Below are 110,286 nucleotides of genomic sequence, written 5' to 3'. Positions count from 1 at the left end.
ACTCGTAACACTAGACTTCACTAATTAACACTGTAATTCATTTTATTAACTATTAGTTAGTGAGCAAAACACCGCGATGAATTATCAAGTTCGTCGTGAAAAAAAACAAATGCCGAACTAAAACAAATGCTTCCTTGACGGTTGAAAAAAAATGAAGACTGTCCTTTCAAATCCGTGGATTTATTTAAATTCGATTTTAAATAATTATTTTTTCCAGAAGATTAATGTAATGTCCGATCAAGACATTGTACAAGAATGATAGTCGGGGCAAAACAACGACGAGCCTTTGAATCTATTCGCGTTCTTATGCCAATATTGCTTTATATTTTGATTGTTTGTATTCTACAACTTACCCGGAGGATTAACGAAGGACCAGCACTACCGGTAATAATCATACTGAAGTAAGCCACAGTTGTAACTTGAATTTTGATTACCTAGAGACGGCGGAATACTTTTTGACGTGAACCAAACAGCACAAACTTTCGAAGAATAACGAAACCGGCGGGAATTACGCGATATTCCAAACGCTGTGCCGTTCCGTTGTTTCTTCCAATGAAAACACAGACTTGAAATTGTCAACAAAAGTGCGACGTGTCCCGTTCTCGAGTCTGCGCAATGTGAAGTTGGCAGCACGACTGATTTCGGTCTTGTTGCCGTCGTTTGCGGCTCGAAGTAAAAGATGGTGGTTCAAGAAACGAATTGTGAAGTAACGGAGGAACATCTTGAGAATCAAGATGAGGAAGTCTCGAGCGACCAGAAAGTGTATTCCCTAGAAAGTATCCTTTTCTACAATACAATTGTCGCCAAGTGCGCTCGACATCTTTCGGCGAAAGGTTTTCACCATATGTGACAGCGGAGTCTAACCTATCCAATGAGCAACCAATTGACTTACAACTTTCTAATGACTAATCGTAATTTTTCGATCGCTACATTATTTACTTACATGAATTGAATCTAGTTCGATTGCATTTCACTCGTGACATGATCCGATCTATATGTTATGCACTTTTTGTAAGTAGTTCCCGGATCCTTCCTGTGCGATTCAGTCTATAGTCATTCCTGATGCAAGAAATTTAGTATTGAAGATAATCAAAGACGCACAGCAACAGCACGGCCTGCGCCATGGCGATTACCAACGCTATAGAGGGTATTGTTCTCGTCGATTACGGAGACTGCGCAAAGTTCTGAAAGTGCCACAGGGTGACAGACGGCACTTCAAACGGCGCGACGTCCTGCCAGCCATGGTCAACGATGACAAATTTTTACAAGTACCATTGACGATGGCCGAAAGAGCTTGGAGTTACGCTATGCAGCTGCGTCAAGAGTCTAATACTGAGCCCAGAAAGAAATTTCATCTAGTCTCCAGATTAAGAAAAGCTGCGACCTACTCTCTGCAGTTGCAAGAATTGATAGAGGTAAGGTTTCGAATATTCTTGCTACTTTGATTCACGTTTTGGATAAATATATTTTCTAAGTTGCTACCCAACATCATGTGTATTCTTTTTGTAACTAGAGTGTAAATTGTGACGCACGTACCAAGCTGGAGGCACAAGCTTACGTTGCATGGATGCACGGTTCTCTACATTTCGAGCTGCAGCTGTGGAAACCGGCGATGGAAAACCTGAAGAAAGCTCAAGTTGTTTACGAAAAGCTGGCTTCAGCCTTGCCAGACCTCGAGCAAGTCATATATAAGGCAAGGGTTGAGGAACTAGCACCCAGTTTAAGATATTGCGCCTACAACATTGGTGATACTTCAGCCATAGACGACCTGATGCAGATGAGAGGACAACTCAGCGGTGAATTATTGGCCAGTCTGGATTCATTGATGGCTCAAACTCGCGGCAAACAATCAAACGCTGAGGAGGTCACATGGCGTGGTAAAAGCTGCGGTACAGTTCCGCCGAGAGCTGCAGGACTACTCATAGCTGACTCGAGATTGAATCAAGCGCTATCCAAGGCAGCTAATTATCAAGCAAAGATTGATTTACTCGAAGCACATCTTATAGACTGCAAGGATGCGATCGCGACTGTAAGAGAGGACTTCAAAGCAGAGCTGAAAAATCGTGACACGGATAAGAACAATCCACCCCAACATTTGGTTACCTATTTGCAATATATCAGACTGTCGAGAACTCTAGAGAGAAATTTGGCTTTGGTTAAAATAGCTCAGGAGTCTGAGAAGGCGAAACCGCAAGATATAGTGAGATTGTACGAGGCGGCTTTGCACAACCTTGTAGAAATTTCACAGCTTCAAGAAGATGAGGATTATCAAAAGGAACAAGACACAAAAACTAAGGGATATCGCGCGTTCAGATGTTTCTACATGGCTCAATCATTGGCAAACTTGCATCGTTGGCGAGAAGCAATGGCCTTGTACCAAAGGTCCTCCCAACATGCTAAAGATGCGCTTCGCAATCCATTGGTCCTACCTGAGGAGCTCAAAAATGATCTACAGAAACTAGAGACTCTCATTGAAGGAGCTCAGTACGCGGCACACGCTCATAGCGTTCTTGAGGAAGGCCAGGAGGAAGAACCTGGTACAAGTAAGCAGACTAGAAGCAAGAAACCCCTTTACGAACGCCTGCACGAGTACAGAGAAGATCCTTCGCTCCTCACTAAACAACCAAACGTTTATAAACTTCCGCCATCCATGCGAAGCATCCCATGCAAACCGTTGTTCTTTGACCTAGCTTTTAATCTTGCAGAGTTCCCCGATTTGTCAGATAAATTAGGTGATCAAGGCAAAAAGGCAGGCCAGGCTGGGCTTACCGGATTTGTCAAAGGTCTTTGGGGTTGGGGAAATAAGTAATGTTTCTTTTTTTTTACATATCTTATGGTTTTATAAAGCTCTAAAATTCCTCAATTTTTGAATGAGTTGAAAAACTTGTAGAACCAAAACATAGATGCATCTGAACATTCTACGGTTCAATTTGTATCAGTAATAAAAGCTAAAGGTACAGTTCAATTGTTTTTCGATTTTCTTACCACCGTTCATAGTTCACCACTGCTTGATGGCTGCGAGTGTCTCAGAAACGAAAAACACTCGTAATAGAAATACGTATTGTATTTATTCTTCACCAAAACACTTCAATACAAATGCATTTTCTCTGTATATTATCTCCTTCCTACGAACATATTATGTGCACCTATATTGTAAGTCGTTCCATGGTACAAGTACGCATAACTTTGTGCTGAAATTCTCTGTGGAAATCTATGACCTTCGACAACCCAATTATAGGTAACGATTGAACCAATGCAATCGCGATATTTGAGGGATAAACTAAATCACACAACTTTCAAAGGCACATTTATCAAATATTTACATCATTAAAGTATATTGCAGTACTTGATGAGAGCTCGCCAATGCATTCATTCATCATCCTTGTAAAGGTCAACATGTATTTTTATGCATTGCATCTGACAAGAATAAAGCATGTACAAAAAAATTTGCTGAGTAAAAAAAATGAATGTTGAACAGCCCTGCGTAGCGATAACTTTCTCAGAATCACGAGTATGGGCAGCTGCGAATTCATTTTGAAAACACCAAATATAATTTGATTCAATAAGACTTTAAGCTTCTTTACTCCTTGTGATCTGCTCAATTAATCTTCGAAAAATTCGAGCAAGCTCACTATCAGGGAGTGTTACCAAAATACTTTGGCCCTTATCTGCCAGCTTACCAACTGCCGGATCGATTGGGATTCTACCTAAAAATGGAACCTTGACCATTTCTGCTAGGGCTTGTCCACCACCCGACGAAAATATATTTGTGCACTCCTACGAAACAGAGGAAATATATCGCAATTACAAGAAGCGTACCGAATGAATATACTTGAATAAACGAATCGACTATGTTTTTACTCACTGAACAAGTTGGGCACACAAAGCCACTCATGTTTTCTACAATTCCAATAATTGGGATGCCGGTCTTTCGGCAGAATGTAACTTCACGAAGGACGTCATCTACAGATACAGCCTGCGGTGTGGTTACTATAACAGCCCCGTCGCATTTGACAGATCTGTAAAAAAATGTTACATAAAGATAATGAATTATTCGATTTGATGTTGATGTCATTTGCAAAACTGTTACAAAGCAAAAATGGTTGTAAGAAATAAAAATGCTGAATATCTTCAGTAACTGTTATGGCATTATGTGTCGTAACCATTCTCTTGCAATCAGTGTAACGCTTATCTGTGTGTTATGTTTCTAACAGTCCATCACATGATTTATCATTAGCACATGTGACTGTTACTAATAGACATGTGATTCCCTTACTCGTGATTATACATATACAAATATATTTATCACCTCTGCGCTCACTGAAGTGCAATTATACCCTACAAACAAACAAAGGTTTGAACCATGGATAAAAATTGTCATTCAAACAAAAATTTACTAGTTAAAGATGATAGTGAAACCTATACGGTGAAAGAATATTTGTGTATTAGTAAAGATATACTCAAAGTAGAAGCTAAATATACATCTCTTTAAAAAGGCTTAATATCATTTCAGCAAATATGTGCAAGTCACTTGTCAAAATATTCACCTTAAGTTTTCCATGACTGTGATGTGTTCGTCCGATGTTCCCGGCGGTGTGTCGATAATCAGATAATCTATATCCTCCCATACGACATCTGTCAAAAATTGCTTGATCATGCCAGTTTTTTTAGGTCCCCGCCAAACAACCCCATCGTTTCGATTTTTTAGAAGAAACCCTATGGACATAACTGCCAACTTTTGTTCCTCATCTGCGTAAACTGGAACCCATCTAAAGTGTTTACGAGTATTTAAACCTTACGTGACAGACTTAAAATCCGACAGTTTTTTCAAAAGTACTCAATTGTTTCCAATAGCAAAATTACAGCATGTGGCGGTGATATAAGATACATCTTGTCGATTTAATGTTTGTATATTTTCTCGGAATTTATCAAAGTGACGCTTTACCCCTTGGTCGATTGATGGACATCCTTTCCCTCCAAATTCAACAAGTAAGGGATGCTAGGGCCGCATAAGTCAACGTCCAGTAAACCGACCTGCAATACGTGATGGTTGTTAAAACTTAACCTGTTCAACGGTTTAGGAAGTGAATATTTACCTTGAAGCCCGCCTCCTTCAGTGTCAACGCCAACTGAGTGCTGACCGTAGATTTTCCGACACCCCCTTTGCCGGATAAGACTAAAACAACGTGTTTCACTCCTTCTAACATTATCGAACGCTGTTTACACCGCGGCGACTATCATCTGTTTCCTAACCATTGACGTCTTCAAATCCACTTCAAATCGAACAACTGTGAAATCACCTGCTAGACCTTACTTCTTCCGATTGGTGGGAGTACGACCGTACGCTACTGCGTACTACGTTGTGTGTGTTGAACCGAACGGGCTTGAAGTTGACGATCAATGGCGATTTAAAATAGCACATACATACATGAATCGCAGCCTCCCTCCTTCTCCATGTCTCGTCGGCCATATTGAGCGCAACGTTCCACTGTTTCCAGTCGACGAGTTCGGGTATCCTGTCACTTTTCGTTACGTGTGCTGAGGAAAAGTTGTAACTGCGTCTTTGTGTGTGAATTGTTGTTACAAACTGAACCAAATATCGTTACTTTTACTTCGTGTTTACATTAATATTCACTAGGGAATAAATTTGGTACTTAAAAAATTGTTTTATGACACTTGGGGTCAGCATGGAAGGGAATCTTCTCAATGAAATTTCGTACCTAACTCGTAAGTGCAACTACGACGTAGTAGAAACTCGTTACCACAATTTGTTGTCCAAGATTTACTGCCATGAAAACGGTCTGACGATCTTGGCCGCTCGTATTTTAAACGGTTAATTTTATTATCCCAGAAATTTTGTCGCAATTAGTAATTTATACTGCACATGTGGGCAAAAAATACTTACGCAACCTGCATTTCTTACTGCTGTTAGTTGTAGGCATATTTTTCATACCGATATTTCACTAATCTCCGTCATGTCCAATGTCCAAAAATTTGGGATTTTTCTAAACTCAATATTTCTGTTATTTTAATTTTAGGGTTGATAGAGCAACATAAAAAAATCGGAATCCATGATACTTCACTTGCCAAGCAAGAGGATAAAAAGTTGTCCTATCAATCTCACTCTGCGTGTGCAATGGAAAGACATAACGGTAGCAAATACAGTTACATCAAGCAGTCGTTGCCGTCAGGAATAGTTCACGTGAATCCCAACTTCAAACCGAAATTACCTAGGATTCACGTCAACCCTAGAATGGGAGCAAAGCCGTCGGTTCACCTTAATCCAAACATGATGAAAAACTTTGCTGTTCAAAATTTGGATAAAAAGTCCTGTGGCCGTGTGGTTGTTGGACAAAATTCAGTTTATCAAACCAAAGTGAAATCTTCTGTTCACATCAATCCAAGACTAATGAAAGAACTCTCATCTGTTAAAGAGAAACCAGAAAGTTTAGCAAATCGGCTACAGAAATGCGATGCAGATTTAAAGACGGCTGAAGCCGATAATAATTTAGTAGATCAATCAAAAACAACACCTGTTAAAATTAATCCCACGTTAAATCTGGGAGTAAAGAGATTGAGCAATTCTAATTTGGTATCACTGTCCCGAAGAAAACTTGTGAGGGTAAGAAGATGTAGTAAATCAGGACCTGCGATTTCACCCCTAAACCCAGGGAAAGCCAGAAGATTGACTAACTCTAATTTGAGGAAAACTATGGTCGCCACTAAATACAAACTAGTTATCGAACGTGTGGATATATCTGGTACTTCAAGTGCAGTTCCACGAAGTCTGAAGAGTCGTCAAACTGGGCTGAATAAATACAAGATTGATCGAACCCATCTTCAAAAAGTTAAGAAGAGATTGTCCATTGGCAAAAGTAGCGTCAATCTTGCAAATAAAAAGGCATCGTAAGTGCTTGCTAATTTTTTACACAGATTATCTTTGAACATTAATATTTCTACAAATTATCTCTTTTCAGGGGTTCTACGACTGGTTTAGTGCGGATTGGTGGAATATTATACAAATCTTCAAGAAACCAACTGGTCCGCAGCCGAAACGAACCACAACCATCAAAGAGTATAATAATTGCAGTTCTTCTTAATTGCTCATTTTTGTTTTAAGTGAAACTTCTGATATTTTATTATTTCTGAACTTTTTAGATTATTGTTTATAAATTTTTTTAGATTATTGTTTTTTTCACTTGGTCATGTAACAATTTCAGGAAAACGTTGTATAATAAACGTTAAAGGTGATCGATTTGTGATGGCTAGCAATGGTAAGAAACTTCGTAGGTTGTGCACATCTGGGAATAACTCTGGAAATTTAAAGCGTCCCAATCCAGTGTCCCGAGTCGATATTGGCGGGATGACTTTTGTAGAAAGAGCACCCAATGTTTTAGTGAGGGCACACACGAAACGCAGTATTAGGTAATTGTAATTAATGATGCAACTTTTTGCTCTAATGGATTTTCACAAAAAGATATTCAACTGATACCTGTTAAACTTTACTTTCAGTACCAAGGTCAAGCAGCGGAGTATACAAATCTTGAGAAATAAGATGCGTAAGAATAATCAGCCCTGTTTGATATTCCAAAAGTTTGGGTATTGTGCCGGTCAGGTGAAGAGTACCTGCCCTAGACTGCACGACAAGAAACAAGTTGCACTTTGTAGAAAGTAAATTAATTTTTGGTTTCTATTTAATTTTTTCAAACTGTGCTTATTTTTACCACATTTCGCAAGTTGTACTATCGTCACTCAGTTTGCTTGTTGTTTCATCATACATATAGTGTTTTTGTTTTTTAATCTCTTCACGTATATTCTTATAAGTTAACGGAAAAACACGTTGCAACAAAATTGTCATGAATACTTTACCATCAAGACCCTATTCCTTTTGACACCAACTGAAATTTAAACGTGGCTTTAGTTTTCTACAGGGGAAATGCTTGCTAGATAACTGCCCGATGTCGCACGCTGTCTGCCCTGAAAAGATGCCCACCTGCAAATATTTTCTGGAGGGTTGCTGCAATCGTGATCAATGCCCTTATCTTCATGTCAAGGTTTCACCCAACACCCCAATATGCACACAGTTTCTACAAGGATACTGCGCCGAAGCCAATAAGGTGAGTTAGATGAATGATTTTGGAATTGGCTAGAAAAAAGTAAAAACTTGTGTAACATGTCTTTGTATTTGAGACTTACTAACTAGCTCTTCAATCATTGAAATGATTCCATTATTCCATACACTGTTCTCTTCATTCAAACTTGATTTCACATGTTCTGACATTATTCTTGCTCATAGATTTTTCCAATACAGGCAGATTGAATATATATACTTTCTTCTTTTCTGTTGTCTACAAATTTTTTGATACCAACATTTTGAACATTGATCAATGCTAGGAAAGACAGAGATGGATTGTAATGCAAATAGTCAGAACTCGTATTAATGTTTGTGGAAAAAAATTTCTTGCACAGTGTAAACTGCGCCACGTGTACGTATGTCCGGAGTTCGAGAGGTCGGAAAACTGTGCGAAAGGTAAGTATTGTCCTTACCCTCACAAGTCCGGTTCAGCTGAACGTAAACAATCGAATAAGTCTTTCCAAAGAAAAGTAGTTGCCAGAAAAAAAACAACCAAATCTGAATCAACTGTCGAAGCTTCTTCGTGTGCTGAAGATAGAAAACGATATTATGATGAAGCAAGTAGCTCCAAAGGGGATATAGAACAAAAGAGAAAAAAAATTCTTGATAGTGTTAAACTTATGAAGAGAGTAAAAATGGCTGAAATGCTAGGCAATAATGAAGGAATACACAAAGGTAATGATAGTAACGAAGCAACTGTCACTGAAACTAATGAGAACAACGATGATTGTATCGAAGAAGATAGTTGTCCTAAGAGAACTCCCCTTGGTTCGCTACCTGCTTATATCCCGATTGATTAGTTAATTGCTCATTTTTGTTTACCAATGTTTACCTCTGATGATACTGTCTGGGGAAAAATTTTGATCAAATCACTTGCCAAAATTTTGTACGAGTTGATGATGATCGCATTAATTATGAAGAATTGTGTATTAAAATCAATTTTCAATGACCTGCGGATTTTTTCCGAATAATAGTTTAATTATTGTCCAGTGCGTTGACCAACATTTTTCTTTGTAAATTACATGATGAATTTAATAGTCACATGAAATTTTATTGATACTCTGTTATAATTCATAGCTTTTCCCAGAGAGTAACCGCTCAATCTGTGATATTTGAAAATTGAATATAACGAATGTAATAGCCGGAATAGCCTATACGTTCAAAATAAAGTACTGATTGTTGCAAAACAATATATTTTCTAATTTGTAATCTATGTATAAATAAGTACACAATAAAGATATTTGGCAATGAACATATATATTCTCATATTCATTCACATATATACATATGCGTATAAATAAATATATACACATTATCTTTTATTTGTTTATCATAATAGGGTTTCATCTATTCAACTAAATTGTTCATTTGTGATGCATCGGTGAATTATGTACTGAAACATTTCAATTCTATTTTGTACTTCGTATCGGCAAACAACGAGCATTTTCAACTGCAGCGATAATACTCGAAATAATTGTTATAAGAAGCATAGAAAGCTCACTTGCAAACTTTGAAACATTATCTCCAGTAAGTATAAATTTAACTGGGTCAACCGAAGAGTCTAATTTATCAATCAACTTTCAAATGAGCGTGAGCATTCAACAATCCCATTTTTTGAGACGAAAAGTGTAGGTCAAGCAGCACTTGTATCGTAAATTCAGTTATACAATTTTGCGTAAAATACATATCTACCTGTATTCAGATTTGACAATGCTGCTTGACATTGTATCACATCAACCCTGTTTTTCACTAAAATTTTTATAGAAATAGCAAAATTTCAAAGGTAAAAAAATTTCCTAGGCCTGGCTAATAATACAGTAGAGTCCAGTTTGTCTCGTGGTTATAAGCTAACAGGATCGGGCAGTGCAGAAGTAATGAAATATTTTTTTTTTCCACAGTGGATGAAACTGTGAGCCAATTACTGAGCCAGTTTCGCATATCTTCCGTTGACATGTTTACAGGGTTCAATCCTCTGAAGAATAACGCCTATAATAACAAAAGAATATAATGTTCATTACGTTAAGTTGAATTCGAAGATTTGAGAATCCAAAATAATTATTAGGCCCTTAATCATTATTAGCCGCAGCTACTGACCCATCGCAGAGCATCACTTGGCATCTTGTGCACCCCACCTCCGGCTTCTATAGCTTGGTCCATTCTTTTAATTACCATCCCTTTATCTAACAGCCTTTGCCGTTTGTACGGTAACCACCTGGTCATTTTGTGGATTGCCAACAACTCTCTCTGGAAGAAAAAATATGGTAGTGAAAATTTGAAAAATGACACTTTAATTCGAAGTTTTAAAAGCTAAAACTGCCTTATGATAGCATAGTACCAGGTGTTTTCTTCTGAGCGATCTGAGCGAGTAAGGTGCTTCCTCGAACAATACTTTACATTCAATAATATCTTGGGTAGCAGGATGTCTGCCCGCACCCAAAGTAGCTATCACTTCGTTCCATTTGTCCCTTAATACCTTATCATCTATTTCATTTAGACTAGCTTGCACGCATCTGAACAGAGGCTTGTTATGTTTTAGCCGACGCTTGTGATCCAACAGCGCAAAGTCCAGCCTCTGCTGAAGGTCCCAAAACTGTGCAGTTAAGAATATTCTTGGAAAGTAATACCCTATGGGCAAAACGACGTAGTTGGCCATAGGCAGCGCGGCAGTTAAGAGAAACGGAGTAAGCTTCATGATGTCCTTTGGCATTGTGTAAAGTAACTGCAGCTCTTCCAACGATAGATTGTCTATACCGACAGCCCGTTTTTTCTTTTGCACAGCAAAGTATTGTTTTAGATCTTTGTAGAAGTCTTTCGTTCCAATGCTGAATACTCTGTATATACGCATTGTCTTTGGGAAACTTTTTTCCAAATTTTTTTGAAGGTCCTTTATGTAGTCTGTGTATTTTGAGAACCAGTGCTTACGCAGACTGTACACCTTCGAGTGCTTTTCTTGGCCCGTTGTGATTTCCCGTAAACGACCAGCGTTTTTGTACGACATAAAAAGAAGACACTCGTTCAACCCCATGGAGAAGGACGTACGTCTGTTCAAATTTTTACCAATTATACTGTACATCTTTAGCTGGAGTTTGACGTCCCCGTCTTGTCACGATTAATTGTAATCAGCTGACAGATTTCATCATCTGACGAATCTTGCGCGAACCGAAATTTGAGATCTTCGAGGCTCCTTAGACATTTACCTGTCTTTGAGGTTAGGCGAGGTGTGATCTAGGAGATGTTGGATTGGTAAATTCTTGTTTGCCTGCGATTTTAACAGAGTATCGCAGTCTATTGTCTCGCAGCGAGCGTCCATCGCTTCATTACGTAAACAATCATAACGAGCTTAGCTTGAATTCCCTTCGGAATGAAAACATAATAGTTGCCTCCAGCAGAAGACGCGTCATGTCTAATCTGTTATGTCACTTTCACGCCTATCTACGGTCTCGTTGCGTGAAACGAACTTTCTACGACAATTCGTCGCGCATCCCGCTCATGGTTCTTCCACTGGTTTCTTCTTTCTCACAATCAGCTTCAGCTATCCTCCTATCCACTCACGCCAGACACAGTATTTTCTCCGGCGTAGAACGTAGAAGGACGCACTGATTAGTTCGCCCTCGCGACCTCGAATCCGGAGACCTACGCACGTGGACGTGAGTACTTAATCACTACTAGACTCTAATTCCCTACAGCATTGAACGATTTCTAACCTGCGTATTACCAGCATGTATAAATAGAACCGAGAACATCGCACGAAAATACGATGTTTGTCTTGCTTAGAAGTATTTTATACTTGGCAATCTGTTGCTCTTCTTCGTCCAATGGCACTGTACATAATACATACGTATGACAATAATTAGTAACTGTGTCATAATCGAATTACTTATGTTGAACAACCCCTAATCACCATTGCTTGAGTTCGTAAGGAACGTTTGGTTTCGCAAATTTCGATGCTAGTTGAGGGCATTGCAAAAACCCCAAAGGCATGTTTCTCCGTATGAATAAATAATTGTTACCATCGGTCGTGTGATCGCATATGATCAAAGGTTATGTTATGTTAGTAAAAACGATGCTGTTCTTCACTATTGACCTTGCGACCCCCCATTCTATACGTAATTCTGAACAAAAACACTCCAACACATTTTCATTTGTTGCAGAAATAAAGAAGTGGCACGAATTTCACGAACTTACTATCGCGATTTCGCAGAATCTATGCCATTTCTTTATTTCGCCGTCAAATGAAAATGTATTTTAGTGTTTTTGTTCAGAATTGCGTAGAGAATGGGGCTGTTAGGCTCTTGTTCGCGTATGAGATACTTGGATTTCGATATTTAGAGTTATATACGCCTACGTCGAAATCGACTAGTGCACCTCTGCGGTGCCCCTGTAGGTGCTATGATACCCCTGCGTACGATCAAGGCTGCAACCCTTCGTACACCCGTGACGAGCACACTGTTGACACGGGGCGAGATACTGTTTGTTAATTTTGGATTGCGAATTGGCACGGATTTAATTGCACGTTGACTGTTATTACCGCTGTTAAATATAGTTTTAAACGCATCATATGAAAGATATGTAATCGGTATTATTGTTTGTTTTTTTTTTGTTTGTTTTTTTCCAAAGAGTGATTCGAGATATTGATTGTTGTTAAAGTTGCACTAACTTCGAGCATGTAGTTCTGTAACCGGATTCAAATTCACATGTTAAAATATAGACAATGTCCGTGTATTGTTTATCTAATAAGGCTTATTTTTCTGCACGTTGCACAGTGATACAAATAAAAGCTTGGAATGTAACTGATTTGTGCAGATCAAGAAGATCTCGAAAACCTTGAGTCACTCGTCGTAGGTATTTTACAGAAAGTTATGCAACTCCTGATATCACCGCAGTGAATTTTCTGTTCAGACGTCTGGGAATTGGGGATAGATACGAACAAAACGAATGCATAAAATCCAATAAGTTATATCACTCGACGGCATGTGTTGAGTATTGGACGGAGGCCAGTCGATGAATTATTACAGTTTACCACCCGCTGCCGTTCCGATGCGTCAGTCGGAGGAGTTGAATTTCTTCTTTTCTACCGTTGGCATTCTTAGTAGGTATGTACTAATTTTTTTCAAATCTTGCTCTAAGTATGAAGTTGAGCATGAAACTGCATGGGCGGTACGCTTCTAGAACATAATTTGATTGTATCATTATCAATAATTTCCGTAAATTTCTCACGTTTTATGTAAAATCTCATAGTTCGAAAATTATTGCATAATTAATATGTAGTTGTCCTTACTTCGGAGAGAAAAAAAAAATTGGAATTCAATAAAACGTTTTGGTGATGAGTTCGAAGGTGAGAGGAAGTCGTGAACGCACATGAGTTGCGAAAATACGCTCCGTCAATCACGCGGATGTCATGATGCATTGTATACACGTACACGCTCTTCTACGCAGTGTACTTTGCCCGGTTATGAATTGTTGTAAAGAAATCGATATTTCACCGAGACTCAAACTCCTTTCCTATCTAGTCCGCGTTGGGTTATCAGTGAACCAATAGATTAAAAAATATTGATATGTTACCATTGCGTTCTGCTCTGAAACGGGAGTGAATAACAAGCATTTTGGACGTTTGAAGGCGACCAGATTCATGGGTAATTTGTTTGAAAATTTCAAGTTTTCAGGAATTTTATTGCCACTAGGCGGCTGACCAGATTTATCCTAATGTCTGGATTAATTGACACGTTTATATTTATTCGCTCAGCTACGTTACGTAATTTTTAATCCTTGAAGTGTTTGATAACTTAAAATCCTCTGCTTGCCTATCATACAACTATGATCCCCCTGATAATGCGCATCACAAAACCGCTTATATGACCGTGATAAGTTCAAACGTTGTAGCGGCTTGTGAAGTCATCCTCTGCGCTGCCATTTTGAGAAAAGGTCATTTTAAAAGTAAAATAATTGGCATTAATGAATTTAAATCTGTTTGATCCTCTTAATTTTGTGAGCGGTCTCTCTAGCAACGAAAAAACATTAGTTACTTACACAGAAGTGGTCCTTAGTATTGAAATAAAAAAAATCAGTCTAAATTCTCTCGCTGAAGATAGTCTGCGACGAGCAAATAAAAGGTTGAGAGTCAAGTATTCCAAAAATACTTTCGGGTCACTTGATATCTGAACAAAGGGGAAAATCGCTGATTATTACTAACTTTCTTCGATTAACACTGTAATAAAATTGGTTTATAGTCGTAGGATTTTTCATCCTATCCTTTCGCAAGCTCGAATATCTATTTAACAATACCTACGAAGCGAGTGAAAACCCGTCTGCGTTCTATGGCCAATTTTCCACACTCGGTTCTCGATATTCCTTCCCTATTTGATAGTCATAAATTAGCGTAAGCTGGCGTAAACCTGGGCTCTGCTCTTGGTCCAGGCGTCGGCTGAGAGTCCAGGATTCGTGGAGTGTGTCAGTGTGCTAAGGCCGGCTGACCAGGTCGGGTGTTTGCCCTCCCGTGGTCTAAGCGAGACTCTCGCGCGGTTATATTGATCCTCTACGGAGGCTGCGACGTCACGTTCCCGGAGTCCGCTTCTCACTGTCAGTATCGCGAGCGCGGCGAAAACGAGTTCTAACAGCATGTGAGAGCTCGCCCTGCACCCTGTGAAAACCAAAAAGCAAACGAAAAACACGTATACAATACACATAGAAATAAAGTGCCCGCACAGACTTTTCATCCTCATTTCGCGCTCCGCATGCGGTAACGCACGGACCAAACTTGCCGAGCTGGAATGATCCATAGCAATGCCTAATATTCGACCCCGGCTTAAGGTAACGATTACATGCCTATAATATCGTTGCACTTTATCGCTTAGCGTGTAATCATAACCGGCCGAATATTCCACTCCCAGTCCCTAAAGCTTTGTGTGTTGTGTATTAGTTACGTAAAGCGTTTTTCGCGCCCATAGTGTGCGTGTCACTCGTAAGTGGGCCTCTTCTCGCCCTAGGCTAAATGACTAACGCGGAGAAGTGCGCTTATCGCGCGTAGTCAGCCCAATCTTTCGTTATCTCACCGGTTCGACATGCCTATTACAGGGGCTTCAATCTACCTCTAGAACCGCAATTGAAAGGACGTTTCATAACTGCGCAGAGCACGAGGTTCGTGTATAAAGATCGTACTGGTAAATAGATAGAAATTTGTATTGTACAAGTCTGACTTTTCAGTACCATTCGTGATGTCATCGGTAAAATAATCTCATAATTGGAAGATCGAGGTATGTAGGCGCGGTTCAAAACTTATTTAACGATCTCCTCGCCGATTTTCTCCGCGATATTGCATGATTGAATGAACGTGAAACACACGCCCATCGGTGATCGAAATTTTCGGGAAGTAAAAACTTATTCTTAAAACTGAATCGATCCGCTACGGTCTCATTGCAGTGTTGGAAGGTATAACGTGCCGACATACCGCGGTAAGGCGATTCGATCCCTATTCAGTCGAAACATCATGACCCAGTTCACGGAGCCCGTCCTAGTGAACTGTTTTAGTATAAAAAATCAATAGGTATCATGCTGGATTGTGGAGGCCCTTAAATTCTATAATCGCTATGTTGAATATGCATGAGGTCTACCCCTGTGTGAACAAAGCCGGTTGAATTTTCAAAACGTTACAGTGATACCTGCCCGAGCGAGCCCGCGGGGTCGCAAGAAGCCCCGGACATGGCGGTTCAGATTTTGGACGTTGATCACCTGGCGATCAGTGCCATCGTCACCGTCGCGATGCAGCTTATCTTTTTCATCATTGCTGCAACCTTGCAGATAGACAAGGTCACCGACTTTGCGGGGGGGACGAATTTCGTCATCATCGCTTTACTCACCTTCTTTCTTGGTCAGGATGGAAAGGTATGTTTCGATTTTCAGATTACCTAAACCGGTTGCTCTCAAGCCTTATTTTTCTCATCGGGAAAATCAGGCGATGCCTTACTCTCCGAGAATATATAAATTTCCTTTTCGCTTTGAGCATTCACGTGTTGCACTTACAGATATACGTGACAAAGTTTGCACAGTAGGTTTGTGCGTTGGTCATATACATATTGCATTTTGAAACTGTTCAACTTGGGTGATCAATTATATACAGGAATGTTTTCATTGTACGAAAGTTCTACAAATTCGATGAAACTTCACAATATCGCACAAGGAAATTAACACGGGGAAACTAACTTCATCAATTATTTTTTCAGAACTACGATAGTCGCCAATTGATGGTTACAATTTTCATCTGTCTCTGGGGTGCACGACTATCGGGCTACCTGCTGTACAGAATTCTAAAGATAGGAAGGGACAAGAGGTTTGACGATCGTCGAAGTAACGTTATCCGTTTCGCCGTTTTCTGGACCTTCCAGGTACGTGCAAAATATATCCCCTGCGTGAGTTTGACGTACGTGCATCTTTAAAGAGCCGACTTCTGGTTGCTTAAATCCAGTAAATCTCTCGCTACGTACCTTTTTTTCCTGAAATATGGCCGCAAGAACACCAAAAGTGAATTTAGTTCATCGTCGATAATTTCAACACTCTTTACTTTACTTTATCCCTCGTTCTCAAAGGGTGAGGTCAACATTTATGGTACATGCACATGAAATATTCGAATTTTTAATATCCATCGAATAATTATTATTTTTTATTGTTTCACAGGCGGTTTGGGTATTCGTCGTTAGCTTGCCGGTGATATTCATCAATTCTCCGCGGCACAAAATTCCACCTGCACCAAAGACGATGACTACCCTGGACAGCGCCGGAACTGGACTTTTCGTCATCGGGCTTCTGGCCGAAACGTATGCCGATCTGCAGAAGTTCTCGTTCAGATCAGACCCCGTGAACGACGGGAAGTGGTGCAACGACGGTGAGAAACTGCTTGCTCGTATTTATTTTTCCAAATTATTGAGACGAAATTACACGGAAAATTCTTCGGCCGATACATACGTTACGCAAACCCGCGATGACGGAGGCAACGCAGGATTCTATTAATAACACCAACTTCTGATATCGATCGTGACTAGTCACGCCGACAGAGTTCGGTTTATTGATAATTACTTCGTTATAGAGGGTGGCGTAATCGTGCCTAGTTTTTACAGTGCTTAGCCATGCATGGGCTTAGATATTAAAAAATGATTCGAGATCAAAGCCCCTAAAATTTTTCACGAAGAAAAGTTCGGCCCTTCGACCGCTTTTCCTGCTCTCACGATTCGAGCGCTTCACATGAAATTGAATGTCTATGTCTTTTCCCTCAGGACTATGGCGGCTTTCACGGCATCCAAATTATTTTGGTGAAATTGTCGTTTGGTGGGGAATATTCATCATTTCGTTGAACGTAATTGAGGGTGTTGAATACGTCGCCATTGCATCGCCCTTGTTCACGACTTTCCTTCTGCTATTCGTCTCTGGGATACCCCTGCTGGAAAAATCAGCCGACGAACGATACCGAGAGTAAGTATATACATTATTCCGCACCGCCGCGTTTAACTTTGGATTTATGTATACTGTACCGATATTTCACTGACCTGAATCAACTACTGGCAATTCTGCTAGTTCTCGAATTTTAAACGCAAAAAATCAGAACCAACGAACGAGCAAAAAATAACAACCACCTCGGTGATTAACGATTACGGGCCTACAAGAGATCGCCTTTGCAGTTGGCATCAAACGTTTATAACAATCACTGGTGGCTTCTGTAATGTTGAAAGGAAAAAATTACGAACGGTTTGGCAAACGCGGAAATAGCTTTGGCAGCGAAATTTATATTTGGCTCGCATCAGCCGAAACCCGATAGTTCCAATACGTGCATACAGATATCAATATCACTTCGTACGTGTTTGCGCATTTATGTGCATATGGGGTCGGTAAAAGTACCGATGAAGACGAATAAAGTCAAGTAAGTTTACGGTGTGGAACTACTCTCGAAGAGCACGCGTTGATGAATAAGCGGAGCCTTTGAGTATGCCCTGTAAAAAATATAATGTTTACCCGGAGGAGTAGAATTGGAATCAGTAATTTTCTCATACCATATAATACAGGGAATTTGCGAGACTGCAGTACATACAAAATGAATAATGACTCGAATTTTCAGTAATCCGGACTATCGGTACTACAAGCAGTCGACTTCTCCGCTGATCCCGATCCCGCCGTCGATATACGTCGAAGTGCCGTGGTTCCTGAAGTTCATATTATGCTGCGAGTTTCCGCTGTACGATTCCCTCGACGAGAGGCCCCAGCCGGCAGCAACCGAATCGACTTCGATCAGCAACGCGGCTTCCACGTAGCTGTAGCCGTACGTCGGGGGTCCAGCCTCGGCACCCGGCGTACAAACTGCCTGCACGGCTAGCACGGCGAGCACAAGCACGGCCCTCTGAGCTTCCGCTCGTACCCACGTCGTCGGTTTCTTCTACCTCGTCCCCGCTTTCCTCGGGCGAAGAAACCCCCGACTGGACGTTCAAGGCGACCGGAAATCTCCCCGCGTTTCAGTCAGCTGCTCGACCAGATATCGCGGATTCAAATTCCGACGCTCCCAACGCCGGAAAATCAGCTGACGCTCTCTGCGCGTCGTACATCCGTGATGACAGAGCAGGGAGAGTTCGATACCCGAAGACTCGAGCCCCAGGCTTTACTTTCCGGGGCCCTGTGACTGTCGAAACGGGTCGCACCAGAATCGACGGTGACCGAAGCAAGGGTGCCAAGGGAGCTCAGAGGGACAAAAAAATGTGCAGACAGTTTGCGGTTGACCTAACGTCGACCGGAGGCAAAGAGGAAAGCAGACCTGTACCCACCAGACAATCTAGCTACGAAAAATCAAGTATATCGTTCGAAAATCCGAGCTACTCGGGTCACGTTGCAGGGTCCAAAGTCACCGGAAAAACTATTCGCGAGAGGAACAACAGCCCGCAAGTATCTTTCGAGGAGAAAAGCTTGGGTCCGAGACGAGTCGAAGAGTCCGGGAACACGGCGGCCTCGAGTAAACCCAAATTTTCGAGGTCGGCAACCCTCGAGTGGACCTTCGAAGGCCCGAGCACCGCGCCGCCGTCTTCCGACTGGATCGACTCCTTCACGAGACAGCACGGACTCGCGGAGTGGAACTCGCCTCGTAGCCGTCGTTCGAGTTTCGCCAGTGCTGCCAGGTCCAGTCTCGACAATCCGAGAACCGGGACGAAGCACAGAGTTTTATCAAAGTCTCCGTCCGCTCCAACTCACGATTCGAATTCCACTTCGGTCAAGGATTACGGGTCGACAAATTCCTCGTTTGAACACCACTCCACTGATCCTATACCCGATGTCACGGAGATTCGTGTTCCTGTTCACCAGACGACGAGATCCGTTTCCTCCGAGGGAACGGAGAAGCAAGAGAAGTCGAGCAGTTGGTCCAGAAAGTTCGGTATAACGGGATCCCAGTTTCTCGCGACCGGGTGGACGGTTTCCACCAAACGTTCTCCGACTTATCCGTTGATCCCGCCCTCGTCGGAGTCTGAAAGGTCCGAAACCGCGGGTGAATCGTCGCTAGGAGATCCTGGACACTCAGTATCAATCGAGATGACTAACGCCGACGTTGATCTTCCGTCTACCGGACTTTCCAGTTCTAAGTTCCGCGGTAAACTGAGGAGGACGTCTTCGTCGGAGACCAGCTGCATCGCTGGAAATCAAGCGGGACCGAGCGCCGATCTGGACCCGGTCAGGAGACGAATTTCCGCAATTACGAAACTCCACAGATCACCGAGTGGGTCGAGCAGAAATCAACTTGATACTGTCGTCCAGGTTAATCCCAGAGCGGGGAGCGGATGGCTATCAATAGCGAGGAACCAACGTGCTAAAATAAAGAAGTGTCGGACTGTTGGTAAACTTTATACGACCGTCAAAGTCGAGGATGACGATGTCAGTGTTCTGGTTTCTATGGATTGACATTTTTGACATTATAACGTGCCGAAGTAATTATATATACATTGTGATTGAAGAATTTTTATATATTTTCGCAGCATTCAATCAAAAGTGATCTTATTATTTTTGTTATCATTTTATCTACTCCGTTCCTGAGCGAGGTATAATTGCACATACCTATATTGTCATACTTTTTCCTTGTGATTATATCCAATTATGGTGCTACCTACGTGCGATGTCTGTATGCGAACGGAAAATGAGCAATCTGTACGAGCTGCGTTCCGATCGATCGGAACATGCATATTAATTAGGGATTAGAAATGATTTTAAGCTGCAGAGTAGCACCTTAAATAATTTGTGACGACATCAAATATACCGAATTTTCCAGATTTAATCTGACTGTTTGTGACCACGAGTGGTTTATAGAATGAAGGTCAGTTTTCAAATGAATTTTTAGACGATTCCATGTTGCGTATAAAAATATCAGATTTTGCAGACATGCGGAATAGGTAGATAATGTTCGGATACCCAGTTTAGGTATGATATACTTACATAGACTGTTGGAGCAGTTAGGGATTTAGCAGAGATCACTGCACTTATTAGTTGACGAGCTAGCGCCGCGTGATGATTATTTTAGTGTCGTTCGTTAGCTTGTCGCTAATTAATTACATATTTGAAAATTTTCAAGTATCTTGAAGTGTAATTTGCACGAGAGATTTTCCAATCTTCAAACAAATTTCGTGAATATGCATAAAAAATTTTTGAATATGTACAACGTTGATGCGGCAATATTAAATAAACATATCTACAGTCAAATTTATAGCCCAACAATCTGTTGTGAAATTACTATTCGATAATTAAGGATTTTTTAGGGTTTGTATAGAAGATAATAGAGGCAGTCGATCTCGCATTACTTGTACTTCTATCGCATGAATCGAAGGTTAAATATATAGGCATACTCATATTGTATTGTTATTTCTTTGAGTCGTCATTTCGGTAAATCTGGCAAATATCGAAAAGTCGTTCTGACCGATCTTTGGAAATAAATCAGTGAGTACGCAAATTATTAACGAATAATTAGCGTATAGGTATACGTAACTGACATAGGTGTAAACTATTAGATTACTCTAGGAAGTTAGATAGTTTTAATCTTTACCTCGTCATAGTAAATTCGCATAGGAAAGAGAAGTTTTTCGTGGAATATGAATTTCCACGATATCAACGGAATTTTCGTACATATTACGATTCATAATTGCTCCAGATATAATTATATCAACTTATACACTTTGGGAAAATGTACTTACTAAAGAAGGACTATAGGATAGACCAAATTCATTGCTCAGCTACAAAATATATATAGTAGTCCGACCGAGTCTGCTACTTTTACTTGCGCTATAAAAGTGCAAGAAACTTTCAGAATCCTCAACTGGCAACTTTAGACTGCCGTTCAAGCAAATTTTTTATCATGCAGAAAAGTAGCTTATTACGATTCGAAGATTGTACTAATTGCATGAACATCACACAGGAAATACAAACAGATGGATGTTGGATGTTTGGAAATTGAAAAACTGAGTAACAGGCATATCTCAATGAAGGTGAGGTGGTACCCGCAGAAACTAATACTTTTTGTAAAAAATTATCCATCCAATCAAAACTTGACGTTCTCACCTAAGCAAAAATCAAAACAGTGAGACTTGCTGAAAACTATCGTTACAATTATGAGCTCCTACACGGCTCGACGAATCAGTCTGACTTGAGAGTTTGAAAGGTTTATATCATTACTATTTGTAACTTGCGATATTGTTATCATTAAATGTGTACATATACAATATTTATATAAATATATCAAGTTGCAAGTGCATGACTGGACTGCGTCTGTACTGTATACATATATTGTGGTATCGTGGTATAGTTATATAAAGCGAGATGATGACCACCTTACTTCCATTTTATGTAATAACTATTAAGATACAAATAATGTAATTTATGCGCTAAATTGCGGTGAAATATTTATATATGACACAAATTCTATTGGAAGAGTGAAAGGAAAATACAGGCTGTTATATAAAAATAAAAACATTTGAAAGCACCACATGCATATCGCCTTCTAAGTATACTGTTTTATTTCATTGCCAAATCGCATAACTATCAATTTTGGAAACACGCATTAATCACAATGTATTTCTTCTTTGCCGTCATTGCGAATCATAATGAAATTTATGAAGTTTATTCTATTCATTCGATCAGTCTACAATTTCATGGTAAAATTAGAGATCAGTGACAATCGGCGTTTCGGAGCTGATTGAAATTTGTTGCACAGTGAAGTATGCAGTTACAGTGTTGCGGTAATTCCTCTACGGGTAATTCCATTTCGCACAAAATTCGTACAACCGTAAGTCCGTGATGCTGAGCATCACTGCTGGCGCACGTGACGTAACAACTTGCGAAGAACCAAAACCAACACAGAGCGCGGCGTGGATTTTCTACGTTCGATGCGTGAAAATCGTACGCCGATTATTAAATAACAGGGTGAGGAATCGTTCCGTGAAAAATGTTGTCGCGAATGACGTTAAGGGTGCAGAATCGAATGCTGGCAAAGGCGTATGGTGTGTCAAAGGTAAGCGAGTCGAGTTCACTTTTTGAGGTTATAATCCAGCTTTGCAATGTTCTGTAATAACAAAATATGATTTCTTGTCAGGTGACAAGTCTTGTTTGACAGTACGCACGCTTAATGGAGTGTGATTTTTGACAGGTTCTCGTTTCTCACAGATCACTTCACGTGATACGTAAATTTGATAATACAGCATTGAAAAATTTCCCTTTCGGGTTGTCGCGACACAAACCAATCCTTGGAGCAGCTTTCGTTCGATATGCCAGCACAGATGAGGATAACATACCTGACAACTTTCTGCAGAATATACCCGGTATTATACCTTCATGTGTATTAAAACTTGTTCTCAAGTGTTCATCGGTCCTTTCTCCAAGTTTCTTCGCCCTTGCTGATTAACTGAAAAACAGACAATGTTACCGAGACACTGGGATTCAACAAATTTATTGGAACAGTTCACTAAAAATTCCATAAACTGTTTTCGTTATTGGCCTTTGTTATCATAAGTTCTGAAATACGATCTCCTTTTCCGATGTTGCTGCATTGTTTGGACCATCTCGATGATTGATGTTAAAATTTCAGAACCCCCATCACTACCTGCACCAGAAGTGGTAGATATTGTTCAGGGTCTACGTGAACCACCTATAACTGATCTAGGCCTAGGAAGCTACTGGCCACCGGGCCTCATTCAGTCTGCTTTAGAATACTTACATGTTGGTCTGGATATACCATGGTGGGGGACGATAATGATCGGTAATACGAGCTGTGTATTTCACTATTGATATCATTTTTTTCAACTTTTTTTGAGTCTTTTATGTAACGAAGAACATTACAGGCACCGTGTGCGTGAGGCTTTTGATATTCCCACTTTTCGTTAAGACGCAAAGGAATGCAGCAAAAATGCGTAACGAACTACCCGGAATGCAATATATTCAGGATAAGATCACAGAGGCAAGAGAATATGGAAATGAATTTGACGGTATGATTTATGAATGACATACTATGAGTTGTTATTTGTTGAGTTTATTAATTGTTTGTAATATGTATCCAGCTGCAAGACTTTCGCATGAACTTCGTGCATTTACGAGATCTAAAGGGATTTCTCCATATCAAGCTGTAAAGATGCCCGTCATACAGGTAATGCATCAAAATTATCGTAACATTTGCCAGATTCTTTTTGTTCTTATGTTTTGCCAATAGTTCAGAATATCTCGATCAAACTTTGTCATAATTTCTTACAGGCACCGGTATTTTTATCGTTTTACTTTGCACTCAGAGGTATGGCAAACGCCCCAGTGGAAAGTATGCGCACTGGAGGTCTTTGGTGGTTTACAGACCTAACTATTCCTGATCCATACTACTTGTTACCGATACTAACTAGCGCCACAATGTATGTAACGTTAAAAGTTGGAGCTGACGGGATAAAGCTAGACATGATGGGACCTATTGCAGTACATGCAATCAAAGTAATTCCTGTCGTCATGCTTATTTTCATCGTGAAATTTAATGCAGTAAGTTGGTAACTGTGAATAGTAAAAAGAAATGTGTTGCTCACTATCTTCATTCAACTTCTACCTTGGTTTCAGGCTATATTAGTATACTGGACAACGACAAATTTTATATCGTTGGCTCAAGTTACGCTTTTCAAGATTCCATCAGTTCAAACCTTTTTCAAAATCGACAAAGCCATTGAGCATCCACCGTCAGCAACTGCTTCGAGAAAAGGATTCGTCAAAGGATTCAAAGAATGTAAATTATTACATAATCGATTACAGGTCGGTCTGAAATCTTTCAACCAATTTATCATTGTTGCAGCTTGGTCCAACATGAAACTGGCTGGGGCATTACAAGACAGAGGCGAAGCAGATCACATGGAATTTGAACGGGCTGGACGGGGGCCTGTACCAAAAACGTATAAATATAATCCCACCACACAAGCACTACCACCGTCAGGGGTTATGGCCCGGAAACAGGATTGAGTTGTTGTAAATATAATGTGATAATAAAAGAAAAACTTTAGGCATAACTTGTCATTCATTTACTCCATCAATCATTCATACGAATTACAATTGAATTTTTACATCAAAATTTTACTCTAGTATTACATATTATATACAAAACCATGTACATTACTCACTATTGGGAGTGAATTATTCTTATATCTAGTGGATGTGGAACTTTTACATTTTCACAGCAATGCATTGGTTGATTACTTCAATAAGGTGATTATTTTCCAGTGCAGCTGCGACTCTTTCCTTATCGGCAAGCTGCTTGTTTACCGCCGTTTCAGAGGCGTGTGTTCCTGGCGTTATTTCAACATTCACTTTAAACCTTGACGGCAGAGCACGCAGAAGCTGAACTCTAATAGAGAGACCGATCAGCGTTGCCATGCTGCAGTGAGGTATCGTAGGCGTGAATTTAACATGGACTTTATTGCGCTTATTATCGACCTGAAAGTAGCCAGATATCAGAATAAAACTCCTAATCCATCGGGCTGAAACTGCTAGAAACGACATAACCTAAATGGCTACGTACCTCAATGAGGCTTTGTTCAACAACGTTCAATTCCTCCAGAGTTAGAGGGTGTTCCGGATCGTTGATATTGCGAATAAGATCTGTAAATTGTAAAAAATTTTAGTTCCCTTATAATCACGTGGGTGTGCGACTACGGACTAAAACTGCGAGAGGTTACAATTACCGAATATTTCTCGTGAGTCAAACTCATCGACAACATCCTCGTCTTCGTCCTCAGCTGTGATTTCCCTTTCGTGAACCTTTTTGTACAATTTTGGATTAGTATTTTCTAACTGATCAGCCATTTTTGTTTTATTAATAGGTGCAACCACGGTACCCCGGCGGTACTACGACGGCGATTTAAATGCGGAGTTCGTATTTATTTTCAACGAGAATTCAAAAAACGTCGCAAAGATGGCGCTGCTAATCGTCATCCAAAGATTCAACCACTCAAAGTCCACAAAGTCATGCATCTATTTCAGCAGTCAAGCATCGCTGATGTGTATGTCACGCTGCGGAATACAGGAGCCGAGGTTCCACCGCTGTTAAATAATACAGTTTATACGTCGCTCATTTTTCTATTTTTTCCATATATTTTACATTAACACGCTGAAATAAAGAGTTGACGATAAACACGGAGCGACAAGTAACTAAAGAAATAACGATCTGCGAACTATGCTAGGATTTTCATAAGAAAGATTAGCCTTAGTCGTAATAGTCTATGCGGAATCAGACAATTTGACCCTTTTTATATTTCGTTGAAACTTTTTTCGATAGTAGCATCTTTACGATCAGCAATTTTATCCTTTCTATGTTTACTCGTGGAATGAGGTTTGGGTAAAAAACTATTCAAAAATTTAAAAAAAATTGTAAATAAATGAATTCGGGATTTTGAGATGATATTTTGCCTGAAAAATTTTCAAATATACATAAAATTATGAGGGTTGAAATCTCTAATTTCCGAATTGCAATCCTCTCTATGCGTGTATATCACTTGCAGTAATAACAACGATAGCTGCCTTACTACAGGCTGATGCGCTTTACGAATACTCTAAACACATGTCTCACGTCTTTCAACATGGGTCTTAAAAATAAAGAGTATCGAGCGTATGTTTCGCATTGTAACTACGAAAGTATATTACACAAGGTCCGGCTCTACACCGTCCGGACGGTCGCACCCTTCGGCAAGAATGAAATATAGGGTCTGTAGTTGAAGTTGGAGCCTATATAAGTATATACCTATACCTACGGCCATACCCTACGTGCAGTTGATGCGCGAACCCCAAGTGAAGCTGGGGGGGAGGCGCCGGGGGAAGATGGAGCTAAATTACCCGCAGCCGTCTGGGGGTGGAGTGGTGCAAAGTGAGGCTGGACTTTGATTATGTACTTGCATGCGACGGTTGCGCGAAAATCGTTGCGGTGGGTGAGCGTTTCTTCATGATTTCCAATCATCCGGCTAATTCGTTCTTTCTTTTGTCTTCTGCTGACCAATTTTCGAAGGGGAAAAGAAGGGTTTTATTTTCAATAAATATTACAATTTTTAATATTGCATACTTAATTTTATCTTGTATTAATGAATTTCTCAAAATGATACGCGAATCCTAGACGGAAGTGAGAACTAATTAGCAATTCAGTGAGGTGAAAGCAGAATTTGCTTCATTCCACTGTCACTACGTAACTACTTACTCGTATCTAACACATACATACTCAGCATACATACATACACACATACATACACTCACAAGTGTGGCTTTATCAACATTGGAACGGTAATTATGTGAAGTTCAAGGTCGAAGCAATGAGAGCTCCTAAGAACCAGAATCGCGATGATGGGAGGAGTGATATCTACACGTATGCATTCATATATTATCTCGAGCGTGAGTTCGGCATTTCTCGCATATTATGAGTATCTACATATATATATACCACTTCAATGGCCTTTCACCTCTAACCGTAGGCCTTTACTTGCGCCTAGTCTAGACTTTGGCTTTAAGATTACGTAGTCTTATATTTTTCATTGGCAACGTTTCGTTGCGGTGGAACCAATGTGAAGCTTCTTCTGGTGTGCTTATGAAAGGGTGTCCATTGAATTTTACTAAAAAAAAAAGTACTTTTCCAAATTTCATGTAGAGTGAAATAAATTTTTATCCAATTTCAATATATTATACGTATACTGTTCAACAGTTAAAAATTAATTGTAAGTAAAGGAAATAACGCTCTTTACTTTCGTATCACTTGATGCTACATTTTTTTCAGTATGCTTCAGAATCCTATCGAATAACTTTTTAAAAAAATTTCCTTTCGGTACGGCATTTCGAATTCGTTCTCTCACTTGTTTACACGCTTTGAATTTTTATACCTCTGTTGAGATAGATTGATGAAATTCTAAACTTTACAGAATCCCCCCTGAATGCGATGAAACGCTTGATTCGACCTCGCCTACCAGCGTTTAACTCTACGTTAAACATGGCTCACGTGAACCGTGTCAATTGACTTTATTCTCTTCAGCTGTAATTGATAGAGCCCAATTGTTTTGGAATTTGCTCCATCAATCCCTACTCCACAACACAAAAAAAGAGTTTAACTGGAGATTGACATTCTTCAATTAATTGATCAACCACGACACCCTCTTAGTTTTCTGCATTGAGTTGATTTATCTAATACACGTGTAAATCAAACATGTATAGACTTCTCGCAAGAATTAAGATTGAAGATCAAGAAGTTCGGTACTTTTGATGGAAGTATATTTTCGACAGATGCACAAGCTGATACATTTTCGCCAAACGATTTGTGAATTTGATCAGCTAAATGAGTACTAATTATCGCCACTTCTAACGTGTTACGTAACGTCCATAAACTCGATAAATACAGTTATGAAGTTGTAAGTAATTATACTCATTTGTGTGGCTGCAGTTTCGGATGGCACATGGTATGGTCTTGCGTTTTCACGTCCTTGTTGCCATATGTGGCAGATGGTTTGGTAAACGTTGGTAAACTAAAAACAAGATTACCAACCGCAGTGCGTCGCCTGTTTCTTCTATCTTGATATTTGGTACGTAATATTCCTGCTTCACATTTCTTTGGTGGTGTATCTTTATCCGCGGTCTGATTAATCTCTGCGAGTCCCCTGTGTCGTCGCCAATATTTCGTAATGAAAAGAAGGATATAATTCTGAGTAAGAAGGATTATATCAAAAGACGGCTGGATTGAGCCAGGGAGCTTTTCTTGACCAATGGCTTCTGAATTTAATCAGTGTCCCTTGATTAAGCGCGTACAACATACAACCCTAACTAAACGGACGCGCCTTCCTTGTTTCGGAACCCGTGTAACTTGTTAAAAGTTAAAAAGAAAAAAAAGTTGGAGTATTCTGATTTATGAAATAATATTCTGCAATTATTGCTCTATCAGACGTTTTTCTGGGGTAAACACAATATTCCAGCATCACTCGAGGATATCAGGATTCACTGTCACGACTGTCGAAACGGAGATGAAAGCAGCGGCGAAAATCAGCTCCGTAATAAGCTTGAAGACGAACATGAGTGACCCTCTTTAAATCTAGCCCTTCTTTCTGGGAGCTTCGGCACTTGAGTCATACCACGTGGTCTGCAGTCTGAGTTATTCGACAAAGTCGAGCCTGCAGGCTGTCAAAAACGAGGGTGCACAGAAGTGCTGCATGCATAGACGTGAAGCGCGAAAATGGAACGGGATGAAGAGATTACCCGCAATCTCGAGACTCGAAGAGACAATGAAGCGCGAGGAAGGATCGAGTTGATTGGCACGACGCCAGACGAAAGCACCTTTGTTGAAACCTATAATACCCATACACACTCCGTTTTCCGTCGAACAACTTCCTTTCCATTCCGAAAGCCTCGTTTCTGTCCCTCCTTTTGGCAAGGATCACAGTGATCTCCCGTCTCGGAGTTCGAAGTCGCGGGCTCTTAAAGATGAACCAAGAGCAATACGGTTGCACTCGTGACAGTACGTGTGAATTTCGCGCAACAATACGGGAATTCTCAGTGTTTTAAATGTTTGTTTTTTTTCTAATACTTTTATTATAAATAACTGTAGTCGATTTCTCGTTGCAGTTCAGCGCTCCAATCGCTCGAAGGAATGACGTGTCTGTGCCGAGGGATTATATAATATATTTTGATATTCGATGAAATTGATACCGAATGAAATACTCGGGTGGTTCATTCATAAGAAACGCGTTTTCCAGGTTCCAGTTCAAAACGAATCAGCTTATACTGGCATTGTAATGTGAAATCCAGATGTGGGGGGGGGGGGGGGGGGGGGATACTTTCTCATGCGAGATTGCCGGTGACTATAAATTCCGTGAGTTTCTGTAGATCTGAAGCGCCGTCACAGGCTTCCACTCAACCTGCAGATACGATATTATAATACCATTAATACCGAGGCCGACAGGCCTCACAAATTCCGTAAATTGTTCTCGGCGCTATATACGAAGAGTAGAGGGTCGTTACACCGGTTTAACTATGCAGGAAGACGGTCTGATCGTGAGCCTCGTCGTTACGGTATAGGTACGAGAGAACGAAGGTATATGGGATAAGTGACGACGCGTGTGCGTCGACTTTAAAACGTGATTAGGGCGCTGTTACGACCAGGCTGATGAGCGTGCTCGCGTCTTACGCTCGAGTGATCGTGCCAATAATTTTTCCTCCTTGCTTCCCGGAGCTCCTGCAGGACCCTCTACGTCAGTCTCACGTACCCGTGCAGAACAGCCCTTATTTCAAGGAACCAACAGACTCAAGTTCATATTTCTAATTGTGAAAGGAGAGCGCAGGCGTCTCTGAACTTGAAACTTGTACTTTTCGCAGAGACACGTAATTAATCCTGCGCGTCTATAAGGGAAGAGCTCGAGTTCGGCCCGCAGGTAGCATCATTTTTCATCTCGTTCGCTTCTTTGTTTATCAGCGAATAGAAAAAGTTCTGAACTAATCGTTAGTGAGCGGATCGCGATCCTCAGCTCTTCCATTTCTCTTTTCTGCTCTATTTCCCAGCGTCGATTAGCGCGGAATTTGAAGGTAAAAAAATCAGCGTGTTGTACGTGCGATTTATTCGATATGAAATTTCATCGGTATTCAATTTGCACTAATTCCGTCGAAGGAAATTTCCGCGAACAATTTTTCTTTACTCCGGATTTTACGCAATTTTAGCAAAATGTTTATACAGAGTGTGGTAATAAGTAGGTATAGTATATACCCACAGGTACCTATATGTGTACGTCGGAGTAGATAAGAAGATTATTAAAAGCACCGAGAGTCCGAAATACCCCAGGGAAATGGGCGAGGAGGAGGAGGACGAAGCGGGGCACAAATACGGAAAAGGATACCGTTGCGGAGCGAGGATTATAATATGTATGTACCTGCGTACTTTGACGGTAACGGGATTTGCGTTGGCATTTCTCTTCATTCGGTACGAAATACTAGACAGAATTTAGCCCTCATCGTTAATTTTCCGTGCTGTTTAGTCAAAGCTCGAGTATATATTGCTCGCAGTGCAGAGATTCTCGGTATCTGCACCTAATTGGTAATAAAATCTTATCCAGATCAGTAATAGTTTGTTGGAAACGATTTTCTCTCGACGGCTACAGACAGCGTTTCACGTGAATCGTAATAACCGTAAGTGTACACGACCTTCCCCATATCATAGCGCTGCTCCTCATGCATATCATGAGCGTAGATACGCATAAGGTTGTGCAATGCGCATGCTAGGCAAGCATGTAAATTGTGTTTGCTTTAGCGACGCTTTCCTCGTTCCGTATCTTGGGACGCCGGAGGAGAAAGAATTTTTGTTTGTCTTCCCTCGCCCGCCGCCTGATGAGACATTTTTAACTCTGCTCCACTAGGGCCTCTGACGAAAGATGTTTTTTGGTCCACACTCACTTATCTCAGCCATGTGGCAACATATTTTGACTCATCGTTAGGTTAGTTTAACTTTGAAGCATCCAATCGATGTGCAATTTCAGTAAAGTTTACATTGAACCTGATAACAGAAAATTTGTTTCTTTTTAACCATAAGAAAATGTGACTTGTCAAAAGTTGCGGATCACGATGGGAGAAATTCCGAAGCCTATGGATTTGGTTACAAAGGCTTAATTATTAACAACGCTGGAGTAATTATTACCATGCATCGTTATAAAACTTGTGCACTCTTTACCATCAAACTTTAAAACTGGAAAACGGGAGTTAAAATGTATAGAAAGACTAGAAAAATACACGAGTCACGAACATGGAATTTTCTTAAACAGGAAAATCTATGTTACCTATGTAATATCGGTCAGAAAGCCAAGCACAGGATCGCCCAAATACCGTCGATTCTTCTGTAATATGTTCTGCTGTTATTCTTCCATTCATTCCGACGATTTTGGCCTTTCAATTTCTGTGATCCGGTCTTTTTAGATTTTCAAACTCCGCACGAAGCCGATCCTTCCACAATCACCATCCCCGGACAAAATCAGGATCCGGCGAATTCTAGAAAGATACACCGCATTCGATTGTGCGTCACTTCGCGGCGTGCTAATATACGAAGATGCAGGAAGACGGCAGGCGGTCGTGTCTGGGTGGTATTCGAAAGGCTCGCGGCTTTGCCGCTGGTGTCGCGCGTCGTCCGTGCGGCGTCGGGGGCGTCGGGACGCCGGGGCGCCGGGGCGTCAGTCAGTCGTTGCCCGCGTAAGGCTGGATGCGCGCGTTGCTCCCGTGGCGGTCGGTTGTCGGTGCCCCGTGTCGAGTCGCGTTCGCGTGTTTCTGACAGCTGAATATCACGCCGTCCAAGAGGAGTGAGCGTCGCGACGCCCAGACCCGGGAGGTTCGAGTCGACGATAAGCTGAGCTCGTAGCTAGCCAAGTAGACGGTGCCAGTATAAGGAAAAGTGCGGAGAGAGCCTCGTGGCCGCGAGTGCAATCAATAAGTGAGAGAAGACAGGCCGACCGAAGAGACGAGAAGAGACGAGAAGAGAAGAGAAGAGAGCTGCTCCTCCTCGGCGCTACAGCATCCACACGTTGAATACGCCCGTCGTCGAGTTCACCGAGCACCGAGCACGGCCAGGTAACCGCCGCCCTACCTGCCTGCCTGCCTGCCGCCCGCCTTCCTTCCTTCCCAGTTCCCACCTTTCCTCTCTTCTCCTCTCCTCTCCTCTCCTCTCCTCTCCTCGCCCGACGCTCTTCATACTGTATCTCTCTCTCTGTCTTTCTTTTTTCCCTCCATCTCTCTCCCGCTCGATTTCAACCAGCACGGCGTAACTTTCGAGCAGATGCTCCAAGGTTGTGGCGAACCTTCTTTCTCTACGCCGTCGCACCGGTTTACAACCGGCTTTTCGCCGCAGTTGCCGATGTCGTATCCGAGTAAGGCTACTGTGTCTTCAGCCGTTACCTTGCTACCTCTGGAATATTGAAAACCGTGCTGTTTTTCGCGAATATAAATTTGTACAGCGGGTCCGAAGGTATACTTACCTACCTGTGTGTAGCTAGCAGCAATCGCGGAATTCCCGTTAGCCGGAATTCGGTGATTATAGCCGCCATCCAGCAGAGCATAGGTTGTATCCTGCACGAGGTGAAACTTGGAGCCTGGAATGGAGGAGCTAAGCAACACCTTCCTGGAAGAACGGTGCTCGAAAGCTGGGCACGTTACAGTATAAATTCATAGTGAAACGTCCGGAGGTTCGGCAATTTAAGAAACTCGAGTTGAGGCTCGTCTTGCGTGAAATTTTTATACCGTTTTCACCGTAAATTTACGCTCGATTTCATTTGTTCATTGGGTTTGAAATGTTCTACTTTCTGAGTGATTAAACGCTGTTTCGATATCTACACTCTGCACCGTGTTCTGGACCTGATAATTGGTCATCTGCGCGTCGGATTTCGACCGTGCCATCACTGACAATGGTAGAAAACGTTATGACCGAAAAGGAATCCCATTTACTTGATTCAATATGCAAAATCTGATCGCTGCGAATAATTTTTAGTGAACTGTTATTCGCTAATTTAATATACTTCGTCGCGTATGGGTGGACGAAGAAAAAGATTGAGGTAATCGGCGGGACAGAATTATGTTCAAAAGAGTAATCTGTTGTAGTTATTAATTGGTTCGTTGAAGTAGAAATGAAATCGGATTAACTGCACATTACAAAAGTCGTTGCGATTTCACAAAAAACCGCTATTGCACATGATTAATATTAAGTATAACGATCAACAATTCATAAGTTAATTGAATGTAAAACATTTTCGATAAGTTGCACTGTTGGCACACCGTGCATGCTGCTCCATGCAACAGCTCACATGTAGCTATCAAACGATGTTGATTATATGCAGAAACTTGAGCTTGCGAACAATAAAAAAGTATTATATTGCACACGTGTGTTTAATATTTACATGAAATATTAGATGCCGATAATGGTTCACGCGTTAATGACTCGGCTAAAGGATTCTATTTTTGATCGTTTTAAATCGATTCTCGGTTAAATTTTATTGAGTTGATCGTTACGCTAATTGCAGTCAAGATTACACGTAGAGTTCGATGAAACGGAATTTCTCAATTTGATTATGTGCGAGGAAATGCGCTTCTCACCATTTAATGCGCAGTTTAATTTAATTTAATTAAGCGCAATTTAAATGACGCCAATTTTTTTTGTCTGCCCAAATTATAACGACGAATTTATTTCGCTTGACTTTTTGCCAGGAATCATACAAGCTGACGAATAAAACTTCGTCTACAAAATATATATCATGGTCAATCGGGAGATATGAAAGAAATTATTCTTAAGGCTACAAAACGGTCAGCGATTTGACAAAAACTAGTCTTTCCCACTTAGAGAACAAGCATTTGGCGATAAGTCGTCTATGGTTTGATTTCATTCACATTGCATATTATGAAATTTTGCTATCCACGTGACCACACGTCAGAAGATAATATGTAATCGTCAATTTTCACATAATTAATTACTTGATTGATTTAGACGAAATGTGCGGCTAAAAAATTGTCACATACCCCCGAACGAGAGTTTAACGTACGCTGTATAAAACTTTTCAAACTTGCAACATTTACCGGTTTCAAAATGGCATTAGGCCAAAAAGTTTGGGGTAATTATTAACTTTTATTCAACCATTATCGCAGCTCCAGAAAAAATTTAACGCACGACTTTTTATTCTGTCTACCTATTATAAACACGCTTTCGACTGATTCCAGAGATTTTTCTTGCCTGGAATTAAGGTTGTCTGAAGCGGAAATGTTAAAAAATTTTACACACACTTACAAGGATGTTTTAACAGTCGAGTTTAAATAATAGTTCCACACTTTGACTCAGGTATGGTTTAAAAATAAGAAAAAGATTTGACCAATTCAAATACGTGATTGTTGACTCTGACTTGTATAGCTCTTGAATTTACATAGCGACGCTAATAATTGCTGATAATGAATAATGCATAGTTTATACGTGAGCAGATAGCGACCAAATGTGAACACGTTCAATTTGCGAAAAAGCAAACAAGAGACGAAAAAATTGCTATGCGGAAAGCGCTTCGCCCCACATATTCGAATTGCGTTCTCTGCTCGACATATCCTGTTGTTCCTTCGAATAGCACACCTGTACACCTTCCTTGTGCATATCGCATGCACATACGTACATGTGTGAATCCGCAATGCGCTGCTGTTTTGCAATTGCGTACCAAAAATTACGAGAACAGAATTGGAATTCTATTTCGATTCCCGTCCGAACAGCCACATCCGGCCGAATCACTCGACGCATTTCGCTAATCTGTTTATCGAAGCGCGGATCGTTTATCCTTGAAAAAACACAGCTACTTCATTTTATCACCACGGAAACGTTGATCCGCGGTTTTATCAGATGATTCGTCCCGACAGCTTGAACTAAGGGATGATCACCGACTTTCTTCGAGGTTCTACACGAGGCTGAAGTAGTAACGTCCACGCAACGAAACGAGGGAAGAATGTATGATTGTGTGCAATTTTAGGACGACACTCGAGCCATTGGCTTTACTAAATTTCGGACAATCCTAAGAAAGCTGCGAAGTAAGGATTTCTTCCGAACATGCACCGTAGCAGTAACGTTACTAACTTCAACCTCGTCACTCGATGTAACAGTTTTTCCACGATCAATTCACAACAGACTTGATGCTTTCATCACACGATCTCTACGCAATGTACAATGCAGGGAGGGGAAAACTCGTCACGTTACACGTCATTCATCGTCAGACGTTATACGAAATGAAATTCTTTGCGCAGTAAATTCCACAGTAGTGCTTTAAAAACTGGGGGTGACTCCGTCCTTACATATTACTGTAATTATCACTCCTCTGACAGACATCCGTTTCTACAAACTCTTTTCTCACATTGGCGGACAAAGATTGTCCGCCAAATCAATGCAAAATTCGCGATCGCCGTTCCTCTTCCCGTCGTCAGTATTGGGTAGGCAATAATTGGAGGTGTTCAAGCTTTGCCAGACGAGATCTGGATTTTGGACGACGAGAATTGGGCGAAGGGAATTTAAGTAATCGTCGAACCCGTAGGTCCTCCGTCGGTTGAAAAGCGCCCTGCAGTGAATAATCCCTTAAATTCGGACGGATCTGCACTGCAGGGGCTGGAATTTCGGGTGGATGCAGAGAGAAATTCGGAGCAGGAAAGCGACATAACCGACTATTCGGATCCCTCGTCGTCTGGGGGTTGGATTCGTTATAAGTTGTAACTCCGGAACTGAACCGCACGTATAATAATTCCGTCTGGGAAACACGTGTGCGACCCTTGTGTTATATGCGCCGGGCGGCACCCTTCGTCACATTCGAACCTCGCCCAGCCACCCTTGCAGACAGTCTGCACTCGCCCCGGACTCCAGAGCCCTTGAAACTTCCACAGCAGAACCGAATATCAACGCTGAAATACTACGCCAGGTCCGTATATTATTATTACACGGTATTTTTCGCGGTCTTTCAAATATTCATTCACGGCTTCGCTTCGCCATTTTCCACACTTTATTCGCGTTATTTTATTTAGTTATTTCGACTCGGGCTATTTTTTCCGTTCATCCTGTTTTCTGAAAACATTGAAACAAACGACCGCGTAAAGGCTTTTTATATTCTTATTATCGCATTTAGGGTGTTTGAAACCCTCGTATATTTTTAGAATCCTTCCTAAAGTTGTCGCAGAATATCGTTCGAACCGCGGTTCAACAAAAAAAAAAAAAAAAATCCACTCGGGAGTAATTTATCACACATTGATGATACTTGACAACAGTGTGCGTGCGTACGTTTGCGGTGGTATACGTTAAATTTAATTTTCCGAAACTTCATGAATCATTTTCGACAATTTTATTTCAATGGTGATTTTTTCAGACTGGGTATTCATCCAAATTCCGTACGATATCGACTCGAAACAATTTACTCAACAACTTTCAAAGTACTTCAAACCGATGAAAATCTTTCGACGAAACGTGCTCTGAATGCAAATTAAAAAAAAGGCAATTTTTCATTACATCCTACATTTTTTGTCAAAACTTTTGGCGATCGTGAATCGTAAATTTGTATTACTTCCTGCGTGAGTGAATTATACTGTAAAAACACTGAAATTTCCGCTTGGGATTTTGCTGAGTCGTCAAATTTCGTCAAAAGTATATGCAGAGGTATAAGGCGTATGGGTGTGAACTACTGTAAGCAGCATTTGGCGACCACATGGCGCTCTTTGCCAAGCTATAGTTGAACGAGTGCAAAAACTACTTTTGCACAGTCACGCATATCGGGTTTATATGGTCCCAAAGTGCGAAACTCTATTCAACATGAAAAATTTCGGCCAAGTCCAAGTACAGCTGCCACTAGGATACCTGAAATGATTGATTAATTGATTTAAGAAAGAAAATCGCGGAACGCAAGACGTCGGCCATAAAAGTGGCTTCCGTAAGTAAGATGAACTTAATTCAATTCTCGTCTATAGTTTCCCAGCTATACTTGAGTATAATATACGTGTATAATAAGTCTTGACATCGCAGCATAGCTTGAATTCGTGAATATCGGTGAAACTTCTTGATTGCTTGCTTGGCCCAGGCTCGATCATAATCCCAATGTTATACAAGTTGCGAATAAGTTTTCGTTCGAGGTAATTATCCTGAAATTTCATACAATTTGAATGAGATTAAAGTCTGCAATTGTTGTACGGCTACAGTTATTATTGCAGTGATTTGTATTAAATTCTAAATTTGGTATCGAACTACCTTATAGACATATCTGTATAATGTAATGTGAAATCAATTCGACACGCAAGGGGAACCGCCCCGTCAGGAATCAGAATAATCAGAAACTGCAACGGCGGAAATTCACGATTTGCACGAGTGAAAAAACTTGTGGAAAATTAGGACTCTCTTCCATTTTACGTACGTATATCGATGTTACCAAATATTCAGTGTAAATAAATATGCACTTTGGCAAATATATATACAATACTTACATGCGAAGATTATTCTACGTGCAGTGACGTATAATGCAATCAAGAGAAGTTAGCGAATTGTAGTTTAATCCCTCGCTGACGAGCATTGAACTCTCGAACACGCGACCAACACCCTCATCTCAATTAGTATTCACGTTCGCTGCGTCACAAGCTAGTTTATTTTAATACCAGTTGAACGAGTGTTTAATCCCTCTGCCAGATATCAGCCACTACTTTGAGGCGCAATATTCTCCGCGTACCTGCTGCAGCCGCACAACTACCTTCGGTTCAATTTATAACGTTGATTTTGGTGCTAGATCTGTGTCAAATGGCGGGTAGGCGCTCATTTTCCTGCAAATTTGGACGGTCTGAGTTTTTAGAACCTTTAATTGCACGACGACGCGTAACATTAGATTATCGACGTAATTAATTTTTTTTATTTCCAATTTATACGATCAACTATTTACGTGTACTAGTTGCCTGATTTAATGTATTCGCAATATATCATACCTATATGTATGTATACTGATGTCCAATTTCATTTTCGATTGATTGAATTGCGATTTACAAAGGTCAAATACCTTGATTACTCTGTGCGGACATCCCCTCGTGGCAGTCACGTAAATAAATTCTTTCCAATAACAGTAAATCTCTTTTCCATTCAAACGAGATCAGTTCGATTCAAAAGCGACATTCACAAAATTTCGCACATTTCGTATCCGGTTGCAGTTGGAATGACCAATACCAGAAGTCGGACCTTCTACGTAATTCTATTATCAGCCATACGCGTCATCCTCACTCATCAGGCATTTTACGTTATATATCTCAGTGGATCTTATGTATACTCTTATACCGTAAAACTTTGCGATAATTTAACGAAGCTCGCAATCAGCGGTGCCTATATCTAATTGCTTGTGATTAAAAGCAACGGTTATGTGTGCTAGTCTTCTGTCCACGAAGTTTAACAAGCATCAAGGCACACTCACGGACGTGGGTCAGATCGTATAAACCCAGACAGATGTTACAGTTTTTGTTAAAAGTCCACCAATATATCTCCCCTGTTACACAGGCAGCTGCTGTAAATTTCGACGCAAGAAAACGAGCGAAGAGGACTCGAGCAGATTTTCGTGTAAATCTTAATACTTTATTGGAAAACTCGGCTGGCGCACCTGGAGTTTCGCTATCGCTCACACCCACGCGCTTATTCTTCGAATTAGGGGTGTGTACCTTCCTCCCTTTTCCCCTTCCGTTTTGCTGCATCCCGGTGTGTCCCATTCCTTTCGATATACCAGGACATCCTATTACCCCTGCCTCTCTCCATTTCTCAGCCTCTTTTTTTCGCGCGAGAGCGCCGTCGTGGATTTTCTAGCTTTACGGTGGTCCAGCCGGGGGTCTGAGTCACGGTGACGAATGGATCAACCCTTCGGGCACCCTCGCCGCGGAGTTCGTCCCTGTCGGAAATAGGATTGAAAACCTTTCCTCCTGGACTCTAGGAGGAAAACCTCGGATCCGGCCACTTTGCAGACATTCGATTGTCGAACCCACGGTGGCTGGAATCCTGAATGCAGCAATCTCTTCATTCGGGGGTGGAGAACAGAACGGGAGACTGTCTGCAGAAATTGAATTCTCGCGTGTGAAAGAATGAAACCGTTGCCATTTCGGATTATCATTCGTGCGGACTCGATTATTCCGTCGACTATTTGGTCGGACCTAATTATTACATACCTGTAATTACTGGTTTTTTTATTATATATAATTATTGGGTAATCGTAAGACCTTGCCTTGGTGTGTTAGATACCAAGCGCACCTGAATGCCCTGCTCGGAGTTGCGCTGTTATACGCTTATCGCCCGTACAGGTATATGCGGTGGGCATCGTTACACGTTTTTACAGGTACGTTATACGCGGGACTGACATTTACGTTTACTGCTGAACTCGGCACTTTCCATGCCTATAAAATTTTTTGCGAGCCAACGCCCAATCAGCGCTTTCATTTCCCCTATTAAAAAACCCTGGATGAATCCGATTCACCAACTTTGTGACGGGTCGCTATTGTTTGCGTAAAATGGAAAACGACAAAGCCAACTGACGTGAAAAAACGCGATGAAAATCATACAATTTTTTGCCAATTTCAAGATGCAAGTCATTTATATACGCGTTGTGAGGCGAATTTGAACCCTAGAATTATAATTTCGCGAAAAAAATTATGGGTAATCGGAAATTTAGCAGTAAATATTTTAGATTATAAAGTTATCTCATTTGATGTTTACTAGGGAATAATTATATGTTATTTCCAGCAATTATAGGAGGAGTTAACTCAACGTTATCTTTTGCGAATTCATGTACTACAATGATGTGGCTTTTTTGCTTTTTTTTTTTTATCCAATATTTATCTACACGCCTACTTCTGTGTCCGATCAGTGCTTGATTTACGTGCCTTTGATATTTATGCCTATTTACAGCGGCTTCTGAACGCGTTTTTCAATTTCCTCCGCTTGTTATATCGAGATCGCGTTAACGCGATTCGACGTGTTAACACTCGGAATCCATAATTCATGAATCCTTTTGTCTCCTTCGTGCACGCAGAGCTGCTGCTGCAGATTTTACCACGTGCATTCATCGTTAACTACATTACAGTGTAGTTCGTTTTAGTAACGAGTCAATAAATCGCAGACATTGTTTCTCAATTAAGTGGTGTAAAAATTTTTGGTTATCTGTCAATCGGAAAGTTCTCTTCTTTCAACCACCGCTTGTTAATTGCATAATTATTGAAAATTCATTCTGCGTGGAGAAAATGGCAAACTCTACGTAATCACCGCTCGGGGCTTACAATAAGAGTAATAACAATCTGGTAGGTACAGAATGGCTCGCTCTTCGCGTTGACGAAGGTTGGCCGAAATTAAATGGAAATTCAATTCAATTTTCCAGCTGCTATGTACAGCGAACGTTAATTGCGACAAGAATTCCGAAGCATCGAACGCCACGTCATTTCGTGCTCACCGTTTTACGTAATAGACGTTTCACAGATTAAAATTCTGCAATGAAAATGCAACAATTAGACCGTCTCTCTCACTCCCGGATAAAAATGAATTACCGTACTTGCATGTCGTCGTGTCGAACAGTAAATGATCAGCCCGGAAAATGCTCTTCTTTCCTCGTACGCATCACATTCATATGGTAAATGGAATCGGATTAACCACCCCCACCATGACACGATTATGCTCTTCATAAAAATATATAGGCATTGCTACAGTAATTATACCATTAATGTTGGCTCAACCTTCACACGAACGTCTCTATATTTATGTAACGATGACAGTCAATGACCTTGTAAAACGTTTCGTTTCAAGTCTAACTCCAAATCTCTTTGTGTTTTTCATTATACTTGTATATATTTACTGCAGATAAATTATCGGATTAGATTTTAATCCGTTCAGTCTGGTCGATAATTATAGATATATTCGAGCAGTTGGTGAATCGTGCTGCTTGGTGAAAATAATGTACACGCATCTATCTATACTCGCAGAAAAAAAAAAAAATTGCAACACTTATCATGCTTTCTGGTAACACTTGCAAGTAACGATAGCGTCGGAATTGCTAATTTTTTGGTTGTGGATCACTATATGGAATTGATGTTTAAATCTACACAGAAAACTGTTACCGCAAGCACAAAAGTTATCATACTTGTGTTCATTTTACCACGTTTTAATTAACTCGCTTTCTTATCTGTCTGTTTGTGTGTTCGATTGTCTGTTCGGTAAAAAATTTTTCCCTCATTTGTATCCGGGATTAATTCTTGACCGCGATACGGAACGACACTCATTATCGACCATCCGGTTCGTCGTCAATGGATTCGATTATCACAAAAATCACACACTAACAGTGGCCTTCACCCTACGACCCTCGTCCTGATCTCCTCCTGATGAAGACCTGGTGGAATTCGGTGCGACGCGACGTTCCGCGGTCACGAAAAGCGCGGAACAATTAAGAGTCGTGGAAAAGGCAAGAAACTTTTCGAGGAGGGGGGAGGGGGGCTGCAATTTACGATCTCGATCTGGCAACTCGATGTAATCGGCGGCGGCACGAGCTTTTGCAGGGTCCTGGGGCAGGATTCGGGAGTTACCGCGGGTATTAAACAGGGTTCGCATGCAAGATTTAGCTGTGCTTAGTCCGTTGTCAAGCGATTGAACGGTACTTACCGTTAAATGTCGCGGATAATAAATCAGTCCACTTCCGGGTTCCTCGTTTCGTTATAGCCTGCAGGACAGCGAGTGAAAGTCGGGGACGATGAACCGCGATTACGTGACTGATCCATGGATTAGCCGAAAGTTTTTTTTCTCACTCTCTTTCTCGCTCATTCGCTCTTTACTTGCGATCCAGTTATCGCCAAAGCAGATTTTTACTTCTGATGAGAATCTGAGGAGAAATTACGTTTTTTCACGATACCTATACTCGGTTTGATGGTTGAAATACATCATCAAACTTCTCTATATTATGTTTTTCTTTCCTTCTCTTCCGTTTCTGCGTTTTAGGAACTTAGCAGTAGTTTCCAGTTTCAGGACTCGGGTTTTCCCAATTCTCTACTGCATTTCTCTCCGTACTTTGCGAGAGGTTCCGTTCCATCGCGGGGGTGCGAAAATTGGTGAAATTTATTACCTTTGAGGTAATAAAGAGAAATTGAATCATTTCTCAAGTGCCCGAATCCCCGCGAACCGGACGAGGGTTGAATGAGAATCAACCCTTTCGCAATTACCAAATCTTCCGTAAATCGTTACCCTTAAGACCGTATAAGTATCGGGGGTTAAAAAAACACTACGTGAAGTGGGCAGCCGATAGATCAATCCTGTAACACCGTCTCGGGTCTTCGTTCTTTCGTAACTCCAAAAGCCGAGACTGCTGCTGGCTTATCTTCTCAAGTCTTTACTCAAATTCTAATGAGATTTCGAACGGGTCCATTATACTTTTATCCTGAAATAATTTTCTCTTTGTCGATTCAAGCCGAGCTTTTCACCCTCTTGTTTTGGACGCCTTGGAGAAATTGTGTAACACAAACTTTCGAGAGGTAAATTTATGGGACTCACGGCTTACGCTTGGCTTTGGATTAAGAACCTATAATAAATTGGCGAAGGAAATCTGAGTGATATAGCCGTTCACTCTAAAACCCTGTTTTCATGTTTCGAAGCACTCGCCCGTCAGTCATTTTACGACAGCGATGTGCCAACGCAATTCCATTCCGTTGGGCAGGCATGTTTCTTCAACGAGATTCCTTTTATTCTCACTCTCGGCACTTCTTATTCGTATTCTTATTCGATTAAGTATAGAACCACGGCTTTAAACTGAGATTCGCGTGCAACTGGCAGAGGAAAACAGGCTGCAAACTTTCCAGATCGTTAAAACAAGAGCGAGCTTCTCGCGTAGATTCTTTTTGTTAAAAACTTTCCCCGGAAAAATTACAAGAGGATATAAGTTTCACGACGAGCAAACTCGTCCCTCGATCATTATAGCCAGTCTCGAAAACTCCTGTCCCTTCTTCAGTCTTGGTTTTCTTCGACGTTGTCATTTCTTTTCTCTGTATAAAATACAATTGATCGTTTTTTTTTCATTTTTTTTTTATTTCAGTTTTGTACACCAATAATCAGTTCGGTTCAATCAGGCTTCTTCCTGTATGCTGTATACTCTGATTTTGACTAAGCATTGCAGCACGTTGCATTTCCTGCTATATATTGCTTTCTTTTATCAACGTTCGTCGGTGTCGGTAATGCATATTTCTAACTTATCAACGAATTCATAAGTACTTACTTATGTTATACTTTATCTATCCATTTCTGGTGATTACAGACGGAAAATTATAAGAGATTGATCTTCGTTTATACAAGCCCAATAAATAATTCGTCAAAGATAAGGAAAAAATGTTGAGAAAATCACAGTACATAATTTTAATGTACATAGACTATAAGTATATTATATCTATATGAAAAAATGAAGGAAAAGTTCAATTTTGCTCGGCTTTTATCACTTTAGTGTTTCCAGATATTCGATATTCCAGAAATAAAAAAATTGTCCGAAATGAATTATATTTTCAACAAGTAAGTTTATATTAAAACGATACATTCTCTCAATCTGATGAAAATTCCAGACTTCACTACGAACAATTAGCTAAAATCAAGAGACTCTTGCTTCTGTCTAGGTATTCCCTTGATTATCAAACAGCAACGGAGCGTTCAGTCGTTCCGCAAATCTTCACTCCGAGAGTTTTCCAACTTAGTGGAAAGTTCATACCAAAGAGAACGAAGTTGAAAGTGCTCGGAGAGTGAGGCTGTGATGTTTGTTACGTATATATATTGTATATATATATAATATATATGTTACTGTATTGCGCGGAGTTCGTGGTGAGTATAATATTTCAAGTGCTGAGATTTACCGAGGTGACGATTTAGCCCGGTATAGGTCCTAAGTACCTGGAAGTGATTTGATCTCTCATCGCGGTACAGCTTTGCACCAGGTTGAGTAACGCGAGAAGCAAATATTTCTGCTGTCATGCTTCGTCGCGATGATGAAATGAGCATCCGAGAACTCGGGATATCCGATGCCTAAATACTTTTGGCTGATAAAGTAGCAAATATCAGCACATTCGCCGAATTTATACGATCCCCGATTGATCATGCCGTCTATCACAATTTGAATCCATAATCCATGCGGGCTCAACCGTTTCGAATTTCGCATCCTGCAAAGCGCAGAAGATACACGAGGCAATAGGTGACGCCTATTTTTCTTCCGAATTAGGAACCCGTCTATAAATAATCGATACGTCCTGTAGTCGGGCATTTGCAATCGTTTGTTGCTCGTTGACTCTAGCCTTCAACCTCTCAGTCATTATTTATCGATCACTGTTCGCTTTTGCCACGATACCTTATACGACCGCAATCCTTGTATATGTGGGTATTATTATAGTCAAAACTTTGCCACGAGGATAGACGACGAGATCGAATGAGGAGTGAATGCGCTTAAATTCAGGGTGCGAAGAGCTTGCAGGGCTAGAATGAAGAAACAAGGAAAGGAAAAGGACGGCAGCGTGACACGATGCGCTGATGATTGTTATATATACTGAAATTCTCATTGCAATATGAATTTAAATTTGCGCCGCTGTATTCAGCAAACAAAAATGTCTGTATATTTAGCTCTTGGCGCTTGTCTATGCAATTGCGCAACAGATTATACAGACACGTAAAAGCGGCATATGAATCCCTCATAAAGTCGAGTCGTTTCGAAAGCGAGACACCTGGTATTAAAAATGTCTCGCTGCGCTGGTTAGATATACAAGCCGTGGCGTCGCTCTGCGATTTGACTGTTAAATCACGCCGGATGTATATATGTATGTGATGTATAAGGTGGTACATTGGCTTATACTCAGATTGAAATGAATAATTCGTGGGCGAAAAATTATCTTATATTTTCCACCTCGGCGATGTTGAAAGTTCTCCTCGTTGTCGCTACACTTGTTTGACTACGTCAAATAAATATCTTAGAATAAAATCTGCCTGCGGCAGGTAGCAACGATTTAATACATTAACGTCTGAGGTTGCAACTGTAGGTTTAGTTGAAAAATATTACTCGTGGAAATTGAGCAGCGATTTTTTTCCAAATTATATTTATGGTACGATAATGACCTGTAAGTTTGACAATCTTAAATCGAGTAAATATATGATAACGTTAAAACGGTTGAGAGTTGCTCTCTGCAGATCCTCCAACAAGACAAAAAAATTCAAAGAAGCCTATTTTACGAAAAATGAGTTGACGAGATGGTAAATCGTGCCGAATTCGCGGTACCTCACAGCAATTCCCAAAATTATACTTCGCGGATCAGATTTGTCAAATTCTGAAAGTGAACGATTAGATATATGTATGAAAATTTGGGTTTGATTCTGTATCAATCAAATTTGTTTCGAATGTTGAAAAAATTTTTACTTCCTAACAAAAAATTCCATTCTGCTGCAGAAGGTCCATGATTTTATTATTGAAAAAGATCTGGAAATTTTTTTAGGCACAGAAAATCATGGTTATAGAAACCAAATTTTATACTCGTTTCGTGCTCCGTTGAGGCGGCAATCGACGTGTCATTAAGTGTACCTGATTAAAGGGATTATTCACACGTCACAGAAGGGTGGAAATATGACGGGACATTCGAAAATGCGCGATTGGCGAAATAACTGTACCATCAAACGGAGCGAACTCCCGATTTTCAAAAATTCCCCACCGATAGATTGAATTATTTTTTTCAAATAGTGCCTCCATGCATCGATATATGCATTCGATATCCCGGTATAACGTAAAGTAATAGAGGAAATAATTAGTATATGACTCTGCGGTGTACGAGTACGAGTCATGTTCGTGATATTGGTTAAAAATCCAGCAGAGCGGATGACTCAGCTGTCTCAAAATCGTCTTTACAAAAAACCCTGCAGGCCACAACCCTTTCAGGTCCCGTGGGATGCCTTGCTGAGAATGTTTTTCTTCTCTCGCTGAGAGGCTTCATGTGGGCTTCATGTTTTTGGCCTGATCAATACATCTGCGGTGATGACGCAAATCCCTGAAAAAAATTTCTCCAACGTTCTCGGAATATTCCAATTCTAGAAATCTGCCGTTAGCCTCCAGCCTTGCAGAATACGTATCTGTAAATCTCTGTCTCCATTTATATTTATCTCAAAATTGCGTCTTAACTCATGTGTAGACTATACATTTTTATATACAGAAATATATTGCATTTCCGTCCTTAGCTTGTCGTTTATCGTAATGATGCACATGAGTTGAGAAATGGTAAAAATTTTTAAGTTTGATCAAGGAAATATCAAGGTATCTTGTCACAGTTGTTGGGAGAAAAAACTTTTAGTTTCATGCCATAAATACCAATTATGCCCCACTTCTTTAATTTTACGGTGAAAAAGTTTGGAAGTATAATATTCGAAAAATCTAATACCAAAGTAATTCTTACAAAACGTAATTGCCGAAGTTTGAAAGTTGCGAATATCCTACACTATCAGATCATATACGTTTCGGAAATAAATCTTTTGAGCGGTGGATGTACTGTGATTTATGCGTTAAAATATCGGGTTCTGATCGAGAATAAACAGCGAAACTTCACTCGCAGAAGTCATGGATTTTATTCGGAGTCTCTCATTATATATGCATTGTGAAACCGGATCACAGACAAGGTCAATCGTCTCTGTAGCCAGTGCGGGATGTGTGGCCGAAATAAACTTGACATCATTTGGAGAAAGGTACGATATCACCATTGACAATCCGACCAGTCGTTATAACCATGAGCTGCCAGTCGTAAAAATTGTTTTGTCGATTTGTTTCCTATGATAAAGAATAAAATGCATTTCCACACTTTTAACTGACGATTGATTGACACGAAACTTTTCCATCGATTATTTTGTCTCTCGAGAGCTTCCGGTAGGAGGTGCCTTAATAATTTTTTACCTTCGTGGCGAAATACGATGTCGGATTCGGGCACTAATGTCGCGATTAGGAAATTCGTAAGTCCACGTCGTTGTCATCAGCCTTCATTTCCAATCTACAACTTTCGATTGTAAAAGGTATTCCAATCTGCCGCAGGCCGGAGGTTTGAAGTTGACTTGATATCTGCACTTGCTGTCACAGAAACGTACAACGCGGCTGATATAATCTTTTATACAAACAGGCATTCATCGCGTGACCGTGACTGGATTGAGATTTTCTCCGATGCTATCCGGGCTGCAAATACGTTGTGCATATGCTTTGATGTACGTAATTGGAAACGATGAAACGCGTGTAATCTTTGAGAGTTTATTTTCATCACTCCTTTATCATTATTGCCGTTTTAATGGTGTTAGATTTCGAACGCGAAGCTCTTTGTGTTTTTTGCGAACAATGATGCACGTAGCGTTACGCGTTCCAGGTACATTAACATATATATGGTAGGTATATGAAGCGCAATTCTCGCAGAAGAAATTTCATTTCGTCATTATTTATAAATATGCGTATATTATTTTAGAATCCTGCGAGCTGCTTGGTAGTTTGACGAGCAGACTCTGCAGGTATACTCGCAAAGGCATACCTTACAACCTTTCCGGGGAGGTACCTTATACCTGACATACTTGCTTGCATACGTGCCTCCTAAATTTATTATAGAGCTGGCGAATCCACGACATAGACGTGGGTTTCAGATAGTTGATACACGTGTACAGCAGACGTAGGAATCCGGAGACCTTAGAGGGTAGAGTTTCGTTCTTTAAGGATAAGAGAGAATTCGATTTCATGGACCTGACTAGGTACCCACGACACGTCGGACACGCCGAGATCCGACTTTCTGGTTAAAAATTTCTCTCGAGTCGAACTTGATTTCCAGCTCGCGGATCACTTGCACGTTCTCGCGTTCCCACTGTGGCACTTTGATTCCCTGAAATTGACTACAAACTATTTGCAACGGCAGTGGCAGTAGCGGTAGATGAAATATTCTCTGACGGTGAATGGGTTAATTGAATGATTTGAATACTGTATGACTAAAAGACGTCATGCGTATTTATGTATGATAATAATACCTTATGTGCACATTGACCTATTAGCGAGACAATTCTCGCCCCGGTGACATAACGTCGAGTTGTTTCAGACAGGCAATCGTTTCAGTTTGTCCCGCGGATGTGCTATAAATAAATGTAATTTCCACAGCTCATTCGTAACCTACCTTGTCCAAACACCAAGAATGACCGAGGCGCAGTCGATCGATCACTCTGCCTCCCACAGGACTGGCACTTTTCTCGTGTATGAAAGATGAGCGGATCCTTCGGGCGTCTGTCTCAAGTATAAAGATGTATGGTGGCAGTAAGAATAACCGATGACGACCTTTTTCGATTTTCCTCACGAACCTTCAGGAATACTGCTCTGAACTCTCATTTCCTTCCAACGGAAGTCTTTTTCACGTACTTGGTTTACTCAATACTTTCCCTCTTTGCGAATTTCAGGATCTCTGCGATGACAGGGTCTCACTAGCATGCTGGATAAGCGGCGGCTCCACGCCCCAGGGTCGCCGCCATGCACCCTTCTGTTTGTGGTCGCCCTTACGGTCACCGGATGTTTTTCCTTCTGGTTACTAAACGGGTGTCCGGGTCCTCCGATTCCGGTACCCGTCGTGGCCACGTCGCCAGCCTACGAACTGATACTGCCTGGAAACACCTCGGCACCAACCAGGCCCTATTCCCTTGCCGAGCTACCGTCCGATGACGAAACGAGCTTGATTGACCTAAGGAACTTCCGGTTCCTCATAAACCACGATCCGTGCAACAAGACTCAGCCCCTCTTGCTGATGCTGATACATTCTGCCCCGGCCAACCTCCCCAAGAGAATGGTGATCCGCGAGACCTGGGGGCAAAAGCGATTCGGGGCCATCGTCCTTTTCCTTGTCGGCACCATGCCTGGTATGCAAGGAAAAATTGAAGAGGAGGATAGGATGTACGGCGACATCGTTCAGGGGAATTTTCAGGACGCATATAGGAACATGACCTACAAACACGTGATGGCGCTAAAGTGGGCCGCTTATCACTGTCCAGGTAAGAATTAGGTGACAATTTTTTTCCGCACACAACCCGTTGTTGTCGCGTGGCTCTTCCTTTAAGATTTTTTTATACCTCACACGCCCACGCGAATATCATGATAATGTGGTTTTCGCCAATTTCTGAAGATTTTCGATTTCGAGTATGATTGAGTAGTGTGTTGTGATTTGCAATGAATAGAAAGTTTTCAGTTGAGGTTCGACTACAATTGACGTGTACTTCGATTTTCCTCACCTGCCGTTCGTCGAGGCGAGCGAATGGACTTGAAAGTAACTGTGGATCAACTTTTTGTCGCAGGTGCCAAGTACGTTCTGAAGCTTGACGACGACGTCTTCGTTCACACGCCGGCGCTACTGGAGTTCCTGGCCCACGATCTATCGCCGTGGGGTGCGAAGCGGCTGATACTCTGCAACTCGATGGCGATGGCTATGGTGAAGCGTTCCTGGCGATCTAAGTGGAGAGTCTCGCCGCTCGAGTACCCCGGAAAAACTTATCCCGTATATTGCGCTGGTTGGGCGATAATGTACTCGCCAGACAGCGTCTTTCTACTCTACAGGGAGGCGCAGAAGACCTCGTATTTCTGGATAGACGACGTCCACATAACCGGGACCCTGGCGAAGAAGATCAACCTCACCCACACGCCGTTGAATTCGTTGATTCTAACTCCGGATAGAATGCAGACATTCATCGAAACCCCGTACTCACCGGGTGATTTTCTATTCGGTCCAGCAAACTTGGCCGAGGGTGACATCAGGGCGCTTTGGAAGGCCGTGGCCTTGACTATGGCCTAGTTAGATGTGCCGGGCTGCTGGTGCCGCAGCCAAAAACTTTGCCAAAATATAAGCGGAAATTGATGTATATATTCTATATATGTTATTGATATGCGAATTTCCTTCGCGCGCGATGTCTGCTTCGATTGGTTGCCTGGCGTAGGTATATGTAAACCGTTTTTGCGAAATACGCGCAGGTTGTTAATTCGGTGAAACGTTTTTTCAAATTACATTCCCCAGCTGGTCTCTACGCGAGACTCTTTCAAGCGATCGAATCGGGTCTACTGATTATTGAAATCTTTCTCTGCAACGGAGCTGCAAATCTGCGGTTAGCTGGTTTCTTGAACCTAGAAACGAAAGAATAGGTATACATAAGGCGGGAGAGTCGATAGTTGATTAACGTCTTATCGCCGAATCATGTTCATCATCGGTGTTCACTACTCGTGTAGGTAATTAAAGTTTATCAAAATTCAGACGAAACGGCAAGGCGTGTAGTGGATATCTGCGATCAAGCAAGTACCTCGTCACTAATTAAAGGAAGGAAGGAAGGAAGGAAGGAAGCGAAGAAAGAGCCATACGGACATCTCGGTGTCCGATTGCGAGTTTAATTACCCGTTATTAGCTAATTTCGTTTTTTCTCTTGAATTCATACGATGACCATCATTTTCTGTTGAAGCATTGAGAAATTTCTCACCAATCGACAAGTTTGAGTAGAATTTCGGGATAGCAAAGTCAAACGCATTGCCTACAACCCTCGTGTGAACATAGTCGAAACTCCCTCGGCTATTTGCGGTGAAAAATTTCTCTGTCAAAAGTCTATAGCTTCGTCTTTTTACTTCACTATCGCACACGAGGAGCGCGGAAGAATAATTGTTTCTAGACGAGTCTGAAAGTTTGAAACGACATCGCGTCACCTGCGAGGAGATCTTATCGTTAAAGGCCCCAAAACAACGTCGCCTTGGCCCTCGTTGCTCACACCCTTCGTGTAAGTTGTTTCACGGTGTATTTGAGCCTCGTCGTTAGTCAACGACCAGCATTCCCTCAGCAGTAAGACAAATCCATTAATTGGTTTTTCGGTATAATTATATTTTCTTGGTACATGTTATCCTTAGACGACGGCACGAGCTATGACGGGGCTTACAGTTAGTATAGGCCGATGCGATGTCGTCGAGTTTCTTGACAAACGTAAGGAAGCACCGCCTTAAGCCTACTATAGATCTATATATATATGTAATATGCATACACTTACATGTACGATATTATATGTATATTTTATCATAGCTTAGTGTTGACGGGGTAAGGGGGAGATGATTTTCTTTTCTCAAATTCAGACCCATTAAATTTAATCGATATAATTTAAAATGTAGATAGGATGATATAGAACAATGCATAAATTATGTCGCCTGACAAATTGTTATTTCTGATAAATCATCGAACGGCCACACGTCACGTGTGTCATCGTATAGTATTATATCGACGTGAAGTTGTACGCTCGGTGGAAATATTATTGCCTGCAGAGGAGAGACCAACCTATCTAGATAATCAAATTAATCTAAAGAATTTTCTGGATTACTGAAGTAAAAACGAAGGAAGAAAAAAAACGAAAAAAAAAAATGAACAAATGAATTAAAAAATAAGCAGAGGGATAATAAGTGAGAAGTAATCAATTCGATATAATTTTCGACTGCAGTGCTAATCGATCTACGCTGTTGTGACTATCGGCACAATTACCCAATTGTAACATTTATACCGTATTATGTGGATTATACCGCCTGATAATTCGTATACTAGCTAGATGATGTTCGATCTTATACATATAATAGACAAACCATCATGCAGGCGTTTGAAAATTAAACAACTGAAAGTTTTAATTCAGGGAGCTTATTAATCAGGCGACCAATAATAAATGAAGTACCTTATCTGTGTAATGTGTTGTCGTATGTATATGTAACGCGTAAGTTTAAATTATTACGAATATTATATATGTATGTATATATATGTATGTGTAGTGTGTATATATGTATATACATACATCTATTTATATATACATGTATGCTGAATTGTACATGTATATTACATAAAACTACGTGAACACGTATTCGGAATCGCGAGGGTACAGTCGCGATCGACTGCAGATGCGCCTAAAAATTCTAGATTGTTAAAATAACGGATACAAAAGGCTGGTAGGTAAAAAAAAAGAAAAGAAAAAGAAAACAAAAATTTGTAGGGAAGAAAGTAATATGCTTTTCATGCGAATTGGAAACTTTGCAAAGAGTTTAGGATAATGATTTAGATATGGGAATAAATTACAAAAAATTATATTACAATTTTTTCAACTCTGATATTAGCTTATACGTATAACGAACGTGATAATTTTCAGTCACGGATTCGAAGTAACTTTATGACTTGTGTATGCCGATTTTTGTTGCCGTACGTGAGATTGTTATTATTTTTTATCAGTTTTTTTATTGTTAATCTTTACTTCTTTGTGTTAATATTATTCTGTGGTGATAATATTAAATGCTTCGAGTTTATTAATTACTTCATATTTAAGTGTAATACTCAACCCCAACGATTATTCGTTAATGAAATCATCAAATACACGCAACCGTGTATATTCGTGCTCAGGTATTACGATAGACTGAATTCTGGACCGAGAATCATGAATCATGAAATGTTTTCCATCCACGCGACTCCTGGACCTGCTCTTGTGGAAATTCACCTCTATAGTCTGTCTGCAGGCGCCAAGACGGTTGGGGAGTTGCCAAGAGAACATTTGGTTCCAGCCAGGCTAGCCTCTTTAATGGCTGCGTAGAATCGATGGAGACAGTCAGAGGTCAGAGAAGATAGCAGCCTTAATGGCAGACTGTGTGAAATAAGGCGAGACGATTTTTGAATGCCGAAACTTTGCAAGTAGTACGCTCCTTCAATATCCATATACCTAGGCGCGAATTTTCACGTATCTTCCTGGCTGCAAATCGTGTGGAAAAGGAGCACGTTGTGAGAATGTGTAGGAGGCGCTGGGGAGATGTTGTTGGGTACGAAATGGATTTCTCTCTGACCTTTCGAGCGTAAGTTTTTCCTCCTCATGGTTATATTCGCGCGGGTGTTTGTCTCCGTGGATGAGAATTTGTTGTTGTCGTTTATCTTTTTTCTTTTCTTCTTGTCTCGCCTGCTCGAAAGGATATATACATACTTTTTTATAGCTTACTTGAAATTTTATAAGTACGCCTGGAGACTAATCTCGTACTCAAAGTTTATTTTCGATTGAGTATATAATCATGTAGTGTATGCACACAAGCCCGATCAATACTTTCGTTCGAGGAGGGTGGAGGATTTTTTACTAGCCAGAGAACGAAACTGCGTGAAAAAGGTCGAGCCATGCCTCTGCGTATAATTGGTGGACGATGAAATTATGGAGAAATGAAATTCGAAATCAATGTATATACCGCGAAGATCCGAATATTCAGCTGTGCACATATATGTATCATGGAATTCTTTATTTGATGACACACTTGATGTACTCATTGTTGAATGAATTTCAAACTGAGGAAAGATATGACGTAGGTACTTAGATAAATATACAATTATGTAAATCTAGAAGAGAAAAAAGAAAAATGAAAAAGGATTAATGACCTAATGAACAAACGTGATTATGCAATTATTGTTCGTAAACAGAAGAATACAAGTATTTAATATACTCAACTCGTGTTTTTATTCCACTACTGTGATCCATACTCGACGTGTCACACTTTACATAATTACGTACATAATAGAATTGGAACACCTTTGTAAGACGATTCAGAAAATTATATCCTTGTCCAAAGATTCTACGTATACGTTATTCGAATCTCCGTTTCGATTGAGCTTTGCATCGTTGTTATCTGTGAGAAAGGTGGCCGATAAAACTATGATGTAGGTGGTTTCCGACAAGCGGGCTCGATCGGAGATTCCTCGATATTTTTTTCGACCATCCCTCAATATCGACCCCACCCGTATATCCTCAAACGGCTCGCGTGCAAAACGGTCTGACAATCAGACGGGTGTTTCCTAAGGCGTGCATACATCATCCTTGACAACCATCGCTGTTGCAGAGTGTAACGAATCTGACGTATACCTACAACTATAAAGCACTAAAGAACTTTGTCTTGTATAGTTTATTTTTGAGCAGGAAACTTTACGAATGTTCATAGATGCTCCGCAATATTCCAACGGATGTATCGTCCGGTTGATTATTTATTCGAACGTTCGCATTCGATTATTTATTCATATCAGACACTTTACGTTCTGATGTGGCACAGATTACACGGGACAGCCTGGGCAACTTCATCATTCGGATAATGTGGGCAATAATTTTTCGCCACGGTCTATTGTATGTATGTATCTGCGAGGAGAGTGTCTACGCACGCACTTCCTGAATGTGTCATTCCCAAACGTATTCAAGCATTTGCCAACTGGCGGGTCTGCCAACGATCAATCCAACCATGAGCCAACGAGCATACAAAGCTGCAAGCGAGCTTCCGGCTTTCGTTATAGACGATAAAATTGCATGTCATCGTACGCCCGGAAATTTCTTACGTTTGGCCTTATGCGTGTCACATCTGACCACGAGTGTGTTTCTTGCATTTTAATTTTCTGGTTTTTTTTTTCTTTGCAAGTAATTCTTTTTTTCTTTTTTCTTCTTTTCGAAACCACAGAAAACCGTTGCATCGTAGTTTTTTGTTAGAGCTGTGTAAGAGAGTTCGTTGATCGTTAGCTAACTCGAGAAAGTGTTAAGTTGTGTAGCGAAAGAATGAACTGGATAACGAAATGAAGAGACGAAATATGACAACGCAGTCGGTACTCATTGTGACAATTACGAAGTGAAATTACCATAATAAGAATGCAAGCAGTTTGCGGTCACTGTCGTATTATACCTACCTACATGAGAAACTGGTAGGAGTTTCCGGAGACTTTGAATTATCTACAGCCTGCTGGAGATTTCCACCCCCAAAAACTTGGTACGTAAATGTACGTAGCGTGTGGGAGTCATTGAGGTATTGCAATTCTGATGAAACATTTGCAGTTCATAAACATCCATTCCAGATGATGAATGGATTTCCGCTGTTTGTAGAGCATGTTAAAAGTTATCGGCACTGGCACGTCATGGGGCGTTGAAAGATATACTCGCGTCACTCTTTGAAGGGAACGATTTGCAAAAGCATTATCACCCACGGGATGCGGTATTGTGTTCGCAGAGAATTTCCAAACGATGTCTACACTGGTTGTAACAGACAATTGCGTAAAACCAATTCACGGAAAAAGTTACCGTATAATTATTGGGAAATTTTCTCTACAGCGGTGAAACGAACGCTGGGTGAAAAGCCTGAGTCACTGGGTAACGGAAACTGGACTTTAAACTGATGGAAAATGTCTCGTGCTCTACTGAAAACCCTGAAACCCCATTTGACCCGGGATACCGTTGTGTTAGCACATGTCGCGGGGCCACGTGAATATTCATGGAATGTTGGCTGTGGGTTTCGCTCTGGATTAGGGACAGAATTGATATCACCGTGTTTTCTGCAAACACGGGCACGCATACTCATTGCAAGTATCCTTCATAGTTCATACGTAACATAACACCGCGTGTTGTGTACCGAAGAGCCAGGGTTTCAATTGGGAATTGGAACAGTTTTGTCGGCAAGTATAATCGCGAGTGGGTGACCAAGTCAAGGTTGAAGGTCAAGGGTGAAGATTACCGACGATATAGAACAGGAGATCCTTTATGAGAAGATGGGTCCGGTACTAGATTTACATGGTTTATTGATTTCTTCAGTCACGCGTAATTAGGGTTTAAAAAACTTTTACCTGGTATTATACCTGGACGTGATTACTCCGAATGGGCAAGAAAACTTTGTTCAGGGTTACCCAACTTAGGTGTAGCATCAAAATGACAATGGTCGTTGATTAATACCCCGCGGCGGACTTGGTTCTGATTGCATCTGGATTGAAGCTAGAAGGGGTCTCTTATCAGTTCTCTGGCTGTAAAAGCGTTATACCGTTACTAAGTTTAGGAACTCGGTAACAAACAGCAAATGGTACCAATCTACGAATAGAACTTGGTGTTTCCGAATTACTAAAACTAAATAGATCGAGTTGTGCAGCTACGGATGTGACGCGGAAACTTTGGTTCTTGTTAATTAAACTCGAGCACAACACTGCGCTTCGACTTTGTCAGTTATTCAAGAAATTAGTGAGGGACAAAGAGGAGAAGAAAAGTTTTAACGGAGCATAACGGTAACATAGTTAGTGTGGATGAATTTCTTATCATCTTTTCCCGTTCAACTAAGTGCACGCATATTTAAAGTGCAGGCTGATTGCATTATTGACACTGCGATATAGTAGATGTAATGGCTCAAGATCGTCAACGCCTCACAGAGTGGCGGCGAGTGTTTTTTAGTTGTAAATTTCTTTTCTTGTACTCAGCAAAGACGTTGCAGCATTTATCCGATAACGCGTCATCTGCAATGGTTTTTATCCCTGTGCTACGATGTTGGATATTCGCGGTTTCCGCGTCTCGGTAAAACTTCACCGACGACGACATAAAATTACCCCATTATTTGCTCGAGGTAAGTGAGTGAAGAGACGGTCACAAAAGCTGCAGAATACATAAGTAGAACCAGGTTCGTCGGAAACTTGTGAAGAACTATGAAAGATTTGAATATTTATTCAAATTTCATTCAGTGATAACAATTGAGGGAATATAATTCTTTTGTTAAATTATACCAGAAACTGAATATCTTGAGCTGGAGGAAAATCTACAAGCTTTTACGCAATGAAGAGGAAAACTGTTCTTCAGCGTAAGAGATTAATGGAATTTTTGAAAATCACAGCAACGTGAAGCCGCGCAATTTCTGTTTATAAAAAGAAGAAAAAACAAAAAAGATAAAACAGGTGTTATTCTTGCTACCAAAAATACCGCAAGTGTTATCCATATGACTTGGGTTAACCGATAAGGTTCGACGCTGACTACACCAGCATATTTGTAATGAACCGCAGCATGAGCTCATGCTCACCAGGGGGTGGCTCAAGAAGGTGCGCCGAACGAGCAAATAAATGGGCTTAAATAATCCAGATTCTATTACAGGCGAAGAGGGTGCGGTCGGAGATGACGTGACCCTGTACACTACACAGTGTAGTGAACACCCAACTCGATGTATATGAGAGCTCGGAGGCGAGATAAGCTCGAATTTCTGGAATGCAAGGAATCTGTTGGTACAGAATCTGTGTAGATCAATCTGTGAATCTCCCCTTGAACGAAAATCGTTCAGCATTATATCACCTGCAATTAATTCGGAAAAATATTTGCGAAAGGAACTATATACTACAACTAAAAGAATTCTCTTTATCAAAATTGGATGATAATTATCAAATTAGTTACCGGGTGGTTGGGTTGATTTGATTGTTTGTTCGCACATACAGTGAACTGACCGAGTGTAGCTTAAAACCCGACGATAAGAATTTATTCCATCTTTTTTTTATTTATCATTCTCATAAAATCAATGATTAACAAATCACGCAGTGACGAAGAATGTCGGAATTTCGTTCTGGTGAATTTTTCGCGTTACGACACTTAGAGGTCTGAAGGGAAACTTGGCATGTGAAGCAGCTCTGAAAAGTGATAAACTAAATTGCAAGCTAATTTTGCTGGGTACATCGGGGTTTGTTTCCAGATTGTAAAAGACGGAGAATTCAAACGACTCTTGGATATATGAATTTTGTATTACAGTTGTAAACAGAAAACGAAATATATGCGTCAAGAAAACAAAGTTGAGCGAACAATTTATTGCCGAATAAGAAGACTGCTTCGGCTAGAATTTGATCGATCATTTAATCGTGTGCAGGAACTTCCAACAGCGTAACCGAACATTTCCTTAATCATGCAGCCTCTAAATTGTCGGTAAGAGTATATATTTTCCGTCAGGAAAGCCCCGACCTGGTTTCTCCTTCAAGAAATGGAAATATCTGGAACAGTTGTGTATACGATCTAATAATAGCTGATATACCGGGTGTAATGCTTCGGGATGTTCGGAATTTTCGGCACTGACGTCATCGTTGACCCAGGCGCAAAGGACGTGGCATATACAGTGAATCACCGCTGCGACGCGATGCAGAATTCTGTGGCTGCATTGCAGAAGGGCGTAACTGAGCGCTTAAACGTAGGACTTGTGCCGTCTATCTGCCGGATTCAACTATCAATCTCCGATGATTCATGTCAAGCTGAAAATATTTTAATTACCAAATTCGGTTCTAGTGTGTTTTGGGTTATTAAATGCTAATCGCGATTCACTTCGACAAGAAAGGATTTAATTCAATGATATGTCTGTATCGGGTGGTGGAGAATCCTTTCCACGAATCATTACGGATAAATAAATGTTATTTATTTATAACTTTGGTCAATCTTTGACTTGACCGAGGTTATCGGTATGCTTAAGTGACTTGTTTTGTTTATTTTTCCTTTTTTTCAACGTTATCGATGTATTCAGTGGAAAATCAAAGTGATCAAATACTGTTCCCACTCTAAACTCCATGGGTGTTAACTGGCTTAATTAAGTATTATTTTCATGCAGCACACGGTACAACCAAGTAACAGAATGGCGCGTCTAGACCTTCACATTGTGTCTCAATTGTAGGATCGCTAACAATATGATTGACATAGTTCACGGACGGAATTGAGAATAAGAAATTTTTCGGCGTATCTGGACATGGCGTAGAGTAGTAGGAACGGTTTGACATGCAACCGTTGTAAATATCGTTGAGATTGTTGACGGAAAATGCTTGAGAAGCTTTGATTTTGTAAAATTTTTCTTCCTTATTTTTTATTTTCATTTTATCATTCATCTATTTGCAAATAAAGCCTTCGTTATTTTTCGAAAGAATTTAGCGGCGTTACGTGATCACAAAAATACATGAAAAATTTCATACGAACTCCGACAAAGAACCGGTTTAACAAATTTAAACGTATAAATATATGGAGTCTATTATTCGAACTCCGGGATCAGAAAATTGAATTTAACGTTACGTAGGGCTCTAGATTATCATGCATCACATTCTGTACCGAAACGTGTTGCAGTTTCATAAACAGTGTATACATGATGCCAAAGGAATCATATGCGGTGATGTAATAAGCGGAACGTCTTAACACGGTCTTTTTTACAATTAGTCACGTGATCTTGGAAGTGTATACTTCAAACGAGAATATTAAGCTCTCTGTTCTAAAATGATAAATAACGTACGAGAGATGATAAATATTTGGTAATCCGTACACTTATTATACTGTTACGTGTGTGCCTTAGCTAATCATACAGTTGTGTGATGAACTACCATAGATATTTAGCCAATTCATTCAATATACATACATTATTTAAATACGATGTTTCCCGATAAGCTGGCGACTAATTTTTTAAATGCCATATTCATTATTTACTTAACATAACACACCTGGTTAAAAAAGGGGCTTTTTTTTGCAGATTCCGAACGCGTGTCTCAATCTTCTTTACCTTACTGTCAGCAACACGATAACGCAATTCAAACAAAGCTCAATTCTTGGCTAAAATTTGCCGCGAAAATTCTCGATAGCAGAATAAGTTTTTTTTTTTTTTTTCACTAAACTTTGCAAATCTATACCGTTCATTGAACTATTCCCAATATTTTGAACCGAGAGTATTTTGGTCAGGCTGCTCACGACCGATTGAGAGGCGAACTGCGCAGTCACCTTCGAAGCCGCACGAGCTGATGTACGAATTCGGCCTTTCACGTTCAGGGTCGATTTTTCGGCCCGGCTTCGAACGGAACGAACGGCTGTAGCTGGAACAGCCGGCTCGTCAGTCGTAACATATCACGGGATTGGAGCCAGCCGAGTATCCGTCGCGACGTAAATAAGTGGGGAAGAGTCGGGATGCTTTGGATTAGTGTACGCTGAATGCGAACGACGAGAAGGAACGCGTTCCAAATAATAGTGCTAGCTATCGACGACCGGAGCAAAATCGCGAAATCATTTTCCTGCTTCTTCGCGGAATCGTAATCTCGGGGCGACAGTGGAATGCGTTCAGACGTCGGGAATACCAAAGATAGCGTAACGCGCTCTGCCTGTTTCTCGCGTTCGCTTATCGGACGCTCTTTTTTACCGATCGCTAGTGGGAGTGTCCACGTGCTGTTTTTGCACGAAGCGCAGAAGTTTCCTCGCCGTCAGCGAGCCAGTAGCTCTGGCTAAGCCGGCGCCGTCAAATCTTCCTCACGGTATTCCAAGATTACTGTATTTGAACGTGATGGTTGTTAATTGTTTGTTATATTCGTTTTACAAATGAATACTCAAGATGACCGTCAGTTAATATTGGTTCACTCCTTTGGATGGCGTTGCAATCGGTGGAAAAAAGTGTTTTCGAGGTCTCACACTCACTTCAAACCTGCGGATGTGTTAATCAGTGAATTTTGATATGAAAAAAAAACGGTCAGCATTGTAGTTCAGGCAGCTTGCGGTCAGTCGGTTCTAAATTACACACTCGTCGACACGGTCGTTAGGTTTTTCCTTATTTCAATGTTCGGAAGTGTTTTTCGTGCTGGTGAATTGCCTCAAGCTCAACTCAATCATCGTCAATTCTGCTGCGGACAATTTGATTTTTCAGCAAACTAAGGTGGGATATTATCGTGGGTTTATGGGTATAGTTACAGACGTACTATTTGAGACAAGTTTCAAATACCGGAAAGATGGATTATCTATTCGGCTTTATTTAGATGTACGGAAGTCAGAATCGATGAAGTTACTGCAGGTCTCATGTGGGCGGAAAATTTTAATTTTTAAAATGGTATGCGAACCTTTAAAAAACAGTTTTGCCGCCATGTCGCTCGTGAGGTTTCATTCGTTAACTTCACACTGATTAAAGTACTGCCTAAACACCAATTTTTCGCAGGATTAAAAGATGACATCTTTTATTTAATTAATTTATTTATTTAATTTTCAACTTTCAAGCGTTCCGATAGATTTACCCGATAATGTTCGTCTTATAATTTTTCTGGTATCTATTTTAATCTGAGGTAAAAATAAGTTAGAGCTGAAAAATTGGACAGGTTTCAAAAAGTGTTGCGCTTAAAATCAAATTTAGTTTTCGATTTTTATTCGGGTTGCTGCAGATTCCAGCTTGAGTTTGGAAGTTCTTAGTTCAAAATATAGAACCAGATTTCAAAAAGTCTTACGATGGTCGTAAAACTTGATTCCCCATAACTTTTTAGGTAGCTGGTTTCGAATTTGTACTGAAAAAATTAAGGAGAAAAGATTCTTTTTTCGCCTACAAAAAGTCCCCGTCAGCTTCCACTTGTTGAAACATTAAACTCTTTTTTCTCGAGACTCCATTTTCAGAACTAGTGTAACGCATAGCTAAAAAAACTGAACAACCGATGTGGACGAAATTTGACTTACATTTTCTTAACTCTATTATCTAAAATACGGAACTAAATATTTTTGTTGAGCAGTAATTTCGGAAATCTTTAATTCACATGAGTGTTGGTTGGATAATTTCTTGAGTACTTCTAAACAATCCTGTGAAGTTTGAAATAGATTTACCGTTTAGTTACTGAGTTTTTAAATTTCAAAATTGAGCTATTTTATATTGTATAAATAGCGACTGGGACAAAAACTAATAGTTTCGAGTTGGTTGTTTTAGAATAAAATGTTTAGTACGGGAACAAAATATAAATGTATAAACATATATATGTTCTACCGAAAAACATATACTTTTTCTTCCTTATTACTTTTTATATATAAGCGATTTTGTTTTTACTAGTTTATATATTTATTTTCAGCTCCGGTGAGATGTCAGGGGATCGCTTCAACATTTGTGTATGTGGAAGACCATTTTCCAGGAGGATACTTGTCGCTCTGGTCTGCTTCATAATGTGTCCGATCTGTGTAATGGTGTTACTGAACACTCAAACTCCTGACTTCAAACTGTATATTTCAAATATGAGTGTATCGCCGGCTTACAGTTTGCCAACCACTGCAAACTCCTGCTTGCCTTCCAAGGATGACGTTCTCGTCGCTCACCCGGACAATGATAAAACAAGGTTGATCGACTTGAGGAACTTCACGTTCACGATTAACCATACCTGCAACAACAGCCATCCCTTAATAGTGGCTTTAATTCATACCGCACCAAAGAATTACGCGAAGAGAATGATTATCCGCGAGACGTGGGGGAAAAAGATTTACGGAATAATGGTATTTTTCTTCGTCGGTATGTCGACTGAATTTCAATGCAAGCTGGAGGAAGAGGATAAGACTTACGGAGACATCGTTCAAGGGAATTTTATTGACTCTTACAGAAATTTGACCTACAAACATGTGATGGATCTCAAATGGGCCAAGTATCACTGTCCGGGTAAGTAAGGCTCACTCTTACGTCGACGCAATACTAAAAAGTTGCAAATTTTCACCAACGATAAGCTTGCACTTCGAAGAATGCTTCTCATCACCTTCGATAGTTTGAGGGCATTGAGTGAAATATCATCGCGTTTACTGTAAACTCTTTAACCGCATCATTAGATAATTCAATTCTATTTATTTGTACTGATGGAGCTGCGTACATTAAATCATTCAATTAGACAAATTTTATTCAGTTGGACTGAAATGGTTGGACCGCATATTTGCGGTTCTTCATTATCGCCAACGTATAAGGATGGAAAGTAATTCGGTAATTTTTATTTTTCAGACGTCAAATACGTGCTCAAGCTGGACGACGACGTCTTCGTTAATACACCCGCAGTGCTTGCGTTTCTGGCTCGAAACATGTTACCTTGGGGTGAGAATCGAGTGATGCGTTGCAACCCAGCATCCTCTACAGTGCCGCAGCGCAAAGCCGGTGATAAATGGATGGTCACAAAAAAGGAATATCCTGGAAAAACGTATCCCGCTTACTGTTTGGGCTGGGTGATATTCTACACGCTAGATACCGTAAGTCTCTTGTACGAAGAGGCGCAGTGTACCCCTTACTTCTGGATAGACGACGTGCACATAAGTGGGATTGTCGCGAAAAAGGTCAACTTAACTTATACGTCGCTGAATTCGCAAATTCTGCGCGGCAAGAAGCTCAATGATTTCATCAAGTCCCCGGATGCTACGGTTGACTTCCTGGTCGCTGGACCGCAACTGACCGAGACTGATTCGAGGGCACTATGGAAGGCGGTCGTCTCCATTCAGTGACCTAGGTCGACGGGTGTGACGTGTGTAGTGCTCCTGCTCCTGCAAATGACTGAATTGACTAGGACTTATAGTGATATTCAGTGTATAATATTTCACAGTGACATTTCCGAGCATGGAATTCGCCTTATCCAGTATGAATCTGAATCTATTTGTTGAATGTGAATTGAATCTATATTCTGCCTGTGATCGTGGCCTTAGGTTCGGAGGTACCAATTTTGATAAATAGACATAACCGAGCAGAGGTTGACAGTATAATAATAGAACTGTTCTGTGCTAAGTGAGGAAAGAATTTCCACCGTTTTAAGTTCAAATTTACAATGTTGAATCCAGTATCTTCGGCTTGAAGATCTTTGTATTATATTGAATTTCTCAGGTTTTTATTCAAATACAAATCAACGGCAATTGCTTAAACGCCAATTAACAACGTAGCGTTTCATCATTTAAAACACTGTAGTTTTAACGTTCGGATATTATTGTGCGACTCCAAGCTTTCCGGAGGAAGCGTTATTCTCCACTCATCAAGTACGTAAAAGAAACTGAACTTTAAGGCTTGCTGTGTGATATAACGGAGAATAACCTAGACTTTAGCACGCTCCCTTAGCTTTATTGCACCCTAGACCATGCAGTGCAGTGTTGAACACGACGAGGCAACAATTGCATATTTATACAGAACTGTGGTTGTGGTCTGGTATCTGGGTTTGGGAAGAGGTTATCACAGTGTGCTAACCGGACATCCGTTTCCGTATAGGATTGATCAGGATGTCGCTGGATTAAATGCATCCACACAATTTTCATCATCACCTGCAGATAACGATTACGTATCACACTTAACTTGTTTTTAGCATTTAGAATTGACTGTTTGCCCTAAACTCCTGGGTAAGCTTCAGGAAGAGGACAATATTCACGGTAACACCATTCAGGGCAGCTTTTGGGAAGCTTACAGGAACGTGCTCTAAAAAACGACACGTCATGGCGCTCAAGTGGGCCACGTATCACTGTACAAGTGGAAAAGGGTGGGGAAAAAATCTAATTTTCCACTTTTGTGCCATCGCAAAAATTGCACTATATTTGAGCGAATATTCTTACGGAGTATAAGACAAGTAAGAAGACAATGTGATTCTTGAGTATAAGACGATAAGCACGTTCATTTCACAAACGTAAGTAACCGCAAGAACGCAAGCGGATATGCAACCAGCTGTTGGCGTCACAGTTTGAGAAAGCTCTTATTTATAGTAGATATGGTAAGAAAAAAGAAAGAAAAATATTTCAATGACTTTTCCTTATGTATCACACGTTACTCGAACTGGGTTTCTACGAAGACGATAAGAATGCCTTTATACACCCCGATATTTAAAGTTGAATTTCGTGACCGGGATGGATCGATCGAGGTGATATTCGTCGATTGTTGGTCAACATATTTATTTATTTCTTTGTCGACGTGCCGGCCGGGCCCTGCCAAATATCTTGAGACTTCATTGTAAATACATAAATGTTTAACATGACATTGATGTGTTACTTACAAACTAGTTTAAATTTAGTCAGATGCGATACATTTTCTTCCTTGTTTAATTAACTTTAATTACTATGGTAGTTAGCCATTGCCAAGTATAACATTTTTACATGAGAAAGATTTGCGACTGACCTAGGATTTCGTAGATCTTTGACCAACAATCTACGAAACTCACCTCAATCATCCAGATATCGGAAAACTGGAATCAAAGTTTCGCTGGCTTACCAAACTCAAGGCTTGGGTGTGTCGTGGGTGTTGACAATTGCTGCCAATCAATACTTTGGCGCGACTAGTAATTACGTCTGTGATCATGACGAAGATGGGTCCCCATCACCTCCATAGCTGGAAGTTTTCTACGTATTTGAAAGTCAACAGTAAATTGTACCGGACCCTGAATAGAACTTGTACTTTCAAATTATAACTCAAAGTAAGCAAATCCCGTTGTGTACCTTTCAAGTGTCGTGAAAACTTTGTTTCTAGCCGGTTAACTTATCTTGGTTTGATTAAATTCGAGCACAATGCTACTTGAAGCCATCAATTATGCAAGAAAAACGCGCAAAAAGAAGAAAGAAATACTCACCTTCACCGGAGTGATTGTAACATCGTTAACGTGGGTGAGTTGCTTGTCATCCTCTACCTTGGTCACGAACATACAAGGTGAGGGGTGAACGCATTATTGAGACTTTAGTGAGGTAGAATAACTCTGTATAAACAACCTGGTTATATTTTTTTTCCGAATTTTTATCTATGTAACGAAGCTTTGTGCAATGGGTTCAAGTTCATTAGGATTAAGGGGAAATTCGCAATGCTTTTACTCTCACGATATAGTTGCAGTATGTTTGCAAGTTGCTACATCTCGCGAAGAAAGTTCTCTAGCAACGAAAGATAAAAAAACTGCCGGCAAAGAGAGTGAAGAAATATAAAATACTTGTACATAAAGTCAAGTTTGGTTTTGGGCGAAGATTCCTGAAAATTACTGCAAATATTGATGTTCATAACTGTTATCTGACATGAGTCACCGATAAGTATTCATTTGTTGCTTCTCGCATTTTAGCCTGGAATAGAATTTACTCGCCCGCAATGATGATAAAAATAATCAACTTTCAGCATCTTTGTTACGCAACAAATTCTGTTACCAGATTCGTTTTTTATACAAACCGAATAATTTGCAACTGTCTTGTTGGCTCGCAATGGACGGGGAAACTCTTACAGGTAGTCCACGTTTATGTACATTATCGAGCCATTTTCTCAGTAGTGTCCGGTATGATTAACCCAATTGAGCCAAGCTATACTTGAAGTATGAAAGAATCAACAATTATGTTTCAAAAAATTATGTAAATTTTTAATGTTTTGGGATGTTTAACTTATTCGCTCGGCTGCTGATTCGTTCAGAGTTTTTTGTACGTCCAAAAGTATATCGTGCTACCAAGCTGTGCTAAATCTAATATAAATAGTAAATCTCGGAAGAGAGTAAGGTGAGGGAGTAAAGTAAGTAAGATAAGACTTCTGCAGAATCTGCCGCGTACGTGTTTTATCGGTACACTCCGCATTATTGTCAATCTCAAAAGCGTATAACCAAGACAAATTATCTCCAACATTTGTAATATATTTCAAACGTGAATGGTTCGTATTTGAAATACTTTTATCCGAAGCTACGTGATCGTTCAGAAACACCGGATGCAGCTGTGTGGAGTTATCTAATCAACGGGTAATAAGTTGGTGTACATTGTTGTCTAATCGTACTTTTCCACGTTGGAACTTGTCCTAAACTCCAGAGTAAGTTTCAGGAAGAGAACAATATTCACGGTGACAACATTCAGGGCAGCTATCGGGACCCTTACAGGAACCTGACCTAAAAACACGTCATGGCGCTCAAGTGGGCCAAGTATCACTGTCCAAGTAAGAAAGGCTTCTTGATTTACTTGCCGGTGTGATTACAAAAGATCATCCTCCATACCTAACGTCGTGAAGCTGTAAATATAATTCTCCATTTTTTGCCATCGTAACAACTACAGTACACTTGTGCAAATATTCATGCTGATATAGAATACCATGTGGTGGAGTATTTAAGATAAGCATATCAATTCCACAAACAGAAGTAACCACAGGAACGGTTACGGGAAGTTTGATCTCTTGTGTATATTATTATAACAAAAAGAAAGAATAACGATATTTCAATGTATTTTCCTCTGAATCCTTGACGCTACTCAATTTCTGAATCTTCACAACTTGTAAGTGTTGAGTTTTCATTTCTTATCTCCCGAACGTAAGTCAAATCGAAATCTGACTTTTTTTATTCAAAAGAAGTTCAATTCATCTAGAAAAGTTGCCTGGTATGATGATGTGATTTTTTTCAGACAGTAACACTAATGCCCACTAAAACCTCGCAGTTACAGATTTTCCGGAATATTATTACTCTTGCAATAAAATAAATAAAATATATGCTGAAGAAAAAGTTTTCCCCCGTGTTATTTTTATAAGTAACTTTGATCACAAAACGGACTATCTTAGAGTTGAGGTGTTTTTTTAATTATTTGAAGTTGATTGGGGGGGGGGGGGGGGGGGTGTCAACATCCGCTCACCCTGGCCGGCCCAAAAAGGCTACTCTTTAAGTTATGCAGTCGATTTTCTGATCGTCGGACCATAAGTGGTTGAGGGTGATATGAGGGCGCTGTGAAAGGCGATCGTCTCGACTCTAACTTAGTCTGACACGTCGGTGAAACAGTTACATACACGGAAGAATTCAGCACAAAGGAAAAGATATGTGTATGGGGTTATTTGTTCTCAAGTGAGCGTGGAAATTCGCGTGTATAAGTAATAGTGTTTTAACGTTCGGTTATCTGTGATTATTTTGGACAAAAAATCGCTCACATTGAGTCTCTGCACGTGAAACTAGATGTCATTCGTACTCGCTAATTTATAATTGTTCCTAGAAGACGATATACATGTATTCATTTGCTTGCAGGAGCTTTTTTTAACGGAACTTTTCGTCTCAAAATTGATTTGTAGTACATTCTTCGGCTGTTGTTCGATCTTGCGTTGAATTGATGTAGCGTGAACTGCACTAAAAGCATAATTTTTAAGATACGATAATTTAAAAATTGATTTATTATCTTTATAAGCTGATTTTATCCTGTAAAACTCATTCTACTATCGCAACACAATTTTACTGCACTGTGAGTAATGCCAACGATTAGACCGTACGAAAAACACAAAGTTATGTAAAAATAAGTGCATTTTCTCATTCCATATGCAAGAATTTGTTACGATACCCATGAAACGGAAGAAAAAATTATCTCTGACCACCGAGGTTACTACTTGAGCTGAAAGTCGTAGGACAACGCTGGTACGAGGGTATACATGTACGTAATTTGATTTCAAAAATTTCGTAACAAATGAATTGCGGAATGCAACTTCTAGCTTAAAATTGTAAAACGTTGGTCTTTGCGAATATGACAGGCAAAATATTACAGATAAAAGAAGCCAAACTCTGAACGAAAGACGAACAACCTCAAATTTCACTGCAGACGCTAAACTGTGCTGGACCCGAGACACCGCTCGATTGGCAAACGTCACGTAACCACGTGAATATTCATGGGACGTTGATTGTGGGTATAGGTCTGGATTTTGGACGGAATTCGTGCCGCTCTGTGACCATCGCGAATCCGCAGGTCTGTTCCTGTGGATTCAGAGTGTGCAGCTTGAGGAGGGTCAGACCCAAGTGGTGTGACTGATTTCTAATATACGCATAAAAAGGTTGAGATCAAGGTTTAAACCGCGGAGGTTCAGAGTTGGAAAAATCTTTTCATACCAGGCTTGATCTGGTCGGGTAACACAAGAAAAAGATCGCTGTGACAAGAAAGGTTTTGCGCGAATCTCACCTGCTTTATCACTTGTCTGTGATCGTTATCTCCCCTACGCCTGTATTAAACGTTATTCCCGTTCTGTCACCCTTTTGTCGAGGGAGGCAGAACTTTGCACTCACAAACATGTGTTCCAGGTGTTACTAACGATAAGCGGGGATCAGAACTTTGGTCGGTTACCCATCTCAGGGTAACTGGACGTACAATGAAAGTGACTCTCGTCGCTGATTAATACGTCTAGAAGGCTGCGTTATTTATTGCGTTTCTGATTACTATTTCTCAGCACTCTGACTGCGCAGATGTGACTTAGAAGTACAGAGTAAACGGTTCTGCAGTTCGTGGGAGAGGAGGATTGCTTCCAATTCCACCGTGGTGAAAGTCTTGTGCTTCGCCGTTGTTGTGTCTGATCTCGATGGAACTTCTCTTGAGAATGCTGTTGTTTGCAAACGTGAATTGTGATGTAAATCGATAAATAAAAAATATATTTATTCGATTTCAATCAAGTGGGTGTCACCGCATCATTTGTGTAGGGGGTGAGTCGCCGTCTGAATGTAATTGCAAATTGATTACGGGGTGATTACGAGGTTCGACGCGTTGTTGAAACCGCGTTGTGTGGTAGTAGAAAAGTTTGAGGATCGTTAACACCATCGAGGTTCTTTCGTTTTTTTCTTTTTGTTTTTTATATTTTTGCAGCGAGTGATAATTGCCGACAACTTCTCGTGTCGTAGGTAAAATTTTTACACCAGCACTGTGAATAGTGTAGTGATCGTCGGTGTGTGCATCTCGTTAAAACTTTCCGAATAACTAGAAAAAATGAAAAGGAAAGAAAATTAATGAAAAGAAGAGTGGTGAAAGAAAAAGGAAGAAACTATAGAAAACTCAGGTTCTATTCTAATTATAATATTAATGAAGGCTCAAGAGTGAAAAAAATGTCTGAGAAAATCGTTGAATACGTACGTCTCGCCAAGTGAACCCGGTACCAAATTAATACTTGATATAGCACACGATCATTTGAATATCAATCAGGGTTATCCTCAGTAATTTGTATTATAATCCTCAATCGGATGCTACGCGATAGAATTCATCTGTGAAATCATGCTACACTCGAATGACTTGAAATTGATGGAAATAGTTAAACGTATCTGGAGCTGTTACGTTGAATGAAATTTTGTGAATTGAAAAATCGAAATAAAATGTTTATTATCGCCTGCGTGAGTAAATTTATGATATGCATTTGACACGAGGTTAAGTACTGTTTAATTAATACGTCAGAATTCTTGTGCGCTAGAAGTGTTTCAGCGGCATAGTAAGATTAGCAACGCTTTTACTTAGCAGTTTAACTAACAATAAGCTCGACAACTTGTGCAAGAAGTCGCGGAACGGTACCGTGAACTTGTGTCGGTAGGGCGTCGAAATTCTTCATTATACAAATTTACGGTAGTCGTAAGTCGTAAAGAGAGTCCTAGGCAGAAGGTGAAACTGAGTTCCAACGGCAGGAGGAGAGAAGGAAGAGGGGGGATTCATCCGGCGAGTAAAAACTAGAGCTCGACAAGAGTGACTTGAATTTCGTGTCACATTTTGCTTAAATGCAAAAATAAAAGTAACAAAATGGCGACGAAATAACGGTAGGTAAGTGGTGTGAAAAATTGCGCTTTAAGCCGTCCGATGTCGAATGCAACAAGAAAACAGAAGCCTCGTGCAGGCAACGTTCAAGGGAATTAAGCCGAGTGATTTCGTTCTTCGGCATAAAAGCTCGGCCACGCGAACATATCATATTGTGTCCATCTCTTGAATTAGGTAACGGGTGGGTCCGAGGTGTGGCGTGCAAGCACGTAAATGACCTTTAATAATATATACTCTATAACAGGGAAAGAGGGTGCGGCTGAAAACTTGGCGACCTTGTACATATACAGCGCTGGTAACTGCCTAAGCTCTTTGTAGAACTTTAAAGCGGGGTGAACCGAAGCTCCGGGAATTTACTGAACATTTTTATTCAAGAATTAACCGCGTATTCGAAAGGCTGTATAATTTAAGCCTAAAAGAAATTATATTCGAACGAGGAGTGAACTTTGTTCCGGTTTACACACGAGTTTGTTCATCTGAAACAATGCCCATCGTCTTCCACAGGGATGAGGGTGCATTTGAATCGATACTTACATTGAATGCTCATTCCTACATTTGCAATTTTATTTTAATGGCTCAACAAGTCTGTTTCGCCCTTTTTTGTTTCGATTCTTTAACCCGTTCGACTCTGGGGTAAACCGATTGGACATCCTTTCCTCATCCCTAACGCTCAGCCGATTATGTCTCCAATGCGCACGCGTAATTGAGCCAGAAATTGATTGCTGATTAGGGACAGATGGACCCGACTGGGGAATTTGATCAGCCGCTTAATCCTGTCTACTCAACCCTCGAGAAACTGACGGTCAGTAAGTTTCCCCAATGGTGCAGGCATTTAGCCAGCTGCTCCGGAGGGGTTGTTTTCGACACAACAAGCTCCTCACTCCCTCCGGCTGACAAGAAATGGTAAAATCGGGAAGACCTATGTACGCGGGTTAATAATAGCCGACCGAAAGGGTACGACGCAAGCAGAGCCACGGAGCTTTAGACACTGACGTCACTACCGTCGACACGTGGCGCAGAGGAGGAGGCCAGAAGCCTCGGCGTCGCGACCAACGCAGAATCGTCAGACCGGCGCCAGCGAGGACCACGACTCGTAAATGCCAAGAAGGGTATCCAACGGGGATGAAATCCCGGCCGTGGCAGCAATTTTACGAGCTTCGAAACCACCCTCGTTGCGTGGTCCGCGTTATGGATTATTTCCCTCGAAACCCCTATACGCGTCTTAATATGATCCCGGCATGAATTGCCGAGGATCTTTGGCGCTCGTTTTTATAGGAAAAGCTCTTTGTTGTTCCGTTGAATGGCGGAAGCCACTTTCAAATCAAATTCCTGACGCGATGATGCCGCGCGTTTCTTTCATCCTGCACCCCCGCCTCGAAGCCTGTCTATACACACCATCCATGGTGTATACCTAAGGCTTGGCGTCTCTTGTCACCTATAGTGACCCCGCGTCATAGCTGTAGACTCCTGCCTAGGTCATACCTTTCTCATATTAATCACGAAGAAAACTTGAGGCAAAACTCTGGCTGATCGATCCAGCCTAGCGCCAAGCTGCCTTCTGTTGTCAATGCTCGCGCCTCTTGTATTGCCTTTGACACCGAACAATTCGCACCGTCGTTATTTCTACACGCGTATCTATACGTTGGCGGAATTGGATTTTTTTTTAACACAGTGTTGAGGCGAGAATTAACATCGAATTAAGTTCGTTTGTGTCGCTTCAACTTCAACTTGGCCAAAATTAAAGGTATGTTTTTCAGTCGTCTCATAACGAGTGATCAGTGGACTGAGAGAGCTAATAACAATCGGAAAATGGTCAATTTTAAGGTAATTAGTATTGCCGTTTTGGTTTAATGGGATATAGAATAAGTTGCTCAATTTTCTGTCTCAAAATAGAATCGAACGTGATTTTTAAATATTCATGAGCAAGTGTACGAATCGGTAATTGTATGACTGTGGACAAACTCTATTTGCAATATTCATGCTGTGGAGACTAACGAGGATGCTTCAGTTTTCGTATTTCATTTCGGTATTCAACTAAAATATTCGGATGAATCGCTAAAGCGTCTGACGAAGTGCAAAACACGTCTGCATTAATTGTAAGTCTCGTCCTACCGAAAATGATGGTCTGGATGGATGGATGAATCATATAATGTTTTGAAAGAATTCAGCGTGTGATTTATTACATGATTTTTTAAATGTAAATTCGATAAATTATATAAGAAATCACATGATAATTTACAAAAGCACGAGTCATCATTTATATTAGATCAAAACATTATATGATTTGACACATCCAGATTTTTAGTAGGGCGTTTATGAGACGAGAATTTGGAGTCGAACAGAAATTGCTGTAAAGTAGTTTTTTAGCTCATGAATTAGATTTCCAGAACTGGATTTCTTAGGAAGTATTACAGTTGAGCGATTGAATTTAGGGCATCTTCAGGAAATGTCGAAATTACTATATCAAAGCGCTAGTTTAGGGCCACGCAATTGTTCCTATTTAGAACACGTCGGATCGATTCGTGCGTGCCGGAAGTAGAGCTCGATTATACCGTAGCGCGTAGCTGAAACTCTCGAGCTCGCAGCAGTTTACTCAACGTTCACCAGGTCGCAGTAGCTTCCGGCTTTCGTCGCGAGCTCTGTATAGTCAGGAAAGTTAAGCTCTCATGGTACAAAAATAGCTCAAGATTTCTTCGGAGATCGTGAAAAGCTTGTATTCGATCGACTTGGGTAAAAAAGAAAGAAAACTACGAGTGGAAATGAAGTTTCACGTCTCGATCGAGCGCATTTCTTTCCAGAATAACTAATAAACTTTATTATCGTTCATGGTGATCTTGATTACTTCGATTTTCCCCTCTCTAGGTACCCATAAAATTTTTTCTACAGCCATTCGCTTGCATCGAAATTGGTTTCCAGGTCATTAAGAACCCTCTGATACCTTACAGTATAAACACATTAGAAATACGACCCATGGTATACATATATATGCACTTGAAACTGGGCTTTTTTTAGGCGAGGCAAAAGAGGCGACGAAGAGAGTCCAGACTTGTGGAATTAATATCCGAGTAGGTATATAGCGCAGTTTGATGACGTGGTATTCATACCTTACCGACAAAGTGCCACGTGTCTTTGGGCCAGCAAGTAAGCCACGGTCATAGAATGGTGTAGAGGTCAGAATTACCCGTTGCCGCAACTGCCATTTTCTCATATGTAATATTCACCCTCCCTAGAACCACATGGACACTCAGCTTTGTTATATGCGTGCCAAATGTTGGATACCTTATATTGTACGAATGGCATTTTCGGGTGAACCTGATTCCGCTATACCTCAGCCATTAAACTATCGTGGTAAATAATTTACCTATGATGGTTTATTCTCTAGAACGAGTTTTGAAGCGTTCGATTGTATCCCGATTTGTCTATCGTGACATGTTTGTCTGCCACCCTGATCTGGCGAACTGTTTGCAATCGGTTGTCGAGTGCTTGTCACGAAAAATCGCTAATTCATAACCGTCAATGTGGCAATCAGCGCGCTTTTATTGTTGTACTAAAAATAGAAATGGTGAAAATACCACCCTCACCATGGAAACTGGTCGTGACAGCGCGGGGTATTCACCCCTTCATAACATATCCGGGAGTCGATCTCGACACCCAACCTCGTTCTTCAAAGTCAGATCGATACCTACATTGTCAGGATATAAGGTGCAGAAGCGATACAGGAATAGATGTAATCGCATTATGAGATGTCGGAAGTAGGCGGGTTACTTTTATTTTTCGATTCCCACAGGTGTTTCAAACTCTCCATCCATCCAGAGGCATAGCTCTTTCGCTACACCTCGCAAAAGCTTCGTATCAATTATTCAACATGTTATTCTCAACGGATGTTTATACGCCGCACTGAAATTTGTCTTATTCTAATTTCCGTATTGTCGCATTGGGTTCATTATTATCTGATAACCAAGGGTAGGAGGAAATGGGCTCTGAAATATATATTTGTATTGCTTTGCGAGTAAATATAGGTACGTATATATTATGCAATAAAAAATTGGTTACCATGGGTTGTAGGCATACGTCATCACTGATGGTTGGATTTTTAATCGAACGTCGCATTTCTTCGTACATCAGCTTTACATCGCACAAGTTTCATAGAATAATTTTTTATCAGTCATTAGTACGTGGGAAAATTTCAAACTATATCCTTGCCTGCGTGCAAAAATATTGAAACAAGTAGCTACCTCCCGTTTGAAAATGAAGCTTCTTTACAAATACAAAGCTCTAGAAGCCTTGTTTACGAAGTTCCAGCGCGTGATGCTTGTAAAATTATCATAATTTAATGTTTCTCGTATTGTATGTAATTCGAGAAAACCAACAAAAAAATAATCATAATTCTATCCAACTTTTGAAACTGTCAAAATCTTATTCAGGCTATAGGAGCTCGTGGAAAAATAGATCTAAATCCGTTTCAAGGGTGTCAATCGAAACGCAATTTAAGTGATCGAAACGGCTGAATAGGAAAACAGAGTACTCTGACAAGGGAGTCTTACAGATTATCGCGCCGGGCCATCCGATAAGTAATATTCGAGGTATTAACTGCGCGGCTTCATCGTCAGTGTTTACCCTTAGTTCGACCGGCGCTCGTACCTGAGCGCCGCGACGCCTCGGCGTCGGTGGCATTCATCGCGTTGGCTCCGTCGACGATACATCAGTCAAGGTGACTAGAGTTTTTCTTCCCACACCCCTAGTATTGCTCGCACTTGGCTGTGTACATTCATGGAAATAGTACCTCGTCAGTTTAAATTGAGCGCGTTCTCCGATTTTCACTTGCAATTATGTAGTTTTTTTGATTTTTACATCGTTACTTCTTTCTCAATTATTTCTAAATATTTTTAAACTAATTTCACGTGTCCTTTTGTTTAAGAATTACGAATATTCACGTCAAATGGTAAGTTGTGCTTCGCAATGTACCTAAGTGACATACGCATTTTGATTGTCTTAGGTCACTTTAGTTTAAGCTGTTGTATATGGAAGTTGGAAACAGTTGCCAATTTTTCATATTATAAAATCTAACGCACGCTTCAGCTTATTGTGCTATAACGATACTTGCAAGTTTGTTATTATCTCTAGGAAATACGCTTATTGTTAATTATTCAAACAATTCTTAATACACTTCACATAAATCCAAGATCGTCTCTTTTTACCCTCGCATGGGTAAACACATCGATTGGGGGATATTTTTACCCCTTAATGAGTACCCATGCAGCTACGTGCGCGACGTTTCAAACCCCGGCCTGTTAGATGAGTGATCGTTAACCGCGATATTGACTCGATAATTACTATTTTTCTCTGTCCCTCTTTATCGTCCGCAATTCAACCCGACAATCGTTCGACGATCCCATAATTATCTATTTCTCTTGGCGTTTTGTTCAAAGTTCAACCGATTCAACTATTCTCCGACTTAAGTTTCATGTCGGGGAATATTTTGTATCGGTAACGAATGTTTAAGCACACCACATCCGGTTCATTAAATTCGGGATTCTCACTTTGAACCGAACACCGAGAATGAAACTGAAACCAGGGAGTGATTGCGTCTGTTTTTAAGAGTTATAACGGCTGGTCTTCCAAAAAAAAGCCCCATTTGGGTCTTGATTCAACCTGTAGTAGTTAATATCGTGTGGAGTACGAAATTCCAAAATCAGTCATTCGCGAAAAGGCTTTTATCCGACAAAGTTGTACGGGTGGATAAAACTTGGCCATGCAGAAGAAACAATTACCTGTCTCTTCCAGGCCCTCTGGATAAGGTGTATAGGTATAACTTGCGTGTATGGATTCTAACGGAGTTTTGATGGCCGCATTAATTCCCCGTTAGGCGTCGTGTTTTTATTCCAGTAATAAGAACATACCGGTCCCCCCGTATTTCGATCTTTATACAGCGATAAAATCCACTCTAATTTATCACGTAGCTTCTCTTCATTTTGCACGCACCGCAAAACCGTTATACTTACATACCATCCAGTCGAATGATCAATTCTGAAGAGAATCGATTCGAGTCAACTGGGGAAAAACGGTGAGAGCCCAGGTTTGGAAATTTGGATTGATCCCTTGTCGATGTGAGCTTAAAAAGAAAAGGAGAACTGGAACTTCTTCGTGTTTCATAGACAAAAATTCAACCGTTAGTGGGTATCGATTAGTCCACAATATGACAGCAAAGTGAATTGCGTTGATTATCGTGTATGTGAGGTGATAAAAATTCGGTGTTGTCTGCCTGCTGCCCGATTGTTTTTAAAAAGCTCTTGAGTAAAGTTCAAAGTTGACGAGAAAACAAAAAAAAGTTTTCGAGGGTGACTTGAGGCCGCATTCGGTATACCTATACCTATAAGTAAATACGACCGCAATCGATACAGCTTTTACCACGAAAGTTGCGTCTCTCGTACAACTGTCGTCACGCACGTCACTCGCAATCAGCCGAAAATGACACGGCAGCGTTTTTTTTAACTCGGAACTAGATCAACGGACACAAATAATATTACAATAATAATATGAAGTGAAAATATCGATACGGCAGTGATTGTGTATGTACACACACGTGATCAAAACCGTGAGTCACGCATCGTTATGGCAACTGGAATCAGAAGCTTCATTAACTGAGATCTGTTACATCGCGTCTGTAATGGACACTTGACATATCTCATTGCTCGCGATGGGACTTGGACTTGAATTAATGTAGCATTGTTTTTGACAGGTGGCGGGTTTCGAAGCTCGTATAAATCCGGCAGAAATTGCGCTTCCCATGACGACCATGAATAACGCAAGCAACGCTGTAATCAGCGTCAACGGACGTCCCGACGACATTCGGAAGCACGTGATCGGTGGTAAGTGTTAATTAATATGCTTCTATTATAAGAAACGCGCGATCTGACGGCGCTAAATGACTCTGTCTTTCATGCTAAGAAAATGCCATTCTGCTTCAGTGCATGCGTGAAATTTTGCAATAAGATAAAAAGCAAGCTCGGTAAACCGAGATGACTGAAGATACTTTCTTTCCTGTAAATCTCTTTTTGCTGTCTCTGGATATTGCGTACATATTTTTTCATAGTTAGTAAACAATTTTTTTATGTCATATACTTGCTATATCCCAGCGATTTATATTCCGATATACCGTTGAATTGAACCCGCGTACTTAAAAACATGATTGCATTCCTCTACGGCTGTTGTAGTCAATTAAGCATTATTTATTCATTTTTCTCTTGTTCAGGATTGTGAACGATTATAACTTTTGAAACAGAGGGAGATTAGGCTAGTCTACCCATCACACGTTATGTACATAATACAGGCACAAATACATTCGAATTGGTTACTTGGTTAAAAATTTATCCTTAACGACTTGCCGCGTTTCGTAGAGGTGGAATAATTTTGAGTGGAATGTCGCACGGACAGTAATTTTGTAAGGCCAATTTATAAGCGACCGTTGATAACGTAACTCGTCATTTCGTAGGACAGTCTAGAAAGATAAGTTGTCAATTGTTGGGATCATTATCTCTATAATGAAATGACTATTTGCTGATTATCAGTTCTAGACCATCTTCAATTTTTACAGCATTTACTAGTGGTTATTGTGTCTTCAAACCCCGTTGAAATTCTTAAAAATACGCAATTTTTGGTGCTTTGTAGATAGAAGTATTGGAAACAAAAAGTGCAACAATAATAACAACAACGACACATCGGGGTATTGATGTCGGAAGCGCTAAGGCAACGACTTGTAAAGAATTCTTCTGATATTTTTTGCGATCAAACTTACCTGCTGGTTTTTCGTCTAATGGACATATTCTTGTCTTCTACTGATTATGAGACTGGTATTCTATCGACCAAGTCCAGTAGAATGCCATTTTCGAGTTTAAAAAAAGAATATTTCATTGTTATGGATTCGATCGGACAGCAGTAGCAGGTCTGCGATGTATATGCTATCGGAATTCCCATATGTGTGATGATTATGGCTTGTTAGTGAGGTCAGGCAAACACGCGAGCTGTGAACGTATACGCAGGTAATCGCATACATTTGTAAACGAAACTCAACTTACTTAGCAAAGTATAAATACAAATCCACCAACGCCTGCGCTTGGGTCAGAGTCACCGGCGGTTTTTCTATCTTCCTACGTGTAGTGTCGATCATGTCTCGATCCAGTTCGGAGAGATTTTTCAACCAATCGTCGAGAGCTTCCTTGCCAACGAGTCGAGCTGGTCCATCGCGACAAGTTTCTATGTACGGAGAAGGTAGGAAGGTTGACGAAATTTTTACTTCTCGATTCATCAGGTCAGCTATGTTCCTTTATTACTTCTTCACTCGTCCAATTCTTTACACCCCAGTATTCAGTCGATTTCAAAAATAAAAAAAATAAAAAAAAACTGAATTGAAAGGCTACGGTAATCGGTTTTTTCGTTATTTACATGAATACGCATTTTTGCTGTGTGAAGGATTTCCTCGAGTGTTGGATTTTGAGTTTTATTCACCTTTGCAAAACGTGTCCAATTAGTTTCAGGAGAAACAAAAATCGCTTACGGAATGACGTTGTACAGACAAGATATAATTTGTTCCAAATCCTTAACATTTTCGAATCGTAAAAAAATATGTTATCACGTACTAATCACAGAAATTTTCGAAAATAATCATGTAGTACTGGAAGCGAAACAATCCGAATCCTCACCAACGCAGAATAATATACTTAGCTGAAAATATCTTAGTACTTCGTAGTATCCAAGTATTCCCCTCTCTCCGTCTTTTATTTTAGCAAACAATTTCTTTTCGCCTACTCAATTTAGACGAGATATTTCAGACATGAAACAGAGTATACGTTTTACAAATGATAAACTGTGCCGCGGCTGACTAAACTCGTACTCGTACCAACGTATTTATTTTCGCTTATGTTAGAGTAACTGCTGGACTCGGCTTTCAGACAGTTCCAACGGAATATGCGATAAAATAAATAGAAGCCAATTCAAGCAGTTAATAAGTATGCTGGCAGTATTACAAGTCTCGTTTGGTCAGTCAATGTCGATACGCGAACAATCAGCCCCGTTTCGATGCACCTACTTACACTAATACCAGATTTATATTACATAACCGTATCGTTATGGCACGACACATCGAGTAGACTGTCGAGAAGCATTTAATCGGTGGCACTTTTGATTAAATCAATACGAAATCATGATTTGTCGACAGGGAATTCACAGGATAGAAATTTATGATTCAAGCGAAATGCAAAGGCGACGTGTCGGTTAGTTGAATAGAACCATATTCACCTGTATGGATGTTACATATAATTATATTTGCACGATCGATGTTCCTTTAAGCGAATTTTACTTTGACTTGAAGTTCTGCATTAATACGCAGTATCAAGATATAAGAGCAGGGGAATTCACTCTGCATTGTATACCTCGAATCAGTTCATTCGACGTCTATTTTCCATTTTCAATTCACCAATGAGTCTTTTTGTCATTCGGTTCTAGCATCTATTTACCACCCCAAACAAATTGCATCGCATCATAAAGCTAGCTAGATACTTCTGCAAATTGGTTCTTTCTCCGGAAAACTGAATACTTATGCATGAGAATGAAATTTTTAATACCAAAAGTTCATTTTGTACATAGATAAACGACACCGAGTTATGTATAGATCCGACAGAACAACTCCCGTGGCGAAGATTCAAGATCGTTGTTAATTATACCCTTCAAGTAATTTCCACTGTGGTGACAAATGTATAAAATCATACAACCGGTGTATGAATTATTGCTTTGAAGGTATACACGATTCTATATTTGAAGGGCGGCCATGACGATGCGCACAGGGGGTTAAGTAAATTGCTGCATCGACCTTCTGCGGATTGACTATAGACCAGAGAGCATAAAATAGCCCACATGAGTGTAGATATACATTTGTTAAGTAGCTCTCCTTCTCTTATACATATACACGTTTGTTTGTGCTTGCGCACTTCCCTCGAGGCTGTCGCGTCGCACAGTTTATACGGTGTTTGAATAGATCAGAAAGAAGCCTTTGGCACACGATTCTCTCTCCCTCGAGGGTTATTCGATCGGACTTTGAATTGTCCGCTAAAAGCATTTCGACTTCCCTATTTACCTTACCCAGCGGCGCCGTCTTTTTTGGGTTTCGAAGTATGGACGAAAATTATTGTGCGGATTCTGTATCCCGCAATCTCGAGAATATCCTCGCCATCCAATTATTCTATTGCATCAGGCTTGTCAGAGATGATATTAGAGAGTGGGATGATGCAAGTTTTCATTTATTCTGTAATTCCAGAATGCTTTAGTATATCACATTTATGCTATGCCAAGGAAAATTTTTAAAAGATAGTTAGGAAGAATACAAACTGCTCGGCACGTATTCGTGAGTTGCAACCAGAGCTACATAAAGTCGTATCATACGCAACTCAATCAGTGAAGTAAAGTTTCGACACACAATGCAGCGTTAGTCAAAGCGCAGTTTGCGGCTATTGTTCCGTCTCATGTATGTCTCTGCTTCTCTCAATCAATAAAATAAACCGGACTTTATAAATGTAGGAACGAAAAGTGACTGCGCAGCGTGAACTTGATTTGATAATTCCGAACCTAAATTGACAAATCGCTGAAACTTCCCGGCCTCTTTGCCTTTCTAATTACTCTACCTTGTCTTTAGTCATTAAAGCAATTGAATCAATCGGTAAACCCTTGACTTTTAATATTGACTGTAAAGTAACTGCTTTTTTTAGTGACTTTAAGACTCAGGAATTACTGTCTACTACAGAACAAACATCATCTTTAAACAGTACGAGAATCCAGAAAGCTTGCAGCGAAGAGGCGTGCGCGCATACTATACGTGTGATTGTACGTTATATATCGATCTCAGGTCTATGGGATTGAGAACAGGTTGATAACCAGACAACTTTCCACAATAATAATCATTTCAGCCTGAATGAGCGACTGGCCGAAGCAATTAGGATATAGAGAATAGTAATTACAGTGAAATACCTAAACCAGCATCAGGCTAACTAATATCCAGCGTGGCGTCTGCTGCCGAGTTTCCCTCTCGGCGCATGCCCGTTTTTAAGGGTTGGTTAGGCCGCCAGGGGAGGAAAATTTTAGCTAGCATTCGACGCCGTGCTGTGGAAAGCGTATCGGCCTCGTCTTGTTTCAATCGTGATTAGACGACCCACGTTTATTAGACGTTGTTGCCCTTGATTACGACGGTCTCGGCTGGAAAAACGCGAAGCCGCGAAGGAGGGTAGAAAAGCCGAAGATGGCCGACGACGAGCAAAAGCCATATAATCCAGTGGGTAGGTTTGACACTCTGACCTGTATTTTGACTCTGTTGCAAGTGAAGCACTCCAGGGTGAATCGTTGAAAATCTGCGCATTCCTTTTCGCAAGACGCATGCATACACGTTGAGGCATCAAAGTTAGGTAGATTGTTGTTGCTCGTCTATATTTCATACTTCAGACGGTATTTCTTCCGTCTCGTGTGCGGAAGAGAATATTTTTTCACGCTGACGAAGGGTGGAAGCGATAGAATTATGTTTTGCACCTTTCAATTTCCCACCACTATAATTCATCTAGAGCACGTATATCAGAATCTATGTGCAGTAAGTGCGGATTAAAATTTCATCTTTACATACGTTTATACATCTAGTTTCTATATCTGTCGTTCGATTACTTATATTTCAGTGAAAAAATCGAGCATATATCTGAGAGAAGAAAACCACTTCCATATGCATACAGTGTCTTTTATTCCTCCTCAAATACAACGTACATTTACATCCATAATATTCTATACTTTTGTCGATCCATCGGTAAGCTTGTTGTGCGAGATCCTTCTAAGTAAAAGTTGAAAAGTCAATACTGCCGAGAAAGTAAATCAGACAAAGAGGCACAGTATTTTCAGTATAATCCAGAAAACACTCAACCCCTCACGCATAAATGCCCGCGAAAACGGTTTGTGTTCTCTATTGACGTAGCTGATTATTTTTTGGAGTATCCGACGTGAAATCGGATTTGAAAGCGAAGTATAAAAATACACAGTACATCCGAGTATGTACTTCCGCTGACAAAGATAAGAAAGCATCGTGTGACGCAGAGTACCTCTCGTGTTCCAACGTATTGTTACACTCACGCTGTCATCTTGATGGACAGGAGAAGCAATCGCGAGAACAATGACAATAAAAGGGATTCGATGTTTCAGCGGAAGAGAGGAGGACCGACGACGCCACAACATGCGGCAACATCCTTGTCGCATTGTCCTGGGTTATCGTCGTCCTGACAATGCCCTTTTCTCTCTTCGTCTGCTTCAAGGTACGAATTCATTGTGGACCCACACAGACATAATCAAAAAAAGTCGTAGGCCTTCTTTGAATCCGTGAAGTTGGTGGATTGCAAATACAGTCAACATTCACTAATTGGCTCATCTTCCGACATAAGCCATTCGAATATTTCCGAACACTTTGCAATGTGCAATTTGAGCCCCGAATACTTCTGGAAACCCACGTAATGAGTCGAAATTAATTCAGTTAACGTTGCAGGTCGTTCAGGAGTACGAGAGAGCAGTGATATTCCGGCTGGGTCGGCTTCTCTCCGGAGGTGCGAAGGGACCAGGTCAGTCGTTAATTAACATTAATTGCATCAATGACTTCCGAGATTACAACCCGAGACGTCATATATTCTGCAGCCACGCTAAGCCTAAATTTTGTGTTTGCAAAAGTTTTGTCATTTGAAAATTGACTTCGTAGCGAAGGTCCTTGGTACACGATACGCCAAAAGGATGATGGAATATCGATAGCTCACGATCAGCCGAAGCTTCAACGACTTTGTAGCACGTCGCGGTTCTTGTTTCTTGTTTATTCTCGCGGCGTGAGTGCTTGCCACACCAATTGCAGCCTGATGGGGCGCACCCTTGTATTCTATGAGTTAGCTCTCGCAAAGTATGGAGAAAATGAACTTTCATTCGTGTTCTAGATATTCTACATATTTTTCGAATCATTTAAGTTTTCGTATAAAAAATCATTTTAGGGTATCGACGATAGTCGTCAGTTGATAATTATTTGTGGCGTCGAATAAATTGCTATGTTCCGTTTGACCTATTACGCTAAGCATGGTGTACAGCTACTGATTTTATTTCAAGCTTTTTCATTTGTTTCCGATTTGTTACTAGTTGGAGGCATTGTCCACAGATTTATAACAATCGAGAATGAACGGTCAATTCAGAAAACTTATGAAAACTCGACTTAGTTTAGAGATTTTGGTTGAGAATGAATTTACGCAGGTCACGCAAATGCCCGAATTCTGACCGGGTATACGTAAGCTTCAGCATTGTTGAAACGGGTGTCTAATAGCCGGCAGGAATCCCCTGAATATTCTAGCTTTTCAGTGCCGAAAATTACTTTCGGAGGATATGAAATTTCGCAGTATGCGATCGATGTGTAGGTGAACCCGTTTTAGCCCTCTCTCAATCTAAAACAAGCGTTTTATGTATAACAGGTTGATAATTAATTATTAACGCGTGGGAGGTTGAGCTATTCATAATTAACTTCCCCTCCAACTCCAGATCCTGTTTAAGAGACTTCGGTGTTTATTTTTATCCTGAGCTCATCGACAGTATAAATATCAAATTCAATGGGTTATCCAATTGCGAGTTTTTTTTTTCTTGGGACAAAATTAACTTCTGTTAAATTTATCAGCAGGCTTCAATAAACGGCGACGTCGTCTCGGACTTCGACTAGAGTAGTAAGGCATGTGTAACATGTATTTGATATGGAATTTTCTATTTTGAACGGAAGCTCGCCAACTTTAATCCTTTCAGTCACAGACGCCACTGTAGTGGCACCCTTTGTTTTTTTGTTATTTTTTTAATATTCAATGCAAAATCCTGGATTTTTTTGCAGTTTCAGGTAAAAAAATACGTTAACTTTGGAACGATTAGGATTTTTTGTGAATCCATGATTGTTTAAGATTGTTATACACAAACATATGCAAAAAAATGTATTTTCGTTAATGTAATTCGTTAGTGGAGAAATTTGATAATATTCTTATTTTAAAAACGCTTAGAATTTATTGATCGACAAAAACTGAATTGCGTGACTGAAAGTGTTGAGCGCAAATTACACCGTAACTTGTATCCTGGCAAAAATAAACGGCGACACTTTTGCTGTAGGAATATTTTTTATTCTACCCTGCATTGACTGCTACGCACGCGTCGACCTACGAACCCGGACCTACGATGTTCCACCCCAGGAAGTGAGTATATTAGTATAAATATATCAGAACAATTCACGCCATTCTCCGGTTTTTAGTCATTCAATAACAGACCAGCTTCAGGCATCCAATGTTGTAAAATTTTTAACTTCCAAAAGCACTTAAAAACCATAAAAGAAAATTTACAGAAAATACGATTCAGTTTTAACACAAATTCATGATGACAGAAAAATTTCAATATACATTTTCACGAATCAGTCTGCAATCGATTCACAATTAAGGCCGCACCGCAAATAATTCAAAGGTGTTTAATCAACGACTGGCAGATGGTGGTTTGATTTAATCTTCTCCGATAGCAAAGCACTTCGTTGAAACCTTCGATGTTCGTCGCCTTTTCCGAGTACTCGTCATTAGTTCTGCTTGATTTCGCAGCAATCAACTGATTAAAATTATTCACTCCGCAGGTCCTAACGAAGGACAGTGTTACGGTCTCCGTAGACGCCGTCGTTTACTACCGAGTGAACAACGCGACAATATCCATAGCCAACGTTGAAAATGCTCACCACAGCACCAGGCTCCTGGCTCAGACAACCCTCAGGAATACTATGGGCACAAGACCACTTCACGAAATTCTCAGCGAGAGGGAGACTATTTCGGGAAATATGCAAGTCAGTAAATTTATCCACGAATCAATTGGGGTCCTGGTCCTTACGATGGATTGACGATATTTTCCAATTTCCAATCCGCGCTAAAGACAATTTCAATTTGAATAGCTGCGTTATTTGCGAAAAGCTTCTCACGCCACGAAGTCTGATTAATTCCAATTTTTTAATTTCGCCTTTAATTCTTACGGCTAATTGGCTAAGCGGTCGGTGAAATTATATTGTGTTATTATGTGTTATTAATTTTTACTGTGTCAACTATTCAACCCGCAGTACATATATCTTTTTGACGCAGATATCATTGGACGAGGCTACGGATACCTGGGGGATTAAAGTAGAACGGGTTGAAATGTGAGTGATAATCATCACAGCATGTAATCAATCTGTAACAGGCTGACTAATACGCACTTTTTATGAATCAATAAAGGCAGTCAAAAATTATTTATTCACCTCGAATTTCGACCGCCTAATTGCTTTTCTTTTTTTAATTTACAGCAAGGACGTCCGTCTACCAGTTCAACTTCAGAGAGCCATGGCCGCCGAAGCCGAAGCTGCCCGTGAAGCACGAGCTAAGGTAAATCCGTACGTTAGTTGACAAATTTTCTCGACAGGCAATTAACTCCTCGATTATTTTTGGCAATTAAGGTGATTGCCGCCGAGGGAGAGCAAAAGGCCAGCAGAGCGCTGCGCGAGGCTTCTGAAGTTATTGGAGATTCACCTGCAGCCCTGCAGCTTCGGTATCTTCAGGTGTGTAACTTTTTGTTTTATTAACAGAAGCGTGTATTTTCACACTCTTAGCCGCACGTGTATTCATGGTCCTGAATTTTAATTTCTAGACTTTGAACACAATTTCGGCGGAGAAGAATTCTACTATCGTATTCCCATTGCCCATCGACATGATAACTTATTTCATGAAGGCAAAAGAAGCGCTATAGTAAGTTTTCACAAATTTTAAGTCTGGGTCGCCCTAACGAACGCAACGATGCTGAAGAATTTTCACGATTCGAGTAAGATTGTACTTTCCGAACTAGACAGGATATGTTGCAGGATTCATTTGGCGACACTGTTGTACTTGACCTACCTTTAAAAAGTGGAAATAGCGAGGGAGGTGCACATTAAATAGCGTAACAATGAATTACAATGAAACACCCCTGACGAATTTGGTGAACTCTGATATCCGTTCGTGAAACGGATCGCCGAGCCTGGTGATAGAATTTTAAAGAATTGTACGTTTCTCGATGAACCGCACAAAGAACGCTCGACTGAATTATACACTCGAAGAAAAACAGGAAATATTTATTCTCAGTCATGTACAGTACATATACCTATATACGAAGGATAACGGGGTACCTACGTATTTTGTATGGGGATCATTTATTTAAAATCGTCAAGCGTTACTTTTAAACAAATATCGCGCGTCCAATGGCATGATTACGTAACGCGGAAAAAGGCGAATTTCGTGATAAACGGGCGTGTATTTTCGTTCGCGGCATTCGCTTCAAAAGCACTCTAAACGCATGTCTACACAAAAATTGACCTAAAAATAAACAGGGGTGAAAAGCATTATGTTTGATATTTGACTCTCTTTCAGCACCAAATTATATTTTTACTTATCACATTTGTAAATGCTGATTTCGGAAAGAATTTTCCAAATTTTCTTAAAAAATAATATAAAATACAAACGAGGGATAAAATAGGCCTTCTTACTTTTACGCGTGGTAAAAGGTCGTATAATGGCGCAGATGTCCTTATACCGTTAGACACGCGATATAATTCCGTTGTGTGAAGCATCGATAGCAAAGATGCCTCTTTCTATCTCTTAGCGTTTGCAAAACTTGTCATTCGCATCCTGCGTAAAGGATGTTGAAAGTTAAATAATTATATATTCACTCCAATCTCTTTAATGTTTACTTATTTACATCACATACTTTGCAGGTAAAATTTGGTTAGAATTTTTATGCTGAACATATGAGATTGAAAAAGAGTCACATTACTCTGCAATGAAAATCTCTTTCTCCTCTTGATTCACAATTTTGACGCATCATTTCTGCGTGAATATACGGGGAATAAATTGTACAGGTTAATGCACAGCCGTGATATTTTCTTACCCTTAAAAACGCGACTCGATATTATTTTGCACAGGGTGTTCTATGGCCCATTAATCGATTACTCATTTAACTAAGCTCGTTGTATTTCTATAAAAAGAATTCTTCGCACGCGAGAATTTGACTCTCGCACTACCTAAATTTATTCTGCCAATAAGAAACCGAAAAAGGCCGTAGAGTTAAGTGTCTTGCATTATAAGTAAATGTGGTGTAAACTTCGTGTAAAATAACAGAACTATCAGTAGGTTTAAGCGTGCTAAATTCATACTCATTTAAGTGGCTGTGTTAGAAAAGACGATAATCTTAATAACAAAAAAATATATGAAAACAAGTGAAGTTTATTTCAACAATCATACATGCATGTTGAGCATGAACTTACATCCAAAAAAATTATTCTGATTGATTCGTCAGTCACGCGGTTATCTCAAACACTTATTTCTAAATAGAAATATTCGTATTGTGTAAAAGAAAGAAGTATAAAAAAATGTTGTGATTGAAATCGATTCTGAATGTACCGATATATCTAATTGTTACATAAACTGATACCAAAACCTTTGTGATATACTCTATATCGTTCGTTGCATATTGATTTAGCGGCGAGGAATAAAGCGGGGAAACGTGATTCAAACGCGATAATACTAAAACCGCATTTTATACGTCTATGCCGATAGAATCTAGAAATAGAATTTTATACCCGCCGCGTCTGTGAGGAAATAAATTTAACGATGTTTCAAAAACTCTACTGAATCGAGCGTGTTATTATATTCCTTAAAGATGTTTTTAAAACCGATATTCTTATCTCTATAAATCGTTACTGAGATTGTACATGAATGTAGTTTATGTGTATTTTATCGATCGTTTACATTATAGGCATGTATAATAAATATATGTATATATATATATACGAGACTTTGGGACAATTTTACAGATTCACAAGCCACCTACGATGTATATTATATCATATACGAGAACGAATTGAACCGTAGTTAAACCAAGCGTTGAAGTACTGAAAAAAAAATTAAAAACCAAAAAACTCAAATTAAGAAAAGGAAAGAAAACTGTGCTATTAGTGCCCAGTGTGTGATTTGTAAAACCGTTTGATTGAAATAAATGTGTGTGTTTCAAGGTTGCACAAAGTTATTCTGAAGCCAAAGCGATCCGAGACCTTGATTATGTCAATTAATTGAATAAACAACAGCCTCTGATAATTTCCTGAAAATGTGAAAGGTATATGATAGCGAAATCTAGAATTAGAGTTCCAGAGTGTCTCGACAGGTTGGACCTCGTCACGCCTTGCTATTCACGATAATACAACACCTTTCCATTCCGCAACTCTCCTCATTACAAAGTCCGCGTGAAACTATAATCCGGTGGTCACAAGCCGTGCAATCTTTCAAGATCTCTGTTAAACTATGCCTGCATCCATCCTGCGTGTTTACGAGGCGGCGAAGAATATTGATATAAATATCAGGTACTCGCTGCAAGCGAACCACTTAGTACCTATACAGTATAAATCGCACATTTGTGATTCGCATATTTCGCCGACGTATAATTAATCGCGTCATCGTTAGTTCATGCCGTTCGTGCAGGGCTGCTGGATGTAGTCGAGGCAAAATCCCCTGTTGCCGACGTCGTTCGGCGCCTCGACGCTGTCGGTGTGAAAGACGAGTCTGAAGGGCTTAACCGTGCCTGAAAAGTACATTCAGCGATTACGCGTCATCCCGGTAAAAAAAACAGGGTCCAGAAATCGAGCGGAACGACCGGACGGTACTCACTTATCACGTTCGAAGAGTTTAGCACCTGATTCTCGGCGTTGAAGGTCCCTCCGCATATCCTGTCTGTGCACTGAACCCCGGTGTTCGGTTGTCGGCCCATATCTGACGCGCAAGGAATCATCAGCCAGTCAGTTTGGCAGGCGGCTCCTGTCATCGAGGATATCTGTGTACCCTGGGTGTTTCCCGTCAGAGTGAACGCGTTGCTTCGGGGAGCCTGAGGGCGGCCGCCTTGGGGGGTTGCGGCGGGCATTACCATCGCTTGCGGGATAATCGAGAACAGGAATTATCTTCCGTACACCTCGAAGGGTCGAAGGGTCGAAGGGCGTGGAAATCCGGGACTTGGTATTCCTGGAATTGTCACTCACCGTCCTCGTCGCTGCAGGGCATGTATTGTACCCCGCAAAAGTTCCTCTCCATTCTGATGCAGATGCTGTAGTCCTGGTTCGAGAGCTGCAGCCCGGTGTTAGACTCGTAGTTGAAGGATTTTATCTTCCCGGAAACACCGGTGAAGTACTGGAGACATCCTTCCTCCGCTCTGTAGATACTGCTGCAAGGAACCTGCGTGATCCTGACCTTCCAGGAGCGCGCGAAGGATCCGCCGCTCGTTACGAGCGTCAGCATCACCGGATTCACCTGTCCGACTCCGGCGTCGACGTACATGTGGTTACCATTGTTGCTGCCGCAAATAGGAGGGATGGGGTTTCCCCCGGAGACGATGAACTGGTCGTTCGTACAAGCGTTGTTCGTAGGCTCGGGTCCTCGGATGTTGAATTGGTCGAAATCGAGCCTGTCGAAGAAACCGAGACGCGTAAGAAGGCAACGGAAATTCAACAATTGGGGAGTCACTCGCTCACCGGAACTGACAGACGTCTGGATGCGACTTGAGGATCGTCAGCTGACAGGAATCCGTCCCGTCGAAGGTCGAGGGGTAGTTCATGTTCACGAAGTAAGTGTTGTTCGTGCTCGTCGTCTGGCCGCACGTCGCCGTCACTAGATGATGGTGAAATGATTATTTGCCCTGCGCGATTATCCCCACTTTGAAAAGTTCCTGATATCAAATCTACGGTGCAACTTACCAGCGCAACAGACGCCGTATCCGTTGGCGCAAGGTCCACCGGAAATGCCACCCCTTGTCGAGCACTCCGCGGCTGATATGCAGGTGCCGTTCTCGCCGTTCATCCCTGAGCAAAGGCTGTTGTCGAATTTGACGAGAGTGAACAGCGAGAGAACTGAGGGGTTAATTTTTTTCGCGTAATTAGGCCGAGTTTGAAGGCGAGTTGGGTGAAAGGCTCAACTTGGCTTACATCTTCCGTCTCGGAAACTGGACCCGTATCCCGATGCCTGATTTATCGGGGCTTCTGGCACGTGCTGACGTCTTTCTCCGTTTTGCCAGGCACGATTTCTCGCAGGAGATCTGCCCCAGTTTCTCCCCCTCGTGTTCAACTTTTCACCATCCGAATACGCTGAGATTAAGCTGACGCAGGTTAACGCGGCGACGAATAATAGTCGCGACATGCTTTTCTGGAAGAAAGAAAATCAGGTGCACAGAAATTTATGAGAAAAACTGATAAGGATGGAGTTGGGGACGAGGGTTAGTATCGAGGGTCAGGTTTTCTTCTTCACTTTAGAGATTTTTTTTAATTAAACGATCAGATTCTCCTAAGCAATTGTCTCTAACTACGCGTTTTGCAGTTACGGTGAAACTAGTGCACGTCCTTGTTGGTCCTGGGTTTAAATACTCAGGGTGAGCAGCGAAGACGTGTCGCTCTGCATCTCAAGCAGCAAACCAGACTACAGTTGCAAAATCGCGATCCTTAAGACGGGGAAAGCTTGGAAATTTAATTGAGGAATATGCAACGCGACATTATACGATAAACAGGGCTGTTACTCCCGCTCGCGAGGATAAATTGAAGATGAAAGTAACGCGATTACAATTATTCGATTAAACTCAGCGTGTCACCGCTGTGTTGTAAAAGGACGCCTGTGCGCAAAACAACCAACGTATCCAGCTTCGCGCTGACGTGAGGAATTTTCGCTTTGAATGTGTAAAGCAATTATTCTATTAACTACAGCGTCGAATCACGTTTGTCCAATTTGCATACTCTTAAAATTGTAAAACGCACAGAAATATTCGGTACATGGCATGAACATAAAAATATTCGTCAGATTTATACATGTAGAGACTTTTTCAGAGTTACGCAACAGGAAAAGAAAGCTGCTGTTTATCTCGATGTTTGGACTTCTGCAGATGGCGTGGAAAAATGTCGTGGGAAACGAGCGGAACGTCGGTGACGAAAGTACAATTTTTTTCTTCACGGTGAGCAATCCGGAAGAGACCGACGCAACCGAAATCTTACGGTAACGATGTCGTTTCATCTCACGGTGTTACAAGGTAAGTAAATTATTAGTTTGAATCAGGGAAAAGTATAACAATGAAGTAACAGTAACGAACCTTGAATCGTAATGGATTTGGGAGAAATTTAGCTCTCCGTTTTGATGTTTTAAAAATGGGAAATTCGGATAGTTTAAAAATTTCGAATTCGGTTGCGCAGGATTTGAATTTCCGTTCCAATTACAGGACTCTTCCGGTATATACACTTGATTTACAGGATTATTCGACTACTGGTCACAAACTGGCGCACGATCTGCTGTAGGTTCGTAATTTTTACCGACGCGACGATCGACAGCAGTCGGTAAGTCGAGTGAGGAATGCTTTCATCGAGTGGGCGTCGGTAAAAAAGAACTCTGCCATACGGCAACGAGTCGTGAAGTGGTGCCTCCACCGTTCGCCAGGACAATCGAACCGGTTTTTGGTTTTCCTTTTACGCGCGGCGTCTTTTTCTCATTTTTTCTTATCCTCGTTTACGGCCGTCCACTGACGAATAACAATAATCAGGTCGATGGAAAGGAACCTCCTCGTTCCGACATTGGAGGTGCCGAGCCTACAGAGCGAGGATCGGTTCTATCGGAAATTCTTTGAACCGGTAATTCGAAGAGCCGGGGCTTCCGCGCTTCATTTCCTAATGAATATAATTAGTATTGACGGGGATGTATAATAACCGGCTGACCGGTAAGACGGCAACGCCAATAAGATGAGTCTTATTTTCGGGGGAAAATTGTAGAGCTCGACAGTCGGGTGAAGGGGACTGGATATCGTCTATAATTCTTGCACATTTTTTTTATTTTTTTGCCTAATTACTTAACGCCGCAGACAGGCTTTTCGCGGCGTCCCGATTTTTTACCTCCACGAAGAAAACTGCTTCATCGCCTCTACAATTAGCGCGGACAATTGAATAAACGGCGTAGCAATGCGCTCAAATTTGCATACTTGATACCAGAATGATACGACATTTTGCAAGACTGTTCTCCGAGGTGATTAAGATAAGACCGATTACTCCCCTTCCATCCGCGGTATATTCTAGCCGCACCTCTGTCCGAAATCAACCACTCATCTTCTCCGGACATCGGCTAATTGGACGATCTACATAATCAACGCGTATACAAGTCAGCGTGCTAACGTCAAAAAACGTCGTTTATTTTTATTCTCGATTTTCTCTTCAGCGCTATGTCATAATTTCGAGCTGTATAATGTGTACATGATACAGCTATGCTGGTTTTTATATTCTGCACAGTCGCCGCGAGACCCGCGCTTATATGTATAATATTTATATATATATATATGTATACATCTATGCATGTATAAATGTGTGCATTCCGTTATTTACTTCTTCCTTTTAATACCGTTGTAATATCATACGAATGAATCATTACGATTGCTCGTATTGTTCTCTCTTAAATTATATAAAGGAGCGCAACTCGATGCGCTTTCACTGTGCGACTTATCTTCATATCATAATTACATCGATTCGATTCACTTCCTTAGTTTATTCCAGATTAGTCCGATATCTCTAACCCTCGACTGAAATGTTCCTGTTTCATTATTTTGAACCAGAGTTTTTAAACAACAAATACCGCGAATCCCGCTCTCTGGTACTCTGGCAAAATAACTAATCATAAAAACATGAGGACCTCTTCGATACTAGGGCATTATCCGGGTTGCTAGGAGTTGGTGGAGGAAAAAATTGCTGGCAGCAAGTGTCTGCTCGGGGATGGAATAATGAAGAGCGCCCCATGGTATTATAATACTGCAATTTGCCGCGGAGTGCCGGGCAGCGTCGGTGGCCACGATAAGATCTCGACCAGAGCCCATCAACGAACTTTATTTCATTAACATACGCGATTGAATCGACGATTCCGAGCCAATCGAACGTTCGGAGTGAAACAATTAAATTATTTACTACCCATAAATATTGAGACAAGTTACATATTTGTTTCCTTATTTTTTTCTTGTATTTATGATTCTCCTTTTTTCTTCGTAAACGTCCTGCGCAACTTTATAGTCGCTGTCGAATCGCGCGGCGCTTTTATTCCAGGAGGGAAGCAAGTAAAAAAGGATTTGGGCTAGCTTACTCCAAATTATCATAATTCCATTTCGTTGTATATCATACCCGCCCAGCGACAGTCGTAAAGACACCGATGATACCCGTGTAAAAAGATGAGACCCACGGATGAAGTACCGGACATAATTTTTCGGCCGTGATAACCCGCGATGAGCCGATCAGGCGCTCAACTCCGACTCGTACAATGATGTTATGTAGATTACAAAGCTCCGATTTACTTGTAAAAATGCAAGATCGTCGGAGAGCCAATCATTACACGGTGTATCAATTTTTAATATTGAAGATAGAAAAGTCCGTCTGAAGTGACTAGGTACTTGAGACGCAGAAGGGCGTAGGCCGAGCGATGCAGGTTCGGGGCAAGGATCGTAAATACAGATTTTTTGTCCGTAGAACTAATTTCAGATTTATCGCTTCGTCGGTGATAAGGCTAATTATTATTACCTGATTTTTTGCCCCCATGAAAATATATTTCGTTCATTCGAATCTACCACATCCCATACGTATTATATTATACTTGTCGAAATTAAAGTAACGGCACGTATGCACGATAAGATTACTCGTCGATTTCTGCCGGTTGCAGCTCTTCTTCCCCCCACTCTCTCTCCCTGTTTTCTCCCTCGAACTCGGCCCTTTCTTTCCTCTTCTCTTCCCTTCTCTTCTCCTCCGCCTCTAAAGGTACTCAACGATCGGCGATCGGGTCTCTTATATTTATTTCCGAATTGCAGGAGGGATATAATAATTGATTACCGAGAGTCAAGGGATGATTGCCGGTGAGAGCCGCTCTCTCGACTGCTGACAGACGCGATACGAGATGAATCGAATCTACAGCAATGACATTCGGTTTAGTGGTTCGTTTTTCGGACCAGGATTATTAAACGAGACCTGCTATTAACGGCCCGAGAGTTGGAGAACCGACGGACAGAGCCACTGTTGATTTAAGACGATAATACCTACCCTCGGTCTCATTTTTATGGGATAAAAAATGACTGGAAGAAAAGTTCCTCCAAGCGAAGGGTCAATAATTATAGATTCGCAGAGGCAGGGGACCGACTCCCTCGTCCAACTAGTCAAACCCGAGTCGTTGCAAAAACGAATTTCCTCCAGGTCTTCTCTTCATTGGATTTTACGCGTCTTCCAACATCTTCCCGGCTTCGAGACCTCGAACTCAGGGGAGGGGGGATCAAAGATGGAGAGATAGGAAGAGGTCGAAATAAACGCCACGACGTTCGGATATCCAGAAGTCCGGAGGTACGGAGGCCGGGACGAGACGAAGGAACCTCCAAACGACGACGACGATCGAACACCTAAAATTTAATTGCCACCGGCAGCGGCGGCAGGTAGTCAAGTCCGGGTGAAGTAGCTGGACGTCGTCGGCGGGGTTGGAGCTCCGCTTCCTCCGGTTGCTCCCCGAAGAGCTGCGGACGAGGACGAGGGCTGTACCCTCGGTGACCCTCCGACCAACCGGTGCATTCCACGAACCACGATTCTTATCTAACGGGTAATACCTCGAGGCCTACCGTATATGATTAGCCGGTCGTGCGCCCGTACAGCTGTCGTCATCCCTGCGCGTCCCGGCACTCCGTTATAAACGCACCCCCAAATTTATATCCTCGCGTTTATAACAAGGGCGTCGATTTCCTCCACGAATGATCGTAAAGAACCCGTAAACGTGTTACCTTTCTTCACCATAAGTGTCTTAAGTGCGGCTAATTTACCCTCTGTTGCATAGCTTTTTTTGTTTTATTTATTTTTTTTTTGTTTTCTTTTTAATTAAGAAAAATTTCACAAGTCAATGCATTCATTGCGGCATGTTTTTACAATAGTTATGATTTTCAGCTTCGTATTACGACACTGTAGTCCTGAAAAATCGAGTATCCTGCGAAAGGAATCTATACCGCCACTTCGTTATATCCATAGAGCGAAAACCGTCATTTATGGTGGGTGTTCGGTTGCCATTGCAGTAATTTCCGCAGTGTATGCTTCGAACGAAATAATTTATAACACCCACGACATTGCGGTGTACCGTGCAAATACAACGTAGGTATGTCACACACCGTATGTTGTGATTTGTATTTATGATTGTACAGATTAAAGCTGCACGGGCGAAATTGCGAGGCGAAAGTGAAATTCGATTCGAATGGTTTGCAACGTTCTGGTATTTGCGAGCGAATTTCGGAGAGACGAAACTGGCATTCTTATGGTATTTGAATTTCATAGACGAATTACGGTCCGGCACGGAGCATGCAGGGAATTTTACAGCTCCGCGGGACGATCGTGTAATAATCCTCTTGTTTGCCGTCGAGAGGGGATGTATTCCAGAAGCACGCCCTTCAACCCCTTTAGGGTAATCCTTAGTTGTCACCGACCGCGGTCTGGTCTCATTGTCCGCGCGTTTCATCATTTTGTATTTTACCGTTAATGATCTGTGAACGAACGCCCGTTACGTTGCCTCACTGCCGAACAAAGCTGACGTGCATCTTTTTACCTGTTTTTCGTCCCTCTTTCTCTCCCTCGCACTCTCCCCTTCCTCTTCATTTCTAGCCTTTCTCACCAACTAAACTATATACATAAGTTGTATGAGCTAAATACGAAAGAATGAAACACAATTTTCTCAACAATTGCTTATTGTCTATTATGAACACTACGTATGAGGCACGTTTTCTACTATCTTCTCACAAAAGTGTTTTTTTTTCTATTTTGCAAACGATACCTACATCAACTCAAAGGTTTATTTATTTCGTTGTGTGCACGACACGTTCTGTGGTCAACGATTTTGGGTTGCCTAAAATTTATTTTCAACCCTATGAAAGTCCAACCGAACAGGTATTCATCGGAAGCGAATGTAATAAAGCTGATTATTTCCGTAGTTCAAAATGGTAAATTTAAATCGAAAGTGTGAAAAGTCTAATCGTAAATGAAGAATTCCCTTGCCCACTTGTGGCGATGAGATGGTCCTTTTATTTCTTTTATTTCATCCTTTTATTTCAAGTAAAATGCGAGTATTCCAAATTATGTAGTTTCTAAGAAACGTATCCACTGATCGGGAAAACTTGTTATGTTTTCCTCTCTACTGCCGTCTAATTTCTGATCTTCCGTTTCACCCTTGCTTATTTATATGAGAGAATATCCACCTGCTGTTTTGAGTATCTGAAGAAATCTGTCGAGCCGCGTAGAAATTTTGTGAAACGTAAAACAATTCGAATTAGGGTTGGTGGCGATATCCTCCAGTACAGTCCAATGGTCATTACGATTGGTGATTAATTTAAACCGTACCTCCACAAGTGGCGGGAGATAAATCGAGGGGTAGAAAAAAATGCGTTTTATTTTTTCTTATTTATTTTATTCTTTTACTCTACGTTAAATTCTTAGGATACACCGAATTCGAGCTTCATTCTCTCGCACCGCGGGCAGCTTTACGAGGGATCTCTGTCATGAAACCCTTGGTTGCCTTTTTTAATTTCGATGGGGTGGCGGACGCTGTCTAAAATTCACACAGGACACAATGCCTCGAAAACGCGGCGGGACGCGAACCGTATGCAGAGGTTGGTTGGCTTTACCTACGCGCCACTCACACACACACACTTATACCTCATAGCAAACCACATACGTCTACGTTTACTCCCGCTGAGATAACCATAGGTACAGAGATCGTGTGTTTCTACCAATTGATGTGAGAACCATCGATTCACTTCGCGTCGGCCATCTGCAGCCCTGCCTGAGGGGGTAGCGCGCTATTACTTTGCTATGGGAAAAACGAAAAACCCTTAAACTGGTTCCATGTTACGCCTGCTAGGATTTTTTGCAAACAAGTTATTTCATGGATTTAATATTCATTTACATATACATATCGTGAATTATGATTTGGAAACGGCCCGATTATGCTTGGAAGTAAATGAAAAGTAAAGATATTAACGAGTTTCTCGATTTGTTCCAATATTCACTAAGAGCATCGGAATTCGTATGCCTATCGACATTGATTCAGGGTAATTATCAGCTGTTGGTTTTTTATACCTATACTTTTATTTTAATCAAATATATCCCTGCGAACAAGACCGTGTACCTATATACGTGTGTCCTAGTTACTAATTGAGAAACACCAGGATTCTGGAGCCGACATTCGGACTCTAGCTTTATCAGTTACGTGTTCGGAATCCCTGATGGAGGAGAAGGCCGCATTAGCATACGGTAGCGGTCGGTGGTCGAGGAGTTTCGATACGCGGCAAACGCGGGCCAATCTTATACTATATCGTTCGATATTTTACAGACACAGCTGCGACGTGAGATACGCAAGTCTTATAAATGACATCGAGTATGGGTGTAATTTACTACGGCACTTGGATGGGGGTGGAGAGTGCAGTGCGTGGGCAGCGGCTCGTGCAGTGATTCGTAGAAGGCAATTTATTACTGAGGGGAAATTGAATTACTCTGAGTGACTCGTGGAGAAATATCCGAGAACTGATTTCAATGCAATTGATTAATTATACCTGTTCTTTGGTTCTTCTTTTTCATTTACTGCCGCCGTATTATCGATTTCTCACTAAGTAATCACCGGCTGCGTAGGTCAATTGTGCAGTGCGGATAGAGGGGCACACATATGGAGAACAAACTTTTGAGCAACGAGTCAAATCTGTATAGATAACACCTTCTAGGATTCAATTATCAGCAATGAACGAGCCTTTATTGCTCCTCTGTCCAATCATATTCCATTTTCGAGGCTTCGTGGGTCGCGTTATCAAACGATCTGCGCGTAATGTGTTTCATTTGTATAATATATAATGTACAAGTACATACATACGTTACATATTACATGTATGCATACGCGCAAGGCAAGACTCTCACTTTTATTACCGAGCTACTTTCAATCTCTCGCGCGGAATAAGTCTCGAAAAATACTTTATCACTTCCGGTTTGTCCTGAAAAAAATTCATACACAATTTCCAAGACGAATATTCTGCTCGATTCAAAGCCCGTCGGGATATTTGATACGGGAGAACCGGAAGCAAAGTTAGACTGAAACATCGCTGAGTTGCATAAGCGCATATTTTCTAACATCTTTGATTTATGGATACATACCTATATTCGGTATTATGCAACACTCGTGCAGGCAGTAAAATAACGTGAAGGTGATTTAATTTTCGTTGGTGATTATAAAATTAGCCTCATGATTTATAGTGACAATTATTGTTGTATCATTGTTCATACACACGCCCTCTAGCTGGTGTAAAAAATTAATTTTTCACACTCAACTTGGAGATTTCGCGTCGGCGTCGGGCATATCGCATGTCTCGGAAGCGTAAAATAAACCTATTTCTATGCACGTGGAATCATTGAGTAGTTTAATTTTAGGGCTGGTTTTGATATACGATCATGCGAGGTGTCAAAAGAATGGTAATAATTGCTAATTAGTGAAAATTAGAGCAACCACCTAGACCTGTTGCTTGTTTCCTGTTCTTTATCCTCCCGCTGCAGGAACTCAGATTAACGCACGAAGCGAGCACGGCTCGAGTGCCGCAGGTATATCCTTGAATAATTCTCCTCCTTATTTTTTTCACTCTCATTCCTTCCCTCCCCCCCCACCCCCTCCCCCCCTTGGCCCCTCGACGCATAACCCTCATTTTCATAATACTGGCTCTCTCAATGAAAATATGCATAATAAATTTAGTCCGCGTATATAATGCGCTATATACCTCACTCCTCTCTACTCGGCATCTGCCCGGACTTAATGCTTAAGCGATATCACGATCCTGCTGGCCGCAGGCCTTCGGCTTGGCCGACTCGCTCGCCTGGGATTGAAACGCGGAGAAGGAAACACCGTATCGCCTTACGAATTCTCGTGTAACTTGAAATAATTCTACGAATGGTCAGGAGGACTCTGTATCTCGGATCTACCGAACCCGCTTTCTCAGGCATTCAGAATTGATTGAGACAAGATCGGAAAGCTTTCGGTCGCTTCCTGGACAGGACTCCCCACTTTATGTCGACAGGACAGTTCGGAGATAGCGCGCGGTCGACGAAACCGGGGGTTGAGATAACCGGCTCTCTCCGCGGGAAAGGGATGCTGCGCCCGAACGGGTGAACCTGGAATTGATGCGATCCCTTTGATCTAGCCGGGTCGATTTATAGGCAACGCGTCGCGCCTGCCGCCGCACGAAATTAAGACCCGGGACAATCGCTTGACGCGGATCCTCCATCTGTTGTAACCGATACTTATACCTATAACGATATCGGATTGGGGCAACCAGTTTTTCCAGCAATCCAGATTCCTGCACAATGAAGGAATTATTTTATTCAGATAGAAAAGTGTCTAGTGGATCAGGTCCAGCCTTTGCCAAGTGCGCAATCAAGTCTTACAATGTTTAAGACTCCATGAGTGATTTATTTTTGCAATTTGCGCTACCTTCTTCAAGACTATTGACCACGTTATCGCAATTTCTTACAAGTCCTGCAGAACCTGAAGTCAAGACGTTCGTAGAGAAGTTTTTTTCTCACAGTACAGGGTGGCTATCTTATCAAGACAGTAGAATCTGAAAATGGGAAGAATCGGGCTTGAGGTTTGCCGGTGAGTTTAAAATGCGATCGGTAGGTGAAATACAACGACATTATCTTGGACAAGTTTGCCGCATGCTCGACTCCGGTGGAGCAGTGAGGATGACTTCATTCTAGTTTCAAGGATCGGTAGAAATTTATCGCATCCTTCGCGGCTCATTCAGCCCCGCATGGACCGCGGTTCCTAAACGAGGAAATACACGACCGGCCGCTCCTCTGCCCCGCAGGATCGTCCTTCGGCCTTGAGTCGAAGTCGGCGTTTCGGTTGATCCCGGTTCCCAGTTCCCAGATCTCGAATCTCTCGACTCTTAGGCCACTAAAAACGTCTTTATGAGTTTCGGTTGTTAACACGAGCTGGACCGCGGCGATGCTGCGGCACGTATCTGCGCGAGATCTTGCCCGTCCTTAGAGCAGCACCTGAAGAAGGCGAAGGAAAAGAAGGGGTCCACGGGGATAGAGCCGTCATTGGGCTCTCGAAGGCTGAGAATATCGTTCCGTCCTGCAGCCTCGCCTTCGCTCCAGTGGGAAGATGTCGTCCAGGACCCGCAGGAGATTTGTGACGAGTCCATGCCGGTGGGAAACAAGTTATATAGTATGCTTGCAACCCCGATTCTATAGGGCGAGTCACGGGCCGAAAAGCCCCGCGGAGCGACGGGTCTTTTACAAAACCTGCCTGCCGGAGCTTGTAATCTACCGAAAACCTGCCCCCAGGCTTGTTTTCGTGCACAAGCCGTTTCCAAAACTGGATTGTCGGAAAAACAATTCGACTATAAGGAGAGTCTCGAGTCTCTGCAAAAGCAATAGACAAGCTTTTCCGGTACCAACTAGCCTGACACCCCGAGCAAGCTTTTACCTCCTGGTTTGGAAACGGTTTGCACGGGACTCGGGATCGCGGGACCAAATGAAATTCGGCTCATTTGTCAACGGGAATGGTTATAGTTCAGGTTTAGGTGGGAATAAGGCGAGAGCTGGAAGCGCGCAGCGTTGGTTCGATGGAACTTGTTGCTCGGAGAAGGAGTGCGACAACGCCGGTTGGATTTAGCGAGTTGAAAATTTATATGCCCTGGATTAGGAGGAATCCTTCCTCTCGAACCTCCCGTTCGCGTGTTACCGATTTTTATCTTTATTTATGGACACCGCGGCGAATGTCTCACCTCCTTATTCGATCCGCGAGCTGCTGCCTCTGCGGCATTATAAGACTAAGCAATAATGTAGTTCCACGGGAAAATTCACTCCCAATAATCAGCTATCTGCGTGGCTTTTAAGAAACGGGAGAGAACAGAACTCCGGGAATATTTTATTCCCGCTATCCGCTATCGGGATGAGCTGCAAAAGTCGATTTACAGCCTCGGGATCGAGTGCCGTGCGTTGTGGATCCGACCACTTCGAACGGTCGGCGTTTATGGGTGCGGCGGTTTCTGAAAAGAAGGACCAACGCCCGTGCTCTGGCTCTCTTTAGCATCCATCGGGAACAGGCCGGCCGAATCGTGCACGGAGATGTGGACGGACAGGATCCACCAGCGCAACCTTACGAACTCACGTGCACCGGAATTCTACACCTCGTTACAAAAATCATCGAGAGTTTGTTCGAAGCTGCGGTGTGACAGAAAGAAAATTTCTTTACACGCGTAAGTGGAGGGTCGAAATTGCTGGTCTCACTTCACACCTTTCTCTCGATTAAACAAAGTGATTTTTCAGAGTTTTTCCCCAACGTTGCGAGGAGATTCGCCGTGGCCAACAGATCGATTATCCGTCACTCGCGCGTCGGGACAAAAACTTTCAAGGTCCACTGTACCCGGTCTATTGCCTGGATGGAAGAGAGACAATTTAATTCAACGCCAGGCGATCGCAGGTGCGTTGGCCTGCCTGTAGCCAGCCAGCCATCTCTTGCTGCGAACAGATCTTGGGAGGTAGATATTACTTCTCGAAGCGAGGTGATGACAGATCCCTGGATCGATGAGTGGTTCGCCGGACGTGATCTGGTTGCGCGATTACACCTCCTCGTCTCTAAACAGAATCACTTCTTCCCACATTCAACTTCGTACCCTGAGGATCACCGTATTTCTGTCTCCGTCACCTCCGCCGCTTCTTCTTCTTCTTCTTCTTCTTCTTCTTCTTCTTCTTCTTCTTCTTCGGCCACCGCCTACGTAGAGTGACGCGTCTGCGTCTGCGTCGTCTTATGTACAGTATGCAACCTGTTTGCCGAGCATTATACCTAGTATCTCGCCGAATGTACCCGACAAATTAAACCTATTTACTACAGTTTTTATCTCCCACAGCTTCTCCGGCTGGCACTTGACGAGCCTCCGATTTCTCCCGGTCGATCCCATCGACCGCCTCAGCACTCACAATCGGAAAACGTCGCTGCCGATGCAGTCCGGTAGTGCCGAGGAGTTTGTTCCAGAGATAACGATGCACTGCCTACATGAACGCGGGGAATCGTCATGGGAGTAAAAAACAAAGATGAGACGGATATAAAGGGGATTCCAGCGAGGGAGGGCATCCGAGAGAGAAGAACCACTCGTACGTAGCTGGCGCGACACACTCGGGTGCGTTTTCATCGCCCACGTCTGTATTATATTCCACGCAAATTCCTGCACGGTAGGTGCCATTTCTCAGCTATTCTCATCGTCAGCTGTGATTTCTACTCGCGAGGAGGGATTCAAAAGCTGACCACGAAAAAATCAGGTTACCGTATTCACCTTTTCACATTCGCAATCCACTTTGTATCCGTGTAATCACCGTTCGGGACTATCAGAGTCCGTACTTTGCACTCCGGGTACTTTGGCTTGCAAGATTGCTGCAGCTGAGCGAGAAGCCGGAGGTGTTCGTCGACACCTTTGGCGTGTTCCCCCTTCCCCTTTCCACACAAGGTACTCGGCGCAATGTCGTGAAAGATGTGCGGGCGTCCCGAGGCGCTGCTGCGTCGTGATTTACGCAGAATCTCACACGGCCCACGCAACCGTGTTTAATAGTTTGATTTAATAGCCTCTCGACGTGGGTGGATATTTCGTGTGTTGAACCAAGACACACGGGGTGCATCGGGCGATTATCGATTATCATTTCTTGCCCGGAGAAGGATTCGACCATGCGCGCGGTGAACGCAATGGAAATAGGCTGACTTATTCTGTAATCGAATATTTTTTAAATATCGCCAGAACAATTCTTCATTCATTTGTAAGTGGTCTGAAAGTTTTTACGATTTGTTTCCATCGGCATTGCTTATACACATGTTTCACTTACACTCGGAAGAATGGCCAGCACTTTTTCACCATTTTTTACGCAAATTTTTTTCACCTGCACGCTGTAAAACTCCAGAGAATTAAGAATCGCTTATACAGTTCGGCGAGTTTGTATGTTTCATGGATGCGGAATGCGTATATTATATTATTTATAACATGATGATATACGACCGGTGTAAGAATTCGTTGCCTCGGATAGTAAACTTCGCTAAGCCAGGGCTGCGATCATAAATACTTCTGTTAAGAAAACTTTAAAAAGTTAATAGTCTAATATCCCAAAAGCAAGAAATTACTCTCGGCGGTTTCTACCTCTGCGTTGACTATTTACGTGAATGCCCCTAAATATATCGGAATTGACGTTTGTGTGACCCTATAGAGGAACTTCTCAATCCATGCCACGACATCCACCGTCGCGTCCAGTATCCTCGTTGGTTAAACACACCTCGTGGCCGACCAGAGGCACAAGCTTTTTTATTTATTGCACGTAAAGACACTAAAATGTATCCTGACAGGTAACGATTTTTACGCGGCAGGCACACGGTTGACGGAAATTCAACGAAACATGAGAAACAATCAATTTAGCCGTAGCGTAATGCGCTCGTTTAATCGTCTCGGATATAAAACAGCCCATTTTGCTATATTATATGTAAAAACTTGATTCTGGAAGACCGATTCGATGGCAGAGTCAGGCTGCATCAGGGCGATACACTCTTACAAACAAGTTGTTTGCCGTACATCGAGATTGGTGACCGGTGTAAATGTAACACAGTGAGCCTTCCTTCTCCCCGTTAAGACATGCGGCGCGCCTGTTTATGCCTCGACATAAATCTGTGTGTGGATGGTTTATTGGTTTACTACGTCATGGGGTTAATGGCTTGCTGCGATCTCGAGCAGTCACGTCGCGTGAGGATCCTGAGGCTCTAGGAAAGGCTGAAGGAAAGACAGGATCACTAGCTCTACGAAGGTTTGTAAAGCAGGAAAACTCGCGGCAAAGGCTTCCTTGCTGTGCACAGCTGTTTCCCTGACGGTTGACTAATAAGTAAAAGTTTCCAATAGAGAACAAGAAGAGAAAAACAAAAATTCTTTTTTACAGTAATTGAATAAGAAAAACAAATAAAATACAACAAGGCAGAGGAAAAAAACTCCTGGAGTAGGTACAAAGTCAGACTGCTGCATCGTTCGTATCCTATCAAGGTGGGATATTCTGTCCGGGATAAGATCCCGCAGGTTTTACGATTCCTCGGAGTAGCCGGAGTCCTTTATCGAGTCGATCGTTTCATGACGGGGCCCAAATATTTATTGGGGCCTGCTGAAGAGAGTTTCGAGTCCAGCTGGCTCCGGGGCGACTCGCAGTGTCACGGGTTTGACGGGGCACGGTGGTCTCCGTCGGCCATAAGTCCGTCAGGTACCATCGTCAGCCGGATGCCTGGAGGAGGATCGGACGATCGGCGATGCGTCTACCAGCCCCGGCGATCAAAGTGGGCAATTACGAAACCTGGGTACGTGGATCATTGGGTGAGAGAGAGAGAGAGAAAGAGAGAGAGAGGTGAAGAGTGTCGAATGTAATCGAGGCTTCCCTTCTAGTATGTATATGGAAAACAGCAGGTTCACCAGATGCTATCGCCGATCGAATAAATCTCTCAATAAAGCGCCGATGATCGGTGGGATCGATTGTGCAGGTGATACAGCTATACTCCGTCATCCGTCACCTCGGTTTTTCGTCGGAAATTTTTTTTCTCTTGGTTTTTATTCTCACACCTCCATTTCTTCGGACTTCTTTACTTCCCCCGATCTTACACAGCATTTTTGCCAGAATCTACGGCGCCAATCGACTGTGCAACGTTCCGAGGAGCATCGTGATCCTAACAAGAGAGAAACCGTGTGAAATAATGCCGGAGTCACGGTGTAGCCGACGACCTTCGCGAGTCAACGCCCTCAGGGGCTTCTCGACGAACCGATATTCGACGCGGTGACAACTTCGGCTCTGGAGGCATCTTCGGAGGCCTTCGCGTCGACGATGCAAGCTCCAGAACCCACAGCTCAGTCCAGACCCGCGAGGATCACGACGTTATTACCTATGTAGTTTGAAGTAGGCAATTCAACCGTTGCCGCTGAGTGTATCGAATTTCCTCGCTCGTGCTTCAGGATCATCCCAAATCCGAAGAAAGCATTCGTCTTCCCTCGTGCAAGTGTAGCCGATCGTTTTTCAAGAAAATTTTATCAATGGTAGGTACAAGATTCGGCATATCTATGGCTATATTATGCAAAAAATTGGGGAAGAGAACGAGTGAATAAATTATTTTCTCATCCGACGTTCGTTCAAATTGCTTGTATCAAATCGTGTCGCTGTTCTAAATTGTGGTCAAATTCTGTTGAGCTCAATTAAAAATTTTACAGTCATAATTGTTGGTGGGAAAATTCGACTCGGCGTTATTTTGTGGACGCAATAGCCATGAAGGATTTTTCAAAAATGTGCCGACCTATCTTGACTGCGTATCCCGCGATAATTGGTTGGCGTAATTGTCACAAGTTTCGCGATAGGTAAAAAATTACCTGCACAGATTGGTTGGATGGTTATAAAGAATGTCGGACAACGAAGATGCGAGTTACGAAACATGACGTTGAAGAGAGTATTTATCCGTAAGATCTAAAAATGAACGCTCCTTCATTCCGCTCGTTTAATTGTTTATTTTCCTCTCTGAGTGAGGTTAAAATTATTTGCTTCTTTTTTAATGGTGTCGGTTTTTTGAGCCGGTTAAATGCCAGAAATTTCAGTTGGGTTTCGTGGAACGAGGCTGGAGTCGGTCCCTCGTGACGGTCTCAGGCCTGAAATATTTTCAGAGGGAAAGACAAAAGCCGTTTAGAGGTGTTATCGCGACATCACTAATCGAGATTAAGCGGTCTCTCCTATCCCTCTCCCCCACGAAATTGTACGACTCGAGGATGCAGGCGGTGGGTAAGGAATTTGAATACCGCGAGACTCGTCGTCCGGCACCGGAGCCTGAAGCCTCCCGGTAGCTCGTCGGCAGCACCATTGCACCCAACGTCGTACGTTTCCAGGTGATCCAGTGCTCCACCACCGGCAGCATCTTCTCCGTAACACGCCATCCATGTGTCTCTGTCCTCTCCAAGGCCCGCTGATTTACTCCAACTCGGAGAGAATTAATTGACGCAATTAATAAAAATAATCATCCCCCTTTCCTCCCTCTCGAACACTCCGCCACACGTTTCCAGCTTCATCTGAGATTCACTTCTCACTCCGGAAGCCGTTTTCGTGTCTTAAAAACATCGCGTAATCATAAATTGAATCGGAGGTAGGTACTGAAACAGATTTTTAAGTCAATAGTTTTTTTTCCGTGTTCCACAATCGGGTTTAATATTTTTCGTTTATTTGACGAGTGGATTTGACGTGTCGTAAGACTTTTTTTCAACGAAAATATCAATTTGGTCAGAGAATCGGTTGGAATAATTAAGAGTGATTGCAGACTGACCATAATACGGAAATAAAGCGTTCCTTCGTCGTTGATTTCTTACCACCGTACCATAACAAATACCATTCGTTTACGTATAAAGCAAGAGCGCCGATTCCGTCGCAGGATGCATGGTGCACCTCGAGTTAACGGTAGCCCGTTTGCCGAGCGGTGCGGGAGAAAAAGGGAAATAACAAGATGCGCGTCGGTTATCTCGAACATTGCCGAAGATAACGGAGAGTGGATTCAGTAGCTGACGCCCACGCCTTGAGCTGGGGTTGAGAGGAGGCGGGTGTTTTTTTACGAACGAGGTGTCCAAGCTCTTTCGAGAGAGGCGTTATCCCTGTGTATCGTGGGACGTGGTTATTTGTCATGAAGTCATAAGGTAGGTTGGTTGGTTGGTTGGTTGGTTGGTTGGTTGGTTGGTTGGTTGGTACCCGGGCAGGTAAACGTGAGGTGTACACAGGTATACACGTGGATTGAAATAAATAACCAGTTTTTTGATTTTCCCATCTCGTTTTCCCCCACTTCTATCCTGAGTTGCGTATAACTACTTTCGTACTCACACATTGCTCTGAGTCTGACAAATTTTAAGTTAAATTGGTAGATGACCCCGCGGCTAGACATAATCATTACCTGGGGCAATTACCCACCTAGCCTCAACGGCCAATTTAGATAATTGCTCCCATTCATCATCTTCTAATGAATTTGCAGTAGCAAACGTCCTGGTGAAAATGAACTTTTATTTACGCGACAGTCTCGTTAGCGCGGCTCAACCTTTCGGCCCCAAAAAAGGAGAAGGAAAAAATACGTTTACACACACGCAGACACGACTTGGTATTTATACGTTAAATAAGAAACAAAAATATCTCGAAAACGTCATTTACGTCACCTAGGAGATGCCCCGTGGGCCCGGTAGCCAACTACCGTACCCACCACCTCACCTCACGTATACCTACATGTGTACTTATGCAGGTATTTATGAAACTGAGTTGTCATTGTCACTTAAAATTTAACCGTCGTTGTAAATTATTTCGAAAATCTTGAGAAATCGCCTTATAAGGATTCCGTCGCAAGCGTTGGTGTAGCGTCCGCTTCAACCACAGCGCAATAACGCTGACCATTGAATTTTAATTTCGAGCGCACGCCACGGTCGGCGCTTATAGCTGTTCCTTTTGACTCACCTCCGTGTCTTACGAATTAAGCACACTTACTCGAAAGACACTCGTCAATCAGTCGAAAACTACTATCGCGATCGTTTTAGGCAGTTTATTCCTGACGTCGTACGTTGCCCGTTGAAAATGACAAATTTATGCTTTTCTGTAGAGTCGGCTAGGTGAAGTTTACCAGAATTTTGAAAAAAATTCTGTCTCAGAATCGAGCTCGGTAGTAATAATAAAGAAGATAATATCTTTCATCGCATCATATTTCTTCCTCAAACTTGCTCGTGTAATGGTCTGTATCTTTATTTCTCATTCAAATTAAAATTTTTCGGTCCATTCGATTTTACGTTACGATGACAGAAGTGGAAAATAATATGTGAACGACAATTTGAATTTAGGTTTTTTTTTCATCTAAACGACAACCAAATATTCGCACAATCATCATTTTAAAAAAAAAACCAACATGTAGCCTATAATGGACGTATAGTATGTGGAAAATAATCGGAGCGCGATTCTACTACTTGCGCACGCCATTTCAAGCGCACTGTGAATAAATACAATGTATTGCTCTATTTAATACGCTGGTGCGCGCAGTGCATACTTCAGATTCTCGAATTGATTAAGACCACCGAATAAGTACACAAGCGTTTTGAAGAAAAATCAATTTGCATTTTACTATAACTAAGTTGCAAGTTGAAGACTGCGTTTAACTTTTACCGTGCAACGCAACGCAACGCATATTACAATGAATTATGCACAATTTTTCACCGCCTTTTTCCGTGCGTAAGGTAGATTCCTGCGTCGGTTAGGATCAATCCTCACCATCTCTTCATCTCTATCTTATGTATATAATACATAGACTCGAATGGTGTATCGTTTCCCTTATTATTAAACGTTTCGTCGACAAGACTCAATTTACTTTTCCCATCAGGACTTAACCAAATACGGTCTTCTACTGCCCGTGGTTACTTGAATAATTAATTGGCTCGTTTTGCCTCCTGTGCGTATTACGTGCGTAACTCATTCCATACGAGTTCAGGTTCAGATGGCATACAAGACGGAGTGCATCAAGATGAAACCGACCAACGTATATGCAAGGTGCGTATTACGTATGCATTAGCAGAAATTGTGGTGAATGTGAATTCGCAAGCACGTCACGGTTTCAATGTACGAATTGGCAAAATTATCGGATTATGTATGATATGAGTAAAAAATGGCCACACATGCAGGCACAGTCACGTATACATCTATACCTATAATTCATTTCCTTTCGGTTAATTGCGACGAAGACGTGTAAGATTAGACCGAGTAACGAGGTAATCAAGTTGTTAAAGATATTGCAGTTAAATCCGCGATAAAATTCGTTGTCATGACAAATATACGTTAGATATTATTATAATGTTTCCAGAAATCAGAATCCGTGGCATTAGTTTTATAAAGCAACAATCTGCGACTATAATACACAGCAGTTGTACTGATTATAATTTTTTGTTCAAATTAACTATGTAAGATCGGGCGGTGATTATTTTATACCCTCTTAATTGCAGACCGGGAATACCACCTTACACGTACCATTTCCGCGGTCGATACTCATCTACGCATACTAAATGTTATAAATATTAGGCCCCTTTCTGAACTATGCTGTATGATATGTACGATCATGCACGATTATAATGCCTACTCGCGTCTATTCGACGATGAGAAAATATCGCCTCTATAATTCAAACCTGCAAACTGTTTCACGTAATCCGATTAGGTACTCCTCTGTCTTTCATAAATTCATGAATCTTCGGTTCACCGAATTCACCGCATGTCAACGGGGAGGAAACGGATTATTATTCATATTACACCGAATAGAACAGAGGTACCGAGGATTCCGAGAAATAGTATGGAGAGAGGCAGAGAGAACGAACGGAGCAGAGAGGCGCCAGGTGAGCATTCACTGTGTTACAAATCTAATTAGTCGTTATATCATTGTAATACGGAGTTGGAACCACACAAACCACACCATGATGGCGTATTGTTGATCCTTCGCGTGGAATACGTACTCGAAGAAAAGGAAGCCGATCGAACGTAGGATCAACAACTGAAAATTACACCACGCCTAGGCTTCTACGCGATTCATGGAATTGTTAATTCTAAGTCATTGATCTTTAGAAAAATTCGACAACATAATTTGCGCTAATATTGATTCTGAGATTTTGAAAATTATGAGGAGTTGGCCTCGGTTTTTGTCTCAGAATCGATTGGATACCCCATTTTCCAATTAATTGACGCGAATATTGTGTGCGGTCCATCTTGTTGCACATTCGGTAGTCCCGTTACATACATATGCCGACAATAATAAATACTTTTATTCGGTGTGGTCATTTTAATTATACAAATTCCCGATGATTTTATGATTGGGGTTCCGTTTTCTGGAACGACTTGGCTCTGATCAGCTGATTCAAAGAATGA

The 110,286-nt window shown here is 41.3% G+C and overlaps 11 protein-coding genes across 24 annotated transcripts; 7 read left to right on the top strand and 4 right to left on the bottom strand.

The window, feature by feature from the left end:
• Window positions 1-615: 615 nt before the first annotated feature.
• On the top strand, window positions 616-3,746 carry LOC124405187 (signal recognition particle subunit SRP68). Of its 3 annotated transcripts, none has more exons than XM_046879877.1 (3): window positions 616-776; window positions 1,078-1,415; window positions 1,514-3,746. In XM_046879877.1, the coding sequence occupies exons 1-3, from the start codon at window positions 680-682 to the stop codon at window positions 2,807-2,809; spliced, it is 1,731 nt and encodes a 576-aa protein (XP_046735833.1). In that variant the 5' UTR covers window positions 616-679; the 3' UTR covers window positions 2,810-3,746. The 3 variants fall into 3 exon arrangements, with proteins under 3 accessions (XP_046735833.1, XP_046735834.1, XP_046735835.1); XM_046879878.1 differs by lacking the exon at window positions 616-776 and adding an exon at window positions 785-911 and having other exon boundaries at window positions 1,054-1,415; XM_046879879.1 differs by lacking the exon at window positions 616-776 and adding an exon at window positions 792-911.
• Window positions 3,047-5,373, bottom strand: LOC124405189 (cytosolic Fe-S cluster assembly factor NUBP2 homolog). Its single transcript, XM_046879880.1, has 5 exons — window positions 5,097-5,373; window positions 4,946-5,034; window positions 4,548-4,769; window positions 3,866-4,019; window positions 3,047-3,777 (listed from the first exon to the last, which is right to left on the bottom strand). The coding sequence occupies exons 1-5, from the start codon at window positions 5,205-5,207 to the stop codon at window positions 3,571-3,573; spliced, it is 783 nt and encodes a 260-aa protein (XP_046735836.1). The 5' UTR covers window positions 5,208-5,373; the 3' UTR covers window positions 3,047-3,570.
• Window positions 5,374-5,467: 94 nt separating this feature from the next.
• LOC124405451 (zinc finger CCCH domain-containing protein 3) lies at window positions 5,468-9,383 on the top strand. The gene is made up of 7 exons (XM_046880334.1): window positions 5,468-5,727; window positions 6,039-6,906; window positions 6,978-7,075; window positions 7,221-7,425; window positions 7,513-7,671; window positions 7,922-8,117; window positions 8,470-9,383. Exons 1-7 carry the CDS (start codon window positions 5,670-5,672, stop codon window positions 8,932-8,934), a joined length of 2,049 nt encoding a protein of 682 aa, XP_046736290.1. The 5' UTR covers window positions 5,468-5,669; the 3' UTR covers window positions 8,935-9,383.
• Window positions 9,384-9,809: 426 nt separating this feature from the next.
• On the bottom strand, window positions 9,810-11,631 carry LOC124405454 (LETM1 domain-containing protein 1). Its single transcript, XM_046880343.1, has 3 exons — window positions 10,470-11,631; window positions 10,229-10,378; window positions 9,810-10,120 (listed from the first exon to the last, which is right to left on the bottom strand). The coding sequence occupies exons 1-3, from the start codon at window positions 11,205-11,207 to the stop codon at window positions 9,941-9,943; spliced, it is 1,068 nt and encodes a 355-aa protein (XP_046736299.1). The 5' UTR covers window positions 11,208-11,631; the 3' UTR covers window positions 9,810-9,940.
• Window positions 11,632-11,638: 7 nt separating this feature from the next.
• LOC124405453 lies at window positions 11,639-18,428 on the top strand. 5 transcript variants are annotated; one of them, XM_046880340.1, is made up of 7 exons: window positions 11,639-11,775; window positions 13,034-13,227; window positions 15,784-16,012; window positions 16,351-16,512; window positions 16,802-17,009; window positions 17,398-17,593; window positions 18,234-18,428. In XM_046880340.1, the coding sequence occupies exons 2-7, from the start codon at window positions 13,136-13,138 to the stop codon at window positions 18,424-18,426; spliced, it is 1,080 nt and encodes a 359-aa protein (XP_046736296.1). In that variant the 5' UTR covers window positions 11,639-11,775; window positions 13,034-13,135; the 3' UTR covers window positions 18,427-18,428. The 5 variants fall into 5 exon arrangements, with proteins under 5 accessions (XP_046736296.1, XP_046736295.1, XP_046736294.1 ...); XM_046880339.1 differs by having other exon boundaries at window positions 12,988-13,227; XM_046880338.1 differs by having other exon boundaries at window positions 12,977-13,227.
• Window positions 18,429-22,486: 4,058 nt separating this feature from the next.
• Window positions 22,487-24,663, top strand: LOC124405452 (mitochondrial inner membrane protein OXA1L). Of its 2 annotated transcripts, none has more exons than XM_046880337.1 (8): window positions 22,487-22,646; window positions 22,782-22,953; window positions 23,220-23,390; window positions 23,473-23,616; window positions 23,689-23,774; window positions 23,879-24,103; window positions 24,224-24,386; window positions 24,453-24,663. In XM_046880337.1, the coding sequence occupies exons 1-8, from the start codon at window positions 22,581-22,583 to the stop codon at window positions 24,614-24,616; spliced, it is 1,191 nt and encodes a 396-aa protein (XP_046736293.1). In that variant the 5' UTR covers window positions 22,487-22,580; the 3' UTR covers window positions 24,617-24,663. The 2 variants fall into 2 exon arrangements, with proteins under 2 accessions (XP_046736293.1, XP_046736292.1); XM_046880336.1 differs by having other exon boundaries at window positions 23,879-24,148.
• LOC124405460 (MIP18 family protein galla-2) lies at window positions 24,653-25,502 on the bottom strand. The gene is made up of 3 exons (XM_046880354.1): window positions 25,336-25,502; window positions 25,173-25,252; window positions 24,653-25,087 (listed from the first exon to the last, which is right to left on the bottom strand). The coding sequence occupies exons 1-3, from the start codon at window positions 25,454-25,456 to the stop codon at window positions 24,818-24,820; spliced, it is 471 nt and encodes a 156-aa protein (XP_046736310.1). The 5' UTR covers window positions 25,457-25,502; the 3' UTR covers window positions 24,653-24,817.
• Window positions 25,503-31,773: 6,271 nt separating this feature from the next.
• Window positions 31,774-53,565, top strand: LOC124405458 (beta-1,3-galactosyltransferase 5-like). The gene is made up of 3 exons (XM_046880345.1): window positions 31,774-32,215; window positions 48,591-49,175; window positions 49,476-53,565. Exons 2-3 carry the CDS (start codon window positions 48,620-48,622, stop codon window positions 49,967-49,969), a joined length of 1,050 nt encoding a protein of 349 aa, XP_046736301.1. The 5' UTR covers window positions 31,774-32,215; window positions 48,591-48,619; the 3' UTR covers window positions 49,970-53,565.
• A 6,979-nt stretch (window positions 53,566-60,544) lies between these two features.
• LOC124405455 (beta-1,3-galactosyltransferase 5-like) lies at window positions 60,545-63,471 on the top strand. The gene is made up of 3 exons (XM_046880344.1): window positions 60,545-60,621; window positions 61,787-62,361; window positions 62,692-63,471. The coding sequence occupies exons 2-3, from the start codon at window positions 61,797-61,799 to the stop codon at window positions 63,180-63,182; spliced, it is 1,056 nt and encodes a 351-aa protein (XP_046736300.1). The 5' UTR covers window positions 60,545-60,621; window positions 61,787-61,796; the 3' UTR covers window positions 63,183-63,471.
• Window positions 63,472-71,844: 8,373 nt separating this feature from the next.
• On the top strand, window positions 71,845-87,335 carry LOC124405459 (band 7 protein AGAP004871). 7 transcript variants are annotated; one of them, XM_046880350.1, is made up of 10 exons: window positions 71,845-71,921; window positions 76,916-77,047; window positions 82,401-82,510; window positions 82,738-82,810; window positions 84,366-84,448; window positions 84,871-85,074; window positions 85,364-85,419; window positions 85,564-85,642; window positions 85,714-85,815; window positions 85,905-87,335. In XM_046880350.1, the coding sequence occupies exons 2-10, from the start codon at window positions 76,966-76,968 to the stop codon at window positions 86,001-86,003; spliced, it is 888 nt and encodes a 295-aa protein (XP_046736306.1). In that variant the 5' UTR covers window positions 71,845-71,921; window positions 76,916-76,965; the 3' UTR covers window positions 86,004-87,335. The 7 variants fall into 7 exon arrangements, with proteins under 7 accessions (XP_046736306.1, XP_046736302.1, XP_046736304.1 ...); XM_046880346.1 differs by lacking the exon at window positions 71,845-71,921 and adding an exon at window positions 71,973-72,002 and having other exon boundaries at window positions 76,918-77,047; XM_046880348.1 differs by lacking the exon at window positions 71,845-71,921 and adding an exon at window positions 74,784-74,889 and having other exon boundaries at window positions 76,918-77,047.
• Window positions 87,336-88,152: 817 nt separating this feature from the next.
• Window positions 88,153-90,463, bottom strand: LOC124405925. The gene is made up of 6 exons (XM_046881196.1): window positions 90,322-90,463; window positions 90,025-90,237; window positions 89,803-89,938; window positions 89,314-89,735; window positions 88,949-89,206; window positions 88,153-88,862 (listed from the first exon to the last, which is right to left on the bottom strand). The coding sequence occupies exons 1-6, from the start codon at window positions 90,461-90,463 to the stop codon at window positions 88,741-88,743; spliced, it is 1,293 nt and encodes a 430-aa protein (XP_046737152.1). The 3' UTR covers window positions 88,153-88,740.
• Window positions 90,464-110,286: the final 19,823 nt, after the last annotated feature.

This window comes from Diprion similis, chromosome 4 (genome assembly GCF_021155765.1).
Source record: "Diprion similis isolate iyDipSimi1 chromosome 4, iyDipSimi1.1, whole genome shotgun sequence".
NCBI lineage: Eukaryota > Metazoa > Arthropoda > Insecta > Hymenoptera > Diprionidae > Diprion > Diprion similis.
Note: the sequence above shows the minus strand (reverse complement) of the source record. Positions and strands in the feature narration are given on the sequence as shown.

Bases quoted from the DNA above. Each gene is read 5' to 3' on its own strand.
- LOC124405187 (XM_046879877.1), top strand. From the start codon at position 680: ATGGTGGTTCAAGAAACGAATTGTGAAGTAACGGAGGAACATCTTGAG. The intron at 777-1,077 runs GTATCCTTTTCT...CAAGAAATTTAG, and splicing joins GAAAGTGTATTCCCTAGAAA to TATTGAAGATAATCAAAGAC. The intron at 1,416-1,513 runs GTAAGGTTTCGA...TTTTGTAACTAG, and splicing joins AGTTGCAAGAATTGATAGAG to AGTGTAAATTGTGACGCACG.
- LOC124405189 (XM_046879880.1), bottom strand. From the start codon at position 5,207: ATGTTAGAAGGAGTGAAACACGTTGTTTTAGTCTTATCCGGCAAAGGG. The intron at 4,770-4,945 runs GTAAAGCGTCAC...TAAACACTTTAG, and splicing joins GTCCATCAATCGACCAAGGG to ATGGGTTCCAGTTTACGCAG. The intron at 3,778-3,865 runs GTGAGTAAAAAC...TCTGTTTCGTAG, and splicing joins TTGTGTGCCCAACTTGTTCA to GAGTGCACAAATATATTTTC.
- LOC124405451 (XM_046880334.1), top strand. From the start codon at position 5,670: ATGACACTTGGGGTCAGCATGGAAGGGAATCTTCTCAATGAAATTTCG. The intron at 7,076-7,220 runs GTATAATAATTG...TAACAATTTCAG, and splicing joins CGAACCACAACCATCAAAGA to GAAAACGTTGTATAATAAAC. The intron at 7,672-7,921 runs GTAAATTAATTT...ACGTGGCTTTAG, and splicing joins CAAGTTGCACTTTGTAGAAA to TTTTCTACAGGGGAAATGCT.
- LOC124405454 (XM_046880343.1), bottom strand. From the start codon at position 11,207: ATGTACAGTATAATTGGTAAAAATTTGAACAGACGTACGTCCTTCTCC. The intron at 10,379-10,469 runs GTACTATGCTAT...TTTTTCTTCCAG, and splicing joins CGCTCAGAAGAAAACACCTG to AGAGAGTTGTTGGCAATCCA. The intron at 10,121-10,228 runs GTCAGTAGCTGC...TTGTTATTATAG, and splicing joins CAAGTGATGCTCTGCGATGG to GCGTTATTCTTCAGAGGATT.
- LOC124405453 (XM_046880340.1), top strand. From the start codon at position 13,136: ATGAATTATTACAGTTTACCACCCGCTGCCGTTCCGATGCGTCAGTCG. The intron at 16,013-16,350 runs GTATGTTTCGAT...TTATTTTTTCAG, and splicing joins TTCTTGGTCAGGATGGAAAG to AACTACGATAGTCGCCAATT. The intron at 17,594-18,233 runs GTAAGTATATAC...TCGAATTTTCAG, and splicing joins GCCGACGAACGATACCGAGA to TAATCCGGACTATCGGTACT.
- LOC124405452 (XM_046880336.1), top strand. From the start codon at position 22,581: ATGTTGTCGCGAATGACGTTAAGGGTGCAGAATCGAATGCTGGCAAAG. The intron at 22,647-22,781 runs GTAAGCGAGTCG...GATTTTTGACAG, and splicing joins AGGCGTATGGTGTGTCAAAG to GTTCTCGTTTCTCACAGATC. The intron at 22,954-23,219 runs GTATTATACCTT...TTAAAATTTCAG, and splicing joins CTTTCTGCAGAATATACCCG to AACCCCCATCACTACCTGCA.
- LOC124405460 (XM_046880354.1), bottom strand. From the start codon at position 25,456: ATGGCTGATCAGTTAGAAAATACTAATCCAAAATTGTACAAAAAGGTT. The intron at 25,253-25,335 runs GTAATTGTAACC...TACAATTTACAG, and splicing joins TGACTCACGAGAAATATTCG to ATCTTATTCGCAATATCAAC. The intron at 25,088-25,172 runs GTACGTAGCCAT...GGCTACTTTCAG, and splicing joins TTGAACAAAGCCTCATTGAG to GTCGATAATAAGCGCAATAA.
- LOC124405458 (XM_046880345.1), top strand. From the start codon at position 48,620: ATGCTGGATAAGCGGCGGCTCCACGCCCCAGGGTCGCCGCCATGCACC. The intron at 49,176-49,475 runs GTAAGAATTAGG...TTTTTGTCGCAG, and splicing joins GGCCGCTTATCACTGTCCAG to GTGCCAAGTACGTTCTGAAG.
- LOC124405455 (XM_046880344.1), top strand. From the start codon at position 61,797: ATGTCAGGGGATCGCTTCAACATTTGTGTATGTGGAAGACCATTTTCC. The intron at 62,362-62,691 runs GTAAGTAAGGCT...TTTATTTTTCAG, and splicing joins GGCCAAGTATCACTGTCCGG to ACGTCAAATACGTGCTCAAG.
- LOC124405459 (XM_046880346.1), top strand. The intron at 82,511-82,737 runs GTACGAATTCAT...TTAACGTTGCAG, and splicing joins CTCTCTTCGTCTGCTTCAAG to GTCGTTCAGGAGTACGAGAG. The intron at 85,075-85,363 runs GTCAGTAAATTT...TTTTTGACGCAG, and splicing joins CTATTTCGGGAAATATGCAA to ATATCATTGGACGAGGCTAC.
- LOC124405925 (XM_046881196.1), bottom strand. From the start codon at position 90,463: ATGTCGCGACTATTATTCGTCGCCGCGTTAACCTGCGTCAGCTTAATC. The intron at 89,207-89,313 runs GTGAGTGACAAT...TTATCCCGCAAG, and splicing joins GCCCTGCAGCGACGAGGACG to CGATGGTAATGCCCGCCGCA. The intron at 88,863-88,948 runs GTGAGTACCGTC...TGTACTTTTCAG, and splicing joins AAACTCTTCGAACGTGATAA to GCACGGTTAAGCCCTTCAGA.